General features: G+C 40.2%; 3 protein-coding genes across 7 annotated transcripts; 2 read left to right on the top strand and 1 right to left on the bottom strand.

Moving 5' to 3' along the window:
• Window positions 1-10,385: 10,385 nt before the first annotated feature.
• Window positions 10,386-56,666, top strand: LOC117209443 (choline transporter-like protein 1). 3 transcript variants are annotated; one of them, XM_033451511.1, is made up of 18 exons: window positions 21,599-21,610; window positions 22,295-22,299; window positions 45,215-45,363; window positions 50,165-50,278; window positions 50,358-50,512; window positions 52,183-52,251; window positions 52,838-52,931; window positions 53,212-53,275; window positions 53,361-53,469; window positions 53,883-53,991; window positions 54,245-54,364; window positions 54,968-55,093; window positions 55,163-55,269; window positions 55,515-55,771; window positions 55,869-56,035; window positions 56,106-56,198; window positions 56,296-56,388; window positions 56,462-56,666. In XM_033451511.1, the coding sequence occupies exons 3-18, from the start codon at window positions 45,313-45,315 to the stop codon at window positions 56,513-56,515; spliced, it is 1,782 nt and encodes a 593-aa protein (XP_033307402.1). In that variant the 5' UTR covers window positions 21,599-21,610; window positions 22,295-22,299; window positions 45,215-45,312; the 3' UTR covers window positions 56,516-56,666. The 3 variants fall into 3 exon arrangements, with proteins under 3 accessions (XP_033307401.1, XP_033307402.1, XP_033307400.1); XM_033451510.1 differs by lacking the exons at window positions 21,599-21,610; window positions 22,295-22,299 and adding an exon at window positions 10,386-10,847 and having other exon boundaries at window positions 45,218-45,363; XM_033451509.1 differs by lacking the exons at window positions 21,599-21,610; window positions 22,295-22,299 and having other exon boundaries at window positions 45,135-45,363.
• A 2,376-nt stretch (window positions 56,667-59,042) lies between these two features.
• LOC117209442 (SNF-related serine/threonine-protein kinase) lies at window positions 59,043-84,919 on the bottom strand. Its single transcript, XM_033451508.1, has 8 exons — window positions 83,911-84,919; window positions 70,686-70,889; window positions 69,241-69,393; window positions 68,053-68,299; window positions 67,413-67,764; window positions 66,934-67,062; window positions 66,732-66,837; window positions 59,043-66,366 (listed from the first exon to the last, which is right to left on the bottom strand). The coding sequence occupies exons 2-8, from the start codon at window positions 70,878-70,880 to the stop codon at window positions 64,267-64,269; spliced, it is 3,282 nt and encodes a 1,093-aa protein (XP_033307399.1). The 5' UTR covers window positions 70,881-70,889; window positions 83,911-84,919; the 3' UTR covers window positions 59,043-64,266.
• A 1,417-nt stretch (window positions 84,920-86,336) lies between these two features.
• On the top strand, window positions 86,337-100,978 carry LOC117209387. 3 transcript variants are annotated; one of them, XR_004487912.1, is made up of 8 exons: window positions 86,339-87,013; window positions 89,812-90,087; window positions 93,325-93,586; window positions 94,757-95,039; window positions 95,886-96,074; window positions 97,060-97,178; window positions 97,256-100,021; window positions 100,470-100,978. XR_004487912.1 is itself a non-coding variant. In XM_033451381.1 (7 exons), the coding sequence occupies exons 2-7, from the start codon at window positions 90,022-90,024 to the stop codon at window positions 98,761-98,763; spliced, it is 2,427 nt and encodes an 808-aa protein (XP_033307272.1). In that variant the 5' UTR covers window positions 86,339-87,013; window positions 89,812-90,021; the 3' UTR covers window positions 98,764-100,082. The 3 variants fall into 3 exon arrangements, 1 of the variants encoding a protein (XP_033307272.1); XR_004487913.1 differs by lacking the exon at window positions 89,812-90,087 and having other exon boundaries at window positions 86,337-87,013; XM_033451381.1 differs by lacking the exon at window positions 100,470-100,978 and having other exon boundaries at window positions 97,256-100,082.
• Window positions 100,979-101,255: the final 277 nt, after the last annotated feature.

Raw genomic sequence — 101,255 nt, forward strand, 5'->3', positions numbered from 1 at the left:
CCGTTCATGAAAATTCAGCATAAAACGGACCAAATATTCCAGCGCACGAATTATCCACGGCTTTACGTATTAGCACGGATAAGAGGCAATTTCGAGAAGCGATTTTTTTTTCATCAACGATATCCGTGTTCCTGCCATTGAAACAACCCCTTAACGAATCAGCCGATTTTTCACCAAAGTCGATCCGAACGCTACCGGTTAACAAACGTTATTTTATCAAACGCTCGCCGATCGAATCGTGTTTCGCTGGCATTATTACTCCATTTGTTTCCGCGTCACAGGCAATAATGCTGATGAAATAATTCAATTACCCGTTTTGCATGCGATACGATCATCATGGCGGTGCGCGTGCAACACGGCCCCGCTCTACTCCTAACTTTCACCCCTATTAATCTTCGAAGATGCGCTATTCACCACCGACTAATCCGTTTATTCTTTTAAATCCGAAATCCGATATCTCGTTCGAAAGGCCACGCTCTGCCGCGTCACGCTTTTACTTACACGAGAGGCTTAAACGCTTGTTGTGTTTTGTACTTTTGTTTTTTTTTCTTTTTTCGATCGTCCGCCTCCCTAAAAAACCAGCGCTGGATGATATTCGTTCTGTCTACTGGAGAATTCGTATCTTTCTTTTTTTTTTTTTTTTTGTTTGCATTTCCTTTTTTCTTTTTCTCTTTTGAAAAACGAAGAAGATGAGCGATCGTCGACAGATTACGGATTTTTGTTTCTCTCTTTACGAGTAGAATCAAAGAAACGGAATCTACGTGGAAATTTGCATACTTATTTAGAATACCGGCGCCACCTGTTAGATATCTTGCGTATTTAATGATTCGCTTTGATTCATACGCATGATCTATCCGTTCCTCTGATCCTACGTATTATCCTACGTATTATCCTAAATCTTAACGTCACACAGGTTAATTCGGCCTAAAGCGTTGAACGCGAAACTGTCGATAACAACGAGTCTTCTAAAATTAAATTAATTTCAAACGTAGAAAGCTAACGCGACAAGCGTTGATCCTTCCGATAAATAGAATGTCCTGTTTTGAATTATTAGCGATCTGCTCGGAAACTTTAAGCATTTTTCTGTTCTTTTCTGATCCAGTTTCCATGAAGTACGAATTTTCTATTGATTCGGATGTTTACAGTTTCAAGAAGTTCACCCGCCACCGAGGTAAATATCGGCGTGTATTTAGTTCGATGAAACTAAAGATATTTCAACTCTTGTTTTTGGTATCGTATCGACTCGTGGAAGTTACGCAAGACGAATATTGCCCCACTCTGCGCAACTTTGCCGGCGATAAACAACTCCTTATAATGATAAAAACTGTCTGCGGATAATTTATAGAAAGGAAACGAATTAGACATCTGCCGCGTTACTACGGTTCGTCCAATTTCAACGAGTGGATCTTATAATATAATGTTTCAATGAAATGCAAAAAGATGAAACGAACATTTTTGTCCGTCTAGACGTCTACTACACACTGTACTGTTCGAGAACTACAAATCAATTGTTAGCAAACCTAGGAATAATTTACAATTCTCGGTCAAAATTTTAATTACTGATTCGTAGTTTCTGATATTTTTGGCATTTTTTTAACCATCGAAACGCATCGATACGGTCGACTTTATCTTGATTTCAATTGGCATTTCTTGATGGGCATAATCGCCACTATTGTACATTTGTATTCGCAATAAACGATCGTGCGATATTGTGGCATGCGTTTGAAACTACATATGTAGCAATCAATGGATGAATAAACAGTATTCAAAGTTTCTCGTTCAGTAGCTGTAACGCAAAATCTATTCGATAATTGCTATCGGGATGTATTGTAATATGCACGGTATTTGTTTTGAAATAAAAATCGATTCTGGATATCTATCTTCGACAACGTCAATTTTCCAATTTTGTCGGGGATTACATTTTCTCATTTACTAACGTATCTGTCCCGTTCGAAAGATTAATAAAGAACAGTGTTAACATCTCTATGCTTTGAAAAATATGTATGGCTCTTTTTCATTAAATCAACGTTAAATCGTTTTCCTGTTTAATTCGCGGAGGGAAATTGTACAAAATATGTTTAAGCAGTTTATAGATTCCAATTTGTAAAGCATCGATGCGAAACCACCGATAAAACATCCAGACGTCTATATTTCGCTACATTCAGCAAATAAGCAACGGTAACGACGTTTCCTCGATATACATTTTATAAATATAATTCGTTAAACGACCATTTTCTCGCGGTAACTCTAACTCGGACATTAAGAGATTTCAATATTTTACCTAAAAGAAAGAGAAATAGTCACGAATCTGCGAGTACTCGAAACATTCTGTAACTTGAAAATCATTCCAACCCATACAAAACCCAGAATATCAAGAAAACAAACTTTCGATTAGAACGACGTATATTTCCTCGTCTCTTTCCAATTCTCTATTTCCTCTCGTTTGACCACAAAACAGTATACCATACAGTGACCACAGACGTTATTTGCATAGCATTGTATTTATCGTAACATCGACGCGCTAATTAATCCGGACCAGCTATATTTTTCATATCGTTTAGTCATACTTTCGTACGAATAGAAAAGTTACATACTGTGACGATAAAATGTAAGATCTGATAAAAAAAAAAGAAAAGAAAAGAAAAAGCTTAAACGAGAAATAAAGATATGTAAACAAGGTATACCCGTAGCTGAAATTCCCAGACATTCAAGTTCCAAGATATAAATCCACTCATCTTGTTCGATTAAACTCTATTTCCGTTTGGTCAATGTATCCGCGACCGAAGCGAAGATAATATCCTAATCGGCTGGCCACGGCACGCAACTAATCAAACGTATTTTTAGTTGTTCCGCCAGACGTTCCGATTTTACAATCAAATTAACCGTTAATGGAACATATCATCGAGCGCGTACGAGTCGATGGGAATTGGCGAGCACATAATACAGGTCCATGCGCCCGTTGCCTAAAGGGCAATCGATGCTATTTCTCTGTATACGTGACGTTATATGTACACGCGAACGCACTATAGCCGACAAGCAAACCAGAGACTATCTGTATGTAGAGAGAAACACGCGCGCATATACACACGGATAGTCGCAAGCTTCGGTTGCCTGGAGACGGGAAACACGGTGGGCGGAGGAGCACGGCGAAAGACAGAAATTGGGCTACAGTCATGGTTCCATTTGGACGGCACGCGGATTACGCGCAGGAAGTTTTCATCGTGCCTCGATGATTAACAACGCGATATTTATCGAGATTCCGTGCTTTGTATCTCTTTTGTTTTCTATCGCTCGTCAAGGATGATACAGCCCGCGCATACGAGCGGCGATGCGTTCTTCTCGCGATTGAACCGTGTAGTGCGTCATAACCTCTGCGTAGTCGCGAATTTTCGCGTCGAATCCACGCGAATCGTTCAACGACCACGTATATCGATGTACACGTAGAGCGATTGGCAACGTACCGCGTCGTGAGTTAAATTTTCTTCGTAACGTATAGGCGATTGAATAGAGGTCTAATTGGCGGTGGTATTTATGACAGACTCGTGAGGCAGGTGCTTGTGGACTTGTCGGAGAATTGGTGGCGATTTTTGTCGTGCAAACGATAGCCGTTGACCGGCCGTATCGGATATGCTTCTTTTTTATTTGCACGCGTCACGTGGACAATTTCGGGTGAGCTGTGTCTGCTGTGTCTCATCTGCAACAGCTGTGTAGTCACTGCGAAACGCGTTTCGCTCTTTGCTTCCTTGTTCATCCTTCGTACTTTTATTTCTACTTCATCTTTTGTTTCGTTTTATCATCGCTACCTTCGAATATCTGGACTCATGCAAGTATTTTCCAACGCTCGTAGATGTCTCTTACGAATATATTATTACGAGCGTATAACAAGTATCGAATACGTTTTATTAATAGAACGAATAATCGACCGTTTAAATAGTCTCGTGTCTTCTACGAAATATGTACTCGTACCAAATTGCCCGTATAACTTGTACGTAGGTAGGTTTTTAGATTCGTTTCAAGTTGTAGCGATGTAATCGTGGTGGTCGTATGTCATTACGGCGCTAAATGAAATATCAGAATGTTTTATACGACACGTGCGATATGGTTATAAAAGTTTTGTACGGTTAGTATTCAAATACTTTCGTGAGTCAGTGTATCATTATCTGCATACGTGCTTATCTATTGTTACGCAGTATAGTCCGTTACGATACACGAGGTTTGTCGTCAATTTCTCCGTAATGCGGGCTAGTTCCTTTCGTAATTATGATTGTAGCATTTATTATTGATATTATCATAACGCGGGGCTGCATATTGCGACCGTGTGTCGACCGCGTTCAGGACGCGGGATTATTTTCGATAATTATTTAACTTGTCTTCGTACAACGTACAAAAATAACATTTTTATTGTAATAAAAATTATCATTCGCGACGAAAATTGTTGGCCACGCGCCGTTATCATTTGTTCGATGGTTTAATTTCGACTTGGTGCGTTTGATAGAAATTGTATTCAAATTGCGATCTTTTCGAATAATAACGCTTTGTTACGAATGAGGTTACGGTCGAGCGTTTTCATTGGTCCGTAAATTTCGACGATTATTATTTGACCGATATCGATTATATCAGAAGGCGTTTGTATTTCACATTTCCACGTAGGGATCGTTTCACCGTTCGTGGAAAAAAATCGCATGCGTGATTAGATGCGGTGAAAAAGTATCCCTTTCCAAGTAGATGCGCATAAACGACCACAAAACAATTTGGCCGCGGTCCAGTCAAATCGGTGACACGTCGTATATTATTGGCGACGCACATGGACTCGAAAATTTGCGTGCGAGATTTTTGAACTGTTGCCTAACAACCGTGGGCACAATATCGATAAAAAGTCAAAATTCCGGTGAAAGAAATCCGACTATTTTTGTCGGTGCGTGTCAATTTTTAGAAAACCTATATATCGTAGACACAGACGCTCTTCGCTGTCGCGTTAAATATTTACACGTTACCGGCGATCACGAAATAAAAGCGAAAAAGAATGTAAAAAATTCTGCGTCAGAAATTTACGTCGTTTAATTTCGTACAACTTTTGTTGGCAATATCGAATCTTTCAACTGGAAGCGTAGAAATTTCGTTATACGTAAACTTCGAAGACATCGCTTGCGCGGCTGGTAACGCTAATACTTGCGAACTATCCAAGCAGAAATACGTAATGAGACTACATGTCAATGGATGGCACCACCGATGTATAAACTTGAGTAGCAGCCTCGTGCACTCCCGAGGCGTGTGACGCTCCTGCCAACGTAGCATACAGCCGCGCTGTACTGCTTACTTTGCTTAAAAACGTTATCGTGCATTATGCGCCTTCGATACCATGCACGAGATATTTCCATGTATCGAATAATTCGTCAGGGGAACGATTCAAAAATAATCTGTCGCTTGTTATCGTGAAATATTGACCCCGCCTCATTATTGATTCAGTCCCGTCAAACACACATGCTGACAAAACATTCGTGCTCTATTTTCATGGTTTGTTGTTACGTGTATCGTAACGGAGCATGCACCGTTCCCGTATACGTAGTCGATAACTTTTCTGACGTATCGGTAATCTTTGTCGAAACGGATAATTCGCGTAGTCGAGCGAAAGCGTGAGGTATACGCGAGTATATCGCGTATGTAGATACTAGAGAGCAGATAAAAAGGTGAATCGATAAATGCGTCTGGCTGGTTCGTGTTCAATTTTTCAAACGTCCAGCCTTGCCGTGAGCTTCGCATTGTTATTCCACGGGACGAGTCCTCTTCGTAAATCGCACTCGATGGATTTATCATTCTAATTTTAATTCCACGGCGATGTTTACTTTCGCGAATATTTATAATGCGTATCAAATCCTCCCATATGTTATATTTTCTGGTTATATCCATTTCCATCGCCCAAGGAACCATTGCATTATGTATTCCGTATCGCTGCTCCAATGTCACGGACCGTCGATGTAACGACAAACTATCGATGTTCCCGTTTCGTACGTCGGAGGTCGCTGGATTCACTGTGACTATTCCTATATGTCTGTTCGAATGCACGCGTATTTGGCTGCGATACCGCATAGAAATGACGCGTGCTCTCGGTACCAAGGAGGACGTTTGAGATTTAGAACTTTCGTATATCTTGTCTCCCAAGTGAAAGAAAAGATACAGCAAAGTACTCGAACGTTTCTTACGGATATATCGCGCGCTGGTATGCAAAACACTTTGGAAATTGACGCTATAACGAGACAGAATTGTCACAGTTGGAACGCGTCCGAGAAGAATCGGTTGGATCGATTGCTATCGCGAAAATAAATTACCAGATTCATGGTGTACGTTCAGCCAGCAAGATCTTTGTACGTGAATATGCTCGTACGTATTTCCGGTGCAGTTTCTTGTTTTTTCGGAAGGAAAAAAGCTCGTGTAATGCTTCGAGGAGTTCGATGTTCGTTCGAGACTTAGCAAATTCGATAGCGATAGTGGCGTCTCGCAACGGTGCTAAGAAAATTTCCTATTTCCGTTTCCTATTTCTATCGCGATACGCGTAAGATCGGTACGTTACGGTTGACGAGTGCATGTTACCAGAAGCACCGCCATGTTACAGTCCTAATACCGAGAACTAAATTTCCCTACGGAATGATATTTTTTCGTGACAAGTAACTTCTCTATTTGCTCGACGTAATTTTCGCGGATCGTCTGGCCACTGGCCAGGATATGTGTGGGCGAGTCGCGGTTTAATCGAAAATTTATATTTAGCTTGAAAATTAGATTAAAAATTTTTGTTTCGCAAACTGTGTCATCCGATTAATTACTCCGCATGCCACGATACTATTTCGCGGTGAAAAATACATACGTTTCGACTTCTCCGTTCATCGAGATTCATGTTGCAGCGTGAATCATCGACAAAAATTCGTAAAACCAACGCCAATATCAACAAGTAGTAACGTACGTAAGGCTTCTTTCGTGTAAAATCGATGCAGATAATTATACTATACGGCCACGTGCACGCAATGGTTACGTTCGGAGAAATATCTCTTTCGTTTTAGCGAAATCTTGTTATAGACGTTCGGTTGCATAATTTTATGTAATTCGTCACGCATCAAGGAAGCGTGGATAGGACGATAGTGTTCTGTTAATCGACGACACCGTCCTTCCGACATTGCGTGCGTAACAGTGCAACCTGTTCATGGATAAAAAATTCAACGCGTTCGGTGTTTAACTGATTCGTGTAAACAAGACACTCGTCAGAAATCAATAAGCTTCCTGATAGCGTATAATTTCTTCGTTGCAAAGATACTGACGGAACATGAAAGATACCGAAGCATTCGAAGACGTAAGAGAAACCAATTATTTTGCGATATATATACAGGGTGGTTGGTAACTGGTGGTACAAGCGGAAAGGGGGTGATTCTACGCGAAAAAAGAAGTCGAAAATATAGAATAAAAATTTAAAAATTTAAAAATTTAAAAATTTAAAAATTTAAAATTTAAAAATTCAAAATTTAAAAATTTAAAAATTTAAAATTTAAAAATTTAAAATTTAAAAATTTAAAAATTTTAAAAATTTTTTAAATAACGTCAATCGAGACAACGATCTAGATCCGTTATAACGAGACGCGATAAAGTGCACGCGTACCGAGCGAAAATTCAAAGTCGATTTTCTCGGAAACAAAGCCTCGAACGAAACATTTTTATTCTTTGCTTTCGACTTCTTTTTTCGCGTAGAATCACCCCCTTTCCGCTTGTACCACTAGTTACCAATCACCCCGTATATACACTGGCACCGACGAACTATCTGGATACTTTGGTCGATTCGTAGCAGCATATAAATGTTAGTAGAAGATATAAATTAATGAAAAGCTAATGGCTAGAAGCAACATTTATTGCTTTATAAAGGCATCGAATAATAAACTCTAGATATTTGTTTAAACATTGACCGACTCTACTTATCAACACACAGTTTTTACTTGCGACTCTGTAATCAAATTATATATTATCGAAAATAAGCAAATATCTGGATGCTGTCGAGCGGTACTGTACGCGTAGCGTAACAACTTTGTAAATACAACGTCGTATTTGATTAATTAAAACAATCGTGTTCCATGTACGTTTCAAGTATTATATTACCATATTATGCATTTTCTCGTGTACACCGAGACAGGTTAGTTTTAATTGAACGAGATATTTATGCATCGAAAAAAGAACACTATGAAAAAGCAAACTAAATCGCACTCCGGTTTCCGTTCCCATAAACCTTGTCGCTAGATCACCCTGGCGCTAAATAAAATATAGCGACATATTTTTACGTTCAAATGGGAAACAATATATAACGCGCCCCGTCATCGTTCCAGGAAATATCTTGCCGAAAAAGTTTTAAGAGAGAGTTATTCGGCGTTGATATTTCCGAGAATTTCCTGGCTCCAACAACGCTCGATCTCCTTAATTATTAAACGGATATACACGCGTATATAAAGAAAACCATGGTCTATCCGATACTCGACGGATAGAGAGAATAGTTTGAATTTGAATATCTGGTTCGAAGAATAACAAGAGGAAGCCCATCGAAAGCCAGCAGGTACATTACCTAATAACCGCACTCGTCGAATCGACGAATTTCTCATCTGCAGTTAGCAACGACAAACACAATGGCGGTGGAGAACAACGGTGTCTGGGATCGCTCTAGAATTAATTCAATGCAAGTGGAATGAAAAGGAGGGATTGAAAACGAAGAAAACCTCGAGGGCCGTAGAAAGACATCGTTAATTTCTTCGGAAGCAAGATGCAGAGATATCTCGTCGGTGAAGCATCTTTTTCAATTTGGCGAAACGCTGAGCTTGTTCTATCGCCTCTCGAGGATGAAGTGGTACCGAATTATATAGGCTAGACGTTATTCGCCTGGCGTTCGTCCCCTGGCTATAAGTTTTTCTTGGGGCCGTGTCTATTTCGCAGACACGGGTCGGCTAAAGTGCACCCGCGCGTCATCCATGCGATTTTTTAAAAGTTCCTTCGTCCAGCGGTTGTATAATTAAAATAGACCGTGCCTCGAACAAAGCAGAATTTTTAACGAGTTATTTTTACGAGATAACTCCGACTCCCACTCGCTTTCAACCAGACAGCGGCAAACTTCTCTTTAATGCATTATTTCACGGTTCGAATGTATAAATTACGCGAAAGCGGATTCGGCGATACGAAACACCGCTGCTTTCTTAATTAACAGGCTACAAAGAAACGATCGTAAATTGAAACGAAAGAGCGTAATACAGACAAATGTTTAACAGAGCGTGAACCGAACAAAAATTCCGGTTACATATTTTGCTGGCAGATAGCCTTTTTTTTCTGCACGCTGCACCAAAATAGCGAAACATATTTATATCAATTTGTGCCAGAGCGAATGTGTTTCCCCTTTCTAGATATAATCTACGCAGTTCGTGGCGTGCCACGGTGGCTGCAATGCAATGCCGCTATGCAATCCTTATTACACGACATACTAATGCCAGTGAAAGTATTTCACGCGAAGACAGTTATTTCCAGCGTGTTTATTTCCCGTGGAAACGATTCTTATTTCATTCCGTGTTTATTATCGTTGTTCTTTCATATCAAGCAACTATCTATTCTCTCGGAATATAGTACGGAAAAATTGCACGAGGGCATCTCTGCTAATCGAATACGTATGTACGTACTTCTTTCGAAATCGCACGATATTCTATACATTTCATGCGATATATCGTTGGCACAAACACCTTTATCGAAAGAAATTACACCCGTAATTATCAACAACGCTATCGCGAAACTATTGCACAGCGACCAATATCGTTTTTTCATCGATCTTGTCCGCTGCCACTCGTCCATTTTTAAAATCTATCTATCCAATTTGTAGAAAACTTATCGAAATCCATGTTCTCGATTCCGACACAAAATCCATCGAAATATTTTCGAAAAATCGTATATTGTACGATACTAACTATCGAGAATTGAATATTCCTATTTATACACTCGCCGCTGTAGATATACCAGAAATATAATATCGTACTTGAAACGAGCTTGTTCGACTCTCGAATTATTCGCCATATTGGAGTACTTGGAGCAACAACTTGGTAAATTTATTTATCGATATGTAGTACCTATATCGTTTCCAACGATTTATCCATCGTCTAAAATCGTTCGCCGCGTTGCAACCATCCTACGGAACGCACAAACGCGGCTACCCAATTTCTCCGATAGGAAAACACAAGGAAAATGCGCGTTCCGTTGCAATGTCTTACAGAGGAGATTGACCTAATAATTACGCGTTGGCGAACCCACTGAAGGTAGAAGATAGAAGATGCGCGAACATAGGCCAGAGCAACGAAGGAAAAGCAGCGTGGCGGCAAGCAGAGAAACGAAGAGCGAGCTCGTGTACAGTGTACGTGACAACGAATACAGCGAACTGTCGAGCAGAAAAGGAGGGATACCCGCACAGAGTATCGTTAACCGGTATACACGAGATTACGTTCTCCAGCGTGCAAAAGCGGCGAGGCACGAGTTAGTATCGCGAGCGAACTCGGTCGACACGCAAGTCGCGTCCTCGCGTTCTGCGAATCGTACGAATCGTTGGACGTCGATCGTCGCGAGCGGGAAAACCTACATGGAACGGTTCAAAGAGTCGCGACGTCCACACTGATACCGGCGTTTCTATTTCTGTGTTCCGTGTGGCTGGTCTATCGGAGCGACCAAGCGCAGGCTACGTAGCGTTTCGAACGAAAGGCGTAAAGAGCGTGTTGCGCGCAACGTGAGAGAGAAAGAAGGGGGATCCGTGGATCGGCCCCGTTAATCGACAGGAATCTAGGTGTAACGGAGGAAAGGTACGTGGTGTTCGGCGCAGTTTCCAGCGAACTCGTTACCGACCAGTTTCTCCATCGGCTGGAGAATCTTCTGCGAGTTGGCAAAGTTTCTCGGTTCGACGATGTTAATCGCGATGATACGAAGTAACGCGCGACTGAGAGACACCGCGACACAGGTCCAGTCGCACGTCCGTTGCGAGCTGTTTTCTCGATCGTCAGAACGAGAAGAAACGGTATCTCGTGCGGTGATCTCGTTCTACGGTTATCCGGATCGAGTTCGACGAAAGTCGTCGATTTTCTTTCATCGCAGACCCCGAGAGTACCAACTTCGTGCTGGCTGCCTCTCTTTCGGTAATTTCCTTCGACACGAGTTTCTCTGTGTACGAGTTTATTGACAGATCACGCGCTGCTTCTGGTTCTTTTTTCTTCTTCTCGTTTTTTTCTAACTTTTTCTCGGCGAGACCCAGGTGTTATCTTCGAATCGAACCGCGCGATCTTCGTAGACGATAAACCACTTTGCGAAGAATATCGACAGGCATGCTGGATTTCCACGCTCCTTTGTTTGTGCCGGATACAGCCTGCTATCTCGATCGACGTTGTTTATCGGTGAGAAAAGTTCACACGTGCTTTTGCACACGTGCGATTCTCCGCTGAATTCCATCGGTCGATCGCGAATACCTGCTACCGGATCTACTCTTTTGTGGAACCGTTTGCTCGAACCGTTTAATCGAGAATATCGTTCGATTACCCGGTAGAACGTGGTCTCGTCGGTGCACCGGCCATGTCCTTGAACGAAGGAAGCTACGAATTATCATCGCGACGGGATTTACGATTGCCAGAGCTCGGTTCAGCGGCACTCTACGAGAATAATCCTGCGGTATGGCAGCCTCGATCTGGTGTAAGAACGTTGACACGCCGTGTTGGTGACTCATGACGCTTATTTTTACTGTGTCTGGCCTCTTTGTGGTTTCGCTCGTGAACACCGACTCGGGTCAACCGCATAGGGATTGCTAATCCCTCGCAACACCGTTCAAGGTTTGCTTTGACAGGAATTTTCAACGATAAAAAATACTTGTGCCACGTACGTACGCTGTAATTAGGTATTCGGTACTAAATCCAACGTGTCGCAGTTTCAACTTAGCTGCTACTAACCTAATTTGCAACTTGTATAATTGTCGCGCGATGTTTCCTCGTAGAGATTCCCCCCAAGTAACGCGCGATGAAACAAGATTCTAAGAAAAACGAACGATTTATCGATCGACGTCACCGGAAAACCTTCGCGGATAATCGTTGTCTACTTCTTTAGCTTCGTTCGCTCCTTGCGTCGATTCGACACGTACGATAAATGTGGCAAAGCGGAGCGAGCTACGCGTCGCTGTACTTCCGTATGGTACGAACGATTTTATTTCTGGAAATAGAGAAATTTCATTTTCCTATCTGTCGTAAAAGAATTTCGAAACTTATCTCGTTTCGTTGTGTCAATAGTTTGCCACTGTAAAATATTCGTATCGACTTCTTGTATATTTTCGAACGAATAAAAATGTACTGTTATTAACAGCGCGTAACATCGTTCTGCCTACGATTTTCTCCATTTATTCGAAGCGATAACGATCGACGATCGAAAGCGAAAGAGAACTCTTCCGTGTCTTGCTCTTGTCTCGCAGAGATTCGTAATTTATCGAGTCTCGGATTTCCATAAAATTCATCGACAGATTTCCATCGGCAAATATCTAATTTACCGGTTCGATCAGCAAATAATCCACTTACGACCACGATATACGTACGTCGGCCGATCGAAATTCGCGTTTCGCTTGCTGAATCGCGAACCGCGCGGCACCCGCACTGTCTCCGACGAACTCGCGTCCAGTTTTATCGATATTACCTACGAAATAGGAAGAAAGCAGACTGTGTGCTGTTTCTGGTGCGTCGACAACTTTTGCCGGCCAATTGAGCTGACATGAAAGCCAAGAGGAGAAATTGCAGCCGCGGGTCAACGAATCGTCCACTTGCACGAACACAAAGGAACGATCCGAGCCACACACGGTCCACTGCCTTTTCTCTTTTTCGTCCAGCTGTCCGTCCGCCGTTCTTCGTTTTTCGTTCTTTCTGGTCGCTCCTCGACGTTTTCCTCGTTGTGTTCTTCCTCGTAACTCGTAACACGTTATTCCCTGCTTTTCGCGAAGTCAATTGTTTCCGTTGCCTCCTTCTCCTTCTCTTTCTCGCGATAGAGACCAAACGACTTCAGGGTAGTTCCGTTTACGATCGATTGCGTGCAATCAAATGGCCTCGTAAACAGTATTACCTGACGCGACGGATGCTTCAATTTGACGGGACGACGTTTAACGACGGAAAAAGTATTGTTTTACCGATCCTGTTACTCCCTTTCTTTCGCTTCGTTTTCTTTTGCATTCACGAGAGAACGTGTACACGCGATCGTGATGGATAAAGTTATTTTTTATAGATTACATCGACGGCGGAACCGTTTTAGCTTCTGCAGGGTAGAGTGCTTGGTAAACGATGGGCTGAATTATTAAACGATACAGCGTTAACGACGCGACGATGGAGAACCATGTAAGATGAAAAGTTTGCCGAGTTAACGTAGTATGGATCGTTGTATTCCGTTTCAACGCGAAGATCGCGATACAGAGATACAGAGAAAGTACGTCTTTTTTGATCTTTTAAATTGTGTATTTGTTGCGCGTGTTTCTTGTATTTCGAGGAGATACGAAGCAATTATTGGTATTAATCTGTGCGATTTTTCCTTTTGATCTCGTATTGAAAAAATGTTTCAAACATGAAAGGTACTTGTGTTCGTTGAAACGAGAACGATATCGAAACGTGAAAAGTTTCGACAGGGACTGTAAAGTTAAACGTATCATTATGTATTATTTGGTTGATCGGAAAGTTTTTGTTCGGTCATTTCTGTTCTCCGCGAAGAAAGAAATCGATCGTTTTGGTAATACAATTAATCCCTGGTATAAAATTCACCGTTACCCGGCGATTCATTTATTCTCCGTGGAATTTTTCGTTTTTATTATTAAAATATTCGTCGTGCAGCAGCAGCTTCGACATTTTTCCCGTCGAAACGATTTTATAAAGATCTAAACGAGTTACCGATCTTCTAAGAAAGCCTGTGAAAATTGCCACCGTTGCAAATTTTATTACCGGCAACTCTTACAAAATCCAACGGCTGAGGCACACTTTGCTATACGACGATTTATCGATATAATTTATAACAACAGATAATTCCTCCGACACTGCTACGCGATCTTTTTACAGCTTTCGTTCCGATATTTAAAATATACATGTAAATGTAACGTTTCAGATGTACGTACTTTATCGTCGAACATTTTATCGATCAAATTTTCAACAAGAGACACATTATATATCTTTTTCTAGAAATATTACGTCATTTACCTCGACGTGTATTTTCAATATATTGGTTAAAATACGCGTATATTTGAATTAGGTATTTACAATTTATGGAAATTATGCAAAAATATGCAAAATTTTCGAATTACACGTATTACGTAATATTTTCTGTTTACTAATAGATCCTTTCGATTGTATTCTGACAATTCGGCTCGGCTGGGGAAAATTAACTCGCGGAATTACAAACTGTACATTCTGTTTCACATATTCGATCGTTTTGATTTAGGAAAAATCTATATTTGGGTGGTATTTTAATAAAATGACGTTATGCTAGAAAATATTCCAATTTCCTGTTTTTATTCATTCTTGTTCTTCGTTTTATTTTCTTCCGATTACTGGAAATATAAGTACAATGTATGATATTTCTGTTGGAAATATCAGAGTATCAGATATCCCAATATGTTTGAATTTCCATCCGTGCAATAATTAAACGTTATAGGACCGAGAATGAAAGATTGGAACGATATATCGAAAGAAACCTACAACACCAAATATGGATTTCGTTTTGTATTTCCAACGCTCGTAGTTTTTAATCTTATAATTTATCGACGTACGTAAACGTCAGCTATCTCATTAGGTGTAATTCCGTGGTTCCACGTCAAATGCAAATATAGTATCTTCAATTCTGATCTGCAAGTATGCCATCGATTGTTTTATTAAAATATTAACGTGGATAGCGTGGAAAATAAATTTTGTTAAAAATTCAAGAAACAGTCCAGCTTGAAAGTAGGAAGATAAAAAGAAGCTCCATTTAACCTAATAAATATTCTACTATACTATACTATACTGGTATTCCTTCAGTTCACTATCTTGGCAAAAAAAAGTGCCACTTAACAACATAAACGATTTGATAATTATACGATTACGCGGTTTAAAGCGATGAATTTTATCTGTTCAACGTAAGATTGGACCAATTCGTTTTACATAATGCCAAGGTCAACGCCAGCCTTGCATTTATTATTCTACAATCAACGTTCCATAATATCCACCGGAATACTAAATTTAAAGCAAGAAATTTTACCTATCGTCTATGTTATTGTTTATATCGAAGCGGAATATCGATACCTTTGTATTTTCTTCTTATAATTAACCCCTTAATCTACAACTACGGTCATAGCCCGTAGTACGATGATCGGGCCAAACGTAAATATTACGGGCACATAATATAAATATAATATACAGGGTGATTGGTAACTGAACAAGCGGAAAGGGGGTGATTCTACGCGAAAAAAGAAGTCGAAAATATAGAATAAAAATTTAAAAATTTAAAAATTTAAAAATTTAAAAATTAAAAATTTAAAAATTTAAAATTTAAAAATTTAAAAATTTAAAAATTTAAAATTTTAAAATTTAAAAATTTTAAAAATTTTGAAAATTATAAAAATAACATCAATCGAGACAACGATCTACAGTGCGATCCGTTATAACGAGACGCGATAAAGTGCACGCGTACCGAGCGAAAATTCAAAGTCGATTTTCTCGAAAACAAAGCCTCGAACGAAACATTTTTATTCTTTACTTTCGACTTCTTTTTTCGCGTAGAATCACCCCCTTTCCGCTTGTACCACCAGTTACCAACCACCCTGTATATGTCGGGTTGGCGTTAGACTTAGGGGCGTGTAACGTATCCTCATTAATCATTGTTGTTCAATGGAGATTATATTTACAATTATACGTAGAAATGTCGATTTAACAGAGTTTGTCAATTAAACGTGGCGATTAGACACTCTCGATGTTAAAGACGATGTTTTTAGGTTCGATAACGAATCCACGGTGAACGCGGAAACTCTTTGTACAATTGAACCTATTTTGAAACACAAAGTGACGTTAGCTGTGACGCACGGGTTTTCCTACCGACCGACAAGACGATGTGCGTAAACTCTCCAAGGTTATCGCAAGAATAAAAGACCGATACGATCACTTTTGTCAATTGCATATTGACCGGGGATATCAGCAAAATTCCAGGCGCCGTTACCAGGCAGACCCGCGTAGAGCCGTCGTTGCTCCTGCCCGGGGCTCGTTTGTTAATCAGCGTGTGTCCCTCGATATTGGTACTTCTTCTGTTAGGTACAAACGTTCATCCCGTGACCGTGGCTACGTTCGGCGACCAGTTGCGTCACCTCGAGCCCAAGCCCACTGTCGTAATCTCGGGCAAACGTAGTCAGATCGTATCGCAACGACTACTTCTTAGTTCTATCATTTAAGTACAGCTATAACAAATAGTTTAGACCAAAGTATCGGGGATCTTCCCAAAATTGCAAAAGGAAGGCCCGATGTCCCTACATCTTCGACATATAACGTAATATATAATAGTTTGTTTAGGTTTTCGGCCCAAAATTCTCGAACGTAAATCGTAGGTTAAGAGGTTAAGACGTTACGATTAACATAGATAAATAATAATTATCTAACGTTTCAAACAATGTTATCCTACGTAAGGACAAATTCTCTTAATCCGGCAAGGCATCAACATAATCAATCTTTATTCCTACACGTGTACGTACACGCTATTGAAAACTTAAAGCAGCATCAAAGAATCAGAATATACATCGAGCACAAAAGATCAAGGGAACGCAATCACGATGCGTTTTCAACTCCGACAAGTAATCCTTGGCGCATGAATGATCCCCTTCCGTGGGTTCTGCTCGTGTAGGATTACAAGCGATCGCGTTACGCATTGCTACGTACACGTACAAAAGTAGTTGGTCGAGATTCGCGCAACGATCGCGGCCCAAGAAATCGAGCGGAATTGCAAAGGTTCTGCGGCTAAGAACGGACCGGTGTCACGTAGAATAAAAAGAAATTAAAAAAAAAAGAAACTTTATTTTTTTCTGGTTTACAATACACTTCCGAGCTGTAGGCGTGACTGTTCGAGACTACTTTGGATGATTTTAGGGGGAGTATTTAAATTCTTTTATTCGTGGGAGTGGGAAAAGGCTTCGATCATATATTTCGAAGAACGGATAGAGCGACCGGATGTTATCCCGATGGTCACTCATGCTAAGGCGCTTGGAATTTCGCTATTTTATCGCTTTGTTTAGTCGGATTTCGTCCGTGACACCAGCAACGGTTCTCGGAATAAATAACGGTGGAAAATTCAGCTTCCATTTACTTGGATTCGCGAACAAGCCGCCATCGCGCTATTCCAACGTAAAGCGGTTTTAATATTATCGCGAGATATCTTCGACGCGTTCCAGCAACGACCTAGATTTTTCTTTCGTCGCCTGGTGTTCACGCAGGCTACGCATTTTTCACAGCTTGTACGCGAGTGTCTCGACCGATTTTCTCGCCGCTCGGGATATTCGAGACACCGGTAGAATTTCGCGTTAAGTATCGTTGCTCTCGTAAACTAGAAATAGAAACGGCTTCCTGTTTCCGCCAATTCGGGTCAGGTTCTCGGTCGTTCTTTCATTTTATCCGTCCGAAAGATCGAATTTTCGGAAGCTATACGTAGTCTGTTCGTCGTTTATACCGTTCGTCGGATGCACGCGTGAATCCCGATAACTATGATAAATTCGCGGGATAAATTCGTCTGCTTCGTTTGTCATCGCAGCTATATCTTTTTTTATTCATATTTCATCCCGGTTTGTTTTTCAGAATCGTCAACATTTCACCGGTAATTTTACTTTATCACGAGAAGAGGATTTATCCCGACCAATTTCGCTTTTTCCGCGTATTTTCGATCGCACTTGAGCTACCGATGTAGATAACTTCTGTTTACCGTGTGCTTTCTTCTTATTGCGGCTGAAATCGCAATATCGGACGGGTACGTTAATCGCGTAAACTGTTTTTACAAACTGTCAATAATGGCTCGATACGTAAAATCGATATTTCCCATCTTGCTTTCCTCCTGCGATTCTGTGCTCTTGCGGAGCTTACAAATGCGGGATATTAATTTTCTTCGGTAACGAGGGCAATTTTTACAAAGAATCAATTGTATGGTTAATCGAATATCGTGGATACGTTTGTTTCGTAGAGGCAGACAATTTCTCACTACGGTTACGCGTGATCGCTAATCGCGCAAACGTTTTTGCCACAGACTCCATGTAAACAGCAGTTTTTTAGCGACTTTTTAATGCTTCCAAATGATCCGTAGTCTTTGGTTCGCGATTAATGGACATTCGATAATTTGCTACGAGGAATTTGCTACATCGCTAAATGTGCAATTTAAATATTCCGATGCTTGTGCACTGTGACGGATTCACGGAAAGTTTCGACCATCGGTCGACTAGTTTGGTAGTTCTATCGTCTAGACTGATAACTTAAGATTTATCAAATTTCATTAATGGCGCAACTTCGATCGTGCAAAATGCTTCTTCGACGATGAACTTCGTTGAATCGAACTTCTCTATAAGAAATGTACTTTAAAATTATTCGTTCGAACGTTCCACTCGATCCAAGCACGAGGACACTGCTGCGTAAATCGATAGCCAGAGAAAATTGGGATTAGTAAATGATTTTCTGGGAAGAGGCGAGGTCGTAGCGCGATACAAAGCTGCAATTGCTTTGCACCTACGCGTAAAACGTGGGCGGAGATTATTAAAGTTCCACGGGAGCATGACGCGAAGCTGTTTTACGAAAAAAGAAAGGCGAAACAAAGGCATCGAGAAACGTCGTCGTCATCCGGCAAATTGCAATTTCGATCCCCTTCGAAGTCTGCTTGAAATCTTAGAAAGAAGAACACGCGAGAGACGACCAATCGCGCTAATAATTAAAATGGACGCGACGCTCTTTCATCTTCCGTGATCGAATGCGTTTCAGACGAATGCACGTCGATCGCGTAAAATCGAGTCATTTTCAATCTCGCGTTTCCCGATAACGGAATCGTAACGAACCACTGGAAATAATTCACGTCGCTTCATTCGATTAGCGAATCGATCATCGGCCTTTCCACCGAGGCCTCTTCTCTTTTTAAGTTTCTATCCACAGATAGAGACGGCTCGAACGACGAGTGTTTTATCATTTTGTGATAAAGCTGATCCAAAGTGGTGATACGCAGCGTTTACTAGTAGATATAGTTGCACATACAGCGGTGGCCAAATAGATAAGAATATTTATGTAACATTGACAATTAAAAAATTTGTAACAATTCGTAACAATTACTTGTTCCAATGGAAAATAAAATTACATCGGTACCCCGTTTCGTACCGCGCGTCAACAACTACAAAATCAGCCTACAGTTTTCAATTCTGATTACACAAAACCTGATTGGAGACACTTACGCAAAATCAAACGTTTGATCGTACAAATGTTGTCGATAAGATTTCGTTTTATCGTATGCTCTGCTTGCAGTTCTCCGACGAATATAATCTACCTCTTTTGAGAAGAATAGAACGAGTCGCTTTTCCACGCGTAATGCGGCATCTTGAAGACCAAACTAACGAGACAGCGTTGTTTCGTAAAAATACAGTATCGTCAACCTGATCTGGGAAAATCGAAGAATTAAACAGTCGATCGCCACTGTAATTGGCAGATAACGCGAAGTCAGTTGCACAACGCGCGATCATCTCCGTTGCATCGCGACACAAAAACCTTCGGTGTTTCTACCTTGCGACGAACTCGTTGTCTGTGGATCATACGTGACAAGGATGTTATTATGAAACATTTGTTACGCGCCAACGTCCCCGTTTCGCGGCCTGGGGTTTTACGTTCCCCGCGGATGGTAAAAAAAAAAAAAAAAACCCGGCAAGTGACTTCAACTTCCAACAGTGTATTTTGCCAGTACGTTTTATTGAAAATCTGCGCGAGGAACGATAGCAATTTAGCGGGATCGCATAGCAGTTTTGAACGAAATTCAACCTTTAAATTGGAAAACTGTTTGGAAACGTATCAAAGGCAGCGTAAACTCCTTTTCATTTTATAGAACTTCATATTACGTTATTTATTGGAGTCTTTATGCGCCGTTTCTGGTCCCTACATTCTTTCGTCAATGGTTATCGAACGTATCGATTTTATGAAGATTTTACGTAAAAGTATTCGCAGCATTTAATTAACGATCGTCGAATAAAGTGTTAACAAGTTGTGTGATAAGTTCGCCCGATTCTTGCACATTTTAAGGCAAGTTATAGAGAAACGTTACTTACGTTAATCGCAGTGGATAAGTAACGTTGTCGATCGTTGATCAATAACTGAAAATTATTCCGGTTTTCTTTGAGTTTACGAGATTCGAGATTATCGCAACATCTACTATATCGTTACCATCGAAACGTTAATTGTTTCAATATTTGGAGAATTGTAATATGTGCGAACATAAATATGTACTGGAATTTTTCGATGAAGCTTTGCAGCGATGGATGGCGTCCGAACGAAAGCTATTTAAAAGACTTGTGAAAGACTCAACACTTGTAAAATACATCGTATTTTTTAACGAAACCCTCGAATTTTACTTCATTGCCGTTTGGTTGTTTAAGCGAAAATGTTTATTAGATCCTTTACGATGCAAATCGTAAATATCACGAATTTCATTTTACTGCCAATTTCTGCTGTCGCAAATAACGAGACAAACTGATCTACACCGTCGTTCAGGACTCTTAGCGCGCCTACCGTTTTTCATAAAGCTGCCATTACCTCGTGTAGATTACAAAGTTCCAAGTATATCGTATTCCTTCTTTAGTAAAACCGTCAATATATCAGTATCGAACGAAGTAATATTTCTTCGTATCTCTCAACGATTACGTAATTCTGCTTGATTTTCTATCGCGCATAACAATAAAAAAATAAGAATTTGTAATTTGTTTCACGATCCTTCGTAAATCTCGTCTCAGTTTCGGTGGAAACGAACAGCTGCGTACAAAAATAGGATACCGAATCAACGTAACGACCGAAACGGTCGTTTCAAAATCTTTCTCGGAAAAAGGACGTGGAAATAATTTGGTACGCCGAAGGTCGGTCCATTTTTCAAAGAAGACGATCGATGCCTGCATTCGTGACTCTTTCATGGTCGATTCGGACGTGGGAAGAGCGCAAACAGAATGCAGGAACGGTCGTGCCAGCTGTCGTGCGTTATCCCACAGTTGCATTCTATGGAGCCTAGAATCTCATCTAGGCCCTTTAGCCGGCCTATGTTGAAAGAGTAGGGGCGCGGGGAGGGTTCGTTTAACCTGGAGAGCAAGCAGGTGCGTTCGCTCAACTCGCAACTAGCGTGCAGTTTACCTGCGGGAGCGTCTGCCAGCGCATCGTCGCGCGGAACGTTCGTGTCTCGCTCTGCTTCCTCGTGGTCGTGCTGTTCCACGCGTACATTCCATCGGAATTATCGTTTTATAGCGACACAGTGTCGCGTCACCGGGGACCTCGATGCTTCGCCTCTGTCAGGTACGTTAGAATCGATTCTCGACAGTGTCGTGTCTAGGTTAACAGTTTTTTTAACCTGCATTCGCTGTCGCTATAAATGCTTTACAGTTTTGCTCTTGTCAGAAATTTCTTTGCTTCGAACGTTTGGCCGAACACGCGTTGTCCGTTATTTGCTCCGTGTTCGTAGCTAATTTCGTCGAAGAAAAGCGCGACAGTCGTAGTCGATAGCGTTACGCATTTACAATTAGACAATGAAGAGGATGCGAGTCAAGCCAGAGTTCACGTTGAACTTTGTTACGGATACGACCTCTCTTTATCGAATCGGTACTCCGATTCGTGGCATCAGTGTGACTCTGTGATATAACGTAATTGATTAATCGAGGAAATTGCTAAGGCTGGCTAAATTAATACGTATCGAGCGGTCAGCGTGCTTCGTTATCTATTTATAATCGTATCTGTATCGGACACGCGGCCGTTAGTCGACGATCGTACGACGTCTCGAGGTGCATGCAAATTTCGATAATTTGAAAAAATGACACGTAAATGCGCGTATACGTACGAGACGTTCGATACTTGTACGTTTTTGCATCGTCGGAGCCGATGTCACAACGGATGTACAAAGTGTTTATTATGCAGTGAACAACTACAAAGAAAACTTGTTAAACGATATTTTTAAAAAGAAATATACCGTACATTTGTTCAAGTTCGTGGAACTGTCGAAGAAACGAAAGAAATACGTATTCGACTAGGAAGAACGTGTAATGAAAAGAGTAATAAAAATAAAAGCATAATAGCTCGGTATTCGGTTTAAATATGAATTTCAAAATGTAAATGTGTTTGACAGTCTGCGAACGAATATTTGGGTAGTCACGCGTATACGTTTTGTACAAAAGTCGAGCAACAATTTCCTTGTCGAAATTCCAAGAGTAGGAGGCAGGTAGCATTTGCAGTATCGTTCTTCCATAGAAACAAAGAACGCACGGTGAAAGTGCTTTTTCGAGTTTTCCTTCGTATCTAATGTAGAAAATAAAGGACGATCGTCAGCTAATTGGGAGAAAATACCGAACAACGACGTCTAGATCGATAAAGTTTCTACGCTGTAGATATTTTACTAATATTTTCCCAACTACGTAAAATATTCACGATTCGACCGGATTATCGATCAAGCTATCTATAGCGATTTAATTCGAGTTTTATTTCGAATTTTACGATTATTTCTGATTCGAAGAAACTCACTTACGTCGGTCGATCGAGCGTCGATATCGCGAGTAGCATGTTTACACGATATAGAGTGGGCCAGAACGAGGAATAGATCGTAAGATGATCGTTTCGCGCACAAAGTACGCCGTACTTGGAATATTTTCGCAGAAATCGGCGCGAATGAACGCGTTGAGAGTGCAACCGTTGTTCTCGGCCGTTGAATACGAAGCGACGCTGCCGTGAAAGCGTGAGTGCTCGTTTTTAATACGCCAGTCCGATGAATATTTCAAATGGAACTTTAATCACACGGGCAGGTCCGCGTGACAAGATAACGTTAGTTGTCTCCTTTCTCACTTTGCCAGTTCGTGCGACGCGCCGTCATACTACCTATCTTTTGAAAACGACCGAGCATTGAAATTCCCCGCCAAACAACATTACTCTAAACCCGCGCGTCCTGTGCTTTGAACAGGCGATGCTGATTTTTATAAAGCTTGCCACGAAATATGCACATTGAAATATTTAAAAGGTGTTTCTCTTTCTTCTTTTGTGTCGTGTTGCACGATTAGTTTTCGAAAGATATTGTTTTGGGAAATTAAAATGACAACTACCGAATGGTCGTTGAATTGTGTAAGAGAAAGAAAATAGATGGAATGGAATTGGATTTCTGCGTTCCAATTCCACTGGATTGCCGTGGCTCTAATTTAATCGATGAATCTTTCATTAATAAAGTCTGCCGCGCGCGGCGCTATCTTTTTTTATTAATTCGATAAAATTCCCAGAGCACGTCGAAAAATCCTCCAGCTATAGATAAAAGTGGCGAGTTATTCTTCGATAATGTAATCTTTACGTTGTAAAATATCAGCCACTTTCGTCGATATCAGTTATACGGTTCTCTTTGCTATTGCAAAAAGAGCCTTTGTGCCATTCGCCATGCATTTTCCACTCGTTTCTCGTATTCCTTTTCGGTTGCGCTGATTGAATTTTCTTTTAATCCTTTTCGCATAGAAACATGATTCGTTAAAACGAGCAAAGATACGATTTCAACACTTTCGTCGAATCTACCGAATTTCCAATCGATTAATATCGCTTTCGAGAAAAAGCAGAGTTTAACGGTTAATGTAAAACGCTGCAACATTTGCGAGTCTCGATCCTTTATGCGATCAACGAGATTTCAAACGTCAATCGTAAAAATCTATGGTCTTTCCACTCGATCCTACCGCTATGGTTTTTGAAATTTTTATATCTCGATCTACCTCCTGTTTCAGCAAACAAAAAACACTTTTAACGTTTCAACAAACGCTTTAGTTTGTCATTCTGTTTGCCAGACATTCTGAGATTTCAGAAATTTGTTCGGAATAAAAAGGCACCGTCGACTCGAAAATGAACGATCGTCTACCTACTTCGTTGTAACGCGAGAAAAAGTAACGATAAATCTTTTACCGGAAAGAACGAAAATTACAATTACAATGTTTAAACGTACAATTTAACCGCCCTGTTCTCCCCAATTGTTTTGCCATTTCCACCTTTTGCGGAACACACGGCGTACCGTGAACGAGCTAAATCAACTCGCCAACTGGTCACACAAATGGTTATAGTATTCGATATTCTTCAACAATGATACCGCACCTATACGCGAAACTTGTTAGTACTACGATACTCGCGCAACTATGTACTCCTTCCATGAAAACGAAATAAAAGTAGAGTATATGTGTCGAAGCGGTTGGAAAACAATTTTATTACTGCAACCACTTGTAACGAGTACAGTCTTCGTCTTCCCACGCGAGAAAATCATTCTAGTTTTATTATAGTGCTTATGAAACTCCTTAATTCATCCGTACAAATTTTCCACGGTAGATGTTCAAATACTTTCGTAATTCGATATACAGATTCGATATGTGCGGTATGTGCAACAAAAAAGAAGTTATACGAAAAGACACCATAATCGTAGTGTCGTGGAAAAATCATTTGGGAAAAGCCCGATGAACTACAGTGCAGGGAAAAGTAAAAGTGCTGTCGGGCCGGAGAGCATGGAAAATTTTAATGGGCCATGTGACTCGGCAATGTGCGCGTGGACCTTTAGGACCATAGGGTACGTGAAAATGGCGTCCTTGACCATCTTGAGTCATCGATTGCTACAAAACTCGTATACCTGACAGGAGTACTAAAACTGGTTTAAAAGGATGTTTTGGTGGAGAAAGTTAGTCAGCTGGCGTGAGTCAGTAAGTTGGAGTAGGTCGTAAGTTGCTTGTCACTCAGAAGTTGACCAGTTATACCAATTTAGTTGTTTTAGTTGTATTACGTTAGTACTTTAAGGAACAGCTTCGAGTTAAAAAATCATAGTTTTCTGTTTCAGTCGTTCTAAACGAATCCGTCAAATAAACAAGTCGCTATATAATTTTACAAAGTGGATTTACGTTTAATAAGACCAAGGAATAAATATACCACGGAACGGATGATCGTTGCTAATATGGTAAACATCTTCGATACGAAAAAGCTATTAAAATTCATATTGTATCAATTTCAAGCTTTCTTCCACCCGCCACTGTGCGTCTCGCGAAAAACATTTATAGCAAAAATCCAACGTATCGTTTCGAGCGTGACAACGACCATACCCAAATCCACGTCATTCCATACTATCTGACAGCGAACCGTTAGGTTTTCACTCGATCTTTTCACATGGCCCAACATTACACTTTCCCCGTTACGTAGAGCAATCAGGATGCTCCCGTTGCCCCTCGACACCTACAAACGCAACATACAAAAAGTGCAAGCATTCGACCACGAGTCTAGTTTTTAGTCTTTAGTGTCGAGTCTTGCGTACAGTTTGGCCGTGATTCGAACTTCGCTACTTCGTCGTAATATTATACTCGATCATTTTCGCGAATAAAAGCCCACAAAATTGTAAAAACACGGTCAAGTTAAGTTACTGCTCAGCTACTGCTTTCTTTTTATCATTAATTTTACGCGACACGAGACACGTAGCTTCTAATCGTCGCAACAAATCGCTCGTTTCCATACTAATCGCCGCTAATAACCGAGCCGATGGCGATCGATGCGACGCAACATAAATATAAAAGGAGTACCGTGAAACAGCGAGAGTAGCGTAAAAAGAGACGAATTTATTATTAATTGCGCGTATATCGATCGAAGGCGATCGCGAAGGCCTTCGAAATAGGGTTTGCCAGGGCGCACAGGGGTAGTAAAAACTCGTCGAACCGATTGAAACGGCGACGTACGACGGTAAACGTAGACGTTGGACGTTTTTCACGGTATTAAACGTTGCGTAAATCCCGGCTTCTTGTTTAGTCACGCCCAGCCATTGTTACAACGAGATGGAGAGGGCGGAAGGGGGTGAGAGACCAGGATCGTTCGAGAAAATCGCTCGACATCGACATCCACTTCGCTCCACCTTTCAATTACGCGCGGCCTGTTTACTCGCCGGGGTTGGAGGGATGGTAAACAGAGTCATACGTTTCTTTTTAACGTTGCGTTGCTTCGGGCGATCCCTCTCTTCTTGCCTCTCTCTCTCCCCACCTCCCCCCCGTTAATTAGCAGTTTAATTAAATGAAGTTTGCGTTCTTTTGGTCCCTTGCGGGACGAGAGATCGCGGATTCCGATACAAATTTCGTGCCAACGAATCCCGCGGGGAAATGAAGATGGCAAACCTGTATACGCACGTATATACAGTATGTATACATATGTGTACAGTATGTATATATATATAGAGAGAGAGAGACAAATATTTTCGTATTCGTATACGATATAGGGGACAGTGTTTGCGAGGATGTTCGATATTAAAGATTTGGCGAGCACAGGGATTATTATCGAATAAAAATGAATGGAAATTAGTTTTGCCGAGTGGTACGAGTTAAGTGACTTTTGTGCGTCGTCCGTTGGACATTGGAATCTCGGAGAGTTGGAAATTTTTAGAATGCGTCTAAACACGATGCGTAGAACGTTTTCAAACGTTCTTCTACCGTGACGTTGGAGATACAGCGAGAGAATAATAATCTTTCGATCGAATTATACCGAACGTGCGAGTAACTTGTGCGTGACAGTGTATCAAAACGATTGTTCCAAGTATCGCTTCGACGCGATTCTTTCCTTTTCAACGTTCGAATGTCTGTCAGACCGAGTTTGGATTTTTGGATTTAATTAGACGTTACCGATAGCAAGTTACGCGGTAGCTGAAAATGGTTTAACCGGATTTACGATAAACGGATTAACGTCGAAAGTTGATAATAACAAAGGGAACGAAGCGCAGAAATTAGAAAGCCAAGGTGGTTGAGTTCGAGATGGCCATCTCGCGTAAATAACTTTCGTATCTCATTATGATTCGTTTGTTATATGTTTTTGTATTAAACGGAAGAAAGGCCGGTGTCATTAAGAATCCTGTTTTTCCTCCTTTTGATTTCTTAAGAACGACTTTAAATTCCTAAGCGTTTTTCTATAACAGTCTCTAATGAGATTTTAACGATCGTCTATTCGAGTTCTAATAAGTTTCTCGACATCCTACCGGCAACAAATAGGTTATGAGCAAGAGGGATATCGAGTAATACGTTTTTTACCAAGTTTGTTTGCCCCGTCTATTTTCTTCGACGCGCAATGAATCGTTTCAAAGGCTGTATAAGACCAGAGGAAATATTGACCATGCAGTCGGTTAAGACCGAGCTCGATGCACGCTTCGTTCGCAAACGGTTCATCGCCAGCTACCGTACCAAGTGCAAGAACATAATTTTCTGGTGTATTATTCATGATGTAGAAAGAGGCGATGCTGCGGAAAGCGAGGTCGATCCGAATGAATAAGCGAGAGGTACGAATAAAGATGATATACAGGGCGTTCGTTTCAGCGTTTGCCACGATTTTTAAGCACCTCCTGTTATTTATAATTCCCTGATACCACGTGAATTTGTAACCATCTATCTAGATCTTTATCTCGAACGGTAAAAAAGAAGAAAAGAAAACATTCGATCGCGTTTGTTCGACTTTGTTGGTTCTTCGAACGAAGATAAAAGGAAGATTGTATTGGAAGGAAGTTTCACCAACGATAGCGTTAACGTGATATTTCTCTGATAATTGCCTGTATCTTTGTAAATAGAAAGTAATGAGCGACGACGAAACGATAGGACGTACTCGCGGTGGAAAAATTCTGTAGCACCGTTTGAAAAACTATAGATAACGTCGATTCGGTATTTCGGGCTAACGTTATTCAGAATATTCTTTTCCAGATTATGGGAAGTGTATCGGGATAAACACCCAGTATATTAAGTTGAATCTATTACGATGCTAATCTTAAAGTTCTCTCGCTTGCCGCTCTACCTTGACCCTTTAACCCTTAACTGCACCACTTAACCCTTTCACAGCGATTTCGCTTTGTGCCCTTCGGCATTCTGATTTTCCTTTGTTCCGAGACTCCGAGACTCTTATTAAATGGAACTTCTCCGCTATTAATTCTAATTAGATTCGTTAAATCCCCGATTCCGAGCAGATACAATTATTTCTCCCCTCTATCTTTCTTACCTTCGAATTCTAATTGAACCGCGCTTCTCAAATTCTAAGAACTTTCGTTAAACTTTTCAAATGACACGCTTATACGTCTTTTAATCGGATAGGCGATCCGCTAGTTTTTCGACGTTCGATGAAATTTTTCAACGTTCTCGTCGTTCGTAACTCTCTGTGTCTTTCGGCGAAACGAGCAAATCCTTCGTCGAGCCTGTTTCGTTTTATCCTAAATCAACAGCTGAATTCGCGTGTTTAGATTCCAGCACGTTCGCGAAACAGGAGCTGTATTCGTATCATTCGTTTCTCTCTCGGCTAAAATTCCTGCCGCATTCCTCGAATTCATCCAGACACGCGTTCTCCGCTGAAACAGATTCCCGCATCCCAAGTAGCCACTCAATCTCTTTCATACTATCCCAAAATACTTGTCATTTGCATCTAACCTGACAAGACGTTTATTCGACGCTTCAATGTACACGTATTCCACTAGCCGTGATAACGCACATAATTTACATTACACCGTGATTAATATGCCATCGCGACTGCTCGAAATAATTAAGGAGTCACGTTCCTCCGTGATAGCATCGTTTAATTAGTTCTACCAATTATTCTGTGCGTTTGATCATCAAACGCGTACGCTTCGGCACACTGCTATTAAAGTCAATTAGCAATTAAGAATACGTCTGAGCCCTCGTTATTCGCAATTGTACCGTGTATCTGCTTCTACGTATCTTCTTGGTTTAGCCGCATGTACCAGAATTCCCACTTTTTTTCGTATTTCCCTCGAGCGTGTTTCTTCGTGTACTTTGAAAATTATCGCTGCCAGGTAATCTCTTGTTGCTTCAAACAAAACGTGAGAAAAACGCCCGTTTCGCTCTAAAATCAGAAACGAATCGTTATATCCACTTGTCTACGGTAAAGATATTAAATCGTAATATACAGGGTGGTTGGTAACTGGTGGTACAAGCGGAGAGGGAGTGATTCTACGCGAAAAAAGAAGTCGAAAATATAGAATAAAAATTCAAAAATTTAAAAATTTAAAAATTTAAAATTCAAAAATTTAAAATTTAAAAATTTAAAATTTAAAAATTTAAAATTTAAAAATTTAAAATTTAAAAATTTAAAAATTTAAAAATTTTTAAAATTAAAAAAATAACGTCAATCGAGACAACGATCTAGATCCGTTATAACGAGACGCGATAAAGTGCACGCGTACCGAGCCTAAATTCAAAGTCGATTTTCTCGGAAACAAAGCCTCGAACGAAAAATTTTTATTCTATATTTTCGACTTCTTTTTTCCGCTTGTACCATCAGTTACCAACCACCCTGTATATTTTCTTTCGGTGATGATGAAACATGCGATCCATAAATGTCACAGGTATAAATTTATTAAGAACAATGCCGATTGACTGTAAAGTGGAAAGTGGAAAGTGAAAGGGGCAAAGTGACGACGTTACGAATACTCTTCTGAAATTTTTCTTGGAATTTACGTTGTATAAACGTTAATTAGTGTTAAGCTACGAAGAGAACGTGGAAGGTATCTAAAATGCCACGAGTTCTTCGCTTTCAAAGAAACGAATCCTAGAATATCGTCTAAAGAGGGCGACGTATCATCAAGATCCTCTTTCTTCGTCACATCTGACGTCACTTACACCTCCATTACTTTAATAATCCTAGAATCCATCTGCTCGGATTAATACACACGATGTTCTCGAGAATAGAGCGAGATAAAGCAAAGAACAGCGATAAAATTAACGAGCAGCAACTCGAGGAAATGAATCTGACATCAATTACGTCTGACCATCGTACAGTTCAAAATATCCACCACGTACTAAAAAAATCACGAACGAATCCTGCAGCTCGGGAGCGCGGTGAAGCGAAGAGAGAAAAGCAGCGATAGAATTAAACAGGAACTCGAGAAAACTAATCTAACGTCACTTGCATCTCCATTCTACCATCGTCTCGAACAGCCGTCTTTGTGTAATCGATACGACGATGGATACCATTTGGAGAAAAATATTTTCCAATATAATACAGCACTTGCAAGCCTTTGCAAGTTCAACAAAACCAAATATCCGTACAGTGGTCTCCGATTGTAACCAAAGTCAAAAACTTTCATCTTCGGTAGAAGGAAAGAAGATAAAGAGTAGGACAACGAAAAAGATTAACAAAGAGCCGTTTTAAGAGTCGTTACTCTTCAAATGCGATTAATTTTACGTTTACTACTTTTTGCGATCTAACGTATCGCGGTAAATCTAAATTCACTGTTGTCGGATATAACGCGATGGTCCCAAGCATCCGACAATGCCAAAAATATTCGCTGTAACAGTGATCGGAATCTCGACGTACAAAGTATCCGAAATAAAATCATAAAGTTTCCATCTTCGATAAAAGAAGAAGATAAAGGAGGAGGCAAGGAAAGAATTAACGAGCAGCTCTCGAGGAAAAGTAACGAAAGGTCCGAGAAGCGATGGCTGACGGAGAGTACACAATTGGAACTAGAGTGAATTGGCAATCGAGAATTCGAGCGAGGGCTCGTTATTTGGAAATATCCTGGCGCAGCTGGTATTCTCGCGGGATTTCCGCGATGATTTCGACGATAGGCGCGACCTCTGCTCGTTAGTAAGCGCCGAGGTCGCTGCACGAGGTTACCGGAAGTCGCGGGCATCCGACAATGGTGTCACGGCGAAGATTTCTCGTTACCGAGTCGCGGTGGCAATCGGCCAGTGAGTCACGATTCTGGTTAATTCCTCTCGCGTACGTTTGCAACGAGTTCACGGTGATTTCGTGCCCCGTTTCGACATCGTCCTCGCCATTGTCTCGATTCGACTCGAGGCGTTGCACGCTCGCCTCTCGTCTCGTATCGTCGCCTCCGATATAACACGGTTCTGCAAATTATACAAATTATACAAATACAAATTATGCAAATTATACAAATAGCCATTTCTCAGTTACTTTCTATTGCAGGGAAAATGCGATGGTCGTTAATTTTCTATAAATAAGGTGGAATGAAATGTGCGTACGTATTTTGATGGAAATTCAAAGTTATAGTTTTCGAAAGTTTAAAAGAAATCGACGTTTTTATGAAAAATATGAGAATGCAACAATCTGCAGAATATACATAACGAGTGGAAATGTCGTATGTAACGTACCCAAAGCAAAATATTCGTTACGATTAGATCAAATATTTGTAGATGTAAAGGTACAATATGGCAAAATATATAAAACATGGTCAAAGTATTCGTTAAAATATCCTTCGTCAAAGTACTCATCGGAGCTTGTCAAGGAGTGGAACAAATTTTTAGTTCAGTTTCATTTCTTCTCGTGTATTCATGAAAATATAAGGTCTACATAATCTTGAATAAATCTTTTATCCTCTTTATTAATTATATATTTCCCCTCACGACCCTTCTTACGATTTCTTAGAATCTATATTCATCGATCTGTGACTTCTTTTCTTCCTCCTTATAGGTTTTTCAGGTCTTTTCGTAGGTCTTTCCTCATTTTTTACAATCTTTTCGAATCCTTCCATCGACCTCTGACTTTCTATTATATCTCCTTAACTTTTACATTTTTAGCTTTTTATTAACCGACGCATTACGTCCCTTGTATGATTTATCGTTCACGTTTCCTTCTTATTGAAACAAAATTGGCAAACTTTAAAAGAGATTATAATTTTCGAGGGCAACGTTCAATAAATACTTTCCATTAAATCCTTGCGCAATCTTCGCAACTAATTTCCATTGAAATTTTTACCGAATAAAGCGCTAAAAATAGAAATGGTGTATATTATATAATAAGTAGCCTCTCACGCATTCGAATAACACGCTTCGAGATTTTATAATTTCATTCTTAACCACGATATTATCGTCCAAAGGTTATAAAAAATATTAAATCGCGAATTAAACGTCCAACTCTTTGTTCAAACTGTTCACTACGATTTACTGTTTCAGATTTAAATGGCATTAATAACAGGCACCGGGTCCTTATAAATAACGTTAAATACCTTTTACCAACGTTGACTAACGCTGCCTCGCGGTAGTGATAACAATTGTACAAAATTTCCTAGTGACAAAACTAAATTACCTCTTTGTTATTAACCGAATGAGAGTGGCGAATAAATCGATGCGATAATTCCATGGTATTCGTAAATAACGGTTATGGGCGGCAATATCCAAATTGATTAGCAATTCGTCTAATTGATTTCAAAGATATTAAATCGGCTATCGTATTACATAAAGTACATTCTCTAATTTGATATATTTTCTATAGATATCGCGTTAAAATTTCACTCGTCGCAAGTCCGTGAATCTTCTCCGAACCGATCGACAGAAGTTCGATTCTTATTAATTGATAAAGTTAACGAAACAACTATAATGGCAGATTGTAATCTTATCGTTTCGATTGGCTGGCGATAATTTACAGTATTGTTATTGTAGAATAAGGAAAAATTCACGACGTTGAAGATTTCGAGTCGTGAAAGACAATCCTTTTTTACAATAATGAGATACCAGTTGGTGAAATAGTCGATTACAAATAGCTACCTGCTCTTTATTCCTTTGTTATTTATTACGACGTTCGAAGAGAATGGTAACAGAATTTTTTATGGATAGAAGAATCCTTTTCTATGCGACGATTGCAACACGTTTCGTTTAATAATTCTAAGATATAGATCCTTGCGTCGCTTTTACGACGACTGTTATTTCTTCCAGTTTATGAAAAATTGAGAAGACTTTTGGAAAAAGGATCCATAAGAGGAAACGATTAACTGCATTCGCCGAGTGAGGCGAGAAATTTTTAATTCGAATCTCGCGATATCATCTACCTTCGAATTGATAGTTACAATGGCTCTTGAAACACACTTTGTTATTTTCGTACTTAATACTTTTTCTATATCTAATATGTAAATTCAGAATAAACAAAAATTATATAACGATTGGAATATCTGACTGAAAGACACACTGGGAGTATCTATGTATTACCACGGACTTATTATAATTTATAATTTCCACTCTTTGGAAATACCGTTCTCCTAGTACTTGAATTTTATTGCAATATATTTTTAATGTCAATGTGAGCTGCAATATGGACAATAATTACGATAAACATGCCAAGTCAATTTATAAAATTTCCCTACGACGTTGCATTTAAAAATAACGCGAAAACCGAATTACAGAGATTTATTTCGCGCTCTTTTAACGCTTTCGCGTTTAATTTCTTCTTTTGTTTCAATTTTTAACAAAAGCCACAAAAGCTTATTAACGGTAAAGATTTCAAAGAAAGCACTTGATTTTAAAAGTTTTTCCTTGTATTCCAGTAACCACTCGACACGAATTCAATCATGTTCGTAGCCTAACAATTCTAATCACTACGAGTCATCGTTTATAGCGAGCTCGGACAAATACAAATTAGCAATCATCGTTCGATTACCGCAAAACGTTATCGCTGACATTTCCAGTAGCTAATCCTAATCATGCTAATCTATTTCGCGTTACAAATATATCCCGATAATAAATCCGCAATAGCCTCGATTGTTGATATCGAGAATAATCGTTAATGACCCTACGCGGCAATCGAAAGCCATTTTACTCCCAAGCTAATGAATGACGCGTCATTGTCTCGCACACAATGCTTCTTAGATTCACTGTGTATTTTTATATAAAAGAACAAGGGAAGGACATTTTTGTGTAATACGCAGGAGATCGCGTGAGACATAATTCTCTCATATACGACATGATTTTCCACAAAAAAAAAATATATATATATGTCGGGTTTACATTAGAATTAGGGTTAGGGGCGTAAAGCGAATCTTCGTTTGGATTACACGTCGTCGTTATGCAATAGAGAAGACATTGGCTAGTGCAAATACGATTACCATAAAACCGGACAAGTAACCGTGGTGATTAGATACTCGAGAGACTAATGACAATGATCCTAGGTTCAATAACGAATCCGCGGACAACGGGACGGTAGTCGTACGCACTCGCAAAAATCTAAGTCGGATTCTGTGTTAATATTCGCTGACCGTAAGGAGTTAATCCTTTTTTTTTTGTCGATGAGACCGCAAGAGAGAATGACTTTCCGTCCCGGTGATACCCCAGAGGAAAACCATGACGGGGTGTGTCTAAGGACACGAGATCATCGGATTCGTCGGGGACATCCTACGTTCGGAAAGTAAGGGAAATTGACGTTGCTGCTAATTGGCCAATCTCCATATCGGTAGTTAGAAAAGGATGCTAGCCGCCCTTGAGGGAGGGTTGCTAGTGGGAGACGTCGTTCGTGGAAAAATAGGTCTCTCCTGTCGTCCCGTAACTGGGACAAAGACTGTGTATCTGTTGAAGGATTTTAGGTAACTAGATATTAGTGTTTATGACGGTCCTCGGGCTAGCCGATCACGTACTGCGGAGACGCGTCGACATCTGGTAAACATCCTGCCCGGAGAATAGGATCTGCGTGTGGCGAGCTACGGGACAGAAACCGTTGGAATGTTTACTACCACGTGCCGCTACAAATCTTTCTTTTAAGGAGAGCTGTAGGATTACTCAATGCCTTTGTTAGATGGAGAGTTCGTCCCGTTGACCGCGGCTACGTTCGGCGACTAATTGTCGCCTTGAGCCCAAGCTCATTGTCACAAGTCTCAAACAAATACAATTGGTTAGAATGACGGCAAATCGTTTAGTTACAACTGTAGATTTTAATTACAATGTTTTTATGGATTTTCCCGAGGTTTCAGAGGGAAAGCACCGGTGTCCTCTTATCTCCGACATATATATATACAGATCAAAAATAAAGAATACAGTTTTGTAATACTGTAATAATACTTCGTTGAGAAAATGGATCTTATGCAGCAAATATTAATCGATTTTGTACACGTACCTGACTCTGACATGGATAAGCCAAAGATAATAAGTTGATAATCACTGATAATTCATATCCATTGCAAACCGGACAATAGTGGTAAACTACAAGGTGAATATCGTGTTTCATGGATACAAACGTTGTTATTTTTATAACAGACGGGAAGAGGGAGAGATATATTCCAGAGCTGATCCAGTTATTATTATACATAAGAATCACGTGCACGAGAACTTGGTGCATTTTCAAATTAAATTCCTTCGATAAATTGTATTCTTTATACGTCGTCTATTTTTGCATGGAGAACAGTATCCTATTCCATATTACTATACTTTGATGGAAAATAAGGGAAATAAAATAAATGGAAGATATCGCAGGGTTTTCACAATTATCACGGTATTATATTAATAATTCCGAGACAATAAAGTTACATCGAATCACTTGGGGACTCAACGTTTCGAAAATCTATGCTCCATTCTTCCTAACAATTGGCGGTACTTAGCGTTAGCGAGATGGATTACAGTATGAAACTTTAAAAGTCCATAGATCCTTGAAATCCGGGCAGAAGCGTCTTAAAAGTTTCGCAAGTTTCGCAAGATCATTTGGAGCGCGGTGGTAATGACTTGAAAAGTTAAGCGATCCGAATCTCGCGCGTTATGACAGCAACTGGATTTTGTCACGATGTTTGTTCCAATTAAAATTTTGATAAAGCCACGGCTGAAAGAACTTCTCTCTTTTCTGTCCTGTAGAAATTATCACTCTTCCTTTCTTTTTACAAAAGTTTTAACGGGTTCTTTCCACACGGCCATTTTCTCGAGATTCTTCTATTTTCGCAACAATTTTTTTTTTTTAACAATTTCTTCTCGATTCTATTCCCGTCGAATACGGCGATACGAGGGATGAATATTTCTGGGTGAAAATAAAATTGTCGATATCAAGGGAGGAACAGGACTTTCGGAATAATCGATGAGACGAACGCTGCGATTTATCATTTCTCTGTTAATAAATTTCTATCGTACCATTGTTCTCCGGAGCTGTTCTTTCATCCTGTCATCACCATTAATTCCACCCACAGCCTCTGCAGCTGCTTCATGGATTCCTCTTCTTCCACGTGTCGCTTAACTGCCGGTCTGAATCGACGATAATATATTCGATCGACTTACATAAGTTTTATAATTAGAAAATCGATAATTATAATTATCCTCCTATCTACGTTAACTACTCCTACGTTCCAACCTCGAAGATTTATACAAATAGACTTCCAATACAGATTTTAACTGAATTCTAAAATAATTTGCTCGTCTAGATTTTGCGAACAGCTAACATCCACGATTCGAAACGACGAAGCAAACGATCAAGTAAATAATAATTTTCTATTCTAAATCAAGTTTCTGAATGATTTGTTTTCGTCAATTTTCATCCATGTAAAAATCAAATTTATTACAAATCTTCGATAGAAGACTAGAAAATTCTTAACTTGCTTGTTTCTTCGATTCCTCCTTCAAATATATCCGAGTTAATATCTGAGATTATTTAGCTAGAAACCAGAAAACCGTCAATGGCTAACACCCGCGATTCTAAGCAATAATCTCCACCTTTCCACGCATTTTCCTCGTCCTCTGTCCAAAACCAATTTTCCCGATACAAAGAATTAAATGGTTATCACGTTCCGCAATCACGATGCCACAATTAATCCTCCTCTTTATACGTCGAGCGCTTTTACGCGATGATAAACAAACGGGCGATTTTCTATAAGAACACCATCGGACAAATGTTTGCCAACGTGTTCGATAAGAGAGCGACGCGTTCAGCACGCGGCGTAAACGGTGTCCTCTCGATTTCGTTTTAACGATCGTCGTTAAAACGACGAAATAATCGTGTCCAGGGACCCATGCGTGCGATTACAATAAAATAAATCCTAGGTAACCGTAGAGCGTGCATGGGTCGGTGTAAAAATGGCGAGCCAGTCGTCAACGCGTTCCAGGGTTTAGTAGCGTGTGGAGAAATCGGTAACCGGCTTCGAATCAAGAATAGGAAATAACGCGAATCGATAATAGTTGCGTCGAATCACAGCCGTACAGTCGTGTACCGATTTGCAAATAATGCGAAATTTACCGTTCGCCGACTGTGTCATTTGCCTGTGGAATATTTGATCGTTCGATTCAACGATTTTCAATCCCACTATGGGCATAGATAAAATATTCTGGGTGGACAACTGTTCACGATCGTCGATGAATCTAGCAGATATCGATCATAGCGTGTGCGCGTCAACGACGTATTCTTCAACCGATAATCGAGGAGTAAATGTCACCGATTAAACGATTAAGCGCTAGTTTCGCGATAACGCGGTTTGGTTCCTGATTTTTTAAATTAATCTACCGTATCATCGTTAGGATTACTGAAACGATCGAAATGACGAAAATCGACGATACAGCCTTGCCACTGTTAATTTTATTCGAATTCTAATTTGTCCAAGTTCGAAATACGAAAGTCGAAATACGTGCAAACGTATCGGTCAATTTATCACGGAGAGAGATGCCTACTTCTATAGGATATCGTAGCACGATTCGAACGCAGCGGAAAAAGATACTGCGAGTTATATAAAACGAGGTTTTCAAAATCTTTTCACCGCACAGTTTTAAACAATCTTCGGTAACCCAGTTTTAGTTATTCTGATAACTAGCCAGTATATGAGTTAGCTCGTTTTATTTTTACCTCATTTCTCAACAAAATTACATTCACTCAACTTTTGCTGTTTGATATTCAATGGATTAGCCGAGGGAAGACTTTTATTTCGCATAAAAGCGTCGGCTTGGAACGAAGCGTTTCCTAATACTTTCTTTTTCCTAACGTGTATACATAAATGGGTTAGGAACTTTGAAATTATTGCCGTGGAAAAAGGGGAATTTGACCTGGTATTCGCGAGAGGATCGATGTCGCGGAATTTTCGTAAAGTATAATATTAGTTTCCGTATGGAGAACCTGTGAAAACACGAGCTCTTCCTCTGCGAAGTAAACACCTGCGTAAACGACTCTTTTTATTTCATCCCTCGTTATTTGAAATACTGTTCAAGAGAGCTCGTATGTCGCAATGTTTAAATAACGTACAGGTAAAGCTAGAAATCGAGAAGAGAGAAAAGAAGGAATACTCGTAACGAATTAATAACGTTTCTTGCTAATTTCCATACGCGATAGAAGTCTTGGGTCGAAGATCTTATCGATGTTCGATGATCGAAGATGTTCATAAGGTGACATAACTTGCTCGATGTACGCAAGATAGTCTTTAGACTTATACTATCGATTAAGAAGAAAAGCAATTCCTTGAAATATCGATAAAAAGCAAAATTAATTGTCAATATAATATATATCAGGCTCGATAGAATTATCTTTTCATATACGAAATTTATTTGTACATAATCTCGATATACAGGGTAATTGGTGGTACAAACGGAAAGGGGGTGATTCTACGCGAAAAAAGAAGTCGAAAATATAGAATACAAATTTTTCGTTCGAGGCTCTGTTCTCGAGAAAATCGACTTTGAATTTTCGCTCGGTACGCGTGCACTTTATCGCGTCTCGTTATAACGGATCTCACTGTAGATCGTTGTCTCGAAGGAAAAATTAAAAAAAAAAAAGAAAAAATTTATATTCTATATTTTCGACTTCTTTTTTCGCGTAGAATCATCCCCTTTCCGCTTGTACCACCAGTTACCAACCACCCTGTATATGTATAGCGCCTCGCATAATTATTCCAACAACAGTCGATAGACGGCTCTTGAATATTTTAACAACACTTTTATTACTCGTGTAATTTCTTATCGATAATACAATCGAAACGGTATCCATCGTCCCAATAAAGAATCAAATGTGTTAACAATAGCAAGAAACCATTAATAAGATCTTACAGTAGAAACATAAAGTGTCTATCGTTCGAGTAATTACAAATGGTACTGCGTATGTGTTATATAGCGATAAACTTTGTTAGTTTTAATCCACTTCAATCTGTACGAATTAAATAATCATTACGATTTATTTACCTTTACCGCGCCCGATATAAAATCCGTTTCTACTTTATCGAAGGCTATCCTCGACTAAAATATCGCAAAACTAAATAGACGCAAACGGGTCACGATCGTTGATTAAATTTCAAGCGGTTAATTCCATGGGAAAAGAAACAAGCCCGCGAGAAACAAAGTTTCTAAATCTTGAAATCTCATTATCGTCATGGTAAAACGAGAACATTTAACCTATCAAACCACTTAATCAAGCTACTTCTAAAAAACGAACTAGCCCGTTAATTGGGACATTCGTTCCCCGTGGTACGGGCTCCGCGAAGTTCCCTAATTTCGCGAAATTCGATCAAGATACACGATATTCGCGTGCCCGACGCATTCCATTCGTTATCAAGGAAATATCGTGCCGCTGTTTAATTCCAGGTGACACGGTCTCGCTGTGGTTTCGAACGAGATTAACCGTACCTCCGTATTCCTCTGCAAACCCCGCCCGACCATTTTCTTTTCTTACCTCTCTTTTTCCTTCGCCATCCTTTCGTTCTCTTCGCCTCTTATCTGACGTACCCAATAACGAGGTATGTGTGTCGCTCGATAAGTTGTATTGTTCCTGGCTGGTTGGCTGGTTTGCGTCGAGCTTATCGACCTACTACGGGGGAAAAAGCAACTCCGGCGAAATTCGTCGCGCCAATCGTTTTTCGACCCCTGAAATGCTCTCTCCGTGTACGATCGATTCATCCAAGAAGCCTTCTTTGCTTCTCGTCTTCTTCTTTGTCGTCTTTTGCTTCGTTCCAGCTTATGCTGATTGAGACAGTGGTATAAGTAGTAAATAAGAAAGGATTGAATTTAACCGGCAAGTACGAAACTTCAACTTGATTCTGAAAATAAAATCTGTTATATCGCGTATGTGGATATATTTCTAAATAGGAAGTCTAGAAATATGGGATTCGTCGTATAATTGTAAAATGTTAACCGAACGTTTGGATTTTAACGTGGATTTGCAAGTAAAATTTATCGTATCTTGTACTTGTTTTAAAAATTATTTCGCAAAGATAGTTTGCCAGTAGATTAAAGCCATCCCCGACCGACACGCGAATGCCACAACTCGAAAACATACAGGCGAAATTATTCCGTAAAAATAGTTCTACCACGAATTAAGCAGATACGCTGCGCGAAATCATCTTAAAACGCGAAAAATTATTCCGCGAAAATAGTCTGCCTGCAAACGAACGCGCTAGGAGCCAACGCCACGTTACCTAACATTTTTTTAATATTCTAATTACGGAAGAGAATTTTGAAGATTTGTTACGTATATTTTTATCGTCACCTCTACTTTTATCCGGATTCTACGATTTTATAAAGTTGGAGGAAAAGTCAAAGTATCCATAGGAGATTACGGTAAACTATCTTTTCTTCTTTTTTTTTTTTTTTGTTTTTTGAAATCATGGAACTTCATTTCGTATTTCTGCCCGTTGCATAACGTCGCGATCGTGCAACTTTGGCGCATTTTTACAATTCGACCCTTGGGTGAAAGATGCGTACACCTAAGAAATAACGATACAAAGACGCGAGTAAAATTACTCGGGAAAAATAGTTTTTCTGCGAATTAAAAAGGCACGCCAGGTAAAGCTATGCCATAACTCGGCGGCAGGTAGACAAAATTATTCCGCAACGCGGCAATTGTTTCTACAAATTGAAAACCACATGCCGCGAATCTGTAATTTAATTTGCGAGACGGCTATCTCGCAAGTGTATTTTATAACACGCGCCGTGCAAATTTATTTTTGTGGGATAATTTACCGTACGGTCTCCGATTCCGTTTGTGGCGACAACATTTTTCATGCATCGTTGAAAAAGCGGGGGTTTGGTATTCGGAAATAAGCAGGCCGAAGTAGGAAATGCGAAGATGGAAGTGGTCGTGAGCGAACGGCGCACATGTTCGATTTTTATCGCAGTCCGCGTTGATCGACTCCTACTCGCGTGAATTGCAGTTCGCCGGGATGCGTCGAAACACGTTCAAGGGTATATTTCTTAACCAAACTTGGCAAACTCGCGATGTGTGCTTCATTCTTTTTCTTCCCTACTTTCGGTCTTAACTTTTTATAGTGTGATATATGTATAGCGAATCGCAAAAATATTCTCCGCATTCGTCTTTCTTTTCCTTAGCGTTATTTATAGCCGCATAAATCGCTCGCATGGATTATTAGCAGAATAATGAAAAGTTACACGAGATTGTACTTACAGTGAGTGACTTACAAAAGTACTCGAGCGCTTACCTATAGAAAACCTTCGTATACATGTAGGTATATCAGTGTGTGTTGTTTAAAATATTTTGAAATTTCGTTAACACGTGTTTCCACGATTCTACCGTAATTAGCAGAGTCAATCTATATATCGCTATATCGTAATTCCGAATATGTTAAATAATTCAATAGCTTTCGTATCGATCTATCGTGCTTTAAATTACCATTTATGACGAATCGTTAAACGTCGCTATCGAAGCGTTTATACGGAATATTTTGTAAGAAAAGCATAAGATTACATATCTGTTTTCATATTTAGATTACGTATTTTACACGACCCTCGAGGTGCCGGATCTTGTCCATCGAGAAGATCGATGAAGATGAGTGATATTTCCACGTCCTTCTCAAGCGACGTTTCGTTAGTTTATCTTCCTACGTTCTTTTTTCTATTCTTCGCGCTTTGTTCTTCTTTCCATGCGAAAGTTTTTATAATTTCTGTTCGTCAAAAATGGAGCATTCAGGGAGGTTCGTCTACGTGTCTTTATTACGTTCAAAAGTGCAGCAATTGCATAATTTATAGCGGCGTATGGTCGTCGAATACGAAAAAGAAGACAGGTGGCAAAACTGAGAAAGATATATCAGAATTTTCACGACTGTATAACAAGTTTGAAAGTTCAACGCGCACCATGTAAAATATTTAACGTCGACCTTAATGGCAATTCGATGTATAAAAGATGTAACTCGAGCAAACGTGGAAGAACCTCTGTACGTTTGCCCTGCGAACTTTCTTTCTGCCTCCTATCGCAATTAGTACATTCCAAAGAAGATGGTATACATTGTGTCGCGTTTCGCAACTGCTCAAAACGATTCGAGAGGATTAACCGACCATAATGCGCGTTCATAACGAATAAATGGACAAACAACGCATTGATATTTCGCACAAAAGGTTAACAAAGAACGTACCTCGCCGTGCGCTTTGCTCCATTTTCGCTTTTCAATTACCGATGTTGTTGTTTCATAACCACAATCCTGATGATTAATCGGGACACAAAGTTTTAATAGGCTGTCTGCCCGGAAATTGCATCATCTCTTTCACTTTGCAACGAAATATTATGACGTTTCTCTCTTTTAACCTGCTTCTGTGCGTGTTGAAATTTCAAAATTACACGATTGCGCACCGACCACGTTATTAGATTTCCGAAAATTCCATATTTTTTTCATCGATCGAAGGATACCGTACACGGAACGACTGAAAATGTTCCAACAGGCGAAAAAGACGACAAACCAACAACCCCGTAGTCTCATGTACCAGTTATTTTGCTTATTCGTGTAGGCTTGCTCGATTAATCGATCGAAAGTGACGTGACTCGCGTCGAAAGAGGATGTTCCGGGAAACATTAATGTGACCAGGCGGAAAACATAAAAAAGGCGGAGTACATTTTCACGTAGACGATGATCGGCCATCTTGATCGTCATTAGTGGGGTTGTCGGACAGAGCTGTCCATTTATTTCCCAATTTTATCGTTATTATTCGATATTATGTTCCACTGTCTCTCGTTTCTGCTTATTCGCGGTTCTTGCCTGTAAACACGTTAGTATATCATAAAGAGAGGTTCGTGCGTTTTAAGCGACGTTCGTTTAAATAGAACGCAATTTTTACTTTGACGCAGAGTTACTTTCGCAAAGAGTCGCAGAGAGAAAAAACATATTTAACTGTGAATCGCGAATCAAGAAATCAGAGTAACACCGTGATGCAATATGGTGGACGTATCCAGTGGTAGTTTTTAATCTGAACAATTTCGTAACCTAGTTTTTGAAGTCGGTCCATAGTTACTCATTTTTATTACTCGTTTTCAAGTATCGCGTTGAGCCAGTTTGGACAGCATCCGCAGTTCCGAATTGGTTTAATCCGCACGTAGAGCATATAGGTCAAAGCGTCCCAAGTGAGTCCAACTTTCGTTCACGTTATATTACGATTAGTTTCACATTTGCTTCACTTGTCGCGTAATAAAATTCCACTTTAAAACAGTGTTTCGTACCTGCCGCTGGCCACTGCACAAATCCATAAAAGCTATTCTATAATTAATGTCCACGTCAAAAACTAATATGCAACAGGGTAGCTATAAGTGCAGAAACGGATAACCTGGAAAATATTGTGTTTCACACCGAGCCGCGCGCTCTCGCGAACAGGAAAACATCCATCGGCATTAGTTTAAAACTAATACGTTGATCGACAAGTTACAAGTTGCGGGATTGCAAATTTCGGTGGTAAAGGCAATCCTTAAAATTTTGCGAGTTACGCCAATTAAATCCGTGATGCTATTAATACGATTTATGATTTCATACATCGTGGGAATTTACTTGTACGATTATTGTAGACTTTTCAAAGCTATCGGACGTGAAAATTAATTGAAATTAATTTTTCCTTCCATTCCTATTTTCTTTTCGTAACTCGCGATTCATAAATAAAATTGCAATCTGCTCCGAAGAAAAACGTCGAATCGATGTTTATATTCAACTATCCAGTGCGTGATATTTTCGACCAGTCGCGGGGAGACGCGATCTCGAGGTAGCGCGTCGACGGGAGTCGTAAATTCCCGTTACGATTATAATAATCGATACCACGAACAGATCGATCCCCTTATTTCTTTTGGGATAATAGAGGCGGTTGATGCGGTGTAAGACTGCGTTATAGTATCTATATTTCCAACAACTTAGTAGAAGAAAGAATTACGCCGTTGCGTAAGATGCAAGTGTCGTAGACGAAGGTTTGACGGGCGAAGACCCGGTAGAGAGACGTTGATTGTTCTCAAGTTAGAGAATCAGCGTAGAGACCCGGACTGATCTATAGATGAGATCGAGTCCGAGTAAATACGCTGACTGTCCTGTCGTAGTAGAACAAATTCCTCGCAGTTGAATATAGTAATGTAGTAGATGCAGTTCGAGATGTTGTCCGATCGGTAGGTGACCTGGCAGTTTTCGACTTGGTGCCAGAGTATCGACAGAGTTAAGTCGGTCCTCGTGTTATTACGGAGGAATGCTCGGTGTGGGTGTGTCTTTTGAACTAAGAATGCGGATTAGTCATTCACACTTTTCGTTAGGAAAGCGAGGGTAACGAACCTCCATGTCCATTGGTTGTAGTCAACGTCAATAAATGATTCATCGTTTATGGGAAAAGCTGCTTTTCCGTTAGACAAATATCCGCTTTCTTCGTAATTTCTAAGAGGGTGCAATAAATCTAAGGACTGTTCTACGGACCGTCCATAAACCGAAAATATTTCAAGGATTATAGATTAAGTTGAAAAGATTCTGTTTGCTTAGGTTTATCGAGGGTCTGTATAAACGGTACGTGGGCCTTGGAGGCCAGACCACGAGGGACCTCGTACGGACCATCTCACGCGACGTAACGTAGTAGTTAGTGAACTGTCGTGCTGTACGCTCATCGTTGTGTTGTGATGTATAAAACAATTTCACTAGTATCGTTGTTAATCTAATAATCTCGCAGAAGATGATATACGCAGGCTCGAGGATCTGAGAAAACAGAGGAAAACGAGAACAGATTTTCGCACTCCGACTCTCCTTATAAAGATAGCGTGGATCGGCGATATTCCGACGCAAGAAAGAGTCTTATAAATACTCCTATTACACGAGTATTAACTGCTTCATTTTTGATATTATCGAGGAAATCGAGTAGTTTCTTATCTCCGTCTTATCGACCGGTATTATATCGGTACTTAAAGATATCGCGTATTCCTCGCGCACTATACTTATTATCGCGAAGTGTTGCGCCGCGACGCAAGAATCCTCGATGCGACGGTTGCTGCGGCCATTTTAAAGAACTTCCGTTTTAATTTATTCCCGGAAGCGGGCGCATCCGTGACATCGGACAGTGTGGAGCCAGGAAAGGATCAAGAGGAGCAATACACCGGCTGTTAGCGAGGATTAGCCAGTTCCTCGAGGATGAGCTGTTGCTGTTGTACGGACGAGCCATCGTCCAAAGTGGAGCCCGGGGTAAGGATTATTCTTTACGATTACGCTTGGTTGAAATTTCCGCTCGAGTATTTCAATATAAAAACTTCTGGTCTCGTCTCGTCGCCATGGCGGAAAAAGGAACAGAAGCCAGGTCAGGTCACTGATTTCGTTGAAATTTCGCGCGCAGTTCGCGCACGGGGTGCAATTCTTTTCGCGTAATGGCGGAGAAGAGCGATAATTATTCATGAGAAACGTATTGGCCTCACACACGCGCTTTAATTGTCGTATCCGTGTCTAAATTACGTTCGAGTATATTTAACCAAATAGGTTAGCGATGAATAAACGACCGTTCCGTCTAAAGTTTGCGTTTAGTTTGGCGATTATGTCGGATGGACTTTTACGTGAAACGTTTTCATTTTGGGTCCAATTGTTTATGAAACTGTCTCGACGAGTATCTATTTTTCTTTCTCTTTCGCCGGGTTTCGGAAGATAAACACGTAGATAAACGTAGCTAGTAATAATAATACGAACGAAAATGAAAGATAGATGGAATTCGGAACATAGTTTGTTTTTAAATCCAGCTATATCGGTGACCTGTGCCTTGAATTACTTATGCTCGAGCTTTTCACGAACGTAAGTTTCTATGCTTTCGACAGTCGCGAAAATAGGAATCCCAGGTCTCTATAGTTTCTCACTTTCGTTTCAAAATTAAGAATCGTTAATTACGTAATATCGGACGTACAGACGCGCTTGTTGTTTGTTGTTTTGTTGTTTCTAATTAATGTGCGCGTGTGACGTGATAAAGCGTTAATTTCCGTTTTAAAATCACCCTTCGATCGACTAAGACCACGGCTTCAAACCGTTAAAAAGCTCATACGTACGAGGGTTAAACGTTTCATCTGGTTCGAAAAACGATACCTTTTAATATGTAACTGATCCATATATTGCTAAATCCGCTTACAGGAGTAATCGTATACTCAGCGAACACTTTCAAATTCTGAATTATACTTTTTAGCACGTTGTTATTACGTCCTTATTGCGAATTTTTATCACATTTTTACGAATACGTGTATAAACTTCCACTAATGAGACATCCTTTCTCTTCTTTGTTATGTAAATTCTTTTACATCAAATAAGAACAATTATACTAGTTTGAAAATGATAATCCCAAGTGCCATTAACGGATTACGTCGAAGTTCACGAAATATTTCGCGTTCCATGTAATAAACTTTGGAATTCCGTCAGAAATAACAGAAAATTTGTTTCAAATATCGAAAGCGGGTGAAACGAACAACAAATAGGCCGGTGGAAAAGCTTTTCATTTTAATTATTCTCATCAGCACGAACACTTTTTTCTTTAGAAAACCATTTCAACCTGTGTCTTGCCATTTGCTTTAAAGCCGTTCAGACTGATTAATTCTATCGCGACTATTGCGAGCGCAACAACTGTAACAAATATTTCACTAGAAACTACTATTTTTTTCATAAATAAGATTCGCTGTAAAGTGGATTTAGTTGATTTACAAAGTCTACTAAACGGGATATAAATGATTATTAGAACGTGCGTAGCGAATATAAGCGTTTATGGAAATCTATGTTTGAGATGTGCAAATAAATGTAAAATTACGGTAATTAAATGCTTTAAATACGGTGCTTACATATAGCCCATCAAAGTTAAATTTAGCACAGAGAACTCGTGCCGCCAAAATTCGTCATTTTCGTCCAAAGGGTTGAAAATAGAAAGACGTAAATACATTCAGTCAAAATAGCGCAATAAACAGATATTTCATTTCCAATGATAAAGCGAACGGGACAGAGTCAATCAAGAATATAAAGTTAAAAAGAAAGAGAGAAAATTCTGGAATGGATAATCCGTTTTGAAAAATGAGGATTGGAAAGCGAGGGGAAAAACTTAAATTTAATACAACGTGCGAAGTTACAGTTCCAAGGTGGCGAATTCCAGAAATAACGCATCGTATGCAACGTGTTGGATAGCACTTTCTTACGACCATAAATGCGGATAAATGGTTTAATTATAACTGTTTGTTCTCCGTATTCCAAAATGTAATTGAGAAAGGGGTGGTCTTAAACTGGTGATCACTAGCGTGCATGGAAACCGTGTATTCACGCTGCGATGAAACCGCTGTTTTTGCGCTTATATGTATCCTCTAATTGTACGGTTATATACCGATGGTTCCGTTGATCTACAGGGTGATTTAGAAATAACGGGATGATTAAAATTTGATTTTCGCTAGAGACTCGAGCGAAAACCCGAATATCATCGTTATTATCACACGCGCGCGTTCAACGTTATCGAACGCGGACGAAACCAAGCGAATAAAACAGATATTTTTTTTTTGTTGCACCAACATGCTAATAGAGTGGAAATAAATAATCTCGGGATAATAATAGTGGTAACGTTGTAGTAGTCGGTAATTGCCGGTCTCTGTGATTACATTGTTTCGGTAATGAGAAATACGAAAGCAATAATTATCGGCTTTTCTATCTGTTTCGTAATTAACAATTAAACTAGCGGTGAATCGAGTTACAAAGTTGTTAATTGACAATGAGACACCGTCCAACGACTACTGTCTTCGTCATTGTTCTGTCGTTTCTGAAATTCTCCCGCGCGATTGTTGAACTCTCTACCACGATCGAACTGATATTAGTCAAATTTTATACGATTCCAGTTAATAAAAGTTACCAGTGCTAATTAATTCTTCTGCATAACTGTAGCAAATTCGACGATAAAACAGTCAATTTCCGCAAGTATAATATGGTAATAATAATTTCTTACTGTGAAACAGTGTTGTAATATTATCAATAATTATCTTTTCGATTATCGATTAGGGATTATTATTAATATTAAGACTGTCGAGATTCGCTCGTTCGTTGCGCCACGCTTTGATGATATTAACGCATCATAACGCGATCAATATTACTCCATGTAATAACAAAATTTCCATTCGTGCGAGGAGAACGTGTCGAAAAAATGAACGGCTTAACGAAGCTTTTAATTTTGCTTGAAAAGCTTACGTACAAAAACGTGCGTATTAATTTCTCACGGTGAAGATTAACATATATTATCTACGTAGTATCGATCAAGTTCCTAGACCGCCATCCTTTAGACGGAGTTCCGTTCTGAAATTTCACGGTTTCCCTTTAAACTGAATGAAATTACAGAGATAGCGTTCAAACGGTAATTTAAAGCGACTAAAATATTTAAAAAGAAAGATGGGAATCACATCTTTTTCATAAGGTTCTAGTAGATCTCAATTTTTGTTATTACACATAGAAAAATATGTTCCTCCTAAATTACTTGACAGAATACAATTAACTAGATATCGTGTGATCGATAAGATCCGGTAATTTTGTTAGCATAATCTTTGACAGCTACCAAAACAAAATAAACGCATCGATCATTACACGAAGAGACTTGTTCCATTTGACTAATTATCTGCCTGAATATTGCTTTTTTTTTTGTTAAATTCACAATCAAAAATATGCAATATTTGAAACCGTATGCTACTCTATTTATTACTATTTATTAGTTTAAACAAACAAAATAATAGAAAGAAGAGGAAAAATAAAATGCTCGAACGAAAAGATACAGACTTTCGCACAAATACCCGCGTTCAATTTCTTTTTAAATTTAAAAAAAAATTATACGATTGCAATAACTATTCATATACAATACATACGCATTTTCAAACGAAACCCGTCTGGGATCCCAATATATCTTCCTTTAACGTTTTTCTGGCCAAATCCGATCAAAACGTTTAACCAACCTCGTAATCCATTGCAAAACACGAATAGCATAAATTTCACGGTTCCGTTGTTCGTTCCACCGTGAAAATCGAGGATAAAGAGTTTCTAAGTTTATACTTCATCTAAAAGTAAAATTTTGTTAATAATATTCGTTCAATTGTGCGAGACGACTCGGGTAATTAAGTCGAGAGGTTGCGAAAGGGCCAAAAACAGTCAACTTCCATTTGACTGAAAATTTCCTCTACAAGGACGATTTTTAACGACGACTCGGACTTGATCAAGAGTTGCTTAATGTAAACGCGACTTTAACGAGAACGAGGCGTAAATAAATGTTGACAACGTGACACGATGATGTTATCAATGGAACGTAATGGCACGCCTTTAATAAGACGAGTCAAGGGAGAGAGAGAGGGGAATTTAATTACGAGAGGCACGCTAATGCAAGGTCACCGTCGAACAGTCTAATTAATTTAGGGTGATGTCTACTACGATCGTTCGACTCGTAACAGGGTTACCAACTGCGTTCTGCCGGTGAAACGACGCGGATTCTCGTTGAAAGCGTTTAGCTACGCTCGATTTCACCGGGCTGAAAATTTACCGGAATGCTGACCGCGACCAATAGATTCGACGTTTTCGATCGTTACACGAAAAGACGTTCGCGTTCCACCGACCAACTCAGTCTTTTTCTCTTTCTCTCTCTCTCTCTCGTTCGCCTACTCTCTGTTTTCTGATTCGAAACTAATTTTTCGTCTACGCGGTAAATTGGAAAAACGAACGACTCGAAAATGTAGAATTTAACCCTCGAACGCATGAGCATCTTTTCAAACACGTTTCGTTTAAAAAATTCGCGATTATCCATCTAATAACAGACGTTTTTAATAAAACAACTCGTCTATTCGTCCGAGTGAGAATACCGAACTGGAAGGGAAACCGGAATCTTACCTCGAATTTCGTTTGCTCGTTTGCGAACAAAATATCACCGATGATATTTATTCGGTGGAAAAAAAAGTGAAGCTTGACACGCTCGCGATTTCGATAAAACAGTTACGATTTCCCATACTTTTTGTTTCAGACACCGGACCACGAGGGGATGTCGACGAGGCAGTCGGACCAGTTTTTCGTTACCGATCGATCGTGCACTGATATCCTGAGTTTGATCGTTCTGATCGGTTTGGTCATTGGTTTCGTACGTTCAACTTTGTTTCGTTTCTCTTTTGAAACAACGTACGTAGAAAGTACAAAATGTTTTCCTGTTACCAATATAGGGTTTTCTTATGAGCATCGTCGCGCAGAAAGGAGACATTTATCGCGTTGTAAATGGCTACGATGACTGTGCGAACGTTTGCGGTCGTATCACGGAAAGAGAACGTTCGAATAATTCCGATTTCGCATGCAAGGGTAAAGACATGAGGAAAAACCGGTAAGCATAACCTGTTCATTGACTCAAGCATGTATGACACGAGATGTATATGCGAACAGCGTTAAAACTACGTTGGCCCCTTTTCGAATGACCGTTTCCACGTTTCATCGCCCCATTCAATTTTAACTCGATGGGAGATGTCGGAGGATTAATTGATATATATCGTTATCCACGGTCACATACACACGATGAAATTAATTAATCGTCACAGAGAATACGATAAATTTTGATTCAAAATTTCCTGTTTGCTGTTCATGAATATAATACTGCTACTAGATCACTCTAATCTTACATTCACGGTGAAATTATTCTATATTTATTAGCAGACCCTTGTCATTTGGAAAAACAAAATTTCATCGTATATAAATCATTCGACCACTAGAATCGTTTCAATCGTTTTACCGACTATTTCGAATATTCGTGTTTCTTTCAGAGAAATTTATCTTTCTGAATGAAGTGCCCCGAGTTAAGAAAGTCAAATCTTTAATCATACACAAGCTGGTGAAAAGAACTTTAAAACCTCTATAAACTCGTTTTCGAAATTAACAGCAACTGTTCCCCGCCGACTTCCAATCTATCCTATCCCCATAAACATCGATGATAATCTATATAGCAACGATCTATCGAAATACATACGTGTGTACGTGCAAGCAGCACACCCGGTCACCGTGTAGATGTTCAAGCCTCGCCAAATACGATGCCATTGCTCCCGAAGGATTAATAATTCGTCGACGGATTAACATCGAACTTCATAGCTGCGACAACAACGCGAAATTCAATATTCCGTGCGTCGACGACTGAATGAATGAAACAAGTTCGCGACAATGGGATCCGCTGTACGATATTAATATTTTCTACGCAGCGAGGCGTTCGCGATGGTGGTTGAGCGCGCGAATACGTCAAATTATACAGGAACGTGTTCACGCTATTATAGTTTTTCTTCGCGTCTCAAATAATCGATTTGTGGAAAGAGATAGAAAGGGGGCGAAAGAATTTCCCTATTCTGTCTGAGATTTGATTTGTAAAAATCTGTCAAGGCTTCGTGCAGTAACGAATGATTTTTAATTGGTAGACATAATTTTCTTGATTAGAAGGAAAACGCGAACCAACTCTTAACCAGCTACAGAAGTATAAATTCATACTAAACTATCTAAAAATGTGAAATCGCTTCTCCATGACCTTATTACGATTTTATTATTAATTTGAGATTAACGTTACAAATACCGATAACGACGTCAAGCTGCTCAAAGCTATTCCTTATCAACAAATTTTCTAAAGTAACAGAATTCTGGACTGACCGTTTCCCTAAATTTTTCCATTTCATTTCTAATTTTTATATTAGCGAGTACTAGTTCTGGCCATCTAAACTGTTATACAGCGTGAATACGTACCATCCTGAATACGTTTGTGTAGACTCTCGATCGAGACTCACCTTGCCACCGATTTATTTCATCCCACCCTGATCTCCAATTCTTTATGCTATGCGTGAAATCTCGGTGGAGAACTTAGCCGGGCCGTGTGAAATAATGCGGTTAATTAGTGTGAATGTTGCGTGTAAATTCGATACCCGGTCCGGGTGGAAAACGCGCTGCAACTTGCCAATTTCCGACGACACTTTTCGCGCAATCGTTCATTAGCACCGTTACTCATTCGTTATTCATTTCCCTCAGGTACCTGCAGATTACGGTGGACACACGAGGGGTGAGAACTCGCACGTGCGTGGAAAAATGCAGCCCTCAGTTAGTATCGCCATGATGCAAGGGATCCCGTACGCCACTTCCAGTTGCGGGATCGTAAAGAACGATGTCTGCATTGCACGAAAATTGCCATTACCTATATTTGTATTTTATTCTCTTTAATTCAAGCGTGATTTCAACAAATACGATCAACGCGAAATGTTTTCGCGGATAGCTCGTCTTAACTCTGCCGCATCGTTTGGTTCATTTTCGACCGAATCGAATTTTTCTCTGTATCAACGAATTTCCTAGATTTGAGGAAAATATGAAATAATATGAATGCTTTGATATTATAATATATGATCCTTACGTATGATGGCTTTGATCGTATCTATGTTAATGGCTTTTTTAAAACATTAAAATTTAAACAGTAGCGTTAACGCTATGAAAAAAGTTAATACTATACTGTCATAGAGTGTTCTGCGGTGGAAAGAATTATTTCTCTTAAAAAATTTGTCTTTCAAAATGTCAGTTATAATCGTATAAAATGTCACGCGTTCTAGCATAAATAAATTCGTGCAATGTTCGACACATCCATGCTTTATTCCCGAATGATTTTGATCGTTCTAATATTTCATTTTGCTCGTAGGGATACGGTGTTTTTAAATCGCTGCGTGAAGAACGAAACGATGGAGTCGATCACTTCTTTGATCATGAAACTCGGTCTCGATAATTTTTACAAGGTTTGTAAATTTCCTTTTTAATAGCAATTAAACACCCGTTAATCGAAGTTTCGCCAAATCCATATACCTTGCTACGTTAAATCATAGTAAGTTTACGACATTTTCCGTCGGTATAGATCGTCACCAACAGGTAAATACAATCTTTGTAGCGTGTAAACTAAGCAACTTATGTAAACTTAAAGGAACAGCGTAGATATTTAGTTTGAACTTTATCGTCTTCTTGCCTCGGGTTGATTTTACTCTCTGAAACGTGTTCAGAAACGGATTCCTTCTTTTTCAGGAAGCCTCCAGGGATCTTAGCGTTGCTTGGAGAGAGATAGTTTACTTATTACTGATCGCTTTAGGTACGTACTACGTCTTCTTTTTCTTACAAAATTTTCTTTCTTTCGCGTGAACATTTTTTCACATTTCTTCGTTCTTTATCCTCAGCTATTTCATTCGGCATTTTAATCGCTTTCCGCTACATGGTGCAATGGATTGTTTACATTGTTTTAACAGCCGTTATTTTGGCGTCCATCGGTGGTTCGGCATTTCTTTGGTAAGATTTCGATTGATATTCTTTTTTTTTCTTAGATTCGTTTAAATATGAATATCACGGCCGAAGAATACACGATTTTTATGCTTTACGGTGGAACAATTTTCAAATTTCTTTCTTTTTTTATTTGATTTCGGTATTAGATATATGTATGCGTATAAAAAATATTAATTGTCACAACATTATACCGTTTTTCTTTTTTACAAAACCCTAAATTTATCAGCTATTTTCGAAAGATGTGTACTATTGTATTTAACGAGTCATCTTTCCAACTCGGTAAGTATAGAATCAGAATATTCTCTTCTAGCCGTTAAGGCGGAGATCAATGATCGTCGTTACTTCTGACGAAGACGATTCATGGTTAAAGGTTGTCATCATCATCGTGTGTTCTAAGTGGAGACATTGTGTTTGCGCAGGCTAACGTGGTACTGGGAGAAAAAAGCGGTGCAAACGCATGAAATAGACGTGGAAGATTCGAGCGAGCAGGCTTACATAGTCTACGCGATCATACTGACTGCTGTTACGGTAATGAGTCTTGATATTTTGAAGATTCTTTCTCATTGTCCTGTCGTCGAATTTGTCGACATTTTATTTAAAAAATTTGTTAACGACCAGATATATCATATAATTAAGGAATTTTCATAGACCATCCGTTGAACGATTTTTCCATATAAATTAGAGATGTCGTTTGTCGGCTATTCGTACATATTTTAGTCACTAAATTTGTCGAAAAAATAACCGAAATACATTGATGTTATCGATTGGACATAATTTACAGGTCATCATTCTTCTGATCATTCTGGTGATGAGAAAACGAATCGCCCTGGTGATGCAGCTGTTCCATGAGGCAGGAAAGGCTGTCTACGCGATGCCAGTGCTCCTCCTTCAGCCTGTATATGTACGTAAATATTTGATAAAACTAACGTATACAGAGTGATGCAACATTTCTGCCCACTCGAACAACTTTTCCCTCTTTTCGATGAACAAACTCATAGCGTATCGAATAATCTAAAATTGCTTTCGGACTCCATGCTTTTTCCTCTTCACCCTCGTTTCAAAAACATCAAATTTTCTTATCTTTATATTTATCTATCGTTATGCTTCTTCTCACTCGGCATGTAAGTGAGAGAGGACTACTACTTTATCTTCCTATCAATGTGCATTCTTTCCTTCCTATTTTTAAGTCACGTGATATACAGTTGAAAAATAGGAGATCGCACGACGTTGTGGTCGAACAACACGACGGAAGAAACGATTTACGCAGTAAACTTGGAAGAACAAGGTTCGAGAATAAAAATCCGGACAAACTTTGAAATTTGTATCTTTTAATCGTTGTCATACTATTTTCTGTGATATAACATCGTATTAATTGTTTTTATATCGTACTTATTTTCGTTAACAGAAGCTCTAACAACTTTTTGCAGCAAATGCGTTGTAAACTTCCGTTTTCGATTAATTTACTTCGAAGAATGCTTTAAACATGTACAGTCATCGGTTTCAGACTTATCTTCTGATCGGTCTCACCGTGTGCGGCTGGCTTTACTGCATGCTTTGGATCGAAAGCGCGGGGAACATTTACAAGAACCGGAAAAGTCACATCCATTTCAGGAAGGATAGTGTTCTAGTCGTAAGTGATGGAATTATGTAACGCAAAATTTAACAGAGGCAGAAACGACTAATATGTAACATTTTTCAGGCGACCAGATGGTACAATCTGTTCTTCTTCTTCGTCACCTGCGAATTCCTCTTGGGCTGCCAGCATATAGTCGTCGCTGGCGCCGTTGCACGTTGGTTCTTCACCAGGTGACACTGATCGATATCTTAATTCACACGTAGACACGATGGAAATTTCCATATTCCGTTTTTATTCCACTTACTCGACTAGTAGACTTTGCATTTTCATCGAATAAAATAATGTTATTCTTTACGATAGTAATCCAAAAAGAAGAATAGAAAACGAGATTTAATTTTCTAACGAAACACCTGCGATCACAAAAATCGCGAGTTTCGTCCAATAGTAAGAAAAAATAAAATTTTCTTTCGAACAGGGACAAGAAGCAGGTCTCTCTGCCAGTCGTGAAAAGCTTTGGTTATCTCATACGATATCATTTAGGCACTGTAGCATTTGGCGCACTGATTATTGGTATAGTTCGACTGATAAGGGCCATCATTTCCTTCGTGCAAAATCGCCTCAAGAAATACGACAATGATTGCGTACGATTAGTCTTATGGTGCTGTCATTGTTGTTTCTGGTGTTTCGAGTGCGCTTTGAGGTTCCTCACGAGGAATGCTTACATCGAAACAGGTATGTACTACATGATATATACTAATTTTTTTTAGCAAGTATTCGCCACATCCTTCAATTTTCTTATCTTAATCTTTTAATCTGTTTGCTCGCTCAGCTATATACGGATGTAATTTTTGTACGGGAGGCAAAAAAGCTTTTCAGGCTTTAGCCAGCAACGTGCTAAGAGTCGCAGCTATCAACAGCGTTGGAGACTTTGTTCTATTCTTAGGAAAAGTAACGGTGGTCACGTTGACAGTTGTTTCAGGAATTTACTTACTACAGGTACGGATCTATGTTCATCCGTAAATCAATTTTTCCAACTTTAGATCTGTTAACCTCTTTGTCTGTTTAGAAAAAAGAAGGACTCCATTATCCATGGGTACCGATTGCGGTGGCCGGATTTTTCGCTATGTTGGTCGCGCATTGTTTTATTTCCATATACGAGGTAACTTTTGTAACAATTTTTAGAAATAAACTTGTATCTTCACGTGTGAAACAACATCGATTATCGTCCGTAATTGTGAAATTTATGTTCGTTACAGATGATCATAGATACGATATTCATCTGTTTCTGCGAAGACTACGCGAAGAACGATGGCATCAACAGGCCATACTTCATGAGCCGTGGATTAATGGTAATTAACATTTTCTAATTAGCCGTGCATTATAGAACGATGCTTTATATCGAAATGTCTGTCTTTGTTTCAGGAATTCGTTGAAAACAGCAAGAAAGCTCTCCGATACGCGAATCATCACTCGTAACGACGTTTTATTGCTCGTTAAAATATTACACGACATTTCGAAGATACCCGAACCTTCGGATCGTGTCTTCGAAACCATCGTGGCACGAAACACGCGAAAATGCCTGGCGAATGAACGTTATATTAAACTTCGAACGTTCCATTTCGCGAATTTTCCAAAAACACGTCGCGTGTTTCTTTACCTCTGTTTCTAAGTACAAGTACAGTATCACGTAGAAAAATGTAAGTGGTAGGCAATTTAGATCACGGATCTCTGCTGACTGTCTGTTCTAGATCCTAATTACAACTACAACTACTGTAACTATAAAGGAAGATATCCTATAGGTAGATTATCTATATTTTTTATAATAACGAATAAGAAAGACAAGCTTGAACAGACTTTTAAACGAACAATAAACGTAACTCAAATTACGACTGATCGACGAGTACAACGAAGAGCTATCTGTATCTTAACGCGTAATTTTCACGTAACGCTGTATTTGTATTTAGTTGCGTAAATGCAGTGTACGCACAAATGTTCGCGTTCTTCCAATCGCAAGGATGAACGGAATTATAGTTATTGTTTTCACGTTACGAATTGCCACGAGTCATCTTCGTCAAAGAAATCCGTGTGCTAATCTAAGCCACCCAAAGTGTTATATCGTATTTATGTTATATTATATTCTGCGATTTTTGCAGCGGCGCAGCTTGTTGTACGTATACGAACAACAAATATGATAACATTCCGGTCCGTACGAAATCGTACGAGAAACATCGAACGAAATATTTCTTTTATACAAATCGATCGCTTCTCCATGACTCGTTCCAAGCGTACGTAGACGTACCGTTCGTGTGCATTTACTCGCGTCGATAATATATCGCGTAGAATATCTCTTCTATCGTGTGAAACATCTCGTTTGTATTGTATTAGCGTATAAATGTATTAGCGTATAAATAATAATCGAACAGTCGCGAAGAGATATCGCTGCAACATTGTCAATAGTCCAAACAAGCATCGTCTTGGAACACGTTCGAAACTTGGTAGCGCGTTTACCAAGAGCCTTTTGAACGCCTGCCAGCGATTTGAAAATTTATGAAAAGGCGATACTGCGAGCGGAAGTGCACTTAATGCAGCGACGATAACGCTATCTCCGAGTAATTGCAGTCGCATCGACCATCGCGTGTCTAGGTATATATATCCACTCCCTTTCTTTCACGCAACGAAACCGCCCATCGATAATACGCGCATCTCCAGCGTCACACCTTTCGATGATCGATCGTCGACAATGAACAAGTACAACGTTATTTTTAAATATGGTCGCAGCTTTAAGTCACACGATCACCGAAACATTATAGTATTATAATTTTAATAAAATTCGTATTTTATGAACGTTCTCGTGCGACGAACACGCAATTTATCTAATTTTACAAAACACGCTCCTTCTCTCCACTCCTCGAGCATCCATGTTCATCTCTTCTTCTGGTTAGTCGAGTTGCTTGCATTCGATCGGTAGTATTCGAATACACCTCGATCTGAATATTTATACGACTTGAAATATTCTTTCAAATTTCTTTATTTACGGTTATTGGTCGAGTCACTTGGATCCGAGCAACGGGAAACGTTTCATCGAAGCGAACCTTGAATTTTACTTGACTTGAAACATCCTTTAAAGTTTCCAGCAAGACTGCGGTTCTTGCAACTATTCCCTGACTTGAACGAAACAACAATAGCCGGGAAAACTATTATTTAGAGTTCCATCCTCGTTGATATCAACTCTGCAAACTAAATCGAGTTTTCTGAACTTCTGCCACGTTCGACTACAGTTTTACAACGGTTCTCTGCAGGGTTCGATTTTAGTCCACGTGTCGCGTTCAAATTTATTCTCCTTCGTTCTGATCCTTCGATCAACAAGACTAGCAATAGACGTTAGTGACAAAAAAAAAAAAAAAAAAAAAATAGAAAAGAAGACAGTCTAAATAAACATCTTTTTAAAAACCGAAATTTCTTTCGTGCTCTTTTAAAATTGAAATTTCTCCGACTTTAAATCACCGAACTAATTCGAACGAGCTTTATTCCGGCCTAAAAATATCGACCACCCAAGGCCATTCTCTCCGCTGTATATTTTAAATACGATCCATTTAACGTACGTAAACGTGGCAAACCTCTTCCACTTTCTTCCAAAGGCTAGAGAAGGCAACGAACAGTAACGACTGTAAAGGATAACTAGTCAGGGAAGGATGGGGTTCGGTGGACTTCGATCTTTGCACCCACCTATGGTAACTATTATTAACTCTACTTCAACCATCTCCTGCTGCGATTTGAAAAGTAGGAGAGAAAAAGAATGAATCTTAAGGAGAGGGAGTCATCGTGGGAGAAACTTAAGACACAGCGTCAGCAGACTTGCTCCTCGTGGTTCATTTTTTTCTTTTCTCGTTTATTCTGTTTCGGGCACACAGTTTATTGCATGAATGATTTATACGATTCCGGTATATCGCGACGACACACGGTCCTCGTCACCGGAGCACGCGAATGGATCTTTATTTTTTTGTTTTTTTTGTTTTTTTTTCGTTTCCTTGTCTGTTTGTTACACTCAACTGGCAGTAAGTTGGGCCGACATTTACGAAATTTAAGCAGACACTTGTCTTGTATGTATATATATACCTTTTTCTTATATATACATATACGTATATATTCTTTTTAATTATTTTTCCTTTTTTTTTTTTTCTTCGTTTATCATTCTCACTTAAAACTGAGATAGGGGCGCTCGATGAATGTGTACAGCATCGGTGGAAAAAAGGGGGACATACTTTGTTCACTTATACAAAAATCATCACGGGAACAATTGTACTCTATGCGTAGCGTTGTCCAGGGACAACTTCGACTGGACTAGCGAACGAGAATTAACGCGAAAACGACGCCTCGTTAAAGTTTACACCGAAGCGATATTTCCTAGAACACCACTTTCGATCGAATCCTCGTTATCTCGATCGTTTTTTCTTATTTTTATTTTCCTTCCTTCTACACACACACACACTGTCTCTCTCTCTCTCTCTCTCTCTTTCTCGTCGTTTCTTACAACGCACTCTAATCGTGCTGTATCGCTAAATGGATTCATTTACAACACGAAAAATACCTCTTATTTATCATAGATAGAGCATCCACTTGGGACAATATGGCGTCGCGCAGGAAGTTTCGTCGAGCGGATAGCTCGATGCAAGAATCGCAACGCTTCGCTAGGTTACTTGCAGCTGCAGGCATACATTCAACGATTTTATTTTATTATTTTATTATTTTTTTTCCTTTTTTTTTCTTTTACTCTTTTTTCGAATTTTCTCGTGTTTGGCAAAGATACCACTAATAACGCGTAAAAAGTGATCGAACTGAACGGACACACGGCGTACATTCTACGATTGTTCCAAAGGGAAAGAGTGTATACGTGTGTGAATGTGTACGTGTAATTGGTCAAGCTTGAATTCACCACCGTGACCCATAATGCCCGGCAACGAAGCATGTCACTCTGGTTCCGCGTAGCTTTAGCCAAATAGCAAAATTCGCGCGTCATGGTTTCCCTGCTCTCTCTTTTTCTCTCCTTCTATCTCTCTCTCTCTCTCACACACACACACACACTTTCTTCTCTTTTTCTTCCTTTCCCTTTTCTTTTCTTCTTAAATTTCCATTGAACGGAAATAATCTTAATGCCCGTTTACACCTTGGTCGCGATTCGTTGGGACTCGAAACGAACGATGAACAAATTCGTTGAGTGTAAATTATCGTTATTATTATTATTCTTTAATATTACTTGTTTTTTTTTTTATTTATTCTTTAAAACCAACACTTCAGCCGTGATAAGGTGCACGTTTGATAACGTCGCGCTTTCAACGAAACATGACCGAAGAACGGTGATTTCTCGAGACATTATTCCAGTATGATTCGTTTTCTTTTCTTCCTTTTTGGTCTCGTCGAGTCATCGTCATCGTACGACACAAGGCATCCAAGCGATTATGGAAATTTATTGTACAATTTGCTCAGTCTTTGTGGAGGAAGCAAACGATCTCGTTCCCGAGGCGACGACACGAGGCGAGGATGAGAGAAGTGTTACAACGAGGAATAAAGCAGGTCGACGATCGTCGGCAGTGACGATTGGAAAGGATCGTCTCTCTCTCTTTCTCTCTCTTTCTCTCTCTCTCTTGCATTCCTTTTCTCAGGTTGTATAATAAATAAATTGTATTACGCTAAAAAATATCTGGCTCGGTACATACAGTTTATGCGCGGATTTAGTTTAGGTACATACAAACGCTCTTGGCCTACTCAGGAAACATAGAACGTCGCGACTGACGAGGTGCCATTAGGATTTGAAGAATCGAATTGCAAATTTACAGAAATATACGACTCGAATATTGCCTTTGTCAGATTGCTACCATACATCGTACTATAATGCAATACCTTGAGGCAACGTAAAAATGATATTAGATTGAAAAATTGATATTTTCCTGACTCGCAGTATCATTAGAGAACTCTAAATGTAAGCAGTATTTTTTAAGAAAAAAAAAAAATAGTTTATTTCATTACAGGATTCTTATCGATACTAGCAGATATCGATACTCTTACTTTACTAGCATTAATTTTGAAAATTGTAAAAATGGAAGTTTCGTACAGTAATTGAAGAAGAAAGGAACGTTACACACAACTGTCTATTGTCTCTATCGCTAATTCTTCTATATTCTAACGATAAGACGACGAATTCTGGACTGCGATGACGTGTGGTCCCTGTTGTGATATTCAATTTCAATTCTAGCTTCACGAATATCTAGAAATAGTTTTGTCCCGTAGTAAGGAACGATAGTTAGGCGCCGTATGCGGCGAATTTCACAAAAGCAAAGCCGATACTTCGGATTTTCTACGTATCAAAAACACGTAGACGTAACGTTATAGATATGTCTTCAGAGTGTCACAAGCGATCCAATCAACATATACTACGGCGAGGATACAGACAGTGACTCACAACTAGAGCGAACAGTTATTCATTCAGCGTTACTACCTATTAATTCCTTTTATGAGAACATCGATCAAGTAAGAATTGACATATCAGCGGTATCAATCTTTAAGCCTCGTTCGGATTAGCCAAGTTGCTTGAATTCAAGCGACTTAAGATTTGAATTTTATTAATGTAAACCTGTTATTTACTTGGCTTAAAATATCCTTTCAGGCTTCGATCGTCCTGCAAGAGAAATATAGATGATTTTTTCCAGAAAAATACCGCTCACGCAATAAATCTTAGAAATGTATATTTCAAAAACACTCGACCCTTTCTCTTTGACAATTTTTACGACAAAGGAACGTTTAATTTTTGAACATTTAGTCTTTCTCTAATACTACAAAAACTGTAAAAAATAGTTTGAAAAATTTAAGAAAAGTAAAGGAAAATAAATACGTTTCGAGTTTACACCTTCGATTAGTATAGCACCCCAATCATCGCGACAGATATATAAGAAAGTGGATGAAAAGCGCGTGCACGTACATCGCTCAGGTTCAGCGAGAGTTCTGCCGAATGGCTCGCGTTCGATCTACAGAGTTTCACAAAGTCGACCAAGTTCCTTCCGACCTACTTTTAACATCATCGATCGATGCAGGAAAAAAAGTGTATTTTGTCATGGATAATAGATTGCAGGTTCGCATTCTACAGCTTCTATTCTACCAAATATTTCGTTTCGCACAGCAACATACATATGTTTGTCCTACGTTCTCCAAGAAATGAACGCGCGCATTCGGCAACGACGATGACGATGACATTGGTGATGAATACGGTGAAGAATGAAGCGCGCGCTCAGCCGGCAAGCGCGCTGACACTCGCACCCAATTGCTTCAAAGGGCGAAGAGGACCGTCTCTTGAATTGTACGACGGGAAGAGAACATCGTGCACATCGTTCTATTACAGAGTTCTGTCCTAGGGGATCCTGTTCCTCTTTCGATGGTCCATTTTGTAAGTTTCGAATATTTCGATATTCAGTTAGGCTTTTCAAAACTTCGTATTGTCGCTTTGGCATCTGAACGTCGGCTTTTCTTCGACGACAGATATTCCTTAACGTCGTAGGGACGAGAACATTGGATTTTTTGAACCTTGGTCTCTTGTTCAGAGATTTGACAGTGATCGATGCGCAGAACTTGCTGATTCTTGTACCCTTGTGACATAATTCCTCCGGACTTTATAGACCTTGCAAACTTCCGCTGTTCCTTGTCTTAGAAGTTACAGAAGCAACTATTCTTTCACTGAATCCATTCTGTTTCTCACGCTCGTAAATTCTATAAATAAGAGTCTAGATTACGAACACCTTGTATCGGAACTTTTTTCTTCCGAGCAATTTCTACTCGTCTACGTGCACCTCTTTTTTTTTTAGAATTACTATACCATCACTATACCATTTTACTTTCAATTTCGATTTATGGTATTTATCCCCCAGAACGTCGAAAAAAACAGTTACAAAAAAAGTTCGATATTCTCCATTTTCTTGGTGTTTCTTCCTCGTCACGTCAGATGTTCGCGTATAGCACCACAGAGTACGTTCCTCGATCGAAACGGTACACGCGTAAGCCTAATCGATTAGCGTGTTACATATATAAATACGGTCTCGCTTGTGTGCTTTGTTCCTCGTGAAGGAATTCCGTTCATCTCTTGAGAGAGCCACTGTGCGAGACCCAAGAACGCATGCTAATTCTTTATATGTAGGAAAATCGGTACAATAGTCGCGATTCGCGGGAGGAACAGAATTTTAAAAGGAGGATTAGAGGTAAAAGAATAGATAGATAAATAAAGGAGAACAAAAGGGAACAAATGGACACGAAGGGGAGCGAAGGGGAAGATCCTCCAAAATAGCAAAAAATGTCAATCCATTCTTGCGGATTCAACGGATCCTTCTTCTTGCGACTCTCGCACGATTCGGTCAATGTCTGCGTTACAATAATCAAGAGAGTGACAATAATATTAATAATTAGAGTCAATAATCATAATAATAAAATATTAAGAATAATAATATTAATAATGATATTAATAATAGTAATAAACTCTGTAATATTTAATATAGGTTTGTTCATACGGACTAGATACACTTCCCGCAGAGCGAAAGATCGATCGATAACGCTCTCTCCCTTTCGACACGACCCTTAATATTATTTTGGTCTTTTTCTCGACTACGCATCGCGTTCGAAAGGTTACAGGATCAGGTTTTCTACTGATGCAGCATCGGTCTGATGGAGGGGACGTGACGTGATCGATTGAATACATTGACCATTGTGACGCGTGCTGTGTAATCTACCGAGAGGTCGCGGCTGTTAACGATCACCACAACGCGTTGCGTATAGGAGATCCTCCTCTTCGTCTTCCGTTTAATCGCGTCGCACTGCGTTGTCTCGCGCACCTTCTCTTTCATCATATTCCTCTCCTCTTCCTCTTCTACCTCGCTTTCCATCTCTACATGCGAAACGGCCGCCATAAGATTGATTGCACTTCGTGATAATCCCCTTACGTCTCGTTGCGTCTCTTCGCGCGTCCTCGCCGTTTCCTGATCACCAGCAGCGATCATTAGTCGCCACGGAACAGCGACGAAACAGAGACGAAACAGCGCCGAAACAGCGACGAAACAACGACGAAACAGCGACGAAGCATGGTTCATAGTCGCATGGACCACGATTTCAACGACTCCGGATTAAAGTTACGCGACCCATGCTGTCTTCTTCCGTCGTCGTTTGTACATCGACCTGCTCGTCGTGCGGATTCATCAACAGAGGCTGCAACACTTCGACGCATCGCCCAGGTGAATGTGGCAGACGGCAGGTAACGCGCTGCAGCCTTTTCCCACGACGCTCTCCTGGACCAAATGCGACAGACCCAAATTCTGATTGATATCCCCGTCGCTGCCGCGATGCTGGTGCTTCGCGTCGCACCACTGTTTACGATCTCGCCACTTGTCATCCGCTGTGGCGCAGAATAACATGGACTTTGGTGACGGTGGACTGACACGATCTCGAGCAATGCTACCGCAAGATCGCGCTTTATAGAGGCGTCCTTTACCGAACAATCCTGGTAAAGGAACACAGAGTTTCTTATGCACGGCGAAATACCGACTAAGCAACCGGATCTTCCTGTTTTTGCAGTCGTTCCTATTCATCGACCCGTTCCTATTCTCCTTGTCGTTCGACGGTATCTGATTAACCGAGCAACCATTCAACTCCCTTTCGTCGCACATCCCGATCCTTTGACACGCGTCTCGTGGCGTCTCCTGTTTGCTACATCTGCCGTTGGAACTGCAGTTGGTCTGTTTGTTCGACGATTGCGATAACGAGGACTTGCCGGTGCTGAGGGACCAACTTTGCAAAAGCCTCGCTCCAAAACCTTTGGCCTTTTGAACGGTCGCCGCCGCCTGAGATAACGTCTGTGGAATTCCATGCGAACCTGTACTGCTCTGAGATACCGAAGACGAAGACGAGGACATGCTTTGGACTCCTAGAACAGCAGAATTGCGAGACACGTGACAGTGACTGTGACACGACGAGGGTCCTTCCGCTTCCTGCACTTCTGTGATACGGTTCAGAGATTGACTCTCGCGTAGTCGGGTTTCTCCGGCTCTTCTCCTACCTGCACGATGCCTCCTACCGAATATAACTTGGTTCTCCGAACACCTATGCCTTCCCCCCGTTGTCGTAGTCGTTGTGGTTGTTGTATTCGTGCTGTTTCCGTTATCCTTTCGACTTGTTTCGCTCGGCGGTGTTTCAGTTGTGTGTTCTCCGTTACCTACACCTCCTCCACCACCTCCACCACCTCTACCTCCACCACTCCCTCCTGGATCTTGCGAATCACTAGAATCGTCGTGACTATCGCGTCTCGAAGACATGGACTTGCTCGAAGATGTGCTCAATTTATGCGCCCTCTTCTTTCTACTCTCACTGTCATCGTCACTAGCGTCTGAACTCGAGCAGGAGGTTGTGCGTGTCTTGTGGAACTTGCTCTTCCTCTGTTCGTACCCGGTTCTCCTAACCACCCGACACTTGGAGCCGCTACTCTCGCTACCAGATACTGGTAACGCATCTCCGTCCTCCAAGATTTCGTTCAAAGGCGTAGACGTGGAACCAGTGCTGCCTGGCGAAGGCATGGTCTTATACTTAGGCGTCAACGACAGGTTATCGTTCAGACCGCTCAAAGGTCGTAGAGGAATCGATACCGTGGACGACTCCGTGAGAATAGTGGTCGTGGTAGTCGTCGTGCTGGTTTCGGACGGTTTCGACGGACCCATTGTCGACGAGGAATCCAAAGGGGCAGAGGATCGATGTTGCGACCCCATCCTCCACTTATTCACTGGAACAGGTCCCATCGACTTCAAGCAGTCGGACACCGACTTTGGCCTGTTTTCCGAGGATCCTTTCCTCGACCAGCCAGGCAATGATCCGTCGTCCAAACGGTTCTTCAGGTTCTCCTGGCTGGTGCAGTCGAGCATTGTTGCTGCAGGTACTTTGTCCACGAGCTGGTTGCCCGCTTGAGGCCTCACCGCTGTCTTTTGTTGGACAGACGACGAGGAATCGTTGATATTCCCACTCTTTGGACTAGACATCAGTCGCTCATCTCCGTCTGCAGTCACAGGAACCACGTTGATGTCCTTCTGCGAATTTCGCTGCGACGACATTGGTTTGAGGCTCGGCTTCTCCGGAAGCTGAGACAACCTCTCCTGTAGGATGTGCGACAGTTTACCCTCTGATCGAGATCCTCGACGGTTGAACGAGTTCAACGTGGAATTGCTACCGCGTTCATCGCGACCTGAGCACGAAGACACGTCGTCCTCGTCTTCCTCCTCTTGGACGATGCTGCACTTCCGCGTTCGAATATTCTACAACGAAAACACATTTCTTTTGATCCTTTGGAAAGTTTACGTAATAAATCGACAAACAAATATCTGGTGTTATTACTATGCTCCGGATTTTCATGCAAATTTCTATTTTTATGAACACAATTATAGAAATGGAATCTAAGAAACGATGTACGTATTTTATCCACAAAGTATTACAATATTTATTTCAGGAATTTTACTTTAGCTATTTTATATATTTTTGCATATATACTACATATATACCACAGATTTTTGTACCTTTAAATTTTGCACAAATCCACAAAACTCGCAATTTAATTATTACGTTAGTTCGTTAAGTACGAATGTCAGTTTGTTAAAAGAAGAATTAATTGTTGAATACGTACTTGAGGTACGTCACCCGGCGTCCGTGGCACGCTCAGCAACGATTGGTTGACTGTGCTCAATGAATTTTGGTCGGCACGCATATTAGTGGCCGCGTCATCTTGCCGGCTGAAAATAACCAATGCTTAGGTGTATAGGTGATTGATATACGTTTGACTGTCTCTTTCAGTAAGTTGTATCGATATAGTGTATAATATGGTATACCTAGCCGAGACTTCGAGGATTTCCGGTCGAGTCTTCTGTACCTGTTCCTGACGATGAGTTCGTAACTTCCTTTCTGCCAGCAGGAAATACGTCGCCGTTATGTGATTGTACTCATTCTTGTCGAGGGCTCTACAATTAAATTAATTAACGATGATTTTAGTAGATATCGAATACTTATTAAACGATTCATCCTATTAGCTAGATTCTTGCGAGAGCCAATCAATACCAAAACTTGATTTATCATAGAATAAGAAATATAAGTGACGTATTATAAAATCTATATTCTTTTTTAAATTTCCATTCGTGAAAAAAGCTATAATGTAACAGTAAAATATAACGCAGCGTAAATTTTAATATTAGAAATATTAATCGCACACGTAAGTACCATAGATTTTGGCACGGATATGCAACAGATTTATAAAAGTAGAATGCTCCCGATACTCTTTTTAATATCTTAAATATTTGATAAATATACTTACTCCAAAATTTCTTCTTTGGTGGCAATATTCCCGTTGACCATTTTGGTAACTATATGATTGTGATGATCATCGGACACCTGTTGCCTGGAGACCAGAGGCAACGCCTCCAGCGGCTCCGAGTCGGGTCCAATGGCCAGCCATGGATCAGCTGCTATTTCCTTCAGCGTCGCTCTGCCTTCTGGCTCCCTAACGAGCATCCTGGCTATCAGACGCTTGCAGCCCTCGGATACGTGCGGTGGTATCGAGTACTTGCAATCCATGATCATCGTCAAGGTCTCGCTGTCGTTCGCCTCTTGGAAAGGCGCTTGACCGCATACTAGCATGTACAAAATTACGCCTAGTGACCAAACATCTGAAAACCCCAATTTCGATGATGAATACAAGAAGAAAAGTCAGCGATGTACGAATAAACAAATACGAAGAAGAATCTAAATATACGCGGTATATAGCAGTATCATATAATTCGTTATCGATTGCAACACAGCATTGCAACGAAACGTTGTAAAATTGATACACAAACAAAATCTCGGTGTCTCTGAATTAGCCCGTCAATGTCGATGTTTAACGCCTTGTACTATAATTATATTAAGTCATTCGAAACATCGATAAAAGTACAACGAGTTGATTTTATGGTACTCACCAACGGCAGGAGCGTCATAACTATCACCAAGTAGAATTTCCGGTGCCGAATATGCGAGGGACCCGCAGGAAGTTTCCAGCTTCTGACCAGGGCAGAATCTGTTGCTAAATCCGAAATCGGTAAGCTTCACGGTGCCGAGTTTCTCGAAGAACACCACGTTCTCGGGTTTCAGGTCCCTGTGTACCACGTGCAATCGATGGCAATACGATATGGCTCTGACTATCTGCCGGAAGTACGTCCTAGCCACCTGTGATCGATTAAAAGTCTATCAGCGGGCCTTGAGAATAACGTTACGGCCTTGGGACTCTACCAATCACGTCGAAAGACAATAAATAGAGGATGATATTCTCTGTCCCATAGAATCGAACGAACGAACCGAATCAATGTGCAACGAGTCGTTAGGTTGCGCAAGAATTCTTGATACATTTTCTCCGTTTCCGGCAATGAGTAAGGAGTGTTCCGATTTCAATGACTAACACACACTAACACACACATTTGTTTGTGATTCATAAGTGGCGCATGATAATTAGACTTTAATCGATAATAGAATTGTTATTAATAGAGTTGAAGATACAGTTAGGAGTTAGTTGAGTATTAACAGATGTAGGATTGGTCTCGAATGAATGTAGCGAGCTGCTGTCTCACAATGAGTAAGGAATAACGAGGCATTAAAATCGCTTCAAGGTTTTTACGATGTTTGTATCGTGATTCAAGGACTGGAACGCTTAATGCTTTTAACCCTTTGGGATACGAGTGACATTCGACACGCTATAACCTCGAGTAGTCGTCGTTCAACGTTTACAATTACAAGTCGTTCATAATTCGAGAAATCTGCTTAAGCGTAACGTCGATCGTGACACCCGAACGAAGATTTCGTTGCAATCGAAGGACACATTACAAACATGCGCGTATCTTTCATCAAATGCTTCGAAAAGCAACGGAAAAATCTCCGAAATTACGTAATCAAGTTACGATGAAAAGAATTTTTACTGCTTAATTCATTGATCTTTCATCAATTAATTCTATTCATTTACGTCCATCCAAAGCTTCAAGATGGGCAAAAGAAAATGTGGCAAAGAAACAGCTCAAGAACTCCTGCGTGATGTCAACGCGTGTAAAATGACTCTTGCTCTTCCCTGGTAGAACAAGATCATTACGTGCAATACGCTCGAGCCATCGTATACATACCTCCTCGCTGAGCCCGCTATCGTGTCGCATGATGTAATCGTAGAGGTCGCCGCCATCGCCGAGCTCCAGGATCAAATAGAGCTTCGTCTGAGTGTCGATCACCTCGTAAAGCCTGACCACGTTAGGATGTTGCACCAACTTCATGCATCTCACCTGCAGACAGAGAAACAAAGAGGATAGTCGACATGGTGCAACAGCGTGGTTCGACGTTTGCCCTCGAACCACGCTGGTCAATGACCCTTTCTCCTTCCCCCTTGCGCCATTATCTCGTTGACCTTAACGAGATCTACAAGTTCGAAGCGGATCGTAGATATTACCTACGCGATGCTGGCCGTTGAGCGGATCTTACGCAATCGGTCGTTAATATTTAACACCGATGTCGCGAAACGATGAGATCGTAGGAAGCTGTTTGCGAGATCTCGCTTGTTCGCTTTAACGAGAAAGGTGAAGAATCATAGAGATCCTCTGTGATACGGATTGCGAGTGGTTTCAAGAGGATGGACCTTGGCGATGGTTCGATGGAAATCGAGATTCTTAGATCTGTACGTTAAGAAACTTTATTCCGTGTTACGTCGATGGATCATTGAGGACGATCAACGTTGCGTTAACGCAATATTTCATTTACAACTTCCTTCGATCAATTTACTCGCATTATCGAATTCTATCTTTAAAGGTTGTGGCCATGGAGAAAACTCTAAGAATTCGCGTAACGCGTTTCCCACCGCTATATTCCTTCCACCTAGATATCTATGTCGTTAAGATGAACTACCGGTTGATCCTCATCGAGCGAAGAACGTATCGACGTTGGGTCGCTTGAAAATTGAAAACTTACGGACGAGGCTGTAATAAAAGTTCACCAATTCGATACTTCGTTTAATTAACGACAAATTGAAATTCCAAAGAACCAAAACTCGGATAAATGGAGTTCCGCCGTAAACCTTCCGCTTCTGCATGCTTCGACGTCTGTTCCTTTGAGTAAAACCTCACCCAGTCTTTCAAACTTGTGCCCACTTTCACCGAAACGACCTTTAGCGTTAATCAAAGACTCTACTACTCAGAGCTGCCAATTAACTCCAAGTTACCACTATCTCTTCTATCAAAAATCTATTCAAAAAAGCTAAGGATCCCCTGGAATATCGTCGAACGAAAGAATCAAAGGCCTGAAAGACTGGAGAGTCTGCGGTAAAAATTCGGTGCTATGGAGCACGATACGCGGCGCACGGCCATCGAGCGAACCAACGAAAAGAAGCGAGAGATTAGTACGCGTTTCCATTTCCTTCGCGACCCGCTTTGTGCTCGACATATTCCCATTTACACGACGCATAGGGGGAACAGGAACAAAGGGACGAAGGATATGCGCGGTCGCTTCCGTCGACGAGACACGCGACGAGAGCGAACCGGGGAGAAGAAAAAAAAGAACGCCATCGTATCGTTTGTGTTCTCACCTCCTGGAAGAGGTGTGCTCTCGAGACCTCGTCGAGTTTGCTCTTGTCGATGACCTTCACTGCGACCTTCTCGCCGGTGAAAACATGCCTGGCGAGCTTCACGACGGCGAAATGACCGCGGCCAAGCGTCTCCTCGAGATCGTACAGGCCGGCGATCTTGCCGTCGTAGTTGCTGTACCCCACCCTCCGATGCATCTCGTGTAGCTGAAACAAGGAACAACTGTGAATGGTCGATCTGATCACACCACGGTGAAACTTATTCCGTTTGGAAATGTTTACCGAGGTGCGATACCAATGCAACATTTATATGAATTTGTAATTTTACCAAAATAATTAACAGATATGAAACCTAGGTAGAGAATTGTTTTTTCTAGCGAATATTATGGCGGGTACTGTTACTTTGGATATTTTGTATGTCGGGTTAGGGTTGGAATTTTGGGGCGATCGATGAATTTTACTCAACTTACCATCGCGGACATAGCTAATGTAGAAGTAATGGCGGCGATAGGATGGTCGGGATGTTAATGACAATTAATTCAGGTTCGATAACGAATTCACGGCCCACGTATGACTGCACTTACAAGTAAACTCATCTGCGTGAACTACAACAAGACTCCCAAGTCCAAGTGGAACTGCCCTTATATATTCCTGTCCCCACCTCTCGGGTCGATCTTTGCTTTAAGGAGAGCCATATAATCATTTCATACCTCTGTCAGGTACACGTCCCTTCCGTGACCGTGGCTAGGCCCAGTGACCCGCTATGTCACTTCGAGCCCAAACCCATCGTCATAAAGCAAGATTGGAACATTAAAACTATTTCTTATTTTTATTACTTAAGTGTAGCTATAGTAAAAGTCTGGACTAGGGTAGAGTATTTTCCAAAATTCCAAAAGGGAAGTCCCGATGTCCTTCCATCTCCGACATATATTTTTGTAACTTCGAATTTTCTATAAACTCGCGTGCTTATCCGTGATTTAGTAACGAATAAAGGAAATATTTTCAAATAGATTTCAGATAAAATTCGAATTTTCCAGTTTATTGGAATTTTCATCGTAAAAGCACTTAACGAGCATTTAACGTAAATGTATAATCCGAGTGTGATGGTATAGGGTACGGTAATAAGAAATATGACCATCTTTCAGTTCTCGTTATCGTCTAAATTTAGATTTTGACCGTGAAAAAGATAAAAATCTGTTTTTACTTTTAACGTTCTGACAAATGTGTAGTATCGGGAGAAAACCCTGAGTAATTAAGAAGGTCTACTAGACCATGGGACATGGGCGTGCCAGGTATACCGGAGCCAGGGTATAAAAGGTGACCGTTAGTGAGTTTTTTTTTTTTCTAGTGTTGCCAGCGAGCTTTTAGTGCTGCCAGCGTGGTCGAAGAATGTCGTCCGCGTCGGGGGTGGTGTTGTCAACGTTGTCAAGGAGTGTGGTCGGCGTGAAAGAGAGCCGTTGTGACGAGACGAGTTAGTGACGAATGATGATTGCGTGCATATAAATTGACGGAGCGTCGTACTTGATTTTGTGTTGGCGTGAACGATATTGAAATAAATCATACCGTTGCCAAACCTACTAGCACGCTATTAATACGTTATTTCCTATAAATATTACACATTTATCGTAATAATCGAATACTAAGCATGTATAGCGTAATCAGATAGTGGCGAGGACAGTAATTGTTCAAATTTTTGTATGGTAGCGAAACAGAAAAAGATCTGTTATTGTTATTGGTGTTTCGACTATATTAAATCTAAGCGTTTCTCGATTCTACGATATCAGGTAAAAAAGAAGATTTCAGTATTATCATGCTACATCTTTGAAAAGTGGCGACCTTTTTGCTATATATACATACTATGCGTTTCATGACTATTTTTAAGTATCCATTTCTTTCTTTAATGTTAAAGGTCCATGACTTGAAATAGAACCGTGAAAAACGCAAACTGAAGGTTAGATATCTTTTCATTAATAAGAAATCAGCATGGTTAAGACCGTTAAGAGAAGAAATCTCGTGCATGCAGTTACGAAAAAGACATTGAAAGGCTGAGAAAACAGCTAAAACTAGAACGAACTAAACTCTTCTAATCGCGAAAAGACAATCTTAAATAACTAAAACTGCGAATGTTTGTGCATTTATAGGAAACGTAAAGATTGCAGAAATATACACAACCTGCGTAATTGTGTGTCCAGAGATATATAAAATATTCCAAGCAATATATTCACATCAAGTGGATAAAGCAAGTCTCCATCTACGTTTAGTTGCATTAATAAAACCATGAGTCTGTACAAATAATCGTTACATCCCCCATCGTCGAACAACTTTTATTAAAAATCAAGCTGTACCAATTAAAGGACTCTGTAGTCCTTTAATCATTCATTCATAAAGTAATCATTTTTGCCATAAACAACGTAACGTTTAGAACTTCATCTCTCCCCCTAATATATTCTTCAACTTCTCAAGCACGCTACATATATGCCTTTACGTAAGCGCAATAAATTTATTTCGCCATTTCAAACAATTCCATAGACAAACGTAATAAACGTTCCCACCGTTTACAAAGCGATGCGTGTCCACTCTGGCAAATCGCGGAAGGCAGTCGCGTTGTCCGGCGAAACAATTCGAGCACCGTGACTGCAATAACAACGTGCACGTGTTTCGTACGCGCGAACATCGCATCCGTAAGCAACACAACGATTCGATTGTCCGCCTTATATGGAAAATAAATTTCAACGCCTACTGAACGCGGAGGATCAGGCTCAAGGCAATCGTGTGTATAGTTACTCTCACTTTTGCGCTGCTTCTTCTCTATGGGAGTGGCGCTGCTCTGGTTCGCGTACGTAAGGGTAAACGGGTCTCGTTTCCGGCGTCCCTTCCGGAACACCGAAAACGGCATTTAACTTCGCTCGTTGCAAAATCGATCGATCCACTCTCTCGTTGACCGTTTTCCACTGCAACGGGATTGGCGGATCGGCAAAAGAGGGTCGGTGATTATTTTTAGAAGTGGTTGGAAGAAGTAATAATTAAGCGAACCTCGATCGACGAGAAACAGATCGATCGGTGAAAAAAAAGAAGAAAAAAAAAGAAAGATTTCCGCAAGATCGACGAAGGCTTCCATTGAACGTGGTCACGTTCCGATTGCAATTTGCGATTCCGATTGTTTCAGCTGCACGCGAAATTGCTTTCTTATCGTTCGTTACTCTGTATACGCACGTCGAGAAAACCAGTCGTTCCCGGTAGACGAAAGGAGTCTTGAATAATTTATGGGCCGATCTGAATGCACCGGTCCCGATCTCGAATCGTAATGACCACGTTTACGAAGAAATTGAATCGTTAATAAATCAGACATCGCGTTGTCGTAAAAATCGGTAATGCAAAGTTTCATGGACGAGTGAATGAAATAGTATCACGGATAACTAAAGGACGTATCGTTATGTTATCTTTCTGCACGTGCGAAATAGATAGGGGATCGACGATGAAATATCGACGGAACGACCTTGGATGAAATTTTTATGATGTATATTTGCGACCTTTATTTAGCGCTACGATGTTCTCTTTTTTTTTTTTTTTTTTTTTAATGAGAAACTATATATTTTTGAGCGTGTGCAACGCTGATCAGATATCGAGAGCGCGCGAGTTAAATAACTAAGTATTACAATAATCTAGATTTATATAATGATTCTGTTGCAACACTTAAGCCCGAAACTACTATAATGCACAGCTGCTACGGAAAATAGCTCGATGAGTATCAGCCGCGAATAATGCACAGTGCAATGCATAGAGGGTGCACTCTGTCTGTACAGAATAAATAAAATAGGTAACATTAAAAATATCAATATATAAATCTAGAATCATTTATAAATCAAACGTAAAAAAATCATACTCGAACGACGTATGAGTCATCATCCCCTTCTTTCGATCAAACGGCGCCAGAAATACAAATTCATCAAAAAAATTCTAATAAAAATAAGGAGAACAATATTAAAATGGTCTGCTTCTAACGAATCACGCTATCATCCCGTGTGCATCTAAACTGTTTAAGATTAGAACTCTTGATGCAGTTGTTTTGACTTAGTATTGTTACAGTCAGATCACTATTATCATATGGAGAGTTACTATTATTTGATTTTTTGTATCTTACTATTTGACGACCTTAATCCTAAGGTTTGAGGCATACTGACTTCCGTACGTACATAATTTTCCGATAGATTTCTAATTTACACGAAACGTGATACGTAAATAATCTGTAAAAGTCAATATAAAAAGTCTTTTCGTTATATACTTTACCAAATTAAAATCTCTTTGTGTCTATTTAAATTTATTATCCACTGCATTATAATTTAATATCAGATAGTTTACTATGCATGGAATTTTACACGAAACGTGTTAATTATTTCAGCCTTTGAAAATTACGTGCAGAACGGCTGATTACTTATTCTATGTATTTACATGATACACTTGGCCAAATATTAGTTAATTGATTATGAAAGCTAATGATCACAAATTGCAAATTAATAATAACAAAGCGGCACTAGCTATTCACTGCGATATAGTTCCGCGTGTAAAATATTGTCAGATATTTTGCATAATTTCCATTTAGCAATTTTCGGTGCAAAAATTTCAAACTAAACCTCGAAATACGTATAGATATAACGTTCCTCTGTTCGTTACCGTAGAAACGAAAATGTGTACAACATTAAGAAAATTACGATTTACGTGTATAAAATCAAATAGATGCCAATGAAGTTTCAGCCTATATTTTTAGAATTTCAATTTTAAAATTACGATAAAGAAACTTCACAAAGTCTTAACTCAATTTTTTAGATGAGATGTAATTTATAATACTATTTTCTCTTTAATGTTTTGCGTCAAAATCACCGGCATATCGATTATAAGCTAAAATAAATAATCGATCACAACCTTTCTCTTTCGTGTGCTAACAAAATTACGATCACAGGAAGCTAAAGATACAGAGTTGGAGGTGTAAAGATCGAGTCTGTAGAAAAAGCGGATGCCCAATAAACGAACGAATGGAATGAAAAAGATACGCTTAATAAAATAAATTCCTTGCTAGCATATCTCACAGATAGCTGACCCGATATCTCGATAACAATAAATATTCTCTGTTACTGGCGATAGAACATGCAAGAGAAAAAGATGGAGTGTGTGAGAAGGAGGATATCGCGTACGGATAGTCACGATTATTCGTTCGACCGTCAGCCTCGCGTCAAGCCAGTTCCGGTTTCTTTTCGTGGCATCACGCTACGAAACACATTTGCGTCAGGACTACGTTCGCATACGCGACGTCAAACAGGAGACGATACATATCTCTAGGGGCTTCGTTCTACGACTCTCTTTCACAGTATACAACAACTGTATAGAGTCGATTCATGAACGAAATAGATGCAAAAATACATTTTCTTTGAAGAGCACGGAAGTATGAAAGGAACGAACAAAGACACGCGTACAGGGTAGGCACCCACGTTCTCGTACGCCGGTTTAAAATTAAACGCGCAACGTTGAGAATTTACGCGAGCAGCAGCAACGATCAAAGACACTCCGCGTCGCCTCTTCCGATCTCAAAAATATTCGACAGCAATTACGAACCCCTCGTGCCTTTCGTAACGCGACGATACGTTTCCATAATCCTTAACGCGTTCACCACCTTACATAAGAGAGTCGTATAACGCGTAACAAGTAAATTTATTCTTCCTCGCGAACATAGCGATTCGTTTCATCGATTCGAGATTTAACAGGCTTGTTTACTCGTTCGCTGAATAAATGACGTAAAAGAGAATTGTCCGTTGGTCGAGAAACGTACCAGACGTGATACACGATGGTGAGTTTACGTAATTGACGATTAATAATATTGTGAAATACGAGAGGGCGGTGATTCGACACGCGGAGCTTATATTATCGACCAGTGATGTACGATGAATCAAGGAGGAATTAAAGGGATTGTGATAATGAACGGACAACTCCATTTTGTACAACTTGTAGAGGAAATTGTAACCTTTCGTTTGGTGCGAGAAAGGAACAAACTACGACGAGAAATCGTAAAGTTACTACGATATCATATACGTTATAATCCTTTATAAAACCACATAAAGTGGCATGTGGTTTTGCAATGGACTGAAACCAGATAACTTGGCACTAGGTGATTCCGACGACATTACGATACAGAAATCGAATTTGAAGATTGCCTACTATTTCCAAGAACATAATTTACATTTTCCATTAATCGGATTAGTAACAAATTTATTTGTTCTTTCCAACATTTCAATGATATTTACCAAAAGCGAAAATAAAAGATACAAATTTAATGTTAGTCGAAACTCTAAACTCGGCATAGAAAATGAGCTAAAGATCTACAAAACGATAGTAAAACCAATTTGGACGTACAGAATAGCGTTACGGGGGACAGCAGCAATGAGCCACTTAAACGAAAGTCGCTACAACCGAAGATACCGAGAACAATAGTCAACGTCCTATGGTATGTCAGAAACGAGGATATAGCCAGACTTAAGAATACCAACGGTCAAAGAAGAAATCGGCAGATAAGCAGGTAAGCAGAAAAATACAAAGAAAGAAGGGCACTACATCCAACCAGCTGGCTACCGAAGAGAGCAAAACTCACAGCAAGAAGACTAAAAAGAAAACACCTCACTGACCTTGCTTAAGAAATAAAACAGTCAAACTCGAAGATGGTATCCCGCGGGGGATAGCCATCCCATGTTATTTGGCAATTAAGTCGGAAAAATTTATCAAATGTCCAGCTGGACAAATTGTAAAGTACAAATTAAATTTAAAAAAAAATTTAACGTTCAATGAAAACATTTATCACCACTGATACTAGCTGAATTGCCACCACTCCATTATACGAATTTATAGCAAGATCCAAGGAAGATTCGCTGTTTAAAATGGTTTCTTTTCGACTTGGTAAAATTTCCAGAAAGCGAAGCTCGACTCCTTATAACCGCAGTTCCTTCGATTTTTCTTTGAAACGACCGGATAGTGGTGCATGCACACGTGTGCCAGAAAACTTCTTCGTATTGTCCGATCAGGCATTCTGAGAGGCAGAGGCAGAGGCAGAGGCAGAGACAGACAAAAGTACCGGTTCTAAGAAAAGCGAAGTATGGAGTGTTGAGTTAGGTCTCCGCTCTCGAGGCCAGTCTAGGTTACAGAGTTAGTCGACCATTATTTTTGGTCGGGTTGTCACGACGTGTATTTCCACCACCCTGCTCGACACAACAGACCAGGCAGACGTTTCGCCCCGATTAAAATGCACGGTATGCGGAAAGTAGTTTTACGATTGCTATCCACTCTGCCTCCTAATTGATTCGATGCACCGTTTAGTACTGCGATGTGCGTCATTATCGATGGCCGGATATAAGAGAGGAAATAAAACCTCCGTCCTCGGTATTTTTACGTTTCAAACCAACGGATCTTTCCGATTTCCGTAGAAATAAATCAATCGCGACACTTTTTTCTTCTTTTATCGACCAAAGAATTAAAGAACGTAAAAAATTCGACATCAATAGACCACGTTATCTGCGTATTAAAATGGAAATAGTTCCAATCGACCTACTATCCTGGCTTATCGACACGTAATTACTAAGTAATTAACAAACCATGTATAAATTCGAGTCCAAAGATTGAAGCGTAGCTGCGTATTTCCTCCATAAAATTAGGTCACCCCTTTTTCTCTAGATTTAACAATTACGGATAACAATAACGTAGACATAATTAAACACAGCGTATATCAATTAGAGTGTGAAAAAGGTCTCACACTTGAAGAACTTGTACGAGTCATTACATCATATCTGCAATGTGCACTAATAGCGAAACAAGATCAGTCGGAGCGTGTGCTCCCTTTAAAAGCCTATCTCCGCTCCTCTCCTCTTTGAAATACTCGAGGGTATCTTATGGAACTCGCTATTACCGTGTACCTAATTAATTTTATCGCGTTCATCAGTGGTTACCTGGATCTATCGAACGGCCGATATTCAGCAACTCGTGCCACCTTTGTTACACGGCAAACGACGAACCAACCAACGAGAGAGTATATACCGCTATTATATACATGTGCGTATACACACGGATGCTGTGTGCAGCCAGGCACGAAACGTTTCGCCAAAGTAGGCGTGAAAAACGTACAATACGTCGATTCGTCCAAATATCTAGCCACGACTGATTGGACTTGACATTTTCCCAATAACAACCTTACGTTCGTCCCAGTATCATCCACCTGCGCACGACGCGTATCTCTCGGTCGCCCGTTGACCTGGTTCCGTTCTACCGGCGCATTACGAGCCGCGGAGCCGCGTATCAAACGAAGATAAAACTTTCACGGCGTGTTGTCCCCCCCTCGAATCCCACCATGGAGGAACAACACCACAGTCCTCCCAACTTGGAAACTATGTTATCGACGCACCAACGTTGCATAACATTGGAGGAAGTGTAAACTCGTGTACCACGGGTCGCTGCATTCTTCCGCGAATCACCGACGCGACCAGTTTATCTCGAGGACAACCGAGTATCGATGATTCGAACACGGAGGAGAAAAAGTCACCGAGTGTTCGACGTTCGAGTAAATTATGGAAAAGAATAATCGTGTGTTTAATTAATTTCTGGATAATTGCAAGACCTTTGTCTCGAAATGCAATATCGTCACGAGCTGTACAATTTGATACAAGGCAGATCGTACTGTTTGTAGTGACTCTAACTTTAGAAGATCCAGTTCTTTCGTATTCCATATTTCACACACTAAATGTAAAATATCTCTTCTTGTGCGACTGAATTGATATTACTATTGGAATTTTACGAGTTACGAGGCATACTAGTATTTGCAAATTCTCTCGCACGATAACAAGATACTTGCTGATAAAGTGTATGAAATTTGAAAAGTGTATTTCTATATTTCCTAGTTCATTTATTACTTTTAGCTTTCTATTCAAATATTCCAAGTTACTGAATGCTTCGACGAGCATACGCAACTACAACTACGAAATATTTCGCTATTTCTTGGCGTGAAAATTACGTTCCAAACTAGACATCGTAGGTAGCGAGAACATAGTAAAGTCCATGTTGGCTCGTGAATAACGATCCGAATTGCGGTCTGGTCGTTACGATTCTTTGAATGGAAATAAGTTCGACGATGGATTTAGTAAGTTGATAACCACTGTTACAACATACTGACACGCACCGAAAACAGATAATCATAAACACGAGTAAATTGGATTCGGAAACGTGGCAACGGAGTTGCTTAATCCGGTCATGCCAGCGGAATCACACGCAGGATTATCCAAAGTAATTCGATTAGAATTCGTAGTCAATTTCACCGCAAGGACGCGCTATTTACGCCCCCTCTCCTTGTACAAATCTGTAAAATAATATTGCAGTTATTCTACTACCTCAGCGTGTTTTTTTCATATGTAAATTTAAAGCCTGCAGTTATATGTTCCGTAGCTCAATCATTCAACTTTATATTAGCTATAATTATCCTATGTAAGATTGTCCGCTAATTTACTTCGTTATTCAATTTGATACATTTGTTGGTTAATTTAATTTAATAAATTACATATTCAATAGGCAAATTATGAAGTTTTACGTATACGATCCACATTTACATATGCAAAATGGTTGATAATTTACTTTCTCGTTGAATTGATTATTTGATACGTCGTTATATAATTTAGTAAATTAATTTCATAAATTACATATTCGATAGATGGATCGCTTTACCGAATGAATGACCCGTAGAGTTTACCTTGCGTAGGCCTGTTCGATAATTTACTTCGGCGTTTATTTAAAATGAAAAAATAAAATTACATTTTAAATAATTCGCTTTATTCGTGAAAAGTCACTCGCCTGTTTCCAATTATACCACGATTACCGAATCACCTCGTGTCAGCCACGATATCGGTTAAAAATGATGCCACGTTTCGCCGTAATGTTCCAATTTAAACAAGAGAAGATCGGATTAATCTAATTTCTCGGTTTCTCGGTTAGTTAGAAATCAAGTAAACGGAGTGACGGCGATTCGTTGGAAAGTCAGGTAAAAAATTTCATTAGACTGCAATTTCTCGAAGGGGAAACGAGTTTCGTCGATGAAGCTCGTTAACACTGTCAGGAGAGATCAACACGATGATGCACGTACGAGGGACAACGAGGGACAACGAGGGACAACGAGGGACCATCGTCGAGCCTAAGGTCATCGTCATCGTTCGCGAGAGATTCTCCCATGAATTTCATCTCTATCGATGTCTCTGGGACGAGTGAAATGCCAACGATTCGCGTGACGCGCCGTTAATAAGTAAAACGAGCAACAGCTCTGCCTGCTTCTGCTTTAATGCGATAGAAACGAATTAATCGGTGATTCGGTTTCCCGTAAGAGCGTATATACGCTATACATATAATTTACACACTTGTGAAAGATGCGAATAACGCGATTTCCTTTTACCTTATTTCCATCGTTATCATCCGGATTGTCGATTGCATCATATCTCAGATAACGTGCATTCTAACATCAGAGGTTATCAGCGATAGCGATCGTTGTTATCCAGATATAAATAAATTGGCTACGTAGACATTTTGCATTTCACGTAAACAAAGAACGGTTATTCCTGACGATGTTTTTCATTATCATGACTTGACGACTTTCGCGATCCTTGAACTGTTTCACCATCGTCGTACGTCGAACGCTACGTGACCATGCTTTCGAACGTCGAACAGCTTCGAAGAAAAGAAAAGTGAAAGAAAGAAAGGAAGAAAGAAAGGAAGGAAAGAGGCGAGACAAAAATGCGAATTGCGCAACGATCTTTCGTGAAAACCATGTTTCACAACCGCCAGGCAAAAAGTAGGAGAAGAACAGCGATCGTTGTACGCGTACGAGGCCCTACGCGAAAATTCCCTATTTAAGAGGCGATAACCTATTGTAATATGCAATGTAAACGCACCACCACGGGTGCGTAACAGGTAGTGCTCGCGTCCCGTTACCAAGATTCCTCGAGTCTTTGACACGCGGAAGATGCCGGGTGTGCCACGACCGGAAACATCTAATATCTCTCGCCTTATAAAACGGTTACCAATATCTTTCTCTATTGTCTGACCGTCCGTCCTCCTACCGAGAACAATTAGGAGCGTTTACGGTGTTTCTCTTGTCGCGAATATAACGCTATAGAACGAGACAATTTCACGGCTGCAATGCGACCAAGTGCATGCGTTCCACGCTACACGTTGGAAAGAGCGAGATGGGTGCTGTGCGGAAAAAAAAGATAAACCATCGCGAAATAATGGTGCTTTGTTGACTGACCACGAATTGGCAGACTTTATCTGGTCAGTTATCGAGCGAGGTGTATTTCTCTATTGAATACAAGTGAGATACGGATATTCCTTTATTTTAGTTAAATCTAGACGGTGGATGAAGCTGCGAATTCACATTTTTAAGAATCAAAATCTCGTAAGACAAATTGATCCACTCCACTTTCTATCAAGTTATTAATTTCACATTACCTACCTACATATTTGGTATTCAACGCGTTAAAAAAGAAATCTTCATACGTTTGCTTCTTATAACGGAATAGCACGAATAATTGCAAATTCCAAGGAAAATTTAAAAAAACTAGTGTTTATAATTGTCTATAATTCTTTTATGAATTCTGATTTGTAGAGTTGATCAGCGTTGCTTCTGAGCGACTCGAATCTAACTAAAGAAACAGGATCTAGATAGACACGTTTTGTATATGTAGGCACGTAATGTACGCATCTTTATACATTCGAATTTCCAATAAATGTTATATGCCATTTATTTCATTGTATAGATATTTCGTTATATTTCTTTGCGACTAACCTTAGACATGCCCCAGTTATCGTTAGTTATATGTAATACTAGAAACGCATTCCACGGTGTTAGTTTTGAGAATTAGACGGGATAACGATGGTCAGTTAACAAAGCAAAATCCCGGCCGGTTAACGTGGCACTACGGTAGAGACTCTGTAATCTGTATCCGTGAGACGATGGTATACCGTGCCACGCCATTTTTAGTCGTCTCACACTCTTTTCCTCCTCCCTTTCCTTTCGTCTCTTTGACCCCTTTCTCTGACCACGGTAAAAGAACGTGACGTAATAAGACATTAACATTTCACAGAGCTCCCGGTTCGTTAACCTACCGATAATATCGAGGACCACCCGTTTCTCTTTTTTTTCCTTTTTGGGTCACTTTTTTTCAAGCCAGCTAGTTCAGATTCGATCGAGAAATTTCGATCGATCATCGTATTGTTCGCGTTGCATTGTTAAATCGGAATTTAGAAAATAGGATATACGTGGCTCTGCCGCGTTTCTGTACGATAACGTTGCACTAGTTTTCTACCCGCAAGTATACAGCAAATACTTTCACAAATATTCTAAGCAGGTGTTCGAGATATATCAGCTTTTTTTCTTTTTTTTTTCTCTTTCTAGAGATACTGTTACAGTGAAAATAACGAAACCTCCGTAATCTATGTCATCGAGAGTATACGAATGTAAGTATGTGTATGTTCGACTGTGTAACGCGTTCGATGATTGGTAATTCGTATTTTGTAGATAGGATAAAACACGTGACACGCATTTCGCACAAAATATTCGCAATTTACTAGACGTTTTTTATTCGTCCGATAAGTAGCGTTTCAAGGTCGTATCAGGTTATGTACCCACGAGAACTAAATATGGCGGAATGTCATTTACAAGTAATGTAAAAAGCTGGCTTTTAAAAGACATAACGGGTGTTCGAGCGGTAACGATACTATCTCCTGTTAATTACGTTTATCGCATGCAGGCTGCGCGCTAAATCGTTCAGGATAGGTCGCGAATGTTTATAAACGAATCACGTATCGACTTTATACTCGAGTCCTGTTCGCAGCACGGCATCGAAATTTTGGCATACCGAATGTAACGTCACGTAATGTGGAAAATATTCTCCGACTTAGGAATTATCTCCGTTACGACTAACCTTCGTCTTATAATATCAAAAATTTAATCGATAGAGTTCAAAGATAAAATAGATCCGATTTGGAAGATGCTTTTGGTCATAACGTAATAAGAATTTCACGCGAATTCCACGGAACGTTTCAACAAGGTTGAAAAACAGAAAAGTGGGAGTGTACGATGTATATACGGAAGGAAGAAGCGTCAGGAGCCATTTTTACAGAAGAGTCCACTAAATGTACCGTTGAATAAAATTACACGTACCGCTTTGCCCGCTAGACAGACGAATCCAGCCAGCACTCGACTTCCCTTCTCATCCGATTGACTGTCATTTGTGATGAAGTTTCATACGCGTGTCAAATACCGCGACGATTGATACACGCACGGTACCTAGGGGCCGTTTGTTGCCCGATTTCTCGTACGTTTGCCTCAACGAGTTTAAACGTCTCCTCCTTCCTTGTTGTTACGAGGAAACGCGTCGACCACGTAGTTCTGTACAATCTAGACGATTACGACGACGTTCAACAACGAAGACGAAGACGACGAAGACGACGAAGACGACGACGACGACGACGACGATGGTTAAGCCGTCGTTGATTGCCACTCGCGCACGCACTCACGGCAATAGGATGTATGTTTACACACGGCACACTGCACTGTCTCTTTCTCGCACTCTCGTTTGTCGACACGATACTCTTTCCTCCCCGAGAGACACACGGCTCTCGTACACCCTTCGTGGCTGGATTACCTCTTCCTTTTTCGAGCTGCCTCCTCTCTGTTTCTCTCTTTTCGCCACCCAGCCACCCTCTGCCCCTTCGATCCAACCGTATGAAGAGGAAAAGCAAGATTTCCCTGCTCGTTCCTCCAAGTAGTGTGGCCGACACACTTCTAGCTTCTTCCCACTTCCACCATTTCGTTTCGTGTACTCTATCTTTCTCCCTCTATCGTTCGCGTCTCGTACCCTCCCCTCAGCCCGCTGTTTCTCTTTCTTTGTCTGTTCCCGTGGTTCGTCTCACACCGTCGACTGACTCGTCGAATCGTCGTCTTCTTCTTTCTCTTCGTTCCTCGGGCGACTCTTTCGATCTCGTGCACGCCACGCACGCCACGACTGAACACTCGCGACCACCGGTACTCACACTCTCGCGAAACTGAATTTTCCTCCACTGATTAGATAAAAACCGACGGACTCGGCGAGCGTCAACGACAGACGCGCTCGCTCGACACCGTGACACGGGAAAGCTGAGAAAACGTACTCACCGAATTCGGCCTACCAACGATTCTCTCGCGTCCGCATGCTCATGCAGGCGCCACCTACTGGAGCACGTGGCACACTACTGGCGCCACTGAACCGCGCCAATGTTTGAAACGGGCAAATTTGTTTGCCGTGATGCTTCATGCATGTGATTAACTTGTAAACGTTTGTGCGTTTCTGGAAAGTTTGAAAGTGTACAAATATCCAGAAATATGTATGTATGTATGTACGTTAAGTATCCAATCTTCATTTATACGCATTATATCATGATTAATTATAGGAAATCCTCAAACGTTCGTGTCCATATTTCTTTCGTAGTAATAGAAAAGACTTCGATTTGTATATTGAAAATGATTCCAATTTTGATGATTCCGTAATAAAAAAAATTAAACGAACGTTAGACAATATATGACAGCGATTAAATACATGAAATATATGTATATTAATAGTATCGTTAATATATTTGTATGATGATTACGCAATAAATAATTTTTGCGAATAAGGTATATACAGTTGAGTAATTATGCTAATTAATGCGAATACATACATATACGCATAATTTATTTAAAATCATCGTTACTTGGTAGTGTAGAAAAGTGGCATTTACCGACTGAGTCAAGCTAAAAGTATTCTACAGAAGAAGCGAAAAGTTGTTGGACGAAATCCCGATAGGTGTCCACGGCATATATCGCAATTATTTACGAAACAATTTTAATCACATCTATGCTATTAATTACATTAATTACATAACTCCTTGATAAAAAGTTACCTGATAATAAAGATAAACTTTTTACTCCAATCTCTAGAAATCATTGGTCAACCGCGTGTCAAACGTTCCAACTTAACCAAAACTACAGAATACAATGTGCTAGCGTTTCTTATATACCCGAAAATTATTCTTATTCAATGACAAATCGTCTGACCGTGCATTTTCTCCGAAACCTGTCTAATAGAATTCCGCGAATGCTACGCAATCTGCTAAATATTCGACTAAAATGAATTTCCCCCGATGGAAATGAAATTTTCTAGCAAAACCAACGATCCGATTGAAACAAATGCGTTTATCTCACTCAAAACAACGTTTGGCACATTCCTCGCGAAGCATCTCTATATCGTTGTTCCACTTTTCCCCGAGGGAGGTGTTTCCACACGTGGAAATAACTGCCCAATTAGTCAGCGTTCCCATAAAGCTCGCAGAAAGCTCGACGTGCCGCGACGCAGACGCATCAATTTTCCCGGGACTGCGATTATGCGTTCAGCTACCTCTAGCACGTGGTTACACGCAGAGATCGGAAAATTAACGATGGTCGGTGAACAGTCGTGAATCGCTTTGGAAATAAATCGCGTGTACGAGTAAATTTCGCTGAAAATTGACGATTCTTCGGCCGTTCGACGATGAACATCGTGATCCACGAAGACGACGTCCGCGTCGAGGCGTTAGCGCACGGCCAAGCCGGCTCGGCGCCAAAATCAGCTCGCCAGTCGTGCTTTCCGGTCGGTGTTTTATAAATACTGCAGACAGTCGAAGAGTGCAGCGTACACGGGAGTCGCTGTAAAATCACGAATCCCGGCAGGCACGTTTACGGTTAGAGCAGCAGAAAGAACCGAACTCGAGTTTCGTGTTTCAAAAGAGACAAAAGATTCCGGGCCGTTTCGACGAGATTTCGGCACATTATGAAGTTGTTCGTGAAGAAATAAGTGCGTGGTAGTGGTGCTGGTGACATTTTCACGGATTAATTGTAGCCCGGGTTGGCCGAGCGAATTCTTGGAACGAAGTGCCAAAAGTGCGAATGAACGCGAATGAGTGCGAATGAGCACGAATGAGTGCGAATAAGGGCGAGTGTGTGGTCGAAAGTTGGGAAAGAAGCATTTGGCGAAGCATATTATTCGGTCGGGGAAAGTGATAACCGAGCTATGCTCAGGGAAAGTGCGATAAGAGGCGGAGAAGTGATTGCTTAGGCGCCAGTTGGACCTTTTGTCGAAGATTACTCGTCGTTTGATATTTTCTTCTACCTGGACTTTTTGGTATTTTCTTCTACCTGGACTTTTCGGTATTTTCTTCTACCTGGACTTTTCGGTGTTTTTCCTCTACCCGGATCTCTTGGCATTTCTTAGGTATGGGGCTAAGTATTCGAATCTATTTCTAATATTAATGAAAAACGATTATGTTCATACTAAAAGACAAGAAATTAGTAAATTATCTGAAAATTAAGGAAAATTATCGAATTATTAATCTCTTTCGTATCGGAGATATAAATTGTATTTCATTATAAATTACATTGACAAGCCAGCTATTTACTATTCGTAAATGTTATTTTAGGCGATAATACGGTTTTGTTCTTTGTCCTAATTACTTTGTTCCGACATTTATTAAGATAACCAATCTCATAAACTCATCTTCTTCCCACATACGTATACAGTTGTCATTTTTAACTGACGATTGTTTACACTTAATAAGAAATAGAATCGACGTAAATGCTAGCGAAAGAGTTTTATATCCGGTGAATATACGGCCGATATAGTTAACGTAATTTGGCCGAGGACGAGCGATCCCGTGTGTATCGGAGGTTTGCGGGATTTCGTTGTGTTTCAACTTGCGCAACAATTATCGCGACTCGGGAATATAAGATCTTAAATCCTTCGTTAGAGAAGGAGTATCCCCTACCTGCGTGAAATCATAAACAGGAACAACTTATTCGAGCGAATAATACATAGCTATGAATTATAACCTGGAATCTGAGACGCTATTTCTGTCCTAGGCACGTGTACTTTGCTCTAACAACGATCTTTTCCGAACATCGCCGTTATTCCCTTCCTTAATTTTTCTTTCAACGTGAAAACCTCATCTAAACTACGCTGATCGTCATTTATCGATCAATTAATTCAATTTTTTTCCAAATATCAAGTTGATTAGAAAGCTTGTATTCCTCTCAAAGCTGAAAGATGATTGGTTAAATCAGGACAATCCGACAAAGATAATTCGGACAAACAACGAAGAAAAGCCGAAATTGGCGGACAGAAAGATTCGAAGCACATCGCCTACGAACTTTTTCAAATTTCGCTACGCTACCTGATATTTCCAATCTCACTAAAAGTCGCTAGACCCAGTGAAAGGTAGCCAGAATCAAGTTCGATGCGTCTAATATCTCTTCGCGCGGTATCGTCTACCTTCGAGTCGCATTTTCACGTCCTTCGACGCTCTGCTTCGCCCCGCGTTATTTTTCTCTGCCGCATCGATACCTTTTTTTTTCTCATCTCCGCGTCGGCATGAATGTTTCATGGTCTGAATACGCCGCTCCTGTATCGCGAAAACGCGTTCTCCATCGGAAGTAGCTGAACATCAAACGACGCGAGCTCGATTCTTTTCACGATTTCTGAACGCGATACGCCCGCGTTCAGAGTAAGTACATATCTTTTTCCTTCGAGACGAAGTGGCAGGCGAACCTTCCCCAACGCAAGGCGTCATTCACCAAACTTTTTTTTACTCCCTCCGCATTTTTCTTTCCCTCTCTGTTTCTGCATCGCCGTTTCTCTTTCTCTTCTCATTCACGAGCAGGCCGTGCCACTTACGAGCTTTGTAACTCCGTGAAAACGCGTCGTTACCCTGCACGGCCGTACAAAGGGCGCATTATCTAAAACTTGTGCTTTCGCTTTGCGGCTACGCGGAAGTACGTGATCGCGGTTTAAGTGGCTTTTGGCAAACTTTCCCCTACCACTTCGCCAGCACTTTGGCCCACGCTTTAATTCTCAACAGGATCTTGTTGTTACAAAATGCCGCTAGACTGTACGGAGCTTCTAATTCGAAGCCGTTTGCGTAACGTTCGCGAATCATAATAGGAGCTAATCGGACAAATTATCGCAACTTCTTTAAAGAATCATGGCGAATGAGAATTGCAATCTTGTTTGCTTGATTTTCTTCGTCGCACGACGAAGGTAATGTGATAAATGTCTCGGGAACTTGCAACTTTCTTTTAGAAATTTGCGAACGATGTAAATAGTTACAGTATCATGTGGCGTCATTTGCAATTCTAAATTAACGCTTTAACGAGCGGCCACGCCAATTGGCGATGTGGCGAAATAATCATATTGCAATGTGTAAACTCGTATTATAGATACTTTGAATAATATGCGGTTTACGGAATTTCAAGTAAATAACGAAGAAATATACCTCGTAATATATGTATATATAGATATACACATACCTTTATATCTGCATATTGGTAAAGATATAATTTGAACGAAACCTCGTACAAAATTTTTCTACAAAATTTTTAAACGAAATGTTAAATCAGTTTCGACGAATCCTATATCATAATTTTCTATTCTCGCGTTATACACCCTTCCTGCTAGTTCTATACTTTTACTTGAATTTATGGCTGTGATCACCCTTCCCAATACATAATCAGCCTACACACGTTCACAATACGAGGTGAAAACGCAATCCTCTCTGGTACAATTCAAGTAACCAATACACGTCTCGCCCATCCATCACTGGACATGATCGAGAGCTTGCGGCTGAAAAGATAGAAAAAATAAAAACCGAATGCGAAGTATGCAACAAACCACTGCATCAAGTGTTTTAAAACACAACGCTCGTAAAAACCATTCATCGTGATTTTTATCGCGTTGTCGAAGTAGCGATACTTCATATCCACGCGATCCTTCTCGTTTTGTTATAGAACGATGCGTAAGATTAATCCGAGCCATCTCCACGCGCATAAATTATGCTCGTAATTTAATTATTCCTGTACAAATTTAAATAGAATAATTATCGTTGAAGTCAACGGTATGTCCGAATATTAGCGCCATATCTACCATTCGAACTCCACAATTTCTATCAATCTAGTCGTCGACAACGAAAGAACCATCCATTACCAAATAAACAACACAACCTTCAATTTCAATCGTTTCAGTCGTAAGATCCATCGACTTCGCGACAGGATCGAAGATTGATCGACGTAAAGGCCAAGACCAACGGACCAACATGTGACGAAAAGGAGCGTTCAGCGTGAGACGAGAGAATGTAAATCTCGCGATATCTGCGTCGATCACAGGGGACAGTTAAACGCAACTTTTGGCTCGAATTCGAGTTCGTGGCGCACGATTGACGACCGTCCGTCAGAATGAGCTTAATGAAGAAGGCCATTGGCGGATCCATTCACAGGATACGAGAGTTCGAGCTGGAGAAGGTAACTCGATTGGCGAATCAAATCTTCCTCGTGATACGAGCAACCCCCTTTTTACCCCTTTTTCACCTCTTTCCTTCGTTTGCGCGTTCGTTTCGGCGCGTTCGTTTCGATCGGTCCACCAGCCCTTTTGATACTCTTTTCAGGTAATATGATTTTTCGATCGACCAGATTGAACGAAGCTGTTGGTCTAATCGAAAGGGAAGGATGGACACGACGAACGTAAATTTAGAGTGCCATGGATGAACCGATTACTCGAGCTTTTACCGACTTTTCTCTGATTGCCAGTATATTGCAATCCAATTTAATTATTAATCTCTTGTCTCTGATTTTATAATATTTATCGCGGAGATCACGGAAATTACTTTTATTATTAGATCGTAATATACGGCATATTCCGTTCAAATTGAAATCAAATCATATTCGTTGAAGTTAAAAATAACCTACAAGGGTAATAATATTTTTCAGAAATGAAAACTAAGGGAATTTATGAGGGAATTTATACAGTGAAATCGTACGTTACAACTCGATGCAAGTGTTTTCGCTTGCTTTGAAATTCTGCGCACAACGTTCGAGATAAATTCTTCGGTTCTCGAATATCTAGTAAAATTTCACATCTAATTAAGAAATTGACTGATTAATTTAAACGCTAGAACTATTATAGAATTATCGAAAACGCGCAGATGCTTTTGGCAAGTTCAATGTTGGACTTTCGATAAGATAAAAACGTTATAGATTGTACATATTCTGCATATTTCTTACATGTTTCGTAATATCGATAAACTCCATAGATTCGCAAATGCTCTTTATAACACATCGACTCGATGTATCCCAATAGCAGCTGAAAATAAGAGGCTCGAAATAAGAGGCACAAAAAGCTCGATACAATCCATCAACAAAGCTTTCTGACTCCTCTGACTTTTATTTCTCCTATAAAACACTTAAATAAAGAAGTTGGCATTCGACTCTACTTATGGACCAACGCAAGAACACTCTTTGACGTTTTTCCTTAACCGAACATCAAACAAAAGCGAACATTCTTAGCCGCGATCTTCGCCTGCCGATGAGTCACGAATGGAACGAACAGGCTCCAAAACAACAGCTGCGATCATAACCTCAAATAACGCCAATAAATCGTTCGATAGGTCAAAAAGATCATCGAGATTAAGTGGCATTAACAATCATAATTCACGCGTTCCCACTCATTCATTGTTTGTCGAGATCCAGAAATAGTAGCTTGCATGCGCAATATTTATACAACCGTGTAAAAGTATTTGGACACCTGGCGCAACTTTTAACATATTTTCAAAGATCGAAGAACGTCTCTTTGCCGCGAATTCTTTTTCCCCTGTCTTATCTGGGACCAGACGTTCCGTTAAATTTAAACTATAAGAAAGAATATATATGGCCACATCACTCGACAGTTCGACATTTGTGAGTGATGAAACATTTCGAATGTAGTTAGAAGAACACATTTCTAAGATAGATAGATCGATCAGATACAAAGTCACTCGAGTTAGATGTCTCCGCAGAACCAACGTCCATCCGGCATCCGACGTTCTCGCTCTTTTACTTATACCAATTGAAGTTTAGGTCTTGATGAGATTTCAAAATATTTCATACACTCCCACTCCCCCTTACATACAAAATATATTCATAAATAATTTCGTTACGTAACATGTTTCATAATATATTCATAATACATATGCAAATATTTATACAAGGTAGTGAACCTCGAAACGAAGCAAACGCGGACTCATCCGTTTTCTGGCACTAAACCAACTTTCTCGCTCAATGCCCACTTTACGATAGTGCGCGACGCGATTGTAACCTTTAACACCTCGACGAGTCTTGCGAACAGCCTGTCTGTGGCTGTTGGAGAGTAATAAACCGACACCGTTTTCATTGTTACGGAGGTTTGTGGCAAATCGTGTTTCTGCCAGGGTCTTTCTCTAACTTTGGGAAATCGGAGTATCCAGCAAACACCGACGACACTGCATCGTGGTGAAGTCTATGACTCTGTTGGCGCTTGCCTCTAAAGTTACCGGGTGAATATGTGTCGCCGTGAATGAGACAACTTCTTTTTTAGGTTTTTGGAACACGTTTCGTGTAAGTTATACGGAGTTTGAGTTCACGAGAATTACGACGTTAGCTCGGTTTCTTGTAGCTTCTCGGCTTTTGTAACGTGGAAATGGTAGACGATGACAGATGATGTGTTCGTTTTAAAGAAATAAGTTTCGAACAAAGACTGGGTCTCGAATGAAAATGTTTTACGAACGTACGTGCGTATAACGTATACGCAGACAGGTACACACCTGAATAAAAATCTTCAAATATTATTATTTTTGTTCCAAAACTGAAAAATGTCGAGTGATCGCTAAAATACACGTACGAAGAAAAATTATTTAACTCTATATTACAATGAAATTGTAAATGTAACGATCGTTTTAGTAAAAAAAAATATATATAGATTCCACAATCTACGATCTAAATCCTACATCGGTGTTGAAATTTTTCCCACAAAAATATTACTGGCAATAAATAAAGAAAAGAAAATCATTCATCCGATCCGATCCTTATCAGTGACTTTAGTTTTAGTAATTTACGACCGCATTACGATTTCCCGTAGTTCGACGTTTACAACGTATCGCACTAAATTATGCAACTTCATGGATCCACGAGCAGTTTCTGGTCAGTGTAAAAGGAATCCTCTGCTTCCAAGAGGTATCTTCCGACGTTCGAAAACGATATCCATCGATCTTATAGCAGAATTAAGTCGCGTTCCGAAATAGAAATAGACTTCTCTCGCGTTCCTCTTTAATTCCGACCGACTCGAAGAAAATCCATGCAAAGCTAGAGACGCTGCTAGCCATTATTAATAAATGTCCTATCGTACAAGATAATTCTTTACTTGCAAACATCTCGTGTTTCAATGATTCAATTAATTACCAGATAATTATCAAATCAATTACACCTTGTATTAAACATCTGGTTAAAGATTTGCCAAGATGAGAGCAAACTTGAAATAGAAATTCAAGGATCATGGCAAGGTTACGATATCTTAACAATGTTCTCGATATATCGAGCTATGGATAGCATTTTAACATCGATCGATAATATTTTCGTTAGCAGCACCTGTACCACAAACAGCAGCTGTTCTACGTCTTCGTAAAATTCATCATTCGCCTATCTCTCGTTCGAAGCAACAACACCTGAATTTGATGAATTTTTGCCGAACAGGTGAATTTGATCGACGAGTTTGATATTCTACAAATTGTTGGAGAAGGATGGTTCGGCAAGATCCTGCTAACCGAGCACCGAAGCACCCAGACCGAAATGGTACTGAAGGCGCTGCCAAAGGCGTACACCGGCATCTCGGACTTCTTTCGCGAGTTCCATTATGGACTGCACCTGGCCGCGCACAGGAACATCATCACCACCTACGATGTGGCCTTCGAGACCGCTGGCTTCTACGTTTTCAGCCAGGAGTACGCTCCTCTTGGTGAGTGTCCCTTTTACGCCATGCACGTGAATGTCGTTTATCGATCGACTTGCATCGTGCTTTCCAAGATTTTTCTTCGCTTAAGGAATTTCGAGCAAAAATGATAAAAACAATAAAAAGCAGCAAAAAAAAAAGAAAAAAATGTGTAATTCGAAGAATATCGCGAGAAATTTTACAAGAAAAATTTTTATGCTTCCAGATATGAATTCTTTCCACTGAGCAAATATTTTTAATATTCGGTTATATCGGTGTCATCTATGCGTTTCCTATGCAAATTTAATTGTCCAACGAGAAGTAAAATTTGTCCACCTTTCCACTCGGCTCTTTGCTCCTTTTATGTCCATAAAATAAAATATTCGATGTTCGTAATAACAATGATCCATCCTTCAAGAACAACATTCATGTATGAAAGGTACAGTTGGAGTAGAACAAATAAATTTGGGTCACTTTTCCATTGAAACTCTTAAACTAGGGATGGCATCAAATGTCTAACCGTGTATAGCTTCTACCTAATAGTCTTTGACGACTTTACGAATGTGGATTTATAACGGTGTGGGATGGCCATTGCGCCATGCGTGTATGATTAACGCCTTAAAAATGTTGTTCTCGGGGGCTGTGGGAGCTCAGATGTGTGGGATAATGGAATATTCGACGCGGAGGAATCTCGATAGATGCAGGAAAAAAGGGAATAAAGGCCAGCAGAGACGTCGAGATGATAAATTGGTGCTCTTTGAAATTTTAATTTGCTGTTTGCTGAGTAATCGCTGCTGATGCATACTACCTATTCCACACAGAGTATGGAAGTTCTATCGTTAATACTGGCTGCAAATTGTTTACCATATTCTGTAGAAATTTGGAACCATCGACCGATCGACCTAACCAACCCAACCAATTTAACTCCAACCTAACCTCAATCATAGGAGAAAAACACGGCTGTGGAAATTGTTTTGCTGCAAAACAGGATTGTTTCTTCAGGATTCTTGTCTTCGTTCTCCTTTGATTCCATTTTCGAAATAAGCCTTCTTCCTCACGTTTTTCAGATATTTCGAGTCGTACAAATTTGAAATACTCGAATAAGAAACATCTATTTTCGTACAATAAAGAAGCTTGATATTTCTACATTTCCTATAAAAGTTACGATATTACACCGTATACGACCCATCGTTTCAGGAGATTTAACGTCCAACGTAACGGAGACTGGGCTCGGCGAGCTTCACGCGAAAAGGGTAGTCAGACAATTGGCTGCAGCGGTGCATCATATTCACAGTCGCGAGTTGGTGCACCGTGACATCAAGCTCGACAATATTCTCGTGTTCAGGAGCGATTTCTCGCGGATCAAACTGTGCGACTTTGGCGAGACCAGAAGGGTGAACACGGTGGTGCGTCGGCACAACGAGTGGCTGCCATACTCGCCACCCGAGGTACTGCAGATCGACACTGACGAGACGTACAAGTAATTATACGATTGACCATTATTAGCAATTATCGCGGTTATTTTTCATTTTTGGGATTACCATAAATTTGATGCAAACAACGATTGTCCTACTTTTAAAACAGAAACACGTATGTGATAGAAACCGAATACTGTTATAAAATTACACCCACGATAGTATAAACATAATTTCTATCGACGAATTAAATTAGGATTCGATTAAGGATTGAATTTATGATAGAAACAAGATCGAATAGATATTAAATCTAGTCGACGTTAAACTTTCGATTTAACAACGTGCTCAAACGATAAACACCTTTTGGGAAGTAGTGTATTGAAATTGATTCGAGAATCGTGGCCAGAAGAAATATTTGGGTTAACATTTATACGGGAGAACATGATCTCGTTGTTGACGCAATCTGTTCTGTTTTGTTTAAACGTTTGATCGATCGACGATGCGGAAAGCGTATTTTCTATGTAACTTTTATTCTTTTTGCAACATCTTTTTATTGTCTCGGAAGATGATGAATGAATCGTTATATCGCGTGGGTATGTTATATTTTATGATATCAATAACAGGGTTTCGTTCATTTTATATCGTTGACAAGAGAAAATTTATAGCTCTTCCAAACCTAATTCAAAAATATATTTGTATAATATTTTATAACAATTTCCAATATTTACAGCCATTAATCTTCCGAAAGATTTATCTGATTTATTACAAATTTATAAACGTTCTATCGGATAGTTCCGCATTGAATTTTAGTAAGGAAAGGTTTGATCGTTTCGAGCTGGTTAAAATCACGATCATGAATGAGAAAATATGCACGCGTACGCGTGCAGCTTATTTACGTTTGACGTTTTCAGAGCTCTCACGTCGCACGATGTCTGGCAGTTCGGCATTGTCCTATTTGTCTGTCTGACCGGATGCTTACCGTGGCAGAAAGCGGCGTTGGACGACCCGCGTTACACCAGATATCAAAACTGGCACAACGCGACGCTCAACATAGCCAAGAAACCGAAATTATTTCAGCTGATCAGCTCACGAGCGCAAAGGTCAGTTTCTTCGAGAGAACCAGGCGCCGGCAAATGTTTAATCATATTTGAAGATTTCTATCTAACAATTTGATCGCTTTCAAGCATTTAATATCTGTCAAAAATTAACGCAAGACGTTTAATTTAAGTAATTAAATCATTTAAATTAAATAATCGAATAATCGAACAATTTTAATAACACAATGAAACCGATAAACTTCTATTTTCGTAAGAAATTATTTACATCGAGGGAAATTTTGAAATTTACATTTTTATGAAATAATCTTTAAAGTATCGAAATTTCGAGCTTTTTAGTTCAATAAGGAATTATTCGTACGTCGAGAAATTCTACTTACATCTACATGGTACAATTTCAATTCTAACGAACAGAAAGTTCAATCTGGCATATAGTAACCCGACTACAGAGAGTATAGAAAGAAAAATATAAATCGATGCATACCGAAATCGTTCGTTAAACGCGTGGGGAGGAGAGTTCATAAAAAGGGTGGCGTATTCAGGATCGATTCAGCGCGTTAAAACAAGCAAAAGGATTCACTGTACGACAGATTATATTCTGAGGTCGCGCAAAGAGTAATACCGAGAAATGTTTCCATTTTAGCTTTGGTTTGTTTTCGAAACAAGCACGAGTACGACTGAAAGCAAGCCAGCAACCCCCGAGTTAAATGGTTTATTGTCTCTGAGTGAACGGAATCATTAAACGTAGCGATATGACGGAATCTTATTCGTAGACCAAATTACAATCTATAGAATTTACAAAACTCGTTATATATTCTATTAAAATGATTTTCACAGAAGTTAGAAGTTTTGCTTTTTGTCCTTGCACGATACTCGAGAATGCTCGTAATATACGATACAAATGTCAGTTTCAAATTTTCTTTTGTTCACCGATCTACCTTCGTCAATTTATTCTAAAACTTGTACCAACGTTTTACTCGTCTATCAAACTCCTAATTTCTTTTCATCGATTCTTCTCGCTGTTACGAAGGATGTTCAAACGATTGCTGGACCCTAAAGCCGAGAAGCGTCCCGTTAGCGTGTTGGAGATAAACAAATACCTGGAGGACAGGTGGTTAGCGAAACTCGGCGCGGAGAAGGCTATGAACGGTAACGATCGATCCGAATTAAAGACCTTCTCTTCCTCTCGTTTTCCTATCCACCTCGTTGATTCGACGTTTGTACAGGTGGCGCCGACGAGAGGGACGAGCTCTGCCCGTCTATGTACAGCTTCCACAGCTCTCTCGAGGAGAAGAATCAACTGCTTCACACTCTGACCACGTACGGGATCGAGACCACGGTGGACAGAGCTAAGAAGAAGGACCGAATCAGAGAATGGATTCAAGCGAGCGCTATAGTCGAAGAGTACGAGGAAGACGAGTCGGATCTGAACGAGGACATTCGTATCTACGAGGACGAAGATGAAGAACCGAGCTCGATGAAAGGCAGACACTTTCCGGAGACTCGTCCAGTGGTAAAGAACGAACCTAAGAGACATAGAAATAGAACGCACGCATCGTCAGCTAGAAAGAGACAGCCTATCAAAAGACAGCCAACCGAAAGGAAGATTCCGTTTGCACCTCAAGTAGCCGAGGAACGAAAAACCATCGCCCGATTCGCCAGTTTCCCCAACGGCGATCCTAACCTCGCGGTCCATGCCAATGGAATAAACGGCAACGCGATACTTCCTCTCGCGTTACCTCTGAAAACCGAGTCCAACATGGAGGATCAGAAGCCACTGGCGAACGATCGAATTAATAATTCACCAGTGAGCAGTTTGAACGCTTCTCAGGACGAGACTCTTGCAACGAGGAGTGGCAATGGGTTCAAATCTAATTTACCCGAGGGAACTCCCGAACTGGCAAAGCCCTCGCAAGATTTCCAGGATCGAACCTCGCGGGTAGACTTGATCGGTAATGGAAGTTTGCCAAGGAGCCCGCAGATCCCTGCTAGGAGGCATCGTTCGCAAACCGCCCCGTTTCCGGCCTCGCCGGTGTCGAACGGAAACGAAGCAGAGTCTGCGAGAAGAACGCAATCGGCCACTGTATTGGCTGGCTCGACGCAGCCAGACAGATCCAACATGGCGATCGGTCGACCGGTGGAGAGGTCAAGTGTACCGGTAGCGAACGGCCAATCGTCGATGGCTCGGGGCGAGAGCTCGACCCCGAGAGCGGAGCATCGATCCCCGACGCAATCAATGTCTCGAGTAGAGAATGCACCGGTGGTAATGCTGCCTATGGCAGCGGCTCGAGTGGAGAATCAATCGAGTAATCTGACAGCGACCAGAAACGAGAAATCTGGGCAGGTTCCCCTTGTGTCGCAATCCGCCAACCCTCTCACTATGTCTGTTGCATCTCATTTGGTCATGCAGAGTTTCAACGCGCTACAAGGGATCAACGCAGTCGCCGCGGGGGACAACAATAATACCGTGACAGGTTCCACGTCGAATTTGCGAAACTCGCCGAAGAACAGTCCATCTTCCACGCCGAGTAAGACCCTGACACCGAAAAATAGTCCGACTACCACTCCCGCGAGAACGTCTACACCTCCAAAAAATAAGATTCACAGGGAGGAAACGATGATCTATAGGAAGGATCCATTTGAACAATATGGAATCGCCCAGGGAGTGATCCTGAGGACGGACAACACACGACGAGGTTCCATGGAGAGCGGCAACAGATCCGCTAGTAATTGAGGATCGATGTTTGATTTCGCTTTCGGGTGACACGGAGGTGGGTGGAGGCTGTCGAATCGATGGGATTGCGGATGGGATGTGATACCGTACATCGTGTCCTGGTTTGGCAACGGTTTATGCGTCGTGTATCTGGTTACGCAGCCGAAGATTCGAAGCAGGGAAAGTTGTGTTCTTGTTGTGATACTCGATTTGCGATCAGTGGTCGTACACCGATGGCGGTAGAATATGTTTTGAAATGAATTTCAGGACTTTGAGAAGAGGATGAAACGAGATATTTCTTTGAAGATATCCACTGAAAGACATAGAGTAGATCTTGCTTTAAATGAAAATAAACTGATCCGAGGATGGAGAGTACGACCGATAAAAGTTGCAGAAAAATCAAACGAATTTGGTTACTTTGCGAGAAAGACGAAATATATACCATAGAGACAAGTGAAATATTATTTGAAGAGGTTGCTGAGAGACATAGGCGTGGATCTTGTTCTAATTCAAGACACGTTCGTTTGGCTGTGGAGGTAGTTTTGTTTGAAACGTAATGATTTCTGGAACATAGCGCGATACAAAGAATCAAACGAATTTGATACTTCTCCGAACAGAAGATGAAACAACGAATGAGATACTTTTTGAACATGTCTATTGGGAAATATAGATTAGATCTTGCGATAACTCGAAATAAATTGTTTTATCGTATTCCAAGATGTAATATCTATATCTATTTTACATAATGCCGAGAACGAGTACATAAATATTGAACGCATAGAATTACGATATAAATATAAGCAGATGCCCCGTTTTTTGAGAATATTTCCACCAAACGACTCGCCATAAAGAAACTTTATCCATGATAAATATCACGAACAGTATTAAGGTGATCCAAAGAGGACTAAAGAGGCCATAAATAAAAGGACGAATCAAAAACTACGAATTTATATACCATATAGAGTGATTGAGAAGGAAGAAGTTACATAAATTCAAGCTATTCGATCGTCGCGTCGTACCTATCGAACTTGGTATCAAACGATGCAACGCATAACAGCGCATCGTTTAGAGTTTAAACGGTCCCGTTTGTTGGATGCGAGCCATGGACGATGCTCATTATATTCGCGATTCTTTTATTCCTTCATGCTGATTGTAACGTTGCATCGCCAACACGAACCTCGTTCAATCTCGATAATTTATGGATTATTGTTTCCTTTATCGTTTCCTTTTCGCTGCCAACAGGATGATGGGCCGATGAATCGTACAAGCAGACAGAAAGGTAACGATCATCGAGTAATAGGCATGTGCAAATTTTATTTGAAATAAAAATGAGAAATGAGGAAACATTATTTCAATTGCTTTAATTCTTTTCATTTTAACTTCGATTTTTTAATAACCAAAGGGAAAGTACTGTTACTTTGTGTTACGATCAAATGATTTCCCACTTCATTTCGTATCTGCCTTTCCAATACAAATGACGATTATGGTATAATAGAATCAGAAATCAAAACACGAATCAATTAAAGTGAAATATAATTTGATAGATAAATAATGAAATAATTTGAAAAAAACCCTTCTATTCAAATAAACTGACGTATAATTTTCTCAAAATAACATTTAATCAACTACTCATTTTCCAAATATTTTATTCAAATAACGTCCAAGCCGATTGAATAACGCCATTGGCCATGATCGTCTAATCTCACCCAATGTGTCGTGTATTTCAGGAACAATTTACGTATAGCTGTGATCGTCGATCAGCCAGGAATCGTGGAGGCGGACAAATTTTGGCAAGTTGTTCCCGGAAAACCACTCGTTCTTGTCCTTGACCGTGAAGGGAGCAGGCACTTTCGATTTCCTTAAAACTCGATAATACTGATCACGATTACTCGATTCCAAGACGACGCGCGACGTTAGGCTAATCGAAATGTAAATATTACATTGTACACCGTGGGCAGGTTCCTCCGCGTGCTTCGAAGTAATGGAAGGTGTGGTCGGCGGAATGTAACGTGAGTTCGATTAATTGCGATATAAAAGACTCGTAGGATCACGCTTGAATTCTTATTTCTTCGATTGAACCCGTTCCAAGCGATTGCCAATGTACGAAGAATGTACAATTTTATAGTTATGAATGGTGTTATACGTTCAATATGTATTACGTAAATAAGAAGTTGTAAAATTTGCGCGAGTATCTGTATTCGACGAATAAATGAGGATAGTACAAATAATACGACGATGGCGACGTTCAAATGCGTTTTATTTATAGTTTATATAGGTTTGATACGCTCGATCATATTACCGGCATCGTTCTTTTTCCACTGGGAATATCCTGGGAAATTTGTTTTTCAAAAATCAAAAATCCAATAAAAGCAGGGAGATTCGACATACTTAGCAATTCCGAAGAATGATAACAGATGGCAGCCAAGGTTAGGAAGCATATAGGGTGAGATACACGTACACGAAAGACGCGCATATATGTTACGAGATATTTCCTCGACACTACTTGGCAATCA

Source organism: Bombus bifarius, unplaced genomic scaffold (genome assembly GCF_011952205.1).
Source record: "Bombus bifarius isolate JDL3187 unplaced genomic scaffold, Bbif_JDL3187 scf7180000008176, whole genome shotgun sequence".
Taxonomy (NCBI): domain Eukaryota; kingdom Metazoa; phylum Arthropoda; class Insecta; order Hymenoptera; family Apidae; genus Bombus; species Bombus bifarius.

Coding starts and splice junctions, on each gene's coding strand:
- LOC117209443 (XM_033451510.1), top strand. CDS start 45,313: ATGAGCTGTTGCTGTTGTACGGACGAGCCATCGTCCAAAGTGGAGCCC. Junction 50,279..50,357: donor TCGGTTTGGTCATTGGTTTC/GTACGTTCAACT, acceptor TTACCAATATAG/GGTTTTCTTATGAGCATCGT. Junction 52,252..52,837: donor GTGGAAAAATGCAGCCCTCA/GTTAGTATCGCC, acceptor TTTTGCTCGTAG/GGATACGGTGTTTTTAAATC.
- LOC117209442 (XM_033451508.1), bottom strand. CDS start 70,880: ATGCATCGGAGGGTGGGGTACAGCAACTACGACGGCAAGATCGCCGGC. Junction 67,765..68,052: donor TTATGACGCTCCTGCCGTTG/GTGAGTACCATA, acceptor TGGGGTTTTCAG/ATGTTTGGTCACTAGGCGTA. Junction 67,063..67,412: donor ACCAAAGAAGAAATTTTGGA/GTAAGTATATTT, acceptor ATTTAATTGTAG/AGCCCTCGACAAGAATGAGT.
- LOC117209387 (XM_033451381.1), top strand. CDS start 90,022: ATGAGCTTAATGAAGAAGGCCATTGGCGGATCCATTCACAGGATACGA. Junction 90,088..93,324: donor GAGAGTTCGAGCTGGAGAAG/GTAACTCGATTG, acceptor TTTGCCGAACAG/GTGAATTTGATCGACGAGTT. Junction 97,179..97,255: donor CGCGGAGAAGGCTATGAACG/GTAACGATCGAT, acceptor ACGTTTGTACAG/GTGGCGCCGACGAGAGGGAC.